At 41.7% G+C, this 144179-nt stretch overlaps 2 protein-coding genes across 18 annotated transcripts; both read right to left on the bottom strand.

The window, feature by feature from the left end:
- Positions 1–31243: 31243 nt before the first annotated feature.
- Positions 31244–44786, bottom strand: LOC309630179 (cilia- and flagella-associated protein 298). The gene is made up of 7 exons (XM_082395105.1): positions 44112–44786; positions 41668–41835; positions 39769–39836; positions 34521–34679; positions 32679–32810; positions 31858–31953; positions 31244–31558 (listed from the first exon to the last, which is right to left on the bottom strand). Exons 1-7 carry the CDS (start codon positions 44248–44250, stop codon positions 31448–31450), a joined length of 873 nt encoding a protein of 290 aa, XP_082251231.1. The 5' UTR covers positions 44251–44786; the 3' UTR covers positions 31244–31447.
- A 4484-nt stretch (positions 44787–49270) lies between these two features.
- Positions 49271–135464, bottom strand: SYNJ1 (synaptojanin 1). Of its 17 annotated transcripts, none has more exons than XM_082395027.1 (33): positions 135153–135292; positions 134069–134214; positions 112296–112382; positions 109780–110047; positions 106511–106736; positions 105665–105748; positions 100804–100865; positions 99230–99326; positions 97911–98080; positions 97057–97138; positions 94496–94648; positions 91728–91893; positions 89426–89449; positions 86751–86942; positions 84729–84813; positions 80441–80581; positions 78751–78943; positions 78342–78500; positions 77309–77465; positions 76577–76694; positions 76262–76477; positions 73305–73383; positions 69741–69903; positions 65945–66154; positions 64457–64600; positions 63866–63904; positions 62088–62135; positions 60766–60804; positions 60564–60634; positions 58641–58749; positions 58160–58377; positions 54733–54756; positions 52182–52269 (listed from the first exon to the last, which is right to left on the bottom strand). In XM_082395027.1, exons 2-32 carry the CDS (start codon positions 134190–134192, stop codon positions 54736–54738), a joined length of 3945 nt encoding a protein of 1314 aa, XP_082251153.1. In that variant the 5' UTR covers positions 134193–134214; positions 135153–135292; the 3' UTR covers positions 52182–52269; positions 54733–54735. The 17 variants fall into 17 exon arrangements, with proteins under 17 accessions (XP_082251161.1, XP_082251160.1, XP_082251151.1 ...); XM_082395029.1 differs by having other exon boundaries at positions 54733–54753; XM_082395035.1 differs by lacking the exon at positions 54733–54756 and having other exon boundaries at positions 49271–52269; positions 91728–91884; positions 135271–135395.
- Between the last annotated feature and the right edge of the window lie 8715 nt (positions 135465–144179).

Below are 144179 nucleotides of genomic sequence, written 5' to 3'. Positions count from 1 at the left end.
GTGCGGCCCAGCCTTTGCGGGCACCAACCCCTGCAGATCCGCACCCGCAGCCGTCGTGTCCACCTTTGCTGCCCCAGCTGCACACAGCTCATGGCGCCCTTTTGCTCTGGCCACCTGTCCTGCCGCAGCTGTTGCCACCAGCACTCCTCTGGGCACCGCTGCTGCTATCAATTCACCTTGTATTATTGCCTCCTGAGAAGAGCGTGCCTTCTGAGAAGAGCCAGCCCCCTTTCCTCCTGGCCCAGCAGGCTAGCGGCCCCCCCAGGAACGGTCCAGAGAAACCTCAGGCCAAGCCCTCTTCACACCAAGGCCCTGTCTCCCCGTTTCCCAGGCAACAGCGGCTAGTCCACCAGGCCCGTACCTCCTGCCCTCCTCTTCCTCTTAACCTTCAGGATCTTCCATCTTTTCGCTAAACCTGTGAGTGGAGTCAGCAGAGGCCCTTTTCTTTACCCTTTGGAGGTTTTAGCTTCACAAGACAGAGTATAAGAATGACATTAGCCCGATTCCCTGGCGGTCCAGTTCACTGCTGAGGCCTGGGTTCAATCCCTGGTCGGGGAACTCAGATCCTGCGAGCCTCAGGGCGGGACCTAAAAGAAAAAAGAAAAAAAGAATGACATTAAATGGTCAAACCAAATGGCCATGGGAGCCCAGAGAGAACGATTCTACCTAATGGGCTGGAGATGCTTAATGGAGACGGTGCTCAACAGGGTCCTCAGGAACGAGCAGAATTTTAAAAGGTGAAGGTGGGGACACCAGAGGGGGAGAGGGGAGCCGCAGCAGGTGGGCCAGGAGGTGGGAACGGGAAGGGGATGTTTGGGAATGGGGAGCAGCCAGGGTGAGGGGCGCCATGGGAAGTCAGGCTGACGGAGTACAGAACACCGCGAGCTGGGTCTGGTCTCCAGGCTGCAGGACTGGCTGTAGGGGTGGCATCACCCACTTTGGGCAGGATCGCTCCGTCTCCAAGAAACAAAAGCCAGTGTTCAGAGCACGTAAGGGACTTGCCTGTTTAGCGCACCCACAGCCAGCAACGGGCTGGGCCTGGCCTCAAACCTGGGCCTCGAACTCTTGGAATAGTAATTGCTCCTGAGTTTAACGTTGCGGATCACTATCTAGTTAGTCTTCTACCTTATAAGTTACCAAATTACAGCTTAATTTTCTGTTGGAGAAATTAAACAACGTTCTTAGAAAGCTGTTCCAGGGACTGACTCGCAAGGGTGCTTGAAGATGCAGCGGGGACTTCCCTGGTGGTCCAGCGACTTCCCTGGCGGTCCAGCGACTTCCCTGGCGGTCCAGCGACTTCCTTGGTGGTCCAGCGGTTGAGACTTTGCCTTCCAGTGCAGGGCGTGTGGGTTTGATCCCTGGTGGAGGAGCTGGGATCCCACATGCCTCGCAGCCAAGAAGCCAAGACATAGACGGAGGCAATATTGTAGCAGATTCATTGAAGACTTTGAGAATGGTTCACATCAAAAAAAAATCTTAAAAAAAAAAAAAAAAGATGCAATGAACTTCTCCAATGGTACAAATATATGTCCAAGACCCGACAGATGATCTGTAGCAGAGCCCTTCTTTGGAATGTTCCCAATCTTTGCTTGAAGATTGCTTACGGCCTAATTGCACTTCTTTCAGATGGGTCCGACAGAAAATCCAATTGGGGATTTATCTTGAGGTGAAAATGCAGCCTTCCTGCTTGTAAGCAAACTGCCCACGATATCATGAGCTCAGACTGCAGGACTCGGTAGAACAAAGACAGGAAAGCTGGTCACTTCCGATCGGGGGTGCATATTAATTCCCCGTACTTTGTTGCAACTCATGACTCCATGGATGGAGTTCTTTCAAGAAAAGAAAAATAGACCTTGTCATTTCCTATTGTTTCAAAGACAAAATCCAGCCTGGGAAAGATTAAGGCAAGAGGAAGGGGACTCGTGTTCAGATGACTAAACAGCAATCTGACCTGGAAAATGCTTGATTAGTTTCCGAGGAAGGGAGGGAGTAGCAATTAGAGGGATGTGTAGAATCATGATATTACCTCCCTCAAGGAGAAAAAGCAAAATGTTCCCAACCCACTAACCATGAACTAGCAAGAGAATGTGTTAGGAATCTACAAAGCATTTGCAAACCCAGTGAGTTGCCTCCCAGCTCTGAGCTCCCGAACTTCCTTCCTTAGAACTTGACCTCTAATTGTAAAGCCTCTGGACCCTGGGAGACCAAGGCATGTGCTGTCAGCAGAGGGGGAAATCACAGGAGCTAGCCAGGCTCGCCTCCTCCGAGGTTTCTGTTAAATCAGACTTGCCTACATCACTCAGCTCAGGCACGTGGAAAACTTCTTTTCTTATGGAAGATGTCTTGGGAAGAATTCCAACTGTTCGGAAAAAATTAGAATAAAGACGTGTTGTACTGTGTTTTTAAATGAGGTAGATCTGTATATACAGACGTGAAAATTTCTTGAAGTCTTATTCAGTGAAAAGGGCAAACTGGAAAATAATGCATAGATTATGATATCATTATGTAAAGGAAAAAGACTCCCACATAAAACTATATTTTTCTGTGTATGCATAGAAATCTATAGGTCTGCCTCTCACATTTGCAGGTCGGAGAGAAGGAACAAGTGTTACATACCAAACAGCCAAGTGTTAAAATGTTATAGACATCAGGCCGAAAATATAAAGTTATATAAAAAAATGTTCTCTTGCCTTCCTTGACGAGTATACCTTTAAAACGACTTTGAAGCCCAGGTTCAAACTTAGAATTCTCAGGCTTTTCAGGGTTTGATGTGGCAACACAGCTGCATGGGGAGGAGGGGGCTGGTCTCAGACTCTGACCCCTGACCCACCTCTCGCGTCCCACCTCCCTTCTGTCCCTCCCTGGGAGGGGCCTCACATACTTAAGTGTGGACGACACGGCTCCTGTGTGCATTCTTTGTTCCACGCATGCTCCCAACAGCCTTAAGTATGTGATCTCCTGCCGGGGGCCCAGCCCTATAGGAAGTCAGGATGGTTGACAAGGCACTGTGGTGAAACAGGGTGGAGAAGGCTGGAAGAGAGTGGAGAGCAGGTGGGTCAGAGCAAAGGGAAGGGATTCTGTACAAGGGCAAACAGAAAGCCCAAATATGGGGGGGACCTGCGCTGCAAGAGATAAGCAGGTAGATGGCAGGGCTCAGGAAGCCCAGGCAGAGGCCAGGCCGGGCCTCTCAGCCGCCTGCCCGTCGGAATCCCGGGGGAGGGAATTCCCTGGCGGTCCAGTGGTTAGGACTCTACGCTTTCACTGCCCGGGCTTGATGCCTGGTCGGGGAACTAAGATCCCACAAGCCGTGCAGCACGGCCAAAAAAAAAAGAAAGAAACACAGGGGAGCTTGTGATAAGAATGAAGATTCCCGGGCCCCGCCCCCTGAGACTCAGTGGCTCTTGGGTGGGGATTTGGAATCTATCCTCTTAGGCAACGTGAAGAGCCCTGGGCGGGGGCTGCAGATGGCCTGGGCTGAGGACCAGGACTGGTCCCCGGGTCAAGAGGTCCTTGACCTGGGAAAGGCAGGGGGCAGGAAGCCAAGCAGGTGAAGACAGGTCAACTTCACACCTCCAGAAATCCCAAACCCTCCTGTAAGCCTGTCTAAAAGCTCCCACTGACCCAGTGGGTATCCTTGGGTGTCTGCCTACAGGGCTGGTGAGAAGCTCAGGTGAGTGGGGTTTTACAAGCACTTCTCATATCTGTAGTAATTTCAGCTAGGGTGACCCACCATCCTGGTTTGCTGGGGACCAAGGGGTCTTCTGCAATGCGGGAGTCTCAGTGCTAAAGCCAGGGTCGTCATCCTGGGCAGTCGTGATGGGTGGACACACACGGGTGGTCACCCTAATTCTCACCTTCCTTCTGACCAGGCAGTGCAAGGATAGAAATCTCACATTGCAACGAACAGCCACTGGGTTCTAAATCTCATTTTCCTTAAATCCATGTCCCAAAGAAATATTATAGCATTTGCTCTTTTTCATTTTATAAGACATGTTGAAAAACTGCCATTCATTTCTAAATCCCTCTTTTCAGTCACTTTTAATATTCTTTTTAAAAGAAAGAAAGAAAGAGAGAAGGCCATTGGGACTAAAACTTCACATACTTGGACTAGACCCAAAGGTGAATATTTATTTCAGCAAAATTTATTCAGGGTCTTGAAAGTCAAGTGTGTGAATATAAAATGCACCTTTTCAGTCTAAAATAATGCCCTTTTCTGCGCTTGGATGCCTGAATCATGAAATGTCAGGTTGACATATTCGGCGATCCCAGGAATGTGACCCTAGAAAACAAGAAAGGAGAATGCGGTGCTTCTAAAGTCGTGGGCTCCTTGGGGCCTGCGAGGCTGCCCAGGCTGGTTGGCGGACTTGGGTTCTGGGAGGGTCTGGTCCAGCGGCCTTGCCCTGGGGCTGCTCCCATCTTACCCCCTTGTGACCCTTCCTGCTCATGGGGTCTGTTCAAACTCCTTTCACACACGAGCGTCATTCGTTTCAGCTTCAGCCCCTCACCCCGATTCCAGCGTGAAAGTGTGTCTGGGTCTCACACAAGGTGCCCTTGTGTGGGCGGGGCCAGGAGGATCCATCAGCACCTTCAAATTCCAGCCCCATCAACCCAGGCACAAAGCACCGCATCCCGCCCGCCCGTCACAAAGGCTCCCCGGCCCCAGAGCTGCAGAAACCAGGCTTTCATCCTCTCAGATCTTCATTTGCTCAGTTGTTCTTTCCATCAGAATCACTAGCTGTTTGAAGGACAAAGAGAACATGGTGCGCGTGCATGGGTGCATCTGTATGCACATGTGTGCACGTGCATGTATGTCTGTAGGTGTGTGCATGTGTGTGTGCATGCATGTGTGTGCATGCATGTGTGTCTTTTCTCCCTCTGCCCTTAAAAGCACGTTGCCAAGTGGCCAGGGCATGAGGTGTCGTTTCCACTTTGCGGGTCTTCATATATAAGTTTGATTAGCGGCCGGCTGGCGTAGAGGTCAGTAGGGTGGGTGCCGGTTTCTGCTGACCTGGGATCAAACCCCATCTCTGCCACTCGGTAGCTGCGTGACCTTGGGTGGCTTGCTTGGCCCCTCTGTGCCTCTGTTTCCTCCTCTGGAAAATAGAGATTACGGTAGTACAACCACAGAGTGCTGTGGCGGGAAGTAAATGAGGTTGGGAGCGCCAACGGCTTGCACAGGGCCCAGATGTCAGAGTGCTCGGGGAACGGTAGCCGGGAGCCCCTGTCCTGAGGATTCTCCAGGTGTTCCCACCCTCACAGGCAACCCTCCAACCTCACTGCTTGTTGAAAAGCCTGGCTTTGGTCAAGAAAGTGGGAAGTTTACTCACACAGAATTCCTAGGAAGTTTGTCTTTAATGAAAAGGAAAACAGAGAGGAGATAAAGGCTGGAAGGAGCCCTGTCCCTGCACAGCTGGCCAGGCCCTGGGCTCAGGGGCCCTCTCGGCCACCTGGGCTGTTTCCCTGGAGAAGGCCCGGCTCATGTCACCTTGTGCCCCAAGAATGATTCCCTTTTGGTCAGCGCTGGAGCCCACCCACCATCCCCAAGACCACAGCCCATCACCCGGCCCCGCCCAGCCCTCCAGAGCCCTTCAGGGAGATCACAGGATGGAGAAAGTCTTTGAAAAATCCTGTGTTCTAAGGCTCATCTAGGAAAACAGTGAAAGTAACACATTAGTGTATAGAAAAAACATCTACTAGAATGTGCTAGGCAGTGTCATTCCTACATATAAAAACATAAACATTGACATAGCAGTGTCATTCACAAGAGCCAAAAGGGGGAAACAACCCAAGTGTCCACTGACAGATGATAAGCAAAATGTGGTCTATCCACACAATGGAATATTATTCAGTCTTAAAAAGGAAGGACATTCTGACACAGGCTACAATGTGTGAACCTTGAGGACATTTTGCTAAGTGACGTAAGCCAGACACAAAAGGACCAACACTGTGTAATTTCACTTATAGGAGTAGTCAAATCCATGGAGACAAAGTAGAATGGTGGTTGCCGGGGGCTGGGGGTGGGAGGAACGAGGGAGTTGTTATTTAATGGGTATAGAGTTTCAGTTTTGCAAGATGAAAGGCGCTCTGGAGATGGGTTTCATAACAATCTGAATGTATTTGACACCACTGAACTGTGCCCTTGGATGTGTTTAAGATGGTAAGTCTTGGGTTATGTGTATCTTACCACAAGTCAAAAAGTATACGTAAACATTGATATTCATACTTAAAAATGAAAAGCTAACATTATGAAACCAAATACTTGTGTGACTCTGCCAGTGGTTGGTTCAGGGCTCCTCAGCCAAGCTCAGCCTGCGTTTCACAGCCGGAGTACATCCTTCTAGAATGAAGGCTGCAGCTCTTTCTACCCTGTGGTGAAGCCATGGTGGGAAAACCCCATATTCGGGCCCACCATGAGAAACAGACAAATGAAAGGAGTCTCAGGGTGTTGGCTGTGCAGGGACACAGGGGAGTGTGGCAGGACAAGCGGGATAGGTAGGAAATTGGAGTCTAAAGGGGCCCAGACAACCTCACCAGACATTCCAGCAACCACGCTTCTCCGTATTTACTCAAAGGAGTTGAAAACTTATCTCCACACAAAAACCCACACACGAATGTTTAGAGCAGCTTTATTCATAATCACCAAAACTTGGAAGCAACCAAGAAGACTTTCAGTAGGTGAATGGATAAACTGTGGTCCATCCAGACAACGGGATATTACTCAGTGCTAAAATGAAATGAGCTTTTCAAGCCATGAAAAGATATGAAGGAAACTTAAATGTGTATTACAAAGTGAAAGAAGCCAATCTCAAAAGGCTGCCTATGCTATCATTCCAACCATATGACATTCTAGAAAAGGCAAGACTACAGAGACAGTGAAAGCATCAGTGGTGGCCAGGGTTAGGCGAGAGGGAGGGATGAATAGATGGCGCTCAAAGGATTTTTAGGGCAGTGAAAATACTCTGTATGATACTGTAATGTAGATACATGTCATACATTTGCCCAGACCCATAGGATGTACAACACAAAGAGTGGACCTTAATGTAAACTATGGACTTCGGGTAATAATAACGTGTCAATGTAGGTTCACTGATTGTGACAAATGTACGCCTCTGGTCTGGGGTCTCAATAATGGGAAAGGCTGTGCATGTGTGGTGGCAGGTAGTTATGGGGCCTCTCTGTACTTTCCATTCAGTTTTGTTGTGAACCAAACACAGTTCAAAAAAATAAAATCTATTTAAAAGGAAAAAAAAAAAATACGGGTAAATAAAGGCTGACTACTTTTTAAAAAAAGGACCCAGACAATTTCCTTGAGAAATTAGAAAATGTCCCAGTTTATTAAATTCCATTCATTTCTTCATTCAATAATTTTTTTTTATTTGCCATCTCTTCTTTGGTGAGGTGTCTGTTCAGATTTCTTGCCTATTTTTAGTTGGCAAAATAAACTTATTTTCTTATTGTTGAGTTTTAAGAGCTCTTTATATATTTCGGATGTTAGATCTTGGTCAGATAAGGACTTTCAAAAAATATGAGGGCTTACTCTGTGCCAAGCACTGTTCTAGGGATTGAACAAAACAGAAAACACCCCACCCGCATGGATCTTATGTTCTAAGTAACACACAGTAGGCCATCTTGTGATAAATGCTATGGGGACAAATAAAACAGAGTAAGGTGGAGGAAGAGACCTTGGGATGCTATTTTACAAGAATGGTCAGGGAAGGTCTCGCTAATAAGGTTGCATTTGAGCACAAACCAGAAGGAAGTGAAGGAACAAGCCACAAAGCAGAGGGAAGAGGGCTCCCGGAAGAGGCAGAGTGAGTGCAAAGGCCCCGAGGAAGAGAACATGCTCAGCCTGTTTGAAGGAGAGCAGGAGGTCAGGGTGGTGGAGTCGGGTTGGGGGAGGGCAGGGGCTGGTCATTTAGGGCCATGTAGGCCCCTGAGAAGGACTTTAGCTTTGGGTTGTGGATCCATTTCCTGCAGCTGCTGTAACAAATACCACAAACTAAGTGGCTTAAAACAACAGAAATTAGTCTCTGACAGTTCTGCACCCTAGAAGCCAGAAATCCAGGGGTCGCAAGGGGTGTGTTCTCTGAAGGCTCTAGGGGAGGATCCTCCCTGGCCTCCTCCAGCCTCTGGTGGCTCCAGGTGGTCTTGGCTTGTGGCTGCATCACTCCAGTCTCTGTCTCCCTCTTCACATGCCCTTCCCTTCTCTCGGTGTCTCCTTCTCTGTGTGTCTCTAAAAGGACACGTCATTGGATTTAGGGCCCTCCTGGATAACCCACGATGATCTTGTCTCGAGGTCCTTAATTTAGATTATATCTGCAAAGACCCTATTTCCAACAGCATGGAGGTCAACGGTGGTGTGACAAGAGCCACTTCCGTGATGCTGTGTGGACTAGAGCCCACTTGGAGTAGGTTCAAGAGAAAATGCGAGGGAACAGCAGGTGTGGACGATGGTTTTAAGGTGCTTCGCTATAAAGGAAAGCAGAGAAAGGAGACAATAGCTAGAGAAGGATGGGAGGTCAAGAGGGGATTTTTTAATATGTTGTTTAAATTTTTTATTTAATTTATTTATTACATAAATGCAGTCACATTTATATGTAATTTCGGTAAGCCACTTTGTGGCAACAATACATTACAACTATCTTCCCATGTTATTTACTGTACTTCTACAACTGACTTTTAAATTTTTTTCTTTATTTTTTATTGTGGTAAAATATATATAACAGGGCTTCCCTGGTGGCACAGTGGTTGAGAATCTGCCTGTTAATGCAGGGGACACGGGTTCGAGCCCTGGTCCGGGAGGATCCCACATGCCGCGGAGTAACTGGGCCTGTGAGCCGCAACTACTGAGCCTGCGCCTCTGGAGCCTGTGCTCCGCAACAAGAGGGGCCGCGATAGTGAAGAGGCCTGCGCACCCCGATGAAGAGTGGCCCCCGCTTGCCGCAACTACAGGAAGCCCTCGCACAGAAACGAAGACCCAACACAGCCATAAAAATAAATAAATAAATAAACCCAAAGTTAAAAAAAAAAAAAAAAAATATATATATATATATATATATATATATATATATATAACACAAAATTTTCCATTTTAACCACTTTCAAGTGTACAGTTCAGGAGTATAAAGTACATTTTTGTGCAATCATCACCACCATCCACCACCAGAACTCTTTTCATCTTGCAAAACTGAAACTCGGTATCCGTTAAAGGCTAACTCTGCATTCCTCCCCTGCCCAGCCCCCTGGCAACCACCACTCTGCTTTCTGCCTCTGACTCTGACTACTTTGGGAAACTCATATAAGTGGAATTATGCAGTATTTGTCCTTTTGTGTCTGAGTCATGTCTCTTGGCAGAATGTCCTCAAGTTTCATCCATGTTGTAGCCTGTGTCAGAGTTTGCTTCCTTTTTAAGGCTGAATAATATTCCATCGTATGGATAGACCACATTTTGTTTATCCATTCATTCCTTGATGGACACTTGGGTTGCCTCTGCCTTTTGGCTGCTGTGAAGGCTGATGCTATGAGCATGGTGTACTACTACAGCTGGCTTTCGTGTTTATTTGGATAGGTGACTTCAACAGGTACAAATGAGCACGTAGCGAAAGCGTGACTCCTCCCATCCCATCCCCCTCCTCGTTACAGTTTTAACCACAAGTGGTCACAGTTACCAGTTTCTTGTGATATTTCCACAAACAGTCTATGAGTATATGAGCATTTATGTATTTATTTTTCTTTTTAAACAAATGGTTGAGTGCATACACATAGTTTTGTATCTTGATTTTTCTATCCCCAGTCAGTACACATATCACGTCCTTGCTCCTAACAATGGCTGCAGGTGTTCCACGATGTGGATGTACAATAATTTATCCATCCATTCCTTTTTGATGGACATTCAAGATGCTTCTAATCTTTTGCTATTACAGTGTTGTTAGGTGTAGTAGACTGAATGGTGGCCACCCAAACATATCAAGTCCTAATTCCTGGAACCTGGGAGTGTTACTTTATGTGGGAAAAATGTGAAGATGTGATTAAAGATGTGATTAAGACTCAAGATGGGGCTTCCCTGGTGGCGCAGTGGTTGAGAGTCTGCCTGCCAATGCAGGGAACACGGGTTCGAGCCCTGGTCTGGGAAGATCCCACATGCTGCGGAGCAACTAGGCCCGTGAGCCACAATTGCTGAGCCTGCGCGTCTGGAGCCTGTGCTCCACAACAAGAGAGGCCGCGACAGTGAGAGGCCTGCGCACCGCGATGAAGAGTGGCCCCCACTCGCCGCAACTAGAGAAAGCCCTCGCACAGAAACGAAGACCCAACACAGCCATAAATAAATAAATAAATAAATAAATAAATAATTAAAAAAAAAAAGACTCAAGATGAAGAGATGATCCTAGATTACATCTATCTCCCACTTTTTGAAAGTTCATTTTAGGCCACTTCGCTTTTACTAAAGACCTACGTTAGTAACTGTTTTTGCTAACCGAAAGAATTTCGAAGAGGATTTTCATATGAAAAAAGGCAAAAATTGAAAAATAGCATTCAGCATTTGTTTTGCAGCGAGCTGTTATAGAGGTAGTCATCCTGAGCAGCTAGAGTGGTACCACCGAGCTCCTTCCCTAGGAACTCCACTCAGCATCTCAGCACCAAGCCGCCAGAGCTTTGAACTGTCTGAGCATCTGTGCTCAATTTACTTTGTGCATTCATTAACAAGATGTGTCCTAAGGTAATTGCTTCTTTACTTTATGCCAGTTCGGCTTACGGAAGATTTCATAGCAATGCTCTACTTTTGGATGATGGGGGGAAACCTGTATCTGAGCGAAATCATATGTGTCCTTAGAGAGGCAGAGGGAGATTTGGTACAGACAGAAGAGAAGAAGGCACACACAGAAAGAAGGTGATGTGAAGACAGAAGAAGAAACTGGGATGCTGGCAGCCATGAGAAACTGGAAGAGGCAAGGAAGGACTTGTCTTCAGAGAGTGTGGACCAGCTGACACCTTGATTTTGGCTCAGTGACACCAGTTTTGGACTTTATCTCCTAAATGTGAGATAATAAATTTCTGTTGTTTAAGCCACCAAGTTTGTGGTAATTTATAGCAGCCACAAGAAACAAATACAATAAATATATCCTCAAAACGTAAATCTACACACATTTGTGACTATATCTGTAGGAAAATTGCTAGAAGTGGAATTACGATTTAAAAGGATAAGTATACTTTAAAATTTGATAGATGTTTACCAAAATGCCCTTCAGCAGGGTGGTCCTAATTTCAGCTCCTGCCAGCTATAAACAAGAATGCCTATCCCCCACTTGGGGCGACTTCCCATCCCCCACCTGGTCTCACGCATGCACATTTCACCAGCAGGTGAAGCCTGTAAATCTAGCTCTGGCTGTCGGAATGTGAACAGAAGTGATGTGTGCATCCAGGGGAAGTGAGAAGAGGGTGTGCATTCTCCACTTTCTCTTTTCCTCTCCACCAGCTAGAAGTCAATTTCAAGGCCCTGGGAAATGGTAGAGCCCACATGGTGGAAGGAATCCATCAATGAGTCACTGAACCACCAAGTGGAAAAATACTGTCCACCAACTAGAAACATCCACACGGGACTATTACAGAAGCAAAAAATGCATTTCTATTGTATTAAGACTCTGAAATGTTGGCTTTTGTCACATTACCCTAATACGCCATGATACTATTTTTTAAATAAAAACACCAGATCCCCTTTTCTGAGGACTCACTTGGGAAGTGTTGGTCACATATGTCAAGGTTAAGAATGACATTAGATGTGAAGCAATTATACTTCAATAAAGATGTTAAAAAAAAAAAAGAATGACATTAGCTGCTGGGACTTCCCTGGTGGCATAGTGGTTAAGAATCCTCCTGCCAATGCAGGGGACACGGGTTCGATCCTTGGTCCAAGAAGATGCCACATGCCGCGGAACAACTAAGCCCGTGTGCCACGACTGCTGAGCCTACACTCTGGAGCCCGCGAGCCACAACTACTGAGCCTGCGTGCCACACTACTGAAGCCTGTGTGCCACAACAAGAGAAGCCACTGCAATGAGAAGCCTGCACACCCCAACAAAGAGTTGCCCCCGCTCGCCTCAACTAGAGAAAGCCCGCGCGCAGCGACGAAGACCCAACACAGCCATAAATAAATAAATAAATGGCATTAGCTGCTCTTTATTCTTTATCATGATGAGAATGTATCCTTCATTTCATGGATTACCAATTGTCTTCCAATTCGGGGGATGCGGTTTCAATCCCTGGTCGGGGAACTAAGATCCCACATGCGGCAGGGCAACTAAGTCCACACGCCACAACTAGAGAGAAGCCCACGCGCCATGACAAAAGACCCTGCGTGCCGCAACTAAGACCCAACGCAGCCAAATAAATAAATATTAAAAAAAAAAAGTAAACAGAAAATGCAAATTAAAACATTTCGGTAGATGAAAATTCTTCCCCTAAAACCAACTACAAAGCACAAGACTCATTCGGACAAATAACAAAAAGAAAACCTAGAATCAGATAGTCAAAAAATAAAAACAGAAATGGAAGGAAAAATTAAAAAAAAAATTTTTTTTTTCAATTGAGGAAGCAAAAAAGAGAAGAGATGCTTCTGACACCAAATTCGTTGTGCGGACAGAGAGGATTTGTTTTAAGATGGGGACCATTACGTAATTATAGATTAATGGGATGGACGATGCTGTAGGGAGTATGGTGATGTGGAGGAGAGAGGGGGGTCGGCCAGAGCTGTGTCCTGGGCGGGGGACAAGGCCCTGGCCTTGGCGGGAGCCCGGACAGTTTGTCCACGGAAATGGGGACAGATGCCAGGTGGAGGTGAAGGGGTGGCAGGAGCGTGTGGACCGTCTCTCTGATAGGGGCTTCTGTCTTCTCTGTGAATTAGGAGGCAAGAGAGGATGGGAGGAGGGCAGAGATCTGGCGAGAGAGGAGACATGACATGGGTGCCTAAGGGGAGAATCTAAGGACCAGGGGTGCCCTCCCTATGACCATGACCGTGGTGTTCTCTCCATCACGCTGTGCTGGAATGTTGTTTTTAACAGCGGTTGGGGTTTTGCCAAACAAAGTTCCCAAGGGAGAGGGCCGAGTGTGGGAGCTGACTGGGCCTGCTGGGGGGGTTTAAAGGCGCCCTGAGGTCTGTGAGGGGGGGTTCAGATGCAGGGGTGGTGAAGGGGCAGCAAGCAGAACTGTACAAAGACCCAGAGGGGTTGAAGAAGTGTCAGAGGCAGGGTTTTGAGGGAGGAGAGAGGATTATGATCTAGAACAGCCAGGAGGACATCGACCCACACCCATCTGGGAATCGGGGGATTGGGGAGAAACTGGTCCCCACTTCACAGGGTGCACAGAGAGCGGTCCTCAGGGGAGAGTCAGGCTTTCGATGCGACAGAGAGAAGGAGACACTGAAGGGGAGGTTGCGCATAGGAGGGATTTTCGTGGATGTACCACAGGCTCTCCAGAGCCAAATGGTAGGGGTCAGGATGAGAGACCCAGGAGTCTTGGGCTTCTTGGGACCATCAAAAATGGGAATAAAGGGCATGATGGGACCAGCCAGAATGGTCCCCAAGCAGATCACAGGGGCCTGGGACCCTCTACATTCTAGTGAAGTTCCTCACTCAACAACTTTCTATTAAAATTTGCCCTCTGGCAGACACCATGAGAGAACCCCAGCTGGACCCAAACCTGACAGACTTCTTTCCTGGGGAGGCTATGTCCGAAGATTGAGACCGTGATATGCTGGGTCCGTCACCTCCCTTGATCCAGGAGAACTCAATTATCACTTGGTTCTGGAGGGTTTGACTGTCCTCAAATCACATCTCCTGAAACTATGAACAGTAACTGAAAATTCTGGGACTCTTTCTCTGTGCCACGTTAAGTGTTTTTACAGGGAGTATTTCATTTAGTCTTCATAACAGCCCTATGAAGTTAGGTGTATTATTATTCCCATTTTACAGGTGAGGACACTGAGGCAGACAAAGGTAAAGTAACTTGTTTAGATTTCAGAGCCAGCAAGAGGTGGTGTCAGGATTTGAACATGAGCCTGTGATCTTCACCCAAGCTGCTCTGCCTGCTACCAGCACAGGCAAGCACCAAAAAAGCCTAAACTGACACATGTCTGCAGAAGAGGGGCGATGCTCAATTGCCCCAACTCTGGAGATGAAAAGATTTTTCTTTCGATTCAGAAGTTACTCCCCATCCTCCCCCCATAGTCACCCACTCAGTGATCAGCTCTCATTGTTTCTACCTCTCTCAGTTAAATGGCCAAATGGTGCTTGCAGTGGTGACTTACCATTTCAAAACTGCCGGCAGAAAATGCTCAGTAGAGGAAAAAGAGAAGTTGCCAGATTAGATGTTGATTCAGGAGCAATGAGCGATTCCCACGTTTGTCTGTCTGACAGTCGAGCGCTGAACCATCTGGCTCGGGTCTTCTTTTGAGTGTGGAACTAGGGAAGACTCTTTGAAGTGTTCCTCTGTTTTCCTCTGGCAGGCATGTGCCCTTCAGTCTTTCAACACTCCAGCACAAAGCATTGGCTCAGTGCATCTCGATTTTCCACAGCCTGAGGCAACTTCATCAATTCTGGCTCTGGTTTCTCTTTTTTTTTTTTTTTAATTTATTTATTTAATTTACATATTATTTTTGGCTGTCTTGGATCTTCGTTGCTGTGCGTGGGCCCTCTCTAGATGCAGCAAGCGGGGCTTCTCTTGTTGCGGAGCACGGGGTCTAGACGCGCAGGCTTCAGCAGTTGTGGCACGCGTGCTCAGTAGTTGTGGCACACAGGCTCAGTTGCTGCGAGGCATGTGGGATCTTCCCGGACCAGGGCTCGAACCCGTGTCCCCTGCATTGGCAGGCGGATTCTTAACCACTGCGCCACCAGGGAAGCCTCTCTGGTTTCTCTTGTTTACATTGTTAAGCACTGCAGGAATGGGGCCACCATGAGGTAAGAGGAAGATGGAGATGGGTTGTGTAGCTATACCAATTAGATTGGGTTCATCTGCAAGTAACCTAATCCTGAAAACAGTGACTTAACCTGTAGAGAAGAACACACATAGACCTTCCTGCGTGGTACGGTGGCCCATGGTGTTACAGATGCAGGCTCCTTCTACCTCGTTGCTCTGCCACACGTGGCTTTCTTTTCCAAGGTCATCTCATAGTCCAGTATGATTGCTGGAGCTCCAGCCATTACCACTGCATTCCAGGTGACAGAAAAGAGAAGAAGAGGAAGAAATCACTTTTAAAGAGATGTTCCACTATTACCTCCACCCTTTCGCTTTAATTTCTCTCTCCAAAGTTTTCTTCTATGGCTACCTCTAGATGTGAAGAATATTGGGGGATGTAGTGTTTTAGCTGGCAGCACCTTGTCCAGCTTTAAAAAAAAAAAGTGTTCTTTTGCTAAGAGAAAAGGAAAGAATTGCAACTGGGAGGCAAATGTCTGGCTTTGTTATAGTTACTCTGCTGTATTATAAGGAAGAAGATCAAGGCCATGGGTTCAGGAAGAACTAGGAGACATACATTTGTCTGGTGCTGGGATCTGTGGACAAGCTATGCTGGGTAAGCATATGCAAGCAAAGTGCCCAGAGGTGGTGGGTCTAAGGGTGATTTCTGCCTCCCCCAGAGCAGCCTGAAGGTGGGAGGCACAGGGAGGTGCTATTTAAACGGTAAAAAGAAGATGTTAAATTTGTCTCCTGGCCAATTCAACAGGGGTCCACTCTAGTTCATCGTGCCAGGGATGGGGGCCCAGCACTATGGGATCCCTGTCTGTCTCTCTTTATTCTGACACCCAGCTAATCACTGCAGGATCCTTGACAATGTCACAGAAAGTCGAGTTCAGGACTCGGCCCATCTCTCATGAGTTCAGACCAGTTATTACAAGTGTCCATGCATAGCCCAGCTTCCCCAGGCTCAGTAAGCCACCCATGTAGGAGGAGTCTCAGCTGGGTCAGGTTCAGGGCCCCTACTGGCCCAGATGTTGCCTCTGTGACAATTAAAAAAAATAAGAAAAAGGTGCTCTCTCTGGGGAGATGCAGCTCCATGCTCAATCTCAGCACCCACACAGCCAGGACCATTTGTGCTGTGTACCACCTGAACAGCTGTGAACGGCAGCCCTGATAAAGAGGATATAAACTAGGGGCTGGCATCACGTTTTCTGGTCACCCAAACAACCATTACTGATTATTTCCCAAGTGTGAGGAGTACCTTGTACTCCTGCCCCATTGATGTGGGCCCTCCCTCCGCCCTGCCAAGCTGGAGAGGATAGAGCAAAGCAGTGAAGAACATAGGTTCAGATTTAGATAAACCTGGGGTCAAATCCTGGCTTCGCACTTATGAGTTGGGCGATCTTGGGCAGCATGACGACCCTCTTGAGACTCAGTTTCCTTGTCTCTAAAGAGAATCATAACACCTATCTCAGGATTCTTATGAAAGTTCAGGGAGAGATAACCTATGCGGTTTAGTTAGAATTAGGCTCAGCTTTGAGAAGCAGAAAAACCCAAGAGAGTAATGGCTTAAAAAAATACCAGTTTCTTTTCTCCCCCTACTCAAGACGGCAGGTACATCCATCTCCAAGATGTGACTCCCTTCTCAAGGTCAGGTTATGGTCCATGGTGTTGGAGTTCCAGGGACAAATAACCTGCACATTCCAGCTCGCTGGAAAGAGAGGGGTGGGCAGGTGAGAAGGTACATGTCTCAGAAGTCACACACAGAGTTTTTGTTTGTAACCCAGAAATCACAAGGTTATGCTTCAGTGGGAAGCTGGGAAATGTAGATTTTATTTGGGAGGGTCCTGCTACCAGCTGAATATTGGGGTTTCAATTATTAAAGAAGTAGAGGAGATAGTGGGGGACCGCTACAGCCTCTGCTGTGATGCGTGAAGCACTTAGCGCAGAATCTCGAACGTTCTTTGGACAGATCTCCATCTCATACCCAGTAATCAGAATAGTGAGGATTTCTTGAGCTCCATCGCGGAAGAGTGAGACTGGCACGACCAGGGCGTCTGCTCTTGTCTCGTCTCATTATACATGAAGGGAGGCTTCATGGAGGAGGGGGTCATTGAGCAGGTCCCTGAAGTACAGGTAGAAGTTGCTCAGGTAGAAGTGTGTCGGGAAGAGGGTCTTCTGGGGGTGAGGGAGCAACAGGAGTTGAGGGGCGGACACCAGAGATGCGAGCCTCTTAGGGGAACGTGTTAGGTCAGGATCCCTAGAAGCAGGACCTGAGATGGGGATTCCTGTTCAAGAGATTCATTAAGGGCGGGCTGTCCGAGGGGAGGGGGAAGGGGAATGGAGCAGAGGAAGAGAGCCCAGCAGGGCTGTGGATGCAGCCTGCCCCACTGGAGCCCTGCAGCGAAGCGCGTTCACAGGAGTGGTCCACAGTCGGTCGTGGGCGTGGGGAACTTGGTGGGGAGAGAGGCCAACTTCCCCATCAAGGTGGCTCCTGATTGGCAGAGAGCAGGTCCCCAGGGAATGGGGTGGTGGTGGGAATTTAGCAGCCAAACTCACAGCAATGGGGGGATGGGCGCATCCACCCAGTTAAGCAAATGGTGGGGGAGGGAGTTGTGCTCAGCGGTGGCCATCACAGGGAAGGATGGGCAGTTCCATTCAGCTGGAATGTGGGGACCCAGAAGGGAATGATGGTGATCCCTGTGTCACCGGGGGCGGGGAAACACGAACGGCCAACTGGGCCCAGATCGTGACGCCAGCCAGTCGCGGGGTGGGTTTTAAGCACCCACAGTGACCCATTCTAGCGTTTTTTCCTGCTTGAATGAGGAGTTTGAACTGAACTGTGAAGTCAAAGGGGAGCCTTAGAGGGGTGACCCCAACGAGTGAGGGGCTTGTGGTGGGATTCAGACAAAATCAGAGCAGAGAGAAATTAGAGGCGGTGGTCCAATGCAGAGACCATAGAACACTATATGCCCCCAGTCACCTTCTTGATCACCCCAAACCAAATCATATTTAGTATAGTTTCCAGTGATTGATGTGCTTTATTTTAATTCTTTAAACATTGGTATTTTAATGACTGTAGATCTATAGTGAGCATAATATTTGATTAAAAAGAGTATCCTGAGACTTCTGCTACTGGCCAAAATGGAGAACAGAGACTAGATTTACCCTCCCACCTGCAACAATCAAACACTTTAAAAAGTATGTGAAACAACGTCTTCAAGACACTGGACATGAGGCAAGGAGGGGCAGTTCTCGCCCCACTCACTGCCGTGGGGGCAGCGTAGGGCGGGGCAGCCCCGGGGGCAGCGGGGTGGGCAGTGGCTGACCTGAGCTGAAGACATGGAGCTGAGCATCCAGGGACACCAAGGTGGCCAGAGTCCCCGGGACAGAGTGTCAGGGAGGAGAGGGGTGCACAGGGAGAGAGAACCCAGGGGTGAGCAGAGGCCCCTCGAGAAGGCGGCTGAGAGCTCATCACATGTGCTTGTGAGGGAACCACTCGAGGCTGGGGTAGGGGGGGTGGGTAAAACAGGCAAGACCTAGCAGAAGCTGCATCCCGAGCCCTCCAAGGAGCAGAGATGCCTGTTCCACCAGCGAGACCGGAAAACCTCGCAATTCTCGGGACAGCTGGCCAGGCACTCAGAGAGTCTCGCTTCAGAGGTGACTTTTGGAGATTCTGCCCCACGTGTGACGTGCCTGTCCCGGTTATCCCCGTGGGCCTGCTTTATGATGACCTCCCCGCACCCAGCCAAGCTCCAGCACTCTGGGAAGCACTTGGTTCCCCAAAGCCGAGGACCTGGGGCCGCTGAGAACCAGCCCATTCCTCTGACTTCACTTGGCCACCACATGTTCCTGTTGGGAGTCTGCTTGGTCTCCAGCTATTGAAACTCTTTCTCACGATGGCAAAATCTTGAGCTCACATGTAACTGGGCTGTGTCTGTATCCAAGGAAGTGCTATATTTCCCACAGCTTTATATAAACTTCCTTTTACTGAAACAGCCCGAACGCATCTGGGTTCACAAGCTGTGAACCTTTCTTTGAGATTCTAAACTTAGCAGCCTTTTTTCCCCCTCTGTTCCCCAAATATGGGTTCAGATAGAGCATACACTCTGGGAATCCAAAGGTCCAGTCGCTGCACCCCACAGCCTCGTGACCAGGGTGGGGTGCGTGGGGACCGGGCAGTGGGGCAGGGGTCAGATAGTGATGTGGGGAAGAACTGCCAAGAAGGGCCACGCCCGGAGGCAGGGGCCGGCGTCCGCGTGCTTCCTGTGCATCCTGTATCGAGGGGAGAAGTGGCGCCTTCAGAGCTGGGCAGAGGCAGGTAGCCCACCTGAGGCCGAGTTGCACACCAGGATCTCAGCCACGCCCCCAGGCATGAGCAGTTCTCTAAACTGCCTGTACTTGCCTATATTTTTGTGTTATCCTCTTCCTGTTAAAACATCGGTTGTATTATTATTTGGGGGTAGTGAAGGCAGCAGATCAGGAGACAACTGCCGCTGAAAAGACAGCTTGTTACTCACAGTTCCTAAGAGGAGGGGGCACACCGCCCCATGCAGGGCCACACGGGGAAGCACGAGGGTCGGTCAGGAGATGGAGGGAGTGCAGGGGAAACGTGAACAGAGCCTTTACTGTGGTTTAACTGGAAGGAATGGGCTAGGCAGGGTAAGCAGGCTTGAGACTGGCTAGTTTGAATAATTCCAGCACGCTCTGGGGGGTAGGGCTGTCTGGTACCTAGCCCTGGGTGATTAGGGCAGGGAGATAAGTGGCCTTGAGTGTGAGCGTCCTGTGAGAGCTCAGTAAAGGAGGTCACTGGGGTGGGCTCTGGATGGATTGGTTTGTACACAAAAGGTGTGCTCCCAGGTGAGCTGTTTGCTGTCTCTAGGAATCAGCTAACCCTGGGAGGGGCAGTCCCTCCAGGGCCAGCAAAGGCCCAAAGTCAAAGCATCAGAAACACATGGAGATGCCAGATCTCAATTTTGACCAGGACAGACTTGGATCAAGTAGTTGGACCCTGAGATGCTCAGCCAGTTGGCTGCCCAGCCTTGTCATTTTCCTTTCCTTGGTCTTGCAGTAATGCAATCCTACATTTTACACATTTGATGCTTTTGGACCTCACATGTTGAATTCATGGCTAAGTTTTATATCATCACCACTATTCATTTGTCTTGCTTCAAACAAATTATCTCAATTAATCCTTCAACAACCCTGAGGTTAGGTACGGCAGATATGAGTAGTTAACTATCTAATATTCACTTTCCCTTTCTTCCTTACTAGCAGAACTCCAATTTCGTTCAAGGTAGCAATGACCCTGGCTAAAACACTGACCACTTCATACTCCTTAATAGCTAACATTGTTGAAACAACCAGTTCTAGCCAATGTGATATAAAGGAAAGAGGCCCTAGGAACCTCTTCAGGAGGGAGCAGACACAAGTGGCATCCACATTGCAGCTTCTTGCCTCTTGCCCCTCCCCTGTCCTCCTGCCTAATATAAAAGTTGGGTGCTTAGAGGCATGAGATCCAGCTTCCAAGCATGAAGAAGAAAGCTTCAAGCCATGGATAATGGAGCAGGAAGCCAGAAGGAGCCTGGGTCTTCAGCTGCCCCAACCCTGAACTGTCTGCCTCTGGATTGGTTGGTTTGTATACAAGAGGTGTGCTCCCAGGTGAGCTGTTTGCTGTCTCTAGGAATCAGCTAACCCTGGAAGGGGCAGTCCCTCCAGGGCCAGAAAAGGCCCAAAGTCAAAGCATCAGAAACACATGGAGATGCCAGATCTCAATTTTCACCAGGACAGATTTGGATCAAGTAGTTGGATCCTGAGAAAAATGTAACCTCTATTTGGTTAATTTACTGTGATTATGTCTCTGGTACACGCAGCCAACTGTAGTCCTAATGGATGAAATAGGCAATGTTATTATTCCCTTTTATAGAGGAGGAGACTGAAGCGTATAATGTTAATAAAATTATCCAAAGCCTGGTGGCTCTGAAATGACAGAGCCTCTATGGACTGAACTGTGTCCTCCCAGAACTCATATGGTGAAGCCCTAACCCTCAGCGTCTTAGAATGTGACTGCATTTGGAGACAAGGTTAAATGAGGTCATTGTTGTGTGCCAGTCTCAGCCTGCTAATAACCAATGTTGTGGCTGGACAAGCCCTTGTGGTTATTATGATTGCAAGACACAATCATAATCTTTTTTTTTTTTTCCCTCCAAACATATTTTCTTTATTTCCTCCAGAGAACAGGCTTCAGTCCTCCGGTCCTTGTAAACATTTAACACAATCGGTGTGAGATCAAACTGCAATAACCATCAGGAAACTCTGAAAAAAAATATGTATTACTTACAGGACCCGGAAATTACATGGCACAACTGGGGTCACACCGCAAGTTTGTGGGTAGAGAGTGCGTGAGCACAGGCCCGGGGTTCTCCTTTTATAGGGGTGAGGGTGGGGGCCTAGGGTTTCATGGGCTCACTACTGCCGAGTTCAAAACATAAGAGCAGGAATTTAAAGGAAGGGAAAAGAAAAAACAAGTGGCCCAAAGTCGTCAGTTATTGAAGTCAATCAAGATCTCTAAAACAAAGGAGCCTTAGTGGGGGAAGGTGGCCTGGCTCTTTAACTAGTCCTGTGGCTGGCAATGTGTTTATTCAATCAAAGCTTAAATCTGGCACTTGCATTACAAAAAAGAGAAAACCTAGTTTTCAGGGCTTACACCACAGTCATAAGGGTGAGGCCCTAATCCAATAGGACTCGTGTCCTTATAGGAAGAGGAAGAGATGTGAGGGATGTGCACACACAGCGGAAAGACCATGAGGACACAGAGAGAAGGTGGCCACGTGCAAGCCCAGCGCAGAGGCCTCGGAAGACACCAAACCTGCCAGCTTGATATTGGACTGTGGGTCTTTGTTTCCTCCTCAACTGCTTGCACATTTGCGGTCAACCCTGCTTCCTTGTCTGACCTGAGCTCCTCCACCTCACCCTCCATACTCAGCCTCCCCAGGGAGAGGGGCCTCCAGAGCACCCTCGTGGAACCTCATCCTTGTCATGTTTCGGAAGAATGTCTAAGAGCATGATGAAGTGTGGCAGGACGCAAATCATCTGTACAGTGTGGTTTGTGGTTTACAGCCAGAGTCAACTGGGAGTTGAATTTTGTCAAATGCCTTGTAGGCATCTATGGACATGATCATATGATTTTTGTCCTCGCTCCGTTAATATGATAGATTTCCTAACATTAAACCATCCTTGCAATTCTGGAATAAATCCCACTGGGTTGTGAAATATCATATTTAATGCATTTTTGGATTCAATTGCCTTATATTTTTATTTTAAAATTTTGTCTTGGGACTTCCCTGGTGGTCCAGTGGTTAAGAATCCGCTTGCAATGCAGGGGACGCCGGTTCAACCCCTGGTTGGGGAACTAAGATCCCACATGCCGTGGGGCAACTAAGCCCGCGTGCCGCAACTACTGAGCCCGCAACCACAACTACAGAGCCCATGCGCTCTGGAGTCCGCACGCCACCACTAGAGAGAAGCCAACACACTGCAACAAAGAGCCCGCACCCCACAACGAAAGATCCCACGTGCCACAACTGAGACCTGATGCAGCCAATAAATAAATAAATAGGGCTTACCTGGTGGCGCAGTGGTTGAGAGTCTGCCTGCCAATGCAGGGGACACGGGTTCAGGCCCTGGTCTGGGAAGATCCCACATGCCGCGGAGCAACTAAGCCTGTGAGCCACAACTACTGAGCCTGCACGTCTGGAGCCTGTGCTCCGCAACAAGAGAGGCCGCGACAGTGAGAGGCCCGCGCACCGCGATGAAGAGTGGTCCCCGCTTGCCGCAACTAGAGAAAGCCCTCGCACAGAAACGAAGACCCAACACAGCCATAAATAAATAAATAAACAAATACTTTTTTAAATAAATAAATAAATAAATAAAATTTGCCTTAATATTTATTATTGATATAGGACTGTCTTTGTCAGTTGTGATAGTAATATTATATTAGCTTCATAAAAGTAACTTAGAAGCTTACATTCTTTTTCTATGCTCTGTAAAGGTTTATGCAAATTTGCAATTAATTGGTCTTTAAAGGTTTCATACCTTGGTGATTCTGTATGTGTGAATTTAGAGTTTTCTGTCTTCTATAGAAGTTGTCTGTGTACATATTCTATCTCTACTTGGGTTGATTTTGGTGCATTTTATTTTCCTAAAAATTTATCCACTTCATCTGTTTTCAAATTTATTTGCCGAAACTAGTACAAAATATTATCTTAATTTAAAAAATTCTTCTGTTCGGTTATTTTTGTCATTTCTTTTTTTCTTTTTTCTTTTGCCGCACCGCACAGTATGCAGGATCCTAGTTCCCGGACGAGGGATCAAACCCGTGCCCACCCCCACCCCTCGCCCACCCCCCTCCCCCTGCAGTGGAAGCAAGGAATCTTAACTGCTGGACTGACAGGGAAGTCCCTCTTGTCATTCTTACATTGTGTATTTGTGGTTTTCCTTTTCTAAATTATGCCAGCTAATGGTGTTCCAATTTTGTTGATTTTTCAAACTACCACTTTTTTGACTTATTAGTTACACTCTTTTACAACTCATTAAATTTCTGGTTTGAACTTCATTAATTCCTTCCTCCTGCTTTCTTTGGTTTACTCTGTTGCTCCTTTACTAGTTCCTTATTTAGATGTGTAATTGATTTATTTTCATTTTTATGGTTTCTGGTATTTAATTCTGTGTATTTTTCTAGATTCTGTTTTAGTAGAATCCCATAAATTCTGTAATGTTCTTCTTTCATTATAATTGCTTTCTACAAATTATGCAACTTTGTTTTGAAAAATCTTCTTTCTCCCAAGAGTAGCTTAATAGTATGCGTTTAATTTACAGGATGAGGGCCTTTTGGTGGTGTTGATGTTAATTTCTAGTTGTTTTTGTTTTTGTTTTTGGCACTGTGATCAGACAATGCTGTTTGTATTTGTATATTTCAGGAAATTTAAAAATTTTCTTTGTGAATCTTCTATGTGCAAATCTGTTAGATGCAGTGAAAGTTACAGATGAAGTGAAATGACGTCTGGAAGTTTCTTTGAAGGACCTGAGTAGGGGGGCATTGGGAGGATGGAGGAAACAAGATTAGCAAAACATTGATCACTTTTGAAGTTGAGTGGTTGTGTACTTGGGGGGTTATCTTAATTTTTATTTTTTGTACTTTCATGATAAATTTCAATTTTCATGATAAAAAAAGTTAACAGCCTCTCCCTGGAGGGTGGTATTATTTTAAATTTCCTTCTTTACTCTTTCCCTCTTTTTCCCCCAAATTTTAAAAACTAAGCACATACTATTTTTAGAGTTAAATATGCATTTTAAAAAGTAAAGAAAACCTGATAATTGGGTGCTGATTGGAAGCCACTTTGGGTTCCCTGGGCCTTGGCTGGTAGGGCTTCCCCTCACCAGGAGCTATGACAGGTAACCGGAAGTGGCCACTTGACCTCAGGGAGGGACAGTGCAGAGATGTGAGGTGGGTGAGATGGGTGATGTGGCCTTAGGAAGACAGGACCAAATTTCAGCCGGAGTGAGGAAAGCTCTAAAGGAACAATTGTCCTGCAGCATATCTGACACTGTTGGGTCAAAGGAGGGTCCAGGCCCCCAAACCGTCTCCGGGGGAAGGGTGCCTCATCCCCCTTTTGGAAGATACATCCCTGGGTTGAGGGTAGGGTGGGTGTCTACACACCTCAGCTCCACATACGCAGCAGGAAGCTTCCCAGAGACATTTCTATCTGAAAATGTTCTACAAATATTCGGTGAATTTTCTATTTGGTAGCAGTTCTACGGCCCTTTGGAGAAACACAGGCCTGGAGGAGGCCTCCAGGAACAAAAAGAACCTGTGTGCCCCATTGCAAGCGGTGCTGGGTGGAACAGATCCATTATAAATGTTTGTCCCTAAAATGTTTTCATTAAAAAAATGTAGATGATCGATTACATACGGTGTGCTCTGTGTGATGACAGAACGTCCCGCGCTCTGCTGAAGACCCCTCTCCTAAAGTGAAAGTCTGATCCTGTCATTGCTTCCCCAGTCACAAAAGCTGTAAGGCTGACCTTCACGGAGGACTTTCCCCAGGCCGAAAATTGGGTGGTGACAGAGGCACACACGGTAGGTTGTAAACCTAGCGCTATCCCCAAACTGCATCCTGTACCAGGAAAGTCCACATCCAGCCACAGCGTGCGGGAGCAGGAGCGTCTTCCAGCCAAAACCAGAGCTCCCGGCGGAGGGCTGTGGAACCTTACCACTGACGCCGAGGCGCAGACTTGCAAAGAATTAACCTCCCCCCTCCCCCGCCTTGCCCGACTCTGGCCCCATCGCCCCTTTCGATAATCCACGAGCAAAAAGGCAAAGCAGCTCTTGAATTAAGATGGGAGTGCTGTCTGTTCACTCCACATCTGCCTCACCTTCTTTAGAAAGGTCGGGGGAAGTGTCAGAATACTTGCTTTTTCGGGGAAAGAGTCAAAATCTAGTAAAACAGCGTCTCTGCCGCCAAGAGCTCACAGTCCGTTCAGGGGACAGACATGCAAATAAAGACTGAGTTACACAGCTTAAATCCATTCTCTAGCAGGTCTGTGTCTTTATTCCCGTCTTACCACTAGGTTCTTCATGACCTTTTTTTTTTTTTTTTCCTTAGATTCCATATATATGTGTTAGCATACTGTATTTGTTTTTCTCTTTCTGACTTACTTGGCATGGACATATATACACTACCAAACGTAAAATAGATAGCTAGTGGGAAGCAACCGCATAGCACAAGGAGATCAGCTCCGTGCTTTGTGACCACCTAGAGGGGTGGGATAGGGAGGGTGGGAGGGAGGGAGATGCAAGAGGGAAGAGATATGGGAACATATGTATATGTATAACTGATTCACTTTGTTATAAAGTAGAAACTAACACACCATTGTAAAGCAATTATACGCCAATAAAGATGTTAAAAAAAAAATACTGAGTTACAAGTCGCTCAGAGGGATAGATTCTAACCATGGTAGTCCGTTCTGAAGCATTATAGGAAACGTATTGCTTTGAGAAAAAGAAAAATGCCCAATTCCTCGGTCTTAATTGTTTCAACAAGCATGGGATGTCCACACACTCCGAAATTCTCTCTCTCTCCCTTTCTTTCTCTGTTTTTAACAAATTGCTATTTTAGGCCAGGTAATGTTTCCTTTTTCCTCCATCTCAGCTCAGGGTGAATTTTCTAATACAGACAGCTTCAGTTGAACTTTATTAGATTAAATTATACTTGCTAACAGTCAATTTGTGACATTTATTTTCTAGACATGTGCACCAATTTTTGACTTCCTTTAGTGTAACGCTACTAAAATCCTATATTCAATAACTTAAATCAGATTTACCTCCCAGGGAAAAATCAACAGCTGTGCCACTGGAAAACTCTCTCCTCAGTTCAATGCTAAGTTACCTCTAGAAATGCCAAGCATTTTCAGACCTGAAAATAGTTGCAAGAAAAGGTGGACACCTGTTCACGTGAGCTGAGCTCCTTTTGTGAAGGTCTAAGAGTTAAACTCAGAGCAGCTCTCAGTTTGGGGGTTCTGATTTGCATATTAATGCCCTTAGTCGTTTTATCTCCATCTCTTTTATTTTACAATAAGTGATTTAGTTACAACACAGGATTCTGATAGCAGGAGCCACTCCCCACCTCCACAAGGCTTGTGGGATCCTAGTTCCCCGACCAGGGGAGTCCTAACCACTGGACCACCAGGGAATTCCCAGTAGGAGCTTTGAGTGCAGCTTGTATTTTGCTTACTTACCACTGAAACATACAGTTGCTCTGAGCCTATGGGACCTGGTCCAGCGCAATGCAAACAGAGACGCAAAATGAGAAATGAGAACGGAAGGATAATGCTGCTATTATACCTGCCTACTTTGTCTGGGGGTGGGGCTGGGGGAGGGGAGAGTAAGCAGGCAGGGAGGAGGGGACAGAGGAGACCCATGGGCATTTATTGCCCTGTAGTCCCGTCACCCACTCGTAGGCGGGGTTTGTCTTGTTTCATAACGATGCGACAGGGACTTCCCTGGCGGCGCAGTGGAGAAGACTCCGTGCTCCCAATGCAGGAGGCCCAGGCTTGATCCCCGGTCAGGGAACTAGATCCCACCCGCATGCCGCAACTAAGAGTTTGCATGACACAACCGAGGAGCCTGAGTGCCACAACTAAGGAGCTGGTGAGCCGCAACTAAGGAGCCCACCTGCTGCAACTAAGACCCGGCACAACCAAATAAATAAATAAATATTAAACAACATCAAAAACAACAACAAAAAATGATGTGACAGGTGAAGGGGCAGAATGAAGGGGCAGGTACCATCCTCACCTTCATTAGTCCTGTGCTGAGGCCACCAGGGCACCTGCAGTGCGATGGCCTCTCTCAACGAGCCGAGGAAAAGCAACAGAACGCATTGGATACCTTGGGCGGATGTACCAAGCGCACTGGGGTGGGGTCAGGGGAACGGCAGGGACACAGCTGTGGTCATGGGGCTGCCGAGCAGGGCTGCCACCCAACACAGACGGTTGTAGGATCAGGGATTTAGGTGACAAAACTGCAAACGGAGTTGCTGGCACTTCCCATTCTGCATTTCATGACGATGCTGGAATCCTGTCCCATGGCTGGAACAGCAAGACAGCTGTGGCTGTCATTTTCTTGGTCTGAATGCAGCGAGTTCAATCTATTCAAAGTAATGATAGCTTGGGACTTAGCCTGTGGGAATCTGTTCAGCCAATAACCTCTGAATCCATGCTAGTGTGGCCCAGAACCCTACGGCAAAGTGTCCTACGACCCGCGTGTGCTGGGCCTGAGAGCAGGTTGGGGTCCCTTCTCTAGCTGGGACACAACCCCAGACTCTTTTCATCGCTCTGGGCAGTGCTTTCAGATCAAGCCAAGTGTCTATTTGCTTAAAGCATCTCATGGGTGGGCTCACACAGCTTTTCCCCTTTTCAGTGGTTGGTGAACCGAAGCCGTCTTAGGACCCGTAATCCCATCACTATCGGCCTCAGACTAAGTAAAATAACCAAAGGCTGCCGTGTGCCCACCCTGGAGAGAACACTCCTGCTTGGGGCCCTTCACAGGGGTGTGTTCCGTGGACGCTCCCTCCCCGATGTTCCCTAGCACGTGGTTTAGCATCTACACGAGGTATACATGGAAACTTACCGTACAGTTCGTGGCAGATTCTGGGGCAAGCAGGTGGGCTTTTAGATGCTTCACCTTGGGCAAAAGAACCTTTCTGGGCTTTGGCTTCCTTATTGGTGAAATGATAACACTAGTTTCTTCCTGATTTGGCTGTCGAGAGGATGTAAATGAGAAAATACACGTAAAGCACTTGGCACGTTGGTAGTTGGGAAACAGCTCCGTACTCTGACATCCAGTATTGAACTTTTCTTGGGAACCAATGACATCTCTCCTGGCACTCTCTCTGGGGCCAGTGGACTTGGAGGAACAGAGTGATGACCCCTGGGATCTTGTGACGAAGGGTGGGCGGTGGAGGTGGTTTCCTGAGGCTTCATGGAGAACTGCTCAAGGCCACCATGCCCTCAGCTTGTGGCGGCTGATTTCAAGCCTGACGGCACAGTCTTCGCAGAGCGGTTGCCAAGGAACAAAGTAATCCTGTGACAGAAATACTGCCCGGGGTTTCGGTTTGCCGGTGGAAAGGGTTTTGGGTGGTGACAAGTTTTATTACGAGCATTCCTGGTCTCCCTGAAACAACCGTGTGAGAAGACAAGTTATGCAGGACAAAACCGCAGACCCAGCCTGGCAACAGACAACATGCACTGCGTTTCCTTGATGTTGATCCACAGATGTATGGGATTAAAAAAAAAAAAGTCACACCAAGCCCAAGCCTGCATACTTAAGCTGATCCATAGCCTGCCATTTGGCAAGATGACTTTTGCTGAAAAGTTGATTTCTCGGGAAGTCCTGGGAGTGGCCCTTGGCTCTACCCTCACTAGCCAGGCGACCACGGATGAGCCAGGCCACCCATCTGAGGTCACCACCACCTTTCTCAGGGGGTGGATGCGAAGTGAATCAACCCACATTAGCACAGAGTCACCCAGGGACTGCCTGCCCCCCTTCCTTATAGACAGACGGCCGTGAAGGGGCAGCTCCCGTACTGCCCTTCTAAGGAGCCGCTATGTCAGAACGGATAGAGCTCAGGGGTTATGAGGATAGGACTGTGCGTTTTACTTGATTATTCAATAAAGGGCTGTAGTGTGATGTTAGTAATGTAGTGATTTCTGTACTCAAAAGCCAGTGGCCCTGGGCTTCCCTGGTGGCGCAGTGGTTGAGAATCTGCCTGCTAATGCAGGGGACACGGGTTCGAGCCCTGGTCTGGGAAGATCCCACATGCCGCGGAGCAACTGGGCCCGTGAGCCACAACTACTGAGCCTGCGCATCTGGAGCCTGTGCTCCGCAACAAGAGAGGCCGCGATAATGAGAGGCCCGCGCACCGCGATGAAGAGTGGCCCCCGCTTGCCGCAACTAGAGAAAGCCCTTGCACAGAAACGAACATAGCAATCAATCAATAAATCTAAAAAAAAAAAAAAAGCCAGTGGCCCTTCGGTTAACAATTTCCGGTGATTATGCGAAGCAACAGAGTAACCGTCATGGCCACAGAAAGCACTGAAATCCCACTGAGTCAAGAAGAATTCCTAATGATATGGAAATAGTGATTCTTAAGCAGATCTACTGCGATCACGCGGCTTACCGTTTTCTGCAAGTCCAGTATGGCCGTCATGCACGCACATAAACTATGCACTGACAAGAGCGGGTGCTCCTCACATAAAATCACAGGGTCTTATTGCAAACTTTGTATCATCCAAGGACAGAAGCTTTCCACAGAGACATTTAAAATTATAACGAAAAAAAATAAAATTACAATGAAAGTTACACCTGAAACTAATATAATAACTCTACTTCGCTAAAAATAAGAATGAAAGTCAAAAAGAAAACAGATGCAAACTTGATTTTACAAAATTTGACAATCAAAAGAGTAAGGCACAATCAAGACGTATAGTCGGTTACAAGCCACTTTAGAAAAATGCTGTTTTGAGGACAGCAGAAATGTTAGTAGGTAGTCAGTGCAGGGGCCCTAAGTAACTTGGAGATTGCGGGGCGATGAGGACAGACTGCAGAAGGTTCTGGGAGAAGAATCTGTGCAGGATGCTCTCCAGGGGGACTAGTTTCTGCCAGGAGCCAAGGCCTCCGCTCGAGGTGAGGGCACTCTGAGGGGGTCTCACTGATGTGTGAAGGGCTGGGGGAGACGTGGACGGTCCTCACCCTCCACAGTGGAATCAGGTCTGGGAACCCAGGGTCCCGGCCCCGCCCCCAGCCCCATCCCTGTGGCTGTGTGAGTACAGGGGGGCTCCAGCACCGTGGTGGGTGAGGAGAAGTGGGCACAGGGGGACCAGGGCAGGGAGCGTCCTTGTCACTTCACTTTTCCTCAGAGTGAGCGTGATGCGTTTCCTCCAACTAGGGGAAGAGTCTTCTACAGACCAAATGTAGCTGGATGAGACGTCTAGGCCACTTCTCGCTGCACAATCTGAGATGTACTTGAGCTGCTGAAACGTCAGCATTTGCAGAGTTGATGAGTTGGAGAATTTAAAATCAAAGACGTCCTAGAAAATCAGTCAGGACGACAGGTGAGCCAGTGTGTCCTGTGGCCAGATGGCCACCGAGCCAACAACGTTTGCATCTGTCAGCCTCGGTACCGACCTCAGCAGGACAAGAGCTGCAGGCTCTTGTGAGCCCACGGGGAGAACCATCGGTTACCAGGATCTGCATTAGTTTTCAGGAAAAGCCCAGAAACTACACAAGACTTTGTCCAGTTTCAAGGTTAGTCTAGTTTGGCCACCCAAGTTCCATCACAGGTGCAGCCTTTACACCTGGAAGACAAGACCAGCCAGGTCTCAGCCAGGGGGTGAACTTCACCTTTGAAGCTGGGAGACACAAGGCTACAGTTCGACCCCCTGTCAGTCTCTGAAACAAGATTGAGAATTGGGCCTCTGACAGTTCCACAGGGAGGGCCCAGGATAAATGCGGGTAAGGAAGTGACGGGCGGCCTCTAGTGGCCACTGACGGCCAACTTGCACAGCAGATCCCTGGGAGAAAAGGTACTTTCAACCTCCTGCAATACAACAGCTGTTATGAGAATATAAAATAAAGCAATCAGGAAGAAAAAAATGTTTGTAACTATATCTTCCGTATTTTGCCAAAGAAAAACCTCAGATTAGTAGATAGTCGTCCTGAAATAAAAATAGTTTAGGCGGATTCTTTTGAGGATGTATTTATTAAGCTCTACAGCCTTGAATAACTTTTATTTTAAAAATTCAAACTGAAAAAACAACTAGGAAAACCAGAAATTTCAACAACTTTCAAAGAGAGCTGTGGGTGTCCTTTTTACTTATTATTATGATTATTTTGCCAAAAGAAAGGTGAGCTAATATTTTAGAAAGCTTCATCAACTGGTGAACTTCATCTTGGTCTCCACTTTATGTCTTTTACTCCATGAAAATGTCTTTTCAAAGCAGTGTTATCTGCCCACGGAGAATTTAAACAGGAATCGTCGTCATTTTCTTCCAATTTCTGGACATAAACGTGTTTTGCTCAGGAAGGCATTTCAGGAAAGCGTTCTGCAGAACCCACGACTGACCTCCTCGCTCCCCACCTCCCCAGAAGCAGGACGCCTCCAGACTCTAAGGCAGGGGGACACTGGGCAGGGCGCCCGCAGCCCTGGCGAGGCTGAAGCTCAGGAGGTGCCCTCACCACATCCTGCAGAACCCACCGCCCCCCGAGCTGCCCCCGTGCCCAGAGTGAGGCATGGGGGTGAGCGGGTGAACGCCCCAGGCGCCAGCTCTGCTGAGAAGCCGTCAGTCACTCGGTACCTTGAGCTCCTCTTGTCTTCTGTGATAATAGAGCATCAGCTGTTTCTGCTCCTCACTGCTAATGATGGGTTCTCGCGCTGGAGCTCCCTGCCCCCTCTGAAAAGACGGGGGGACGGCAAATTGCGGATTAAGGCTTTCTTATAAGGACAACCCGGGAAGTTACAGCTCACGTCTTACAACTGCCTTTGCCGACTGCTAAAGATAAACAGGTCATGCATTCCTGATCATCCACGGCGAATCACGAGGGCAGTCTCGCTCTGGCCCTGGGCCCTCCCAGTGGAGGCTGGGTGGTGCCGTGTTGGTCAACAGCCATTCCCAAGTCAGCCACTGCAGGTCCAGTGAGGGAGGGGTAGGGATAATCGTGGGGGGACCCTGTTGCCCCAAAACTATGGAGAGATGATTTAGGAGAGAGCACAGAACAAAGCAGCCTGCAGGTATACGGCTCCACACGAAGTCCTTACAGGTCTCCAGCCCTCCGCCTCATTCACAGACTATCAGCACTCAGAAAAACTTGAGATCAGTGCTCTGGGCTGTATTTTTCATTTCAAGAAACATTTTTAGTTACTTGTAAGCCCCATTTTTAAAGTTGAAATGAACGCAGCATACTCTCCTTTCCCCCTCAGTTAAAACAAACTCCAGATACTGTCAATCGATCCATATTTCCTTCATGTTTTTGTTGCTCCATAAAGAGGACAGTTTGACTTTAAGCCCGGACCGGCAGGATTAAAGTGTCTGCACAAGAGTTTAAATCTTTCAGCTTTAATGTAAATTTTTATCAGTTTGCAAGTAAGTAAAAAATAGTGACATGTTACAGTACTTACCCGCTGAATCTTGACGATAATTTTGGTTTTTTCATTCTTCCCCACGTAGTCCGAAAGCTTCTTTGTTCGTCTTAGCTCCTTCGCTGCCCACCACAATTGTGCCTCTGATTCTGTGATGACACTGAGTGCTGCCTGGGGTCACGGTAAGAACCAGCTTTAAGGGAGTCAGGACACGGCCAAGGGTGTGGCCCGGCCCTGGGGGCACGGAGGCTGGCCAATGCCCCTCCCAGCATCGGAAGTGGGACAGGCTTCCAGCACCCTGCCCTCCCCTGCCCTCCCCCACGGGCAGCACTAACCCCCCCCTACTCAAAGCCCTCACTCATTTCAGCACCTTCCCTGTTAGTTTCAACTCATGCCCTGACTCAGGTAACTTCTGGGAAGTGGCGGGTATCCTATCTCATTTGCACCCTCATCCATGATATAAGGTCCGTCTTAGATGGATTTTTAGGTTACTGCCAGGGAAGAATACGGGGATCCTGCTGGGTGTTTAAATACAAAAGCCTCTGACTTACGATGGTTCGATTAATGACTTTTTGACTATATGATGGTGTGAAAGTGATACGCATTCAGTAGAAACCACACTTTAAATTTTGAATTTTGATCTCTTCTCGGCCTAGTGATGTAGAGTGTGAGACTTTCTCGTGATGCTGGGCAGCGGCAGTAACTTGTGATCGCCACAGTAATCAACCAATACAACTGTCCGTACCAGACAACGGTTCTGTTTCTCACTTTCAGTACAGTATTCAATAAATCACACTACTATAAAATAGGCTTTGTGTTAGATGATTTTGCCCAACTGTTGGCTAATGTAAGTGTTCTGAGCACGTTTCAGGTGGGCTTGGCTAAGCTATGATATTCGGTAGGTTAAATGTATTAAATGCATTTTCAACTTATAATATTTTCAACTTACGCTGGGTTTGTTGGGACATAACCCCATCATAAATTGAGGAAGAGCTGTATAGGTATAATGGGGCTGTTCGTTTGCTTCTGCATATCCTGCCTATTTAAGATGGCTCAGAGAAAAAGATACTGTCCCATAGGATAAGGAATGAAAAAATGAGAAATGAGAAAATGAGAAAAACAAAGGAAAGTGGAACATAAAGCTAAGAAAATAATAAGGAGCAAGAGGTAAGGCTAGGGACTTACCTGGTGGCGCAGTGGTTAAGAATCTGCCTGCCAATGCAGGGGACATGGGTTCGAGCCCTGGTCCAGGAAGCTCCCACGTGCCATGGAGCAACTAGCCCGTGTGCCACAACTACTAAGCCTGCGCTCTAGAGCCTGCAAGCCACAACTACTGAAGCCCGCGTGCCTAGAGCCTGTGCTCCACAACAAGAGAAGCCACTGCAATGAGAAGCCCGTGCACCGCGACAAAGAGTAGCCCCTGCTCGCCACAACTAGAGAAAGCCCATGCGCAGCAATGAACACCCAACGCAGCCAAGAATGAATGAATAAATAAATAAATAAATAAATGTATTGGGGGGGGGAAGATATAAAGCTAGAACACAAAATTCCATGCAAAGGGACCAATATGTTTGGGTAGAAACAGGCACAAATTAGGGTTTTGGCTTCCCAGTGGTCAAAGAAAATGGGAATGTTTTCAGTGACTCCCTTGTCTCTTGCCACCCCTGTGTGTGTGGGCCAAGCCCTCAACCAGGAGCACGTCCTCGGGGTCCTCCCCTGAATTCACAACTCTGCTCTGAAGCCTAGTCTAGCAAGATGGAAAGCTGTGTATGAAGCAACAAACTACATCAGCAGAGAAAGGTCAAATCTCAGGGGCTTCTGCTGTTTGGGGGCTGGGGGAGGGAATGAACTCACCTGGAAGAAACTCCAAGAGCCACATACCTGACTCCCCGACAGATCTTCTTTATTTTCAAATTCCATCCGGATAGGATCGTATGGCGGCAACCCCATGGGATAAACAATCATCACTGCACCTCGAAGCTGGTCCAAGGCGTCTTTCACCATCTCCATGGTAACACAGACATTGGCTTCCACGTGTTTCTGAAAATGATTACAGGCACTGTTATCTACGATGCGGCTAATCAATTCAACAAATATCAATCAAGTTCTTGTACAAGACCCGTGCCAGATACTGCCAGAGCAACGGAAAGAATCAGATGGTGCTCGCTACCAAAGTGACTACAGTCTATTTCTGGGGCTGAGCCATGGCCACCACGACCTAGGTTATAAAGCAGGATATGAGCGGCACCAAGAGGGGTGAAGTGCAGAGGACACTCTGGGGGGAGGAATCCCAGTCCAGCGGTACAGATGCGAGAAGGCATCAGGAAACAGGGCAGAGGGGACAGCATCTCAGGGAACAGAGTGCTTCAGGACAAGCAGCAGCAAAGAAAAGCAGGTAACAGCTAGCAGCCCACGCAGCTCGGGGAAGGGAAGACACTGCTGGCCGGCCAGGCTGGAGCCTGTTTTGGGATGGCCGTGAACGCCAGGCTGAGGAGTTAGCACTGACAGTGAGGCGATGGGCAGCGAGTGGCTTCTCTGGGAAGAAGCGGTGACGCTGCGAGACTCATCTTGCAGTGGCTGTAGAACGGACCCAGGCGGGGGGAGACTGGTAGCAGGCTCTGAAGAGTGCAGAGAAAGGTGTGACGTAATCAAGAGTGTATCTGGTCTTTGTCCCCTGTTCCTGGGGCAGAGCTTCAAAAACCCTTGGCATTTCCTGAGTGATAGGGTTGTCATTATTCGTAATCAGCACCCTCTGACCAGACCTGGGTTCATGCTGACAAGGTGATCCATGTGAACCCTTGGATAGTTTGGGGAGGGGTGGCCTCCCCAGGAAGCCCAAGCTGGGACTAGCAGGTTGGAGCTTTCAGACGCCCCCCCACCCCACCCCCGCATCCCCACCATCACCACCTCTGGAGAAGGAAGGGGACTGGAGAGGCGCTCAGTCACGTGGCCAATGATTTAACCAATCAGGTCCACACAATGAAACCCTGATAAAAATTCTGGACATTGAAGCTCAGCAGAGCTCCTGGGTGGAGACCACACTGAAGGTGTGTGCCCGGGAAAGTGAGTGCCCGGGGTCCACGGAGGAGGGGAGGCCGCGGAGGTTCTGCACCCCCTGCCCCTGGCCCTAACTTTGCTCTATGGGTCTCTCCCATCCGGCGGTTTCTGAGTTGTATGCTTTATAACAAAACTTTATAACAAAACAGGAAATACAGCACTTGCAGCGTGTTCGGTGCATCATTCAAGCAAATTACTGAACCTGAAGGGGGGTGGTGGGACCCTCCAAATCTGCAGCCAAGTCAGACAGAGTGCAGGTCACCTGGTGCCTGAAGCCGGGCAAGCCTGGCTGGGGACCTCACCCTTTAGCTTGCGGGGTCCGTGCCAGCTCTGGGTAGTTAGGGTCAGAGCTGAGTTGCAGGCCCCCCAGCTGGTGTCTGAACACAAAGGCTATCAGGGGAGCCTTAAATAAAGTGGTGACCATGGAAATGAAGAGAGGGGTTGGATTTAAGATGCATCTTAAATCCATGGGAGTGGACGGTACAGGACCAGACTTAAGGCATACGGGTGACAGAGAGGAAGTGACGAAGGTGACACTGAGCCTGGATAACCGAGACAGCAGTGGCTCTTAGTAAAAATGGAAAAGTCTGCAGGAAGCGCTTCCTCTTGGGTAAAGAACACAGGGCAGAGGAATCAATGAGCTCGGGTCTAGAAAACTTGAGTTTGAAGTGCTGGTTGGACTTTCAGGTAGAACCTTCTAGAAAGCAGCTGGAAACTCAGGTTGCAAGTAAAGGAAGATGCTGGGGTAGAGGACAGAGATTTGAGAGTTATCTGTGGAGAGTGGAATCTGTATTTGGCAGAGAAGATAAAATGCCAAGGAAGAAAGAGCAGAAAGAAAAGAGAAGCGAGTCAGGATAAAGTACTTTGAGAAACACCAAATTTCAGAGGCAAGAGCCAGAGAAAACAGCAGCCAGGAACCGGGAGGGAACCAGGACAGAGGAGGCTCATGGATGTGGTTGAAAGACAGAGAGGGGTCCAGCAGTCCGACAGGAGAAGCCCCTGGATTTGCAGGAGGGGCGTCACTGGGGGCCCTGAGGTGGCCATTTCCGTGGCGGAAGAAAACAGAGGCCAGGTTCTGAGAAACCTGGGAGGGTCTGGCCCGAGGATCTGGGGGCCTCTCCTTCGGGAAAGCTGCTGGGGGTGGGAAGATGGGGGAGGCGAGTGTCGGGGGCGCAGGTGGAAGGTTAAGCTGTAGAGGATTGATTTCAGGCTAAGGAAGGAGGCCCGAGTGTGCTTACAGAGTAGATGCTGCCACGGGACGGGAGAGACTAAAGGCATTATTCCTCCTGGGTCTCTAGAAGGGGAGATGTAGCCAAGCTGGAGTGGGAGAGCCCAGGGGCAAGAGACACTGGTCAGAGTTTCGAGGGAAGAACGAGAGAGATGCAGGAAGAGACAGTTTGCAGGGGGGACAGAAAACCGAGGGCTTGTGCCAGACGGCCTCGACCTCACTGCCAAAGCAGGAGGCAAAGCTGCCCACGGAGACGGTGAGAGGGCAGGAGCCCAAGGAGAGGAAGGGACTGAGACAGGCTGGGGGGAGGGCCAGCGGGCCCGCAGTCCCCACGAGGTCAGAGCTTGCTCAGCACAGGAGGTCAGGCCAGGAGCACAGGCCACGCAGAGACCCAGAGCCGGGAAGAGGCCGCATCGGGCCCCGCTGGGCTGGGCGGCAAGGTAGGGGGGAGGGCTATCGGGAACCCTCGGCATGCTGACGAGGGGCTGGGGGGCAAGGGAGGGGGCAGGGAAGGATGGATGATCCTGCACTAAGAGGGCAACGTGAGGGCCCACATCTGAGACGGAGCCGCTCTGAGTAACTGTGAGTTATAACCTGACCGAGCTGTAGGCAAGTGACACGGAAGGGAGGTGAAAATCCTGGCTTCCGAGGAAATGCAGGCGTCCTGTGACCTGGTACAACACGGACCATCAGCGTGGATGCCCAAGTCCCGGGGGGCCAGGGGGCCAGGCAGCACCCGTGGCCTGAAGCTGATGCACCCCAGGGAGGAAGGCAGACTGCCCTGGAGGCCCAGATTTAAACTCTCTAAACCTACGTTCTCATCTGTAAGATGGAGGTAATATTCCTGCCTTACCTACTCCCAGGGCGGCTTATGAAACTGTTTCCAAGTCATAAATCCCCATAAAATAAATCAGGCCTCCTCAGGAGGGGCACATGCCGTAGAGACGGTGTGAAGATCTACCGGATCCGGGGTCACCGGAGGGAAGCTGTCCCACTCAGAGGGCTCCACCCCCCACTACCAATATATGCAGAAAGGGGGCGCCACGGGGTCATTTTCTACAAAAACTCCACCAATGTCAAGGGCGGGGATTCCCCACCAGATGCCATGGTTGGGTGACAGAGAAATTCACGGTGCGGCCTCACGACGACAGAGATTCCCCGCTGTCCGGGTCTCCCACTCACAGCAGAGGGTGGGTCCCAGGAAAAGGGGTGGCATGGACACCATCGTCCCACCCCAAGGAGCCCCAGTTTCCATATTCCACCGTCTTCCACTCTCCCCCTGAGGAACCTGAGCGATGGAGGCGGAGTCCCAGGCCCAGGGCCAAGGGACTGGTCACAGCGGGGCTGCTGGGACCTGAACCCTTCCTTCCCTGCTTGCCCAGTGGGTTCTGACCCACAGGGCTAAGCGCCCCCCGCAGGGCAGGGTCTAGGGAGGCGAGAGCGACGCCAGCTGCATTTTGGAAGCTGCGTGAAGGGCCCCGGGTGAGAAGTGAGGCCCGGCCACCCAGGAGCTCTGCAACTTTGGGCAAATCGCTGCAGCAAAGCGACTGGAGCCCCTGGGAAACCCCTCTCTCTCAACTACGACATGACTATATAAAAATACACACAGGCAAAGGGAAGAAGCGATACAGATGAATAGGAAGGATATCCACAGAAGCAAGAGCAGGGTCCAGGCCACTGTTCTCCTAACGTGCTCCGAGATGTGCCTGTTTGACTAGACGTTACTAGCTATTATCTATCCTTCTAAAAAAAGGTTCTGCAGTCAAATGCATTTTGCAAACGTTAGATCGAACCGAAGCCTTCCTTGTAGGCTTTCCCAGAGCCTTTCCTATATTAACAGGCAGAAGGGCAGCCTTTCCTGAAGCACTTAAAGGAGTAGTTAAGAGCTTGAAGAATTTGGGAAATGTTGGTTTAGAAATGACAGTTACGCCCAGTGCATTGAGAGGAACGGAAGAAAGAGCAGTTATCAAGTGAGAAGGCCTGCAGTGGCGGGCGAGAGCAACTAGTATCAGCAACGCATAAATAACAGCGACTGAAAAAAACATTCAATTCTTGAAAAATCCTTAAATCATTCTCCTCCAGACTCACAGTATACGCATGTCAATGGTATGTTTCTCCTTCAATGAAATACTTTTTGTGTTAATACTTAAGACAATTACAAAAAGCTAATTCGTAATAAACACATGCTGTGTCAGTCAGGTATCTGTAGATCCAGCGTGTGGTTACAATGTTCGCATCTCCCCATTCCACTTTCATTAGTTCTTAAGGGATACAAACTACAACACATAAAATAGACAAGCAATAAGGATTTACTGTATAGCACAGGAACTTATATTTAATATCTTGTAATAACCTCAAATAGAATATAATCAGAAAAAACCACAACTGAATCACTATGCGGTGCACCTGACACTAACACAATATTGTAAATCAACTATACTTCAACTAAAAAAAAAAAGTTAAGGAAACAAAATCATATATGCATCAATTCATATTTGAACCACATTTACACAAGCCAATAACCATTTCTGTCAGACCTGAAAGAACTGGGAGGATTGAGGACAACTGTCACAATTATGAAAAGGAAAAGCTAGGGCCCACCCCAAACATGCTTGTTTCCCTTGCCTCTGGAAGGCAGAAGGAACGAAGGAGGGAGGGAGGGAGGGAGAGAGAAAGAGAGAGAAAGGAAGAAAAGAAAGAAAGAAAGAAAGAAAGAAAGAAAGAAAGAAAGAAAGAAAGAAAGAAAGAAAGAAAGAGAAAGAAGGAAAGAGAGAAAAGGAAAGAGAGAGAGGGAGAGGGAGGGGGGAAAGGAAAGGAACGAAAGGCTTCATTTAAAAAGCTAACCTTAGATATTATTGCTTTGGCTTCTTCTATAGTCTTCTTTAAAACTTGCTTCATCTTTTCATTTGGAGCTATAAAAATAAAAAAGGGAAGGGGGAGAGAGACAGCCATCTTTAAAACTCTTCTTAAACATCTTAATCCCTTCTGTCTGAGTCAGGGAGGAAGTGAGATGAGAGAAAGTACAAGAATGGAATTCAGCTGAGGGATACAGGAAAGCTGGCTGTAAGAAATTAGGTAGAAATCTTTCAAACTTCATATTCTTAATAAATAACATAGCCATTGAAAATACTAGAAATATAAAACTGTATTAAAATAAAAGTGATTAAGACTATCTTGGTTTAAAGATGAAAAATGAACTGGTAAAAATAAACTGTTAACTGTTCTTACAAGTACCATTATTTTTTTCATTGATGCAATTCCTCCTAAAAAGCAAAAGATCTCTCCAAATTGAGAATGGGTTTAGGTATGAAAAGATGTGGAAGACAACCAACTATTTTCTAGGTTAAAATTCAAAAGAAATAATACTAGGGCTTCCCTGGTGGCGCAGTGGTTGAGAATCCGCCTGCCAATGTAGGGGACACGGGTTCGAGCCCTGGTCTGGGAAGATCCCACATGCCGCGGAGCAACTGGGCCTGTGAGCCACAACTACTGAGCCTGCGCATCTGGAGCCTGTGCTTCGCAACAAGAGAGGCCGCGATAGCGAGAGGCCCACGCAACGCGATGAAGAGTGGCCCACACTTGCCGCAATTAGAGAAAGCCCTCGCACAGAAACGAAGACCCAACACAGCCATAAATAAATAAACAAATAAAATTTTAAAAAAATTTAAAAAAAAAAAAAAAGAAATAATACTAGAAATTCCTATTATCTTCAATGCTAAAAAAAAAATTTCTGAGCATGCAAAAAGGCCTTATAGGGACACTTTATTTCTTTTGCTCCTAATAGTGTTTTAAGGGCATAGTAAATACTTAGGTGTTTGTTAACTGATCAATTATAGTCTTTTATTTTATCTTATTTTTTTTTAAAGAATCCATGATAAACTTTATTTATTTATTTATTTATTTATTTATTTATTTGGCTGCATTGGGTCTTCGTTGCTGCGCGTGGGCTTTCTCTAGTTGCAGCGAGTTCGGTCTTCTCTTCGTTGTGGCTCGCGGGCTCTAGAGCACAGGCTCAGTAGTTGTGGCGCATGGGCTTAGTTGCTCCGTGGCATGTGGGATCTTCCCGGACCAGGATTCGAACTCGTGTCCCCTGCATCGGCAGGCGGACTGGTAACCACTGTGTCACCAGGGAAGTCCCAATTATAGTCTTTTAAATGGAGTTTTTTATGCAGGTTAAAAGGGATAAGAAGCTATCAAAATGGGTTATCATCCCTTTTTCCTTCCAATTCCACACAAACAACCATATACTAAAACAAGAGGAATTTCTTCAGTGTTCTCGCATGTCCTAAGCTGCTTTGTACAAAAGAGAGGCATGTCCTCAATTCGAGTGGAGACTGTTGGGCTGATATTTATTTCCTCCTTCCACACAGAATCTCTAAATAAACCCTGATCTGCAAACTGTAACAAAACACACCCTTCAATACATTATCAATGATTATCCCCTCAAACTATTAGGTCGAACCACATGAAAATGCTGATTTTCAATCACTTGTTGCCTACAAAAATGGTAATTTCTTATGGTTCATCTATCACATTTAAAAGCTAGCTGCAACTTAGAGCAAGAAGACAGATGCCTTCTTTTCCACCTAATTCGTTCTGGATTAGTGTTTTACAAGTAGTTATATGGTGCAGTATTTTATAAGTTTGTATATAAATACTGAGGTCAATTTTTTAACTTAAAGAACTGCTTTCGTACTTATTGCTATACTCAGGCATGCAGAGAGAAGAAAAATGCTGCATTACCTTGTCCATTCCTTCGTCCAATATCATCCTTTTTAAATACTGAACCCGCACTGGGGACACACTTTTCACCCCATTCATCCTTTAATTTCAAATCTTCAATCTGGTCATCAGTCAGTCCTTGCATATTGGGAGGGAGAAATACGCCATGTTCTGCTAATTCTTCCATTTCTTAAAAACAAGAGAAAGTTAGACAATACGTACGGTAGTCATCATCGTAACACCTTACACCTCATTGGAATATGAGCTCCCTAGTGGTCGGGCGTCTTGCCCATTGCCTATTTTATTTAACAAACCCTTTGATGCCACTTGCTATGTGCCCGACCTGTCCTTGACCTCTGACAAATGCTCACCAATCTGTCCTAGGTCAACCGAAGCAGAGAGTCTGGGTGCTTACCCACAGTTCACAGGCTACAGGTTCTGTGCTCTAACCCTCTGTGCTATGTTATACTTCCCGGCACTCAGGAGGCACAAATTCAAATTCATCGACGGTCTGAATACACATCCACATAGGGCGTTATGGTTTTCCAAGCGCGTTCACATAGCTTACCTCATTTAATTTAACCTTGAGAGGTAGGCCAGACCGTTATCAACATCCCCATCTTCCCTAATTTGCAGCTGTACCACCTGAGGCTTGCTCTGGTCACACTTCAACTACTGTATATAAAACTTTATATAAATACTTTATAAAGCATTTATGTACATCTGATCATTGGGGAGGATATAAGGCAGCTCACGCCCTTCCACAGTGGCAGAGACAAGACCTTGATTTTCTAGTATCATGTTCACTATTCAAATGCATGCTTTATATTTTTCCTATTCCATATACATTCATCCCAAAACGAATCCACATTTCAGCCTTGCAAAACTGTCTTTCTTTCTTTCTTCTCTTTCCTTCTCTCTCTCTCTCTCCCTTCTTTCTTTCACATGAAAGAGGTACGTGGAGCTAAGTCTTCCCATAGCACTGTGTGAAGACACCAGGTGGCCTATAATAATACAATACTATGGAACAAATGGTGGAACTTAATGGACTACTTATGGGATACTTATTGTCTCTCTCCCCAGCAGACTGTAAGTATCTGGGGGTCAAGGAGCTGGTCTCATTCATCCCTGTCTTCGGTGGGTATAGCACTGGGGCCTGCCTGAACCACGGCTGATAACAAGGACTGTAGATTAAATGAATGGGTTTTTTTTTTTTTTTTTTTTTTTTGGCCACGCCGCATGGCATGTAGGATCTTAGTTCCCCCACCAGGGATCAAACCCGCACCCCTTGCATTGGAAGCGCAGAATCTTAACCACTGGACCACCATGGAAGTCGCAAATGAATGGGTTTTAAGTTCACTAACATGCCTGAACAATGAGCACCACATTTCAATGGATAATTTCATAGAAAAAGAAGTTGAGGCCCTTTTCTCCCCAAATGCTTTCATTTTAAAATAACACTTAATCGAGCTTGTTTTGGAGTCAGTAAATTTTACTAAGAAACTATACGTATGACCCATAAAGGTAGAAACCATGACCCTTAAGGAGTTCTCCATGGTACAAAAATCACGTGGTATAATTATAGACACAATCACAACCTAGACCACACCTGGAGTAGCATCCTGTCAAGTACTGCGCTGCCTAATGTGGCAGTGACTAGCTGCACGTGGCTACTTGGATTTAAGTTGAAATGAAATAAAAAACGCAGTTTCTTGGTGGTGCTCAACGGCCCCGTGTGCTTAGTGGCTACCTTACTGGACAACACAACCTGGGAACATTTTCCATCGCGGTGGAAAGCTCCCTTGGACGGCACTGCTCCAGAGTGTCGAGAGGACGGTGACCAAAACACTGTAACAAGAGAATCAGGCTTTGCTTCCTGGAGAAGGGACCACCAAGAGAGGCAAGAACACCGAGGCTCTCTCACTGTTTCTCACCTCTGAAGGCCATCCCAAAGGTGGGGGGCCCACCACCGGAAACTGCTCTACCTCCAAAGTCTCAAAATAGGAAATTCACTTTGAAAAAACGGCCCAGTGGTCGTGCGCGTGCCACCTCTCACACTTGTTGAAATCCACTACACCCGCTCTTGGGTCCAAGCTTCCAGCTCCCTTCTGTGCCTCTTGCGTCCTCTGTACAGGGTCTATTTCGGTTTGCTCACAGCGCCCCAATCCCGGCTCCCAGACCCTGGGGTGCGCCCTCCCCGCCGGCTCCGGGAGCCTCTCCTCGCGGTCCGCCAGCTCTTGAAGCATCTCTGGCGAACCCCGCTGTCCCATTTCAAGCCCGGCTGCCGCATATCTTTGCAAATCTTCGCAAACTTGACCCTCGGCCCCGGCCTGCCCGAGAAAGCCTCGTGGGTCCCGCCCAACTTCGTCCCAGATGGCCCGGTTTCTTCTTCCCTTCCGGGGCCCTCGCGGCCCGGGCCCCCACCCCAACCCAGCCGGCAAACTCGCCGCGCCGCCGGGCCGCACCTGAGCAGACGCGCTGCACCTTGAGCCGCGCGTTGTAGACCCGGGCCACCTGCACCGTGAGCTCCTCCAGCTCCGTGCTCCCCGGCGCCTGCAGCAGGAACTGGCTCTCGTCGCCCCGCTTCACGTGCAGCAGAACCATGGTGGCTCTGGAGGTCCCGCCGAGGCGGCGAGAAGCCTCGGGATGAGCGGCGAACAGCGACGACCGACCGACTAACTGCCGCTGGGAGGCGGAAACCCGGGCCTCCGGGGCTCGCGTTGCTGGGGGAACTGCACTCGCTCCCGGAAGTGGCTGTTGCCAGGAGCAACAAAGAAACAGTCTGAGGGCCGCAGCTCAAGGTCAGACCCCGAGGCTGGGGAAGCTGTGGTGCGCGGAGACCCCACCCTCCACTCCCGGGAGCAGGTGCTGCCGAGCAACGATCCACACAGTCCGGGAGGGCCTCCGGGGCCCGCCCGCACCCGCCGAGCCGGATTCGCCGAGCCGTGCTCCCGGAAGTGGCTGTCGTCGGGGCAACCGTCAAACAGACCAGCCGGCGGAGTGGAGCGCTGGCCGCCCAGTCGGCTCGCCTGGGGCCCAAGATTCCACCCAGGGAGATGGGTGGGTGGGAAAGAGGTTGCTAGGTCGGGAATGGGTGGGGTGGTGGGAACCCCCAGGTGCCCAGCCCCGCAGCAGTCCCCCCACCGCAGCTCCGAGCCTCCGTAGCCTTTCCGCCGCCCCCAGTCTCCACTTCCGGAAACTCCTCCCGCTGCTTCGGGTCTGGAGCGCTCAGAAGAGGCTGTCTCGAATCGCTGATCCCCGGTGTCGGCTGCCTCTGCTCCGGTTTTCAGCACTGAGGGGTCAGGGAAAGTGTCCGTCCTCCTTCGTGGGGGCTGATTCGAATTCCCCTCTCTAGAGTGGCTCGAGCGGCTGCTGCCGTAGCGACCCTCCCCAAACTATACAGCAACTCACCGCCCAACAAATTCTTATTAAAGGCAATCGGGTTCGGCGCTTTCTTCCGGGCGCCGGTGACAGGGAGGAAGATTCAGGGTCACTGCTCTCATGGAGCTTATATTCAGTGTAAGTGACAAAGAAAAAACAAAAATAAACGGATAAGGCAAATTCAAATAGATATAAAAACAGAACAGGGTGACTGGCTTTTTAGATTGGATGGTCAAGGAATGCCTTAAGCCTTCAGGCATTCCTTGGGTAACATTTGTACTGAGGCCTTGATAACGAAGCGCTAGCAAAGCAAAAATAGCGCAAGGCCCCTACCCCTGGTTATCTCCTTGGAAGGGCCATTGCCGAACGCAAATTGAATATTACAAGCACCTGCCACTCTGTGTACCTGAAACTTTGCCTCCCTCCACTGAAACCGTATCCTGAAGTTCCGGGGCAGAGTGGAGAAAGTGTGTGACTGTAGGCCTTGGAAATGCCCAAAGCCAATCCAGAGCCTCATGTGAAGACCGTTAGACTGACACTGGATAGAAGCGGATGGCGCCCAGGGAGAGATGTGTTTTCATCTCTAGTACTGTTGCGGCAGGGTTCACCCAAGCCCTGGAACATGCAGTACTGGTCAGATTGGCAAATGTCTCTCTTCCTCAGAGGAAGAAAGTGGCCTACTGTGGTCACTTAGCTCCTGACTGCTGGCTCTAAGATCATCCCCCCGTTTCTCCTGAATCCAACTGCGTATCCATCAAGCCAACTCCTGCTTAAAAACTTGGTTTATAGTATAGCCTTCTAGGTAGAACCATTTATCCACACACTCATGTACTACAGGGTTTCTGGGTATAATTTTTAATAATATAAAATGAATGAAAAGTATAGAAAACCCATGTTTGTACTGGCCACTCAGTTTTGCTTAAATATGTAGTTATTAACTACATATCTGTTGGAAAATCTGCCAGATTGTCACAGATCGAGCCCTTACACCATCTTTAATCTTTGTCACCACTGATATTTGCCTTTGTAGTCCTCTTAACTTTACTCTTTCGTTGCATTCCTTTCAGTGTTCTCTTTAGGTCTTTTTCTTCTCATACAGGCCATGTCTTACAAATTCTGTGTGTAGCTTTTTCTCAGTGTGGTGTTTTTTGTTTTTTTTAAAATAAATTTACTTACTTATTTTTGGCTGCGTTGGGTCTTCGTTGCTGCGCGCAGGTTTTCTCTAGTTGTGGCAAGCGGGGGCTACTCTTCACTGCGGTGCTCGGGCTTCTCATTGCGGTGGCTTCTCTTGCTGTGGAGCACGGGCTCTAGGTGCGTGGGCTTTGGTAGTTGTGACACGCGGGCTCTAGAGCGCAGGCTCAGTAGTCGTGTCGCACGGGCTTTGCTGCTCTGCGGCATGTGGGATCTTCCCGGACCAGGGCTCGAACCCATGTCCCCTGCATTGGCAGGCAGATTCTCAACCACTGCGCCACCAGGGAAGCCCTCTCAGTGTGGTTTAAGTGATCGTAAATCATGCCAAAGCCTGTTGTCTTGTCACCACCCAAGTGGGTTCTGAATTTGAAGACAAAGATGACATCTGGGTGGTCTTGTGTACTTTAGCTTATTGTCTCAATATTTTAGGTACTGTTGCCTTTCTAGGGTAAAGGGCATCTTATGACCATTTGTATCTGCTGAAGCACTGCATTAGTGATGAACACTCTGGTACAGATAACTAATTGGCCATTCATGATGGCTGCTAGATATCAGGCAGCCAGGGAGGAAAAGAGCACATTTTTACTGTATTGAAAAAAAAACATGTTTTGCATGTTTTAAATTTTATGTAACTAATGTCATACTGTATTATTTTGTACCTTGCCTTATGGCTCCATAATGAGATTTACTAATATTTCATTCACTTCACTGCTGTATAGTATTCCACTATGAATATGTCACTCTATTCCCCTCTTGATGGTTAGTTTCTTTCTAGTTTTCACCATTACAAACAATGCACATCCTGTTCCACATGTCCTAGAGTTTCTCTCCAAGTCTAATTGGTTGTGATAGAATATATGAACTTTGCTGGATGTTGCTAAATTGCTCTCTAGAACTGATGTGCCAGTTTGCCCTCTCGCCAACAGTGTATGAGTTCCCATATTTCCACGTGTTCGCTAAATCTTGATGTGGTCAGACTTACTTTTCTAACATTAATAAATTGGCATTTTGATTTATACATGAGTTTGTGAGTTTGGTTTTCCTGAGTCAATCACTCATGCTGTAAATGTGGACCTGCGGGGCTCAGGATCTGGCTATGAATTATGTGGAGAGGCTGAACAGATAAGCTACAGACAGGGAGATATATTTGCAAACCACATATCCAACAGAGGTGGAGTATCTAGCGTACAAAAAGAACCCTCAAAACACGATAGTAAAAAAGCAATCTATTTAGAAAATGCACAAAAGACACAAATAGATATTTCACTAAAGAAGATGTTAGATGGCAAATATCACATGAAAATATGTTCACTACCATTAGCTATTAGGGAAACACAAAGCCACAATGAAATATTTACTACCAAAATGGCTAAAGTAAAAAATAGTAACAACAGCAAATGCAGGCACGGATGTGGAAAAACTGGATCACTCATAAATTGCTGATGGGAATGTTAAATGGTACAGTCATTCTGGAAGACAATCTGGCAGTTTAAAAAAATCCAAGCATGCAACCACCCTACGACCCAGCAATTGCACTCCTGGGCATTTATCCCAGAGAAATGAAAACTTCTGTGCACATAAAAACCTGAGATGAATGTTCATAGCAGCTTCATTTATAATAGCCCCAAACTGGAACAACCCAGATGTCCTTCAGTGGGTGGGGAAATGGTTAACCCAACTGTGGTACATCCATACCATGGAATACTATTGATACACAGCAATAAAAAGGAACAAACTATTGATACATGCAATCCAGATGAATCTCCAGAGAATTATGCTGAGTAAAAAAGTCAATCCCAGGGCTTCCCTGGTGGCGCAGTGGTTGAGAATCTGCCTGCCAATGCAGGGGACACCGGTTCGAGCCCTGGTCTGGGAGGATCCCACATGCCGTGGAGCAACTAAGCCCGTGCACCACAACTACTGAGCCTGCGCGTCTGGAGCCTGTGCTCCGCAACAAGAGAGGCCGCGATAGTGAGAGGCCCGCGCACCGCGATGAAGAATGGCCCTCGCTCGCCGCAACTAGAGGAAGCCCTCGCACAGAAACGAAGACCCAACACAGCCATAAATAAATAAATAAATAAATAGAAATTAAAAAAAAAAAAGAAAGAAACAAAGCAATGAGCAAGCATCCTTGAGTATATGTATTTATTAAAAAAAAAAAAAAGTCAATCCCAAACGGTTCCACATGATTCCATTTCCCTAACACTCTTGAAGTAGCAAAACTGTAGAAATGGAGAATAGGTTAGTGGTTGCCAGAAGCTAAGGACACAGGAGAGGGGCATGGGATGGGAGGGAAGCGGGAAAAGGGCAACATGAAGGATCTTTGTGGTGATGGGAAGGTCTTGTGTCAATGTGAATGTCCTGGTTGTACTATAGTTTTGCAAAATGTTGCCACTGAAGGAAACTGGGTAAAAGGTAGTTTCCCAGTTTTGGGAAACTGGGATCTCTCTGTATTATTTCTTATAACTGCATACAAATTTACCTTAAAATAAAAAGTTTTTACAAAGCCTATTATTCTGTATCTGTAACTTCTTAGTCAGAGGTTAATGAACATAACTGAACTATTTAAGAATCAAGGTTATTGTTTTAAATGGCAATCTGAAAAAAGGCAATACTCACAGGAACTACTGGCCTCGGTCTCTTACTTTGGGTCTTTTAAGGCAGTCTCTTCTTTTGCCTGGCTCCTCGTGCGCCTGTTTCCCTTCTGCGCCTCCCCCTGACCCCCCAGGCTGTTTCTCTCGCTCTGGGTTAGAAAATCATCATTCAGGCTTCACGTGTTATTTTCGAGCCAACAAGATTTTGCATGAGGGCTTCTCTTGCAGAATAAGTGCATGGCTTCTTAATGATGATTAGTAATCTCAGAATAGCATTCTTCTTACTTTTAGCCGAAATATTACATAGAGAAGTGAAATGGATGAAAATAAGATCTTGAATTAAAATACCCAATTATACAACGAGAATTAATCCCCAAATGTCACCAAACCCGTATATATAAAGTTCAAGGAAAATGGCTGAGAAAAATTCCTCCCCTTTGAGCAAAGTAGTCAATATGGTAAAGACAGGTATATTTATTTCATATGAGAGCACATTTCACAGGATATGTACAGAGTGTTTACATACCACTGACTTTAATACTGTACTTCTATAAAGTATATAGTTATAAATACTGTATGCCACATAAGCAATAAAATTCTTACATATAAACAGCAATCTACTATAGAGAACGAAGAATTCACAAAGAGATCCTTAGTGTCTAGTTTCTGCTCTGCTTTTAACAGAACTGGTAAATATTTTAATAATACACAGAATAGTGGCTAGTTATTTGCAGCATACCTTTCACTTTCATAACTTTGTGCACTTTTTCAGCAACTTGCCAAGTAGAATTTCCGGATAAAGGCTGAGCTGCTAGATGATATGTATATTTTAGACAGTAGTTTATATTCAATAGGAAACATTGCTCACAGAACTGCAATCTGCACTAGTGAAGTTCATAATGAATTATTCTGCTAATGGAGAGCAAATATTGAATACTATATATATTAATCACATAGATGTTAAAGCCACAGATTCAACAAGTTAATTCACATTTTGAAGCACACTGCTTATAGTAATACTGCTGTTTAAAATATACTACTGCTGAAATGATTAGAACCCCCCCCAAAAAGCGCAATATAAAACTCACGAGTTATTTCTAACAGCAAATCCTGGCTGTTAGTAGAGACAGGGTTACTTTTATAAACATAGTATTCTGATAACATTTGAGTATTTAGAAAAGTGCTTTTTTCCTAACAGATTTGCTTTATGCGGTTAAGTGCGATGCAGTTTGCTGTGCTTTTACATTTTACGTATTCTTAGCCAGGAACTCTTTTTTTTCTGATATTCCGCTAATGCACATCTTTAAAGGTTAAATGCGGACAACGGAATTTAGGTCGACATATACAACTCTTTGTATAAAAGGAACGTTAATATAATGGGTAAAAGTAATCTTAAACTGACAACAAAACAACTATTGCTCAAGTTTTCTGATTAGGATTACTCAATGGTATCAAAATACTACATTCTGTATACATTCTGTGTACGTCTTCATAAAATTAAAGCAGGATCAGCTGCATATTGGCAGTGCAGGAGACGAAATCCACAGCTAATTTGAGGTGTAGCCTCTACACACGTAAAGCAGCATTACAGATGTGTCGTGTAGCTCGTGAGAGGGAGAGAACACACAAGGAGTAGATCCCAGTTCCCCCCCGGGCGGCGCCTGCGGCCGCTCACCACTTCCAGAGCGGAGGCGGCAAGAGAAGCGCGCGAGGGCCGTGGGCAGCGGACGCCTTCGTGTACGTTGAGCTCTAACGCTTCTCACTGAGCTCGGTGGCACGTGCTTTCCCGACTTTCTGGGCCAGTGTGCTTTTTTGAAAGGGCCGGGGGTGTCTGCCCACGTGACCGACTGTAACCACACACTACGCCGCTTCCGGCTGCAAGAAGCTCCTCCCCCCGGAAAAGCCGGCGTACCTGCTAGAGTGGCAAGTAACAAGGGTGTGCGCGGTGTGCGTGTCAGACGGGGGTGGGTGTGGAACGGTGGTCGATAGTGGTTCCCTAGTGAGATCATTCTAGTTTTAGAAAGAAAAGTAATGAAATGTCCAGATTTCATTTTCAGCCATCCTTTAGATAATGAAATATTGAAAGAAGAACTATGTTCTAATTTTTAGGTAAAAATTTGGTCTGATTTAGAATTTAAATTATGTGTTTTACAAGTATGTAAGTGTATTTATTTGTGTGTGTGTCTATACACATTTTTTTTTTTCTTTAAGCAATGTCTTTCTAAATTCTGTTTCAGTATAAGTTTGACAGATCTTTGGTAAATACTTATAAATACCAATTTTTAACAAGTACAAAAGGGGCTGGCAGTAACGTCAGCTAGAAGTTGTTTGGGCTTTTTGAGATTCTGTAAAGGAGACTGACAAAGAATTTCTGAATAAGGACTATTTTCTAAAGTAGTTTCGAGCACTTTTTATGGCTTCTACTCTCTCGTATTTATCCAAACAGAAACACACCAAAATTCCAGTTAATAATGGGAAAGATTTTTCCTTATTTCCAATATACACATATTCCAACTTTGTACACATTAAATAGTGGTATTTCATGACAACATCAGTGCACTTAACAATTACTTATTGCACATAATGAATAACGAATGCCCAATTCTTTTGGCTCTACCCTGCCAAAATTAAAAAAACGACTGCTTTCTACTGTAGAACATTATCTTTCTGTAAAGTCTAGCGTGGGTGATGCCTTAGAGGCCAAGGCTGTGAAAGGGTCTGCTGGAGGGCTGGTGCCAGGTGGGAGCAGAGGGGCAGGAGGCGGAGGTGGTCTTCTTGCTGGCAACACACAGAAGGAGACACTGGTACCTCTATTCCAGTCATCACTAAAGGTCACCTTGGAGCCAGAAGACGAACTCGGCTGATCACCCAGTAGGTCTGGACAAGTGGACCTTGACTTTCCTGTCACACCAAAGTCCTCTTCTTCCTCGAAGGTTACCCATCCTTTTGGGTTGCTGCTTTTTAATGTAGGTGGGCCCTGCGGATCAAAACTGTCCTCAAAGCCACCCAGTGAAGATGAAGGCTTGCTGCTGTTCTGTCCGGGAGGCTTCGGAGAAGGGAAAGGACTCTGAGCAACGGGCTCTTCTTTGGAGAACCACGAAGTGGCCTCTGATGCTTGAGATTCAGCTCTAAAGGGGTTTCTGGGAGCGGCAGTCCTGTCGGTGAAAGGATTTGTGCTGCTCGAGCTCTCAATGAATGGGTTTGGAGAACATCGCGTGTTTTCCTGGGATTTACTCCGGGCTGGAATTGGAGGCATTGTCGGCATGCAGCTTACAGAACTCAAAGTATTCATGTTACTTGGGGTTGCAGAAGGCAATGAAATCAACCCCTTTGGTTCTGGGGTTTGAACAGATGGCTGAGCCTTTGATACAGCAAGCAGGTTCAATGACAGGTCTTCAAATGGGTCAGTCTTTAATGGCGAGTCCAGACTGATGGCGGAGACTCCGTTTGTTTTTACCTGGAGAAGAGAGAGAGCACTGAATAATCAACCAAAAAGCAACATATTTACTTTGAATACCCCCTATTCTTCCTGTCTCAATTATTCTTCATTTTGGGGGTCAGTGTGGGGAAGTATACAAATTTAGAAAATAAAAAGCAGCTTTGTGTGGCTTGTTACTCTGGTGGTTTAAGTAAGATAACACAGCTAAAATATTATTTTTTAAAAACTCCCTACTAAATAAATAAGTCCTTTTATTAAACAGAGCTTATCTTATCCATGCAAGTATTGATATGGTAAGATGGAGAACTGTACAGAATTAGCAGATGAGTTTTGCTCATGCCCAGTTCTATCAGATGTTCACACAAACTGAAGAAATCCATCTTTAGAACTTATGCGAAATCTCTATAAATAAACTTCCCGCACCCATCTATGATGATGATGTGGTTTCACTGTTCTTTTAAATATATTTTCATTGAGATTTAAATATGGAAATTCAACTTTATGGATGAAAATTAATTTTATTAGTATATTTGTATTCCTCAGCTGAAGACAACACATCTTTTCCTTTTCTACTTGGATAAATAAATTTCCAAGGCATTCTTTGCTTTTTAATGTAAGTTCTCCTTTGCAGGATAAACTCTGTGAATAACGTGACAATATTCCTTAACTGACCTTCCTTCATCTTGTAAAAATGTTCCAAAACAGATACGTTGGTTAACAATCAAATGCAATGATTGTTTAAAACGGGGTGGAGGGGGGAGTCCCATTTTCTATTTGGTATATTAATTCTTAAACAAAAATGAACCTGTGCCCAGGGGGTGCACAGTCCTCTCTACGTGACACAGTTGGCTGTGAACTGTTACTGGCAGGAGGAGGGGTCGGAATTACTTCACAGTCATGAAAAATCTGCCCTGTGTGCCTACTTCACAAAGAAGCCGGCTGGAGCGGAGCACAGCTGTGGGACTGAGCACGGCCAACTTTCCCTACGGGAAACAGAACTGGGGGCCTGGCCTTATGAGAAAGTTGGCTCATCAGGAACTTCATTCTAATAATTTTTAAAAACCTACATAATTATTAAAACTAGGTAGATGGCTTGGATACTTATGCCAAATTAAAGGTAAGAAAACAAACCTTTGGGTTGAAAAGGACAGGGGAGGGAGACTTTTAGCTCAAGACTTGCAATGTAACAAAACAGAGCATGACCCAAAATGAATTTAGATCGTTGTTAAAGCAAGTAACTAAACATTCATGAAATATGTTGAAAAAAAGAGCAGCAGTCCCAATAAAATGTAACTGCATCTTATGAAACAGTAACTTGGTGCTTAAGAATAGGGAAGGCTGTTCATTTGCAAAAGGAAACAGTGTGGATAACTTCATAAATGAATCACTCTCTAGTATCTGTTTTATTCAGCTGATCTAGAACATACTTTATAATTGAGTAAACAAATATGTTTTTCTTTAAACTTAATGTGGCAATAAATTTGTACAAAATTGAAGAGTAAACATGTCACGGATTCTAAACTGTATTCTAAGTGTATTAAAGTACTTGAGAGACAAATTTATCACAGACATCATAAAATTACAATTAGCTCTACATTACCAATAATGTCTGGATTATTTATGGTTCATATAACAAAACAGAAGTACTTGATTGGGCCTGGGCCCCAATTCTCCCATGGTAGATAAAAGAGTCCACGACATAGACATTATAGGTAAGAAGTTTATGCTTTGCACAGCTTAGAATAGCAGGCCCTTGCCCAATAAATGCTATACATTTAAATATCTTTATTTTCATATATTAAAATTTTTTCTTTCAAAATAAGTTAAAGGGTAATTTGATAGGAACAGGATCATTTTGCCCAATCAGACTTGAAATTATAATGAGAGCCACACCATCATTCATTACATTAGAATTAATTTATATATATCTAAGCAGGATTTGTGATGACTTGACATTAATGATGATGGTATTTTTACAGAGAAGGGTGTTGGAAAGGCCCTTAAACAATCCTGCTATGTTAACTTTCATCTTTGTAAATCATCAATTCTTCCTTACGAAAAAGAATCGTGCTACTAAAATTATTTTTTGAAATTTCCCAAAAGAAATCTAAGAAAAAAAATTGAATTTTGTATTTATGTAATTATGCCATTGTTAAAACCAAGAACCAATTTGGTTTTGCCAAATACACTTCTATATACCTAAAGCTTACCTTCTTGAAGTTAAACTTCTTAGTCTTGTTAATTTTTGTAAAAAACAAAGCAAAAAAAATGGGAAAGCATTAGCAAGAACTAAAATGGTTCCTAAAAATTCAAAATACTAAGAAAAAAAGCAGGTTTTATGGTATGATAATAGAATTTATTAATGTGGACAGGTGGTTTTTAAAATGAGTGAAAATTTAGATGTATGAAGCAAAAGATTCATACATCTAATGTGCTAAGACAGATGAAAAGCACATATAAGATTGAGAAATAATCCAATACCTGTTACCCTGATGGTTGCTCCTGCTTTGAGAAAGGGAACACAGACATCAAAGGAAAGAGTTAGGAGGACAATCGGAGACCAACCAACAACCCTAACAATTCAGCCTTCAAAATTCTTTTATTTCTATATTATATACAAAATCCAAGAGCAGTGCTATTTGCAGGTCATAGCATAAGATCAAGAGACAATCCCAATTTCTTCTGTCATTTTGAATGAAAAATGTATTGTTGAATTAGTGTTCAAACTTTAATTTTGTCTGAGGTTGATTACTAACTAGTTCAAAGTGGCTATTCCAAAAATAATATTCCAAATAGGGTTTGGAAGCTCTAAAATATTTTCAGCAGCCTGTTACGGATGAAATGTTTGTGTCACCCCCCCACCCCAAATTCATATGTTGAAAGCCCTAACCCGCAAAGTGATGGTCTTTGGAGATGGGGCCTTTGGGAGGTAACTGGCGTTAGATGAGGTCATGGGAGTGGGGCCCTCACGATGGAATTAGCACCCTTAGGCGGAGACACACCAGAGGGCTTTGTCTTTTTCTCCTCGTGCAAGCACCGAGGAAAGGCCATGTGAGCGCACAGCAAGAAGGCAGCTGTCTGCAAGCTAGGAAAACAGCCCAGAACCCAAACCACGGTGGCATCTTGATCTCGGACTTCCAGCCTCCAGAACTGTGAGAAAACAGATTTCTACTGTCTGAGCCACCCAGTTTATGGTATTTTGTTATGGCAGCCCAAGAAGAGTAGGACACAGCCTTAAGATAGTCTGTGGGTTTATCATCATTAGAGAAAATGTACAAAATGGCATCACTTGGCAAAAAAGTAAAAAATGGTATTTAACAAATGGTCAGGATCCAGGCTTGTTCTATATTACTCAGGTTTTCTGAAGGGTGATACTAGCATTAATTCACTTCATAATTTATGAGCTGGAAGGTACAACAAGGTAAGAAACTGGATCCTCTTTTTGTTGTTTAAAAATGAAATCATAATCTTTTCATAATATAGAAGTACTTTTAAAAATTACAGTATTCTCAAGGAACAGTTTGAGCAAATCTTCCCCAATATTTAAAGCTCACCTTATTTTAAAATACCAAAACTCACTTTGACAATTTAGAGAGACACCATTCTAAAATATATTAAGTATTACTACAGTTTCCTGCCTACGAAACATGAGACTCCTGAATTTAATGCTTTCCTGATGATCTTGATGTATCAGCTTTGGCACAGGATAGGAAATAGGAATGGGTTTATACTAAGATACACAGGGATGGTATTCAATTGATCCAGAATGCTGAGATCTTCTACTTGGTCTCTTCCCTCACTGTCAGCTATCACGTTAATAGTATAGCCATGATGCTATTATTTTACTTCTCACTGGATTCCTGACTTCTGGTTTTTAGCTGATAATCAGATGACTAAGACGTTGGAAGTCAGATAGGTGAGGCATTTTCACATTTTGTAAAGGATATATAACGTGTTGTATAATCATATGAATTAGAAGAATCTTTTCTATATGGAATTATAGAATCAAAGGACACTTAAATAGTAATAAAAAGTAAAGCTGGGTCATGTGTGTTTTTATGTTTTAAATACCTTGTAGATTTTTGGCAGAATTGATAAAGACTTGTAAAAATTACTAAGTGTTCAATTCTAAGACTATTTCATATTATTACCAAAATATCAAATGTCATATTTTACTATCTCATCCTTTTCAACTTATAGCCACTGCAGAAGATTTTAAAAATTTTAAATGTCTATTATTTTTTGAATAGGTATTATTCTTATGGTTCAAAGTTCAAAAGGCACAAAAGGTAAAATACTTCCCTTTCTTTCCGGCCCCTCAGCGTTCTAAGCTCCAAGGAGGAAACTAACCACTTTGTGATCCTTCACAAAGACAGTCTACACATGAACAAGACCCCATTCCCCCAAAAGAAAAGTGTGTCTGTGTATATAATGTGCAGAGGAATTTGGTATCAGTGACTGAGGCAAAAAGAAGGTTTAAAACAAACATCTTTCATAGTTTTGATGAACAGAATGCAAGAGTCAAGAACACAATCTACTGAGCCACACACAAAGCATGGGCTTGCTGTCTGTCACCAAATTACCACACCCATTCCAATGAAAATCAGAAAGCAAAACAAGTTGAAAAATGACCTAAGAAAATGATATATGGCAGTCTTTGGAATATTCATCCTGTAGTATTTCTGTGTCATAAGATGACTTTCTACTGAGAACTGCAATCTTACTTGAAGTGTGTTCTTTCTGAAGTTGTTCAGAGTACCATACCTACTTTCAATACTGAAAACATTTATAGAGTTTTAGGAATCAGGGTTCACTTTTACTATGAAATTCATGATCACTTTCTGTCCTAAAACACTAATACAAAGCTCTAAGATACAGCTACTTTGAAAGTTTCTTGCCCTCCAATTACATTAAAAAAAAAAAAATACAATAGTACACCTCACAAGGAAATGAGAAGAAAAATTCATGATGCACTAAAAGCCGATTGGCAGAGAGAAAATAATGGATATTTATCGTTGGAAGGATTTCTACAATTATTATACATCTTCAGCATCCTCAACAGTGCAATGGCACTGTTTTCTGTGTGACAGTCATGAGATAACATTATTTTGATGGTTTTTACTTTGGTGAATAAGCCTGCTGCTGCACGCCCAAAACTTCTAAACTGATCCAATAGTGTCTGAAACTGTTAAGAGATCCCTGAGGAAGCCCAGTGCCGGCTCCACCACAGAAAAGAGCTAGCTGTGTGGCATCAGGAGGAATAAGAGGATTACGGGAAATTAACTCTACTGCCAATGGTCAGGACTGATCTGACTGCCTCTCTCTCCAGGAAGTAAAAGCCAAAACTAATTTATTAACTGTGAGCAATAAGAAAATAAATTATTATTGTCCATCCTAATTCATTAACTATCCAAAGTAAATTATGCATAAAAAAACCAGAAAGTCACCAACACTTTAAACATTAACAAGATAAAACAGCCTGGGAGCTGCTTGGAATTCCTTAAAGATCCCTAATCTAGGGTCACTCTCTGAGAACCCTTGATCCAGGCCACAGGTTAGACAAACAGACAAAAACCCCAAACCTCAAACAGCCAAACGCCCCAAACCTCAAACAGCCAAACCATGCATCTGTTGTGTGACTGGTTTGAGATATCCAATGACATTCGCCTGTTGAAGTCATATCTGAACATGCGATTACTACCAAAAGACAAACATTTTTTAAAAGTGAATCTCATATTTGTTTATCTCTTAAGCTAATAATTAAAATAAGTATGTTCAAAGACTATACCAAAGGCATCAAATATACCTCAGTAAAAAAAGAAAAACAGAAAAACAAAACAAAACAGAAAATAAGCCAAAACCCTCACAGAAGCGTCCAGATGATCTTCCGCCGGCTGGCAGGACTTACCTGCGGCTGCACTGAAGGTTCAGAAGGCAAGCTGTGGGACGACCTGCTCCGAGGGGGCGGCTGCGGGGCGGCTTCGAGGCTGGGCTTCGGGGCAGACTGAGGCGTAGGTGTGGCCACCGGGACACGAGGCTCCCGCATCTGCTGAACCGGCGGGGCCACAGAAGGCTGCACAGGAGGGGCGGCCTGAGGCTTCAGTGGTTCAGGAAGAAGAGCTGGCCCTAAAAAAGTCACTTCCAGATGTCAGGTGTTTTCTAGAAAACCACTTTTTATCCTTCCTTTAGTGAAGTGAACGAGATTCCAGTCCCTGTCCCGCCCAGCCCTGGCCCCAAGCAGCCTCATTTCTTGTGGCATGAGGAAAGACAGGAGGCTATCCCAATGTGAGTAAGCTGTAAAAAGCGAGACGCTGCAGAAAGGAAAAAAAAAGAAAAGGAAAAAGGGAAAGAATACAGAACGGCACTGCTGTTTCTAATACAGGGCCTACCTTTCAGTACTTCTGACGGTTTGCTTTGGCTTTCAGGAGTCAGTCTCCCAGCAGACACCCGAGCATGGCTCTGGGGGGCGCTGATCACTCCGGCACGGGGTGGAATAATCTAAAAATGGGAAACGTAACCGTTGAGATATTTACTTATTTTCAACAGATAAGGTTTGGTGAAAATATTTGCTTTTGCATCTCATCTCATTTCCTCAGCCTCTTGTCATTTTAATGGCTCTCTATTTATAGCCACATCGTCATAAGTTTTAAAGATCTTCCTTTTTATTTTCCACTATTTACTATGTGCCAGGCGCTGTGTTAATTAAGCACTGCGTAGGCATTTCCATTTCGTTGTCCACATGGCCCTCAGAGGTAGGTATTCTTTTATCATCTCTATTATAAATGAAGATGAAGAAATGTACACAACTTTCCCAAAGCCACAGAGCTAGAAAGTAGAGCCAGGAGCCAGACTCAGGTCTGACCGGCTGCAGGGCCGTGTTCTTCATCCCGTGCAATGCTGCCTTCATGGGCGACGGGGATGGTCTTACAGGTCATGAGGACGTGGAGAGGGACATACACTGTGTAACTAAGCGGCTTATGAAAAACCATGCCGAGGTCTTTTTTTTTAAACACAGATGTAAAACCTCTTGAGTGGCTTACTCGATATGCTAAAATAAATACACTGGAAGACACACTGGTGAAAAATGTCTTTTCTATTTTCACACGTTTGCTGAAGACTTTAAGCCCCCAATACTCCTTATTTTAAGCAAAAGTTATGAATGTTATCGCACAAAATTCTGACTTTCCTTCCCTATTCTTACAGTATTAAATAAAGAAAGTACTTTGTGGGAAGTGGTAGAATCGATGGATAGCAATTTCCCCTTCTTTGGAAAAAAGGAGAGTGGGTAATGGCTATCTTTAGGTATATTCCACAGACATTTTACTTTGGAGTGTGATATTATATATAGAAAAAGGCCTTTAGGTTGGATGTTAAATAGAAAGCTACAAGAGAAAGAACGAAGTATTTCTATCTTATAAATCTTCTGAGGATTTCTTAGAAATTACAAGTAGTTTCATTAGCGGAAGTGTCTCAATTTCCAGTTACAGTAACAGTTCCCACTTCTTACTCTTCAGCTGGAGGCCTCGCAACAGCCTCCACTAGACTGATCCTGGTTTCTGTTTTCTTTCTTTTCTTTCTTTCTTTCTTTCTTTCTTTCTTTCTTTCTTTCTTTCTTTCTTTCTTCCTTCCTTCCTTCCTTCCTTCCTTTCTTTCTCTCTCTCTCTCTTTCTTTTCTTCCTTCCTTCCTTCCTTCCTTCCTTCCTTCCTTCCTTCCTTTCTTTCTTTCTTTCTTTCTTTCTTTCTTTTTTTCCTTTAAGTTACCTGTTCTATTCCAGAGAAAATTTTCACTTGGGTGAATAAGAGGATAATTCTGTGTATAAGAGAACACTGATAAACACGCAGAAAACCACAGATTCACAACACAGGGAAAGGCACTGCAATGCCATCTGCTCTCCTGCCTTTAACACCTTTAGAACCAGTTTTAGTTGACCGACTCTCATAAATGGGTTTTCTGAAATCTAGTTTTAAAATCCTTCTGATTGAAGAATTACTCAGATAATATAAAAAGTTGTCCCCAAACATCACTTCCTCATATACAGATTCTAAGATATTTATGTAGCGACCGTAATTACTTAATTGTATCACTTTTATTCAAATAAGGAAGTATGTTTAGTTACTTTTGAAGAGGATGTTAAAATACTCTTAGTGTTGAAAGGTACCTTGGAGAGCGTCAAGTGCAATTCCCCATTTTAGAGTTGAGGAAACTGGGGCCTTAACGGGCCCCATGATTTCTTCAAGATAACACATTTCATTAGCAGCAAATTGGGACCTAGAACCTAGACCTCCTGGCTCCCAGGCGAGGTGCTGCGTACCGGTCTGGCTGTACCGTATCCAGCAGGTCCTGGGCCTGTGAGTCCTGTTTGAGGTGAAGGCTGGCTGCGTCCTGGAACAAAGACATCGCACCATGTATTTCAGTTTTTTTAAAAAAGAAAGAAACAAGAAACCATGTACTTATACCCCAAGTGTCTATGCACGGTCCAGTTTTAAGGTTAAGCTGAATTCAAGTGTTTTTACCTATATTATCTTTCCGTGTTGTTCCAGGGCTTTTGGGTGCTTTGAAGCAGGAAGGAAAAAAAAATTAGTCATGAGTAAACAATCAAGCCATATTGCATAACACTGGCTGGCTGTTCTGTTTCATTACCAGCAGAAATGGGGGCATGAGATGGAAACAAAAGTACTTTGCTTTAGATAATGATGAAGGGTATTATCAGCTCTGAAGGAAATATCCCCAAAAAGAGAAAAATTAGGATACTGAGAGTGACATTCATGGGAGCCAGCTTAGCACTTGGTCTGATACCTCATTCAAAAGGTCACTTTTAAGGTGACTTTCCCAACAGAGCTCTCTCCTGTGAACCTTGAAAACACATGGTCAGCTTAGGGGGATGGTCACAAGATGCAGCCCCACTGTTTCCCAGAGCTTGGTGGACAGACAGCTCCGGAGCAAACAGACAGCACTACATTTTCCGAGTCACGCAAGAGGCGCCTAATGGCACTGTTTCAGGGCTTCATGCTGTAGATGTCATTATGGATAAAGGAATCCCACGATGGGATCTTTGGGATTTCTATAGCAAAATCCTATGATGAAGGTAGAAGACCGGCACATCTTATTACCAAATATCTGCCTCATGCAAGACAATATTAAACCACGGCTCAAACTCATTAGAAAGGTAGCAGAAGGATGAAATGAAATAAACTACTTTTGGGGCCAAAAGGAGTAGGGGACACTATTGAGGCCTGCATCTCATATTTATTCTTTTTGAAAGGAAATTCAAGCGTGATTGTTGTATGTAATCCATCAGCTTTTTAAGAACTATAATCTTAATGAATGGCTTCTAGTTTTTATAGCCTTTTAAGCAAATTTAGTTCAGCATCATTATACATTAAAACATTTCTGTTATCTGAAATCATCCAAAAAATACTATATTCTTGGACCTGAATTAATAAGGTTTAATTACAATTATTAATTTTTAAAACTCCAGAGTTAGTATAGTACATTTCTAAACATTTGACTTATTCTGAAGAGAATTTTGAAGGCATTCTTCTTAAAATAACGTTGTACAATAATTTCACATCCAAAGGATATACGAAATATATACAAAACATAGTTCAAAACAACATGAGAATTGTGGGGAAATTAAATGGACATCCATTAGAAACTATACACAACACAGAATGGAAAGAGAAAAAAAATACAAAATTACAAGGTATACATAAGGATGGGAGGGGGAGTTTACAGTTGGACCAAGAAAAGATTTGGTATGCCTTTAAACACTGGAGGGGCTGACATTTAGAAATAAGACGAGAGATCCATTTCTGTGATGCAAAAGTCTTGTTACCTTCCATCTCTCGCCTAGCTACCCCAGGACTGGGAGGGGCTCCAGTACCTTTTTAGAGAAAGAACAGAAGCTGTATATTGTTCAGGGCCCGTAGCACAGAATGAAAGGCAGGCAAACAAAACAATTTCTGAGCTAAGCTTACTTTTGCAAAAAAGTTCTTTCACTGTTTTAAATTTCTTCAAAGATATCAATACAAACCAAAGTGACTTTAGATGCCTGGCCCAAACCTGAGTCTGGCCCTTTCCACAGTTAGAATGAAAGAGAAGGACAGTTTGCTTTTTATATCTGACATTACTAGCAGTAGGGAATTGAAAAATACGTGTAATGAAAGCCTTTGCTTTATGATCATCTCATTCTTTATATTCAGTGTTAAATCACTAATAAAAGCTCCAATATTTGCCAGTCAAAAAGGAAAAAAAATCTTAAGGTTCCAATTTCATATGAAATCTCTGTGAGACTATATTAGTCTCTGAGAAGTTAGTTTTCGATAAATTATTTTAAAAAAAAAACCTAAAAGTACTGTAATTACTTTCTCTCAGCTTATTGCCTTCAAGCAGTTATTGGTTTATAGGGTTAAAAAAAATACACTGCAAACATTGTCTACAAAAGAATTGTGAAGAGAAGCGATTTTTAAAAATTAAATCAGATTTCTAAGCCACTGAGTTGCTAACATGTATAACTTTTCACAAATTTATTTAACTTATTTTCTACAGATTGTTTTCCTAATTAAAGGAGAAAATAAATAAAAGTCTATTATGAAACTATAAATAAAAGCACAAGTTTGAAACCGGAAAAATTAATGTTTTCTGTAAGTCAATGGAAAAGTTATACTCCAGCAGTATCTTGCAGAAGCCGCAGTGCTGAAATAACTTTGCTACCCTTATTATACAAAGTCATTAAAATCTACACACAGCAAAGTCAATCTGTAACAACACACGAGTCGGTCCGCAATGTCCTTAGGCAGCTAGAGTAGAAAGAGACCAACTGCATGTGTATAGTGAGCCTTAATGATATTAAAACTGGATTTGTAAAAGCTCTTCTGTGGGACTGAAGTATCTTGCCTCAGCCTTTCCTGAGAATTAGATTAAATAAGCTTGTCAAATGTATACCTCCAACTACGCTCTGTGAGTTTTCATGTAAACCAAGTAAACTACACTTTTAACAAAAAGTGACCCATGTGTTAGTAAGAATTTCTTTATTGAAATATATAAAAGAAAATTGTTCTTACATTTTAAAAATGAGGCATGAATGTTATGACAAGTTATGATAAAGCCATGCAAAATGAAAGCTATATTTCAGATAATTATTTTAACTTTAAATTGCATTTCTAGGACACTTTGCTAATCCACAGGCTACTGGCAAGGGAATGTACTAGAGCTCTAATACAATCTAATATAATCAAATACTTGGGAAACATTCTATATTCATTGTGCCTGAATCACTCTTGAAAGTAGTATGATTTGGGGGAATTAAATCTTTGTAACCAAATTGACTGTATTTATTAAGAAAAAGTATATCAGGCCTTGATGAGTAATTCACCTCTGACTATCTGGAAAATGGAAGCTCTTGTTAATTCTATTCACTAATAAAACCAAGCTCTAATCTTTTACTTAACAGGAATATAATGGAAGTTTGGAGCTATTTTTAACTTGGCATATAAATGTCATTCATTTTGACTTTTATCAAACAAACCTAAAATGTCTTTCAGTTATAGGAATCAAACTCCAAAAAAATTAATGAACCAAGATCCATACATTACAACAAATATAAATGGTTACCTCCAAATTCTTTTCTAGCAGGTGCAGGACTCCTAGCCCCTTATGGTTCATAAGAGAATGTGCAGCAGAAAGGAAACGACATTAAATAAAGAATTGAAATGTCAAAGATTTACTGTAGTATTCCTGATGTCAAATATCATGTAGAAACCACATATTCATGTCTTGGTGCTATAAAAAAGCTATTATGTAATGCAAATGCTTCTAAATAGAAACATTATACTTATTTTAAAAGAACATTTAAACAAATATGTAAAACTTTATAGTAAATAAGTATATGTATGTTCTTCAGTTCTAATCATGCATTTTATAGAAATCAGTACAACCCCATTAGCAAAAACAAAACAAACCCTTCTTTCACACTTGTAAAAGGTCAACTCTGAAAACATGTTACAGGAATCTAGTTGAGAAACAATAATTTTCCCTGTTCTGTCACACCCACCACGTTTTTTAGAGAAAAACTGAGGAAATAGCACCAGTGATAGAAAAACAGTAAAATCTAGAAGTTAGAAGTTCGAAACATGCAAAACATTTTTAAATAGAGTGGAGGGAGATTTTAAATCGAGCAAAAATGGAAATAAAATGGTTTGTTACCTGCAGGTGGAGGCGGTCTTTGTGGGGGGGCTGGACGCGCAGGAGGAGCAACCGGGCGGGGAGGGGGAGGCCGCTTGGGTTCCAGGGGCTGGGAAGAATCTTTCTGCTGCAGTTGTGTTGCTAGCAGAGCGTCAACAGGAGAACCTACTGAAAAAGTACCTGAGGTAAGAGGATCACGTTCCAAGTGGATGTGAGCACAAAGGTACTTTCTATATGCGTATGATAAATTATTTTGCTAATTTTCTAAATTTGTACTACAGTGTAATGACACACATTTCTGGTATCAATAACATAAGCAGTTCTGCTACTACATTACCCTCTGGTACCATGAGAGCAATCAGGCTAGCTCTCTGTGGACTTCTTACCCAGGCCCCAGGTGCTGAAGGAGATTTATCGAGCGGCCCTATTAAGACAGCACAAAGGGGGCTTCCCTGGTGGCGCAGTGGTTAAGAATCCGCCTGCCAATGCAGGGGACACGGGTTCGAGCCCTGGTCCAGGAAGATCCCATGTGCTGCAGAGAAACTAAGCCCGTGTGCCACAACTACTGAGCCTGTGCTCTAGGGCCCATGAGCCACAACTACCGAGCCCACGAGCCGCAACTACCGAGCCCACATACCACAAATACCGAAGCCCGCGTGTCTAGAGCCTGTGCTCCACAACAAAAGAAGCCACCGCAATGAGAAGGCCGCGCACCACCAAGAAGAATAGCCCCTGCTCGCTGCAACTAGAGAAAGCCCGTGTGCAACAACGAAGACCCAATGCAGCCGAAAAAAAATAAAAAAGAGAGACAGTGGTTATATTATTTAAAAAAATAGATGGCATGAAGTACTGTGTGAGTTAAGTCATTTGCAGTCTGCTGGCCAATAGAGAGAAGAAAAAGAAAAGCGTGTCTCTTCTCTCTATACCCTGGCTTATCTTGAATTTATTGAATGAAGCCAGTCCTCTAAGAGTAGCATGGGCGAGCTAGAGAAGTTTATGAAATGGAAGGTATTTTCTGAAGACATTGGTTAGCATGGAACAGTGACTAAACCATGTAACGTAACAACCTCCAGAGACAAATCTTCCAACTTTGGAGGAGTCATGACTATTAAGTTGAATTCAAAAAACCTGTCTTGTCTCTTTCTGCTTCATATTATAATTTAGGTAATGTACAGGTAGATAGTTAAGCCTGAATAGTTATGGGCTTTGACTATAACGATAAAAAACCATCAATGATAAGACATGGACAAGCCTGGCCACAAAGAAAAAGAACTAAGAAAAATTCTCGTCTAGTGCCAGTGATGAGTACCCTTTCCATCTAGGGCTTACCATCTGCGAAGTCTCCTCTTTTGCATGCACAGAAAACATGCTACACTTTAGCCTATGGATATGAAAGTTAAAACAAAAATGGGTCTCCAAAGGAGAGGCAAAGGCATCAGAGGTTTAAGCATCTAAAATCAAATGCATCAGCCAGGGAAAGTCATACAAAACTTTAGGTAAGATACACACTTTGTGAAGCTGGGTGCCCAGGTGTTCTTGATGGAGCTCGACTTGGTCTCACGGGAAGGGAAGGCACAGGCCCCTCTGACATGGTGGGTGACTGGCAGGGACTGGTCCGGGGTGAGGAACTTGGGGAAGCGCCAAGGCCAGAACTGGAAGATGGCTGGAGATGCTGAGGAAGGATTTCCTCTACCTCAGCACTGTAGTCATCAACATCACCTGAGAAAGTGCAAGGTCAGCCAAGTTACCACCATGTTACCTTTCTCAGAGATTTTTTTTTTCACCAATCTAGGCTTTAAGGGGTTATATACATAAAATAAACACGTTTAACATTATGACACTGCAAACATATATAGGTTAAGCATGTGGGCATATATAAAAATTTTATACGTATAAAGGCAGAATTAGCGCAAACGCTCTTATAGGAAATGTAATTGAAGACAGTCTTCTGTTTCAGAGCAACAGGAGGCCAGTGGTGACTTCACACCGGGGGCTGGGTTGACGCCATAGCTTTCAATATTCCGCTGAGCAGCTGTCTCAGTGCTGGCTGACTTGGAAGCTTAATGCTCTCCCTCCAAACCTTCCTTCTCACCAATGGAACTGCCCGCTCCCCAGTGCCCTCAACTCAGGTCCTGCCCTTGCAGTAGACAGGCTCTCACGCAGTCACACACCTTCCCCAGAAGTCTCCTCGCTACTCTGTCCCCTGTACTCCCCCAACCTGGCATACACACAACAGGGGGAAGTTGGTTCTCCCCTGAGGTCTCCTCACCTCCTCCTTCCTTAGGGTTGGAAAGTGGGGTCAGGGTGCCCCTTGCAACCCAATTCCAATTGCAGAACTTCAGTCTTCCAACCCTGAACAAAAAGGCCTATTTCTTTGAGGCTGTGCTCTCAGGAATTTATGTAGCACCCTCAAGCCCCGCTTGCTGCCATAATCTCCAACCTCCATCCTTCTGGTCTCTTGAGCCCATTCATCGAGGACTAAGGAGAGAGCAAGCTGGTAAGTTGGGTCCTACCATCCTTCCGGGCGACATCGAAGTCCGTGTGGTCAGCCCATCAACAACCTGATGTCTTGTCCCTGCTGACGCTCTCCTCCACTCCTGACGCATACGCCCCTTGGAACTGCAGTACCTCTGCAACAGGGAACTCAGAACACTGCACTCTGACCACCACTCCCCAGACTTTCACCCTCGCCCTCAGTTACTCTTTCCTCTTTTGACTTCACCAGGATCCAGGCCTTTGATTTTGCGTCTCTGCAACCGTCTTCACATCCTCCGGTTCCTCACCTCGGCCGTTCCCCTCCTGCACTACTCGTCCATCGCGCCTGCGTCAATTCCACCGTCTAACCTCTCCACAACTGCGCACCTGGGCTGCTGCGTGCTGCAGCCAGAGACAACCACGTGGCCCCGATGACTGAAGCCATGTTAACTCTGTGGTTTTCAGCCTCAGCTGGGCTCCCAGGGCTGCCTGGTAATTCCACAATTTCCTGGCTGGCTCTCTCTCTGACCCCTTCTCAGGAGCTTTATCTTGAACCTTCTCGAGTCTCCTGAAACCATGAGTTGCCCCACTGCTTAAACTTCACAGAGAAAAGGGAAGTCTTATGATGGGACCCCGTCTCTTCAACAACCTGGCCCCCAACTGGAGCCTAACCCCGTGGTTGGCACTCAGGTATCTGTGGATGGAGACAGTGGGGTTCTGCCCACCCCCCGTCTTCCCAGGGACCGTGCTCTGCCGCTCATTCTGCCCTGCCCCTCCCCAGTGGCGTCAGCCCTTTCCATCAGCACTAAGTGTTCCCAAGCGTCCCCATTTCAAAATAACACTCCCTGGAGCAGCTGCCTTCCCCTCTCTTTCCCCCGCCTTAGCCAAACTTCTGTAAAGAGTTGCCTACAGACACTCTCTGCACGTCTTCGCCTTGCATCCACACCCCGATTTACCACCATCTGGCTTCTTCACTCCACTGAAATCACTCTCCTGAATGTCACCGACAGCTTCCTCCCCTGGGACTAAACCCAAAGGGCAGGCTGCGGTGCTCACTTCTCCTTCTTGCCACAGACCACTCTCCCTTGTTATCTTTTCCTTCCTTGATTTTTAAGCTGCTATAGTCTCCTGGCTCTCTGACATTTCTGGTTCTTTCTTCTCATTTTCCTTTTATGGGCAGCCTTCTTCTGCCTGTCCTTGAAGTCTGCATTTCTTTTTGATCCCAGGACCAGTCCTCTCCCGTCTCTATCTCATCCTCCTGGCCAAGCTAATAAAAACGCATGGCCTTAAACTGTCATCAGAGCTGCCTGGTGGGCCCAGAGCTCTCTGCTGAGCGCCAGGCCCACACACCCACAGCCTACATCTGGGCCTGATGGACCCTACAGACGCCTCAGACTCAACATATTCAAAACCAAATCCACCTCCCATCCCCACCCACTCCTCCTGCACAAGCATACTTGCATCGTCTACTTAGATCCTTTTTGTCCCCTGAGGTCTCTGCACATTCCTTCTTCCTGGTTCACGCCTTTCTATCCTCTTTAATCTATAGACTCTCAATTTCAGTTTCTCTGGGAGAACTCTCCCGACTTCCCAACTCTAGGTCAGGCAGCTGCCCCATGAACTACTGCAGCATCGTTCACTAGTGCATTGATGTCACGTGATTACAATTGCCTGCTTACTTGTTTGTAACACCAACTGAGCTGTGAGTATGGGGAGACCAAGGATGACATCTGTTGAATTTCCAACACCTAGCATGTACCTGGCACATGAAAGGCACTACATAAACGTGTGGACCAAGTAAACAAATGAACAGTGAAATGTGAAAATGAGATGATCTTCTGAGGTGTTCAACTCTTAAATGCATTATCTAGACATACAGGGTATCGCAATATGATGCACTGTCATTTTATAAGCTAAGGTATGCATTTTAATGGAAAATATGCTAAAATAATATAGCAGATATATAGCATGAAAAAGCAAATGCATTTCTTAATCACATTTAAGGAAATTACTATATCGAGATAATCTGTCCCGAACTCCAAACTTGAAATGATTACATTTATATGGCTGGGTTCAGTTACAAATGCACGTGTTCCTAGCCACTTTGAGAATCTTTTAAAATTACTTTGAAATATATCCTCTTTTGAACAGACTTGTGGTTGCCAAGGGGGAGGGGGGTGGAGGAGGGATGGATTGGGAGTTTGGGATTAGCAGATGCAAACTATTATATGTCGAATGGATAAACAACAAGGTCCTACTGTAAAGCACAGGGAACTATATTCAATATCGTGATAAACCATAATGGAAAAGAATATGAAAAAGAATGTATGTATGTATATATGTGTGTGTGTGTGTGTGTGTGTGTGTGTGTGTGTGTGTGTGTGTGTATAACTGAATCATTGCTGTACAGTAGAAATTAATACAACACTGTAAGTCAACTATACTTCAATAAATTTTAAAAAAAGAAAGCAATATATCTTCTTTTGTAGTAATTATTTTGAACTCATTTCGGCACATTGAGCTTCTACTCTTCTACCTTAACTACAATTAGTGGGACCAAACCACACACCAAAAATACCACTTTGTGCTCTTACGACACAAGGACATAAACTAACATTTGTAAAGGTCTTGACCTTTGCATGGCAGAATGGCAAATACATTTAAGTCTGGGTACAAGCAAAAGACACACAATACGATGCAAAACAAAATCTCATTAATATTGCTCTCAGTGTTACAAGAAGGAAGAGAAGGATAAACTTGGAGACTGAGACTTTACTGATGGGAAGGAAACATCTTGAAGGACAGCAGTAAATGTGTTCAACAAGCAGACCTTCCATATCGAAGTCGGCCGCGACCTCCGCGTCTTCACCCAGCAGGGTGGAGCTTGTTGAGGACGGCAAGGGGACGCTGATTTTCTCTAAACTCATTTCTTCTTCCAAAGTTTTGATCCAGTCTGGACTCTTTAAAGTAATAGTTATAGTCCGACCCAATAACTAGTTGAGTAAAAGAGATATAAAATAAAAATTCATTGCATGAAAATTCACTATCTCGGAATAAAGTGCCTGCCTCAGTCATACTACAACAACAGTATAGGCTTAATTCAGCTAGACTCAATTCAACATAATCATTTCACATAGACTGTATTTTTAACTGATTTTTTGTTTTGTTTTGTTTTGGTTTGGGTTTTGGTTTGGTTTGGGTTTTGGTTTTGAGTTTTGGGGGTTTTTTTTTGGCCGCTCCACACGGCTGGCGGGATCTTAGTTCCCCGACCAGGGATGGAACCCGGACCCCCTGCAGTGGAAGCGCGGAGTCCTAACCTGGGAATTCCCTTAACTAGTTTCAAATGTCCCCAATCCTCCCTTTAAAAGCCTGTGTTGCTAAATCTCAGGTCTTCTTTCTTAGGATGCACACAGATTTAAGTTTCCTTTGCTGCAGTAAGTATCTTTCCCTGGCCAGATATAAATTCACTGACAACTCTACTACATAATTTTATACTTCCTATGATTTTGATTCACAGATTAAATAATTGTTCCTACATGAGACAACTAAAGAAAGGACAGTAGAAAATCCTTAAAATACTTTCCCTGTTCATTTGGACCTTCCTAACTTGGTATAATGGTCTTGAAAGGTGCTATATTGTCAAAGTAGTTTCAGCATTTCAAATGTCAGAAGAATATTGAGAGAATTTAAGACCATTTTAAATCTTCAACAAAAGTTAATCATTCTGAAAACACAAAGACTGGTATCTGTGAAACTGGCACCCTGCCTTTCCTATAAATCTGAGAAGCTTTTAGACAAAAGTGTAATCTAAAACAACCAACATATTATAATCAAGTTCCACTGTCCTGTGGATGTATTAAAAAAAATACTTTCCTTACGTGCTATTGACATTAGAGTTCTTTGAAGGCATAGGCTGGAGAGGTTGAAAGCTGCTGGCCTCAACAGCACAGCCGTGTTTAATAGGAATTTAGTGTCCACCCTGAGCTTTGAAGTCAGAGTCCTAAGAATTAATAATTCGTTACCCACTTATTAGACCAAATCAATTAAATTTCAGAACTTGGCAACAGGCTTCATATGCCATTTGTTACTTTTTAAAGTCAACAGCATTCTTTATATATTCACCAAAGAATACCAACAAGTATTCTTAAGCCTCAGTCACTATAATGGCCATTTAAGAGGCACTTCATCAAGAATATCCACTTGGCAGAGATCAGAGCCAAATGAAAAGAAAGAAATTTAGACGACAGAAAAGAAAACGCTCAAGAAGGTCATCCTTTAGGTTTGCCCTGCTTACGCTGTGTACTTTCTCCAGATTCTCCTCTGGATCGGAAGTGTTCCTATTGACCTACTTGCGTCTAGAAGATTTCGGGCTGAAACAGTGGTACTAACAAAGATAGGCTAGAGGTTTGGAAATGTCTAACTTTCAAAAGGATAAATCAAACATTATTATGCACTTTCCAAAAACATTATTTTTTCAGAATTTTGAAAATCTTTTAAGGGAGCTACGGGTGGGTCCTTTCTAAGAGAGCGTAACATACATGACTAGACTTGAGGGTGAGGAACAGAGCTGAAAAGAAGGGAGGAAAACACCAAACAAGGCGAATTATCAGGGGAAAGACAAAAGAAATATTCAGAAAGGGAATAAGAGCTGACAAAGAATGCCAAATTGAGAGCCGCTCTTAAATATTTACAGCACCATGGGAGAAGGAAGGACTTTTTAAGATATCAAAGGTAGAACTAAATTTAAAGATCAGTAATTTCCATATGGTGAAGACACAACAAAGTCATAAGGCAAACTGGGAAGAATATCTGCAGCATATTATGAAAAGGGATTAACATCAAGGGAGCTTCAAAAGATGAATGAATACACCAGGGGAAAAATGAGCTAAGGTCACAGACAGCTCGCCAGAGAAGTACAAAATGACCAATAAATGAAAAGAGCTAGCAATCAAAATCTTAACACAGAAGTGACATACTACTTCTAGTTTTTCAGACTGTCAAAGTTAAAAAACATCCAACACTGATTAGAATGTTGGATATTAGGTAATCGGAGGCGTAATACAACTAGATACATTCCTTCTGAAGAGCAGTTAGCCAACCAGTATCAACATTTAATATGTTAGTATCTTTGTCGTAGCAAATTTACATTTAAGAATTTATCCTAAGGAATAATAGGATAAGCATGCAAAGTTAGAGTGTACACAGGGGTTCCCTGGAATGTTGGTTTTAGTAATTAAAAGTTGGAAACAACCTAGATGTCTATTAATAGGAGTTTGGTTAAATAAATTTATATATTTAGCCACATAATAAAATTAATGCAGTCATTAAAAATGACATATTCATTCATATAGAAAGATGTCCATGATATGTATATCTCATTTTTGTTAATATATATGTACATGTATATGTAATCCCATTTGTTTTAATATATATATATGCGTATGTGAAGGTTAAGAAAAATTATTTTATAATGGTAGGACCACAAGTGGTCTTTATTATTTCTTCATACTTTTCTGTGTTTCTTAATTTACTTTTGCATGAGTGTATTACTAATGCATTTGGGAAAAACAAGCAAAACCTTACAAAATCTATTTCAAAAGCAATATACACATGGAAATCTTTTTCTCCAAGGAAGTGGAAGTTATGTAACAGAAGAGGAAGCTCAGGTAAATCTTTACCGCATTGCCTGCTGTTGGAGAAATTAGGCCTGGATTTTAGTCCATCCTATCAAGTGACCATATACTTAGATATATAGGATTTGTCTAAAAGCATTCAGAAAAAACTAATAGACAGAGCACTTTACAGGAGTAAAACTATTCCAGGACATTGATGTAAGTTTCCCCCAATCAATGACATTTCAAATTGCAGGTTAGGAATATCTCCACTAATTACAAATTTCTAAAATGCCTCAATGGGATGGATTTGTTATCTATGGGAATTATTTTACCTACGCTTGAAAAAGGGACCTGGGTACCACACTCCAAGCCAATAAAACAAGTTCCTTGGAATAATGAGCACATTCCTCCTTTGTTTTCTTGTAAATAAAGCATTTCCTTCCATTTGTTAGAAATCTGTTCTACTATATAGATGAGCCAGAATATCTATTCCAATTAAAAATTTGAAAGTTTTATATAAGAAAATATAGTAAAATAAAATTTGGTAGTAAACACGTTTTCTTCTTAGTCTATATCAATGATTAACATCTCTAGGGAGGGACCAAAATTATCCTAAATTAGTCTGAAATCTAGTCTAAATAAAATATTAAAGCACAACACTAGGTCTTTTATCCTCCTGAACTGGAAATCCATTTAGATAATTTGCTGCATGTCTCTAAAAATACAATCTTCAGACACTTAATTACAGAATGGTTTAGACTCAACAAACGCTACCTTACCTCTTTACCATTCAGGCTCAGAACACTCAAGGCAGAGCTTCCCTCCAAAAATGTAACCCACATTTTATCTTCTACAAATCTTTAAGGAAGGGAAAAACAAACAATAAAAAAAAACATAATTAATACCTAGGGTATAACTAGCCCAATGACTAGTCCAATGATTATTGATTAACAAGGGCTTATAGAGGCCAGGAAGTAAAAATGTAAGAGGGAGAGCAGCAGGGCCAGCGGTGACCTGGAGAGGGCACTCTTTCCCTAAAAGCATTCAAATTCAAATTTCTTTCAAATACTCTTTTAATAAAACAGCCTGCCAGAAGAAATGGACCGTTGGACCTCAAATTGTGACCCCTGATAATCCAACCCTTCATCTCATGGACAAGGAGAAAAAGGGCCAGAGGTGAAGTGGCTTGTTCAAAGTGACCCTACGAGAATAAAATACAGGGCTAGGACCCAAGTCTCCTGACCCTGTAGTCCAGTATTATGTATTTTCACTGTCTCAGTGACCTTCCTGAAGCAAATTCCCTTTGACCAAGAAAGAAGACAGGGAGTTGTCACAAAAAAAAAAAAAAAAAAAAAAAAATTGATATCAGTCAATCAATCAGACTGGCCCCAAGGAGCCTTAGATTATGGTCCTTGTTTTTATTCAATGACAGCCATTTAACTCTCTTGAGACTTCAAAGGCCTGTGCTATAATTCTAAGTTTATAGTTTTGAAATAAGAAACCCCCAAAAGGAAAAATAAAAAGGACACTGGAACAAGCTCTGAAGGAGATGGTCACTGATACGTAATAATGTTATCATGAAAAAAAAAAAACCAAATTATAACATTATCAGTCTTATTTACAGAAACAATTTTACCAGTTGAACTACTCCCAACTGTATAAATCAAGTTCAGAAATCCTTGCAGATTTTTCAGATGAGAGACAGTAAAACATGTACATGCGTACATACCCACATACACACAAAACATAGGTAAGAGACTCAATTTCTTTGGCATAAAGTTACTAAATTGCAGGATGCTGTCATTTGAAAGACACAGGGACATCATTCCTACCTAAAGACTATGAAGGGGATCTTTTTCAAATCGTTGGCAATGGACCAGATCCGTCCTCCAAAGGTTTTAATCACTATCAAAAGGCTGCATTTACGCTGCACCACTCTCCCCCACGCCAAACCCTATTTGTTCTCTGACAGTGGTACCAAAGTGTTTGTGGCCATGTGGCAGGGCTAATTTCTTGGTCCTATCCTTACCTGGCAATGTGCCCCCTATACATTTTGAACTTTAACAAGAGATTCTGGTTCTGATATCCATGGATTTATGTAGGACCTTTTAGAAGCTATATTTTCTTCCTTTTTTTCACTCACGAGGATAAAAGCTTCTAGACTTTTCCCCCAATTGATATAAGTATCTAAATTTGCCCCATCTACATTTCCAGGGGCTCTCGTACTTACATATAAAGACTTCACTCATTCCCTAATGGTTGCCTCATTCCAGAGCAAAAGGTGATGATCCGTTTAGCCTACCAGTGACAGTGGTCCCGTCCTTGTTTACTTTCATCGTCTGCTTTTTCTACTCTAACTTGGTTGTCTAAGGTGTAACAACCAGAATATTCCAGGTGAGGAGGCACGGCACGGGTTTATAATGCTAGGATAATGCCTTGTTTTGTTACCGATGCTTTTTCCAATGATAAGAAGCATTTTGGGGAAAGTTTTCAGCTCTAATTTAACACCAAGTTCTTTAGAGACTAGGATAAAGGCAGACAGGTCCTTTTCCTGCATCAGTCTTTCGTCCCTTATGCACACTCTGGGTTCTGTCCAGCCCAGTGCAGTATTTTAACTTGCTCAAGAGGACACTTATCTGCCACTGTGCTGCCCACTCACGCAGTCCGTGTGATGCTCCCGGTGGTTTGGCATTTCTGCGCTTGGCAAAGCTTCCTGTCATCTGGAGATTTCACCATGTACTTGCTAGAGTCTTAAGGTCTCTAGACATTTTTTGTTTCATTTTAAACCTTTGGGGTAGATCTTTGTCAAACGATTTCAGGTTAAGTCTAAATACAATTTCCTCTTATTTGCCCGTTTACTCTCAGAAAGGGGAGTAAGGTTTCCGAGGCATGCTTCTCACTCCAGAAGAAACTATCCCATCTTCATTCTGTGGAGTATTCTGTTTAGCATCTAAGAAAGCCATTACACACATGCTGATCTTGACTAGATTCCAAACAGGAATTGGGTCTTCCATTTGTCCTCTGCTCTGCCACAGCACCTAATATAGAGATTTGCCCACTAAATAGCTATAAAACATCCCTAAATGAACAGATGAACACCACAGAAAGGAATTTGATAGTACCTCTTCCCTATGGAATTCAATACATGTTATTCAGTCTCTCAAGATTGCTGGGCATTTGGAATAGACCGTTTTTTTAAACCACACAAGAGGCATCTGGTTCTGCAAAAGGCAGATGGTTAAGTCAGTGATGGAAACCAAGACGGGAAAGAACGACTCCTGACTATTCACCTGGCAGGGCTGCTCCTCCACCAGATGGAAATTAAACGACTTAAAATTACAGAAAACATCAAATTTCTTAAACCGAGGGCAGAAAAGTCACTCCGCTTTACTCCTATCACTCCTTAAAAAAATGAAATAGCAATCACATGTTCATTCTTCCATAGGGCTTACATGTTATAGCGTATAGGAATCTTGAGAGAACACATCTAAACGTGTACCTGTTCTTGTCAATTGTTCATATAAATTTTTACTACTCAACTTTAAACTTTCTAAGTAGCAAGTCCAGTTTCAAAACCTATGAGCTCTTTGAATAATATTTCTATAGTATGATTCGCCTTTAGTTCGGAAATACAAATACTCATATGCTATTCAAATACTAAATAAAGTGATTTCTAACACAGAAAATATTATTTACAAATCATGAGCTGCTTTTGGACAATAAATATTTTACTTACCTTATGAGTATAACTTCACCAAAATTTGTAAACTGTTGCAGAAGTTCATCAATCAAAGCATCATCGAAAAAATTATTTTCTGGTAGAGAACTTTTGATTGAGACCAACACCGTACCATCTGGTGGACCCTGAACGGCAATTACTTCTTTATAAATGCTTTGCCTCTCTTCAGCTTCCACTTCAAATATATCGATATCAATCAGGGCAACGACAGGCCTTAGGCATAAAGGAAGGAAGATGTGTTAGGAACGTTTAAGGAAGGATGCATTTCAAATAAATTTCAAGCACGATTAGGAATACAGAGACTGTTTAAACCTATGGTCAGAAGTCTTCAGCTCGGCCCTTCCGTAGTGCAGCAAAGTGCCAGGAGTCCACGTGTAGAGGATTTTGCTTCCATCTTGAAAACTAGCATTTAGGAGATCTAAATCTTCAGCTGCAGTCAGAATAAAACAAAACATAAGAGAAGCCACCTGAGCACGACCGATCATGTGGCGCTCCTTCATTTCACTGGCTTCAGTTGTCTGAGGCTGCGAAGCCAGACACACTTGCTAACAGGCAGGAAGCCTAGACACCGTTAAGTTAAAAAGGTTTCTTGGTGAGGTTATCATGTTATGCTTTACTTAGTTAAAATTAAGATGAGCCTTTACTCTGAGGCTACTTAAAGGCCTGTGACCAGATAGTGTTTCAAAAATAATCGAACAGACAAGTAGCAGTTCAAAATATCTGCAAACCACTTGAGTTATTCAAATTAGAAATCTTAATTAGCATTCAGTTGACAATTCCGTAAAAATGTTTCCCTGCTTCTCTTTGTATGACACTACATCACTGAAAGAAAATAGACTGAAAAATTAAAGTATTACAAGCAGGTCTGAGAATTTTTTTTAAGTTTTATATTTAAATTGAATTTATTTTATTCTAGATAACCTGTGTTGAAAAAAAAAAAGTAGTCCTCCTCGCCTTATTTGATATTTATATCATCCCCTTCTTCCTTGTAAAATTTGCACTAGCTCATTTAAATGAAGAAGTCCATTTCCCAACTTTCCCAACCTGATCTATCAAAAGGCCATTTCCTTCTTCTCCAGAGGACACGGTCTGTCCATGCAGGGGTGCGGCACTTTTCACTGGTGTCGTAGTCATCAGAAAACAAATCATATTTATATGTTGGAGCAAAGGTCACTTTTCCTTCTAAAAATCCTCTAAAAATCTAAAATAAACATACATAAAGTTAAGTTATTCGAAAAGGCAAAAACGTTCTGTTTTCATTCAGGCAGCCATGCATTAAATGTCTATTATGCGCTGGAGACTCATGAAATCTATGTGCCTCTGATGAACACTTCTAACTGAATGGAACAGAGCTTAAGAAAAAATAACCCAAGACGTGGGCTTTATCATGCCACTTGTTTGACATTTGATTAAGCCAAGTACAAAAACGTGAACAATGGAATTCCACCAGACTTTTGAGCTACATGACACATTTAGAACTGTATGGGATTTTGGAAATCAAATAGTTTGATGTCTTATTCTCAAATGAGGAATTGGGGCCTAAGAAGGTTACATGGTATCCATCAGAATTTAAGTCTGATGACCAGAAAGATACCATATCAAGTGCCTTCAATCACCTCTTCTTAAAAAAATTTTTTCTAAATAAATTCTTCCAACTTTTGTGGTCACAAGTTTTTAGAACTAAGTCTCAAAAAGGCAGATGATATGAGAAACAACAACATCAAAATAAAGCAAATTACCATAGGATCTTAAAGCCAAAAAGCTCTAGCCCTGACAAGTAAGATTCTAAATTCGGTATTACTGAAAGAAAAAATGCATATTCTTCTACTTGAACGTGAATCTTATGGAGACACAATGTATTTTTCCTCCTGTAAATTATTATGAGTTTTCATTTCCTTTTCTTTTTTTAAAAGAGAAGGCAATTTTCTATCTGTTAAACTACAGATATATATTTACTAAGTATAAAGAGACTCCAAGAGGTTAAAAAAAAAAAAAAAAGTAACACTTTAAGGAAAGTATGTTTTCATAATCAAAGGTCCCCTTCTTCCCAATGCAAGTATTTTAAGTATGTATCTACCTGTCCAGCATTTTTCTGGTTGATAAGCTGATCTCCTGCTATAAGAGAATCCCAATTTTGCTGTCTTATGAGCTCTTTCACTTCTTCATTAGGAAGATCGATTCGGTAGTTGAAATCACCACACCAAAATACGTAGTCATGGGAGAACAGCATCCTTCCCTGGAAGCAAAGAGAGAGAATTTTAAACAATCAATTAAAAAAATGTTTTACAACTTTTTCTTTGCCTCACCCCTGCCATGCCCGATTTATTTAACCCCACAGTAATTACACATGAAGTATCTAATATTTAGGTGAACACTGCTGACATTTCTAGGAACTATCTTAAATTTTCAAAAACTGATACAGAATTTGGGGTAAACTGAAACACATTTCAAAGCTTCCTCTTCAAAAACAAGCAGCAAGAATTTACCATTGGAAAACTCAACTTCCGTGCTATTTCCACAAAATCTTCATTTCGTTCTTTCACTTGCGATTGTCCTGCAGCAAAGTGGCTGCAGACGAAGCAGAGGCTTGTGGTGTGGAACAGCATTCGTATTGCGACCGCTCCCTTATTTCCAGTTGCACCTCCCATTCCAGTCTTCACAGTATCAACTGCAACATCCCTTTAAAAGGAAGAATTCTAAATCAAAGATCAGAAATTCCAAAAGTTCCATGTGCATAAGAAAATAGGAATGCCTGTTACATAATTATAACATTACACATTGTGGGGCACTTAGAGGGCAAGCCTGTGAAAGAGTACAGTGAAACTATTAGTGATTCTTTACTCAAGAACACATTTAAATAGAGTTACCATATGATCCAGGGATCCCACTCCTGGGCATATATTGGGAGAAAACTATAGTTCTAAAAGACACATGCACCCCAATGTTCATTGCAGCACTATTTACAATAGCCAAGATATGGAAGCAACCTAAATGTCCATCCACAGATGAATGGATAAAGAAGATGTGGTACAGGGACTTCCCTGGTGGCGCAGGGGTTAAGAATCCGCCTGCCAATGCAGGGGACACGGGTTCGAGACCTGGTCCGGGAAGATCTCACATGCCGCAGAGCAACTAAGCTTGTATGCCACAACTACTGAGCCTGCGTGCCACAACTACTGAAGCCCATGCGCCTGTGCTCCGCAACAAGAGAAGCCACCACAATGAGAAGCCCGTGCACCTCAACAAAGACCCAACGCAGCCATAAATAAATAAATAAATAAATAAATAAATAAATAAATAAATTTTAAATAAATAAATTTAAATCTTCAGAAAAGTTAAAAAAAAAAGAGTAAGTACTACTTTATAAATAAAAAAAAAAAAAGAAAAGAAGATGTGGTATATATGTATACAATGGAATACTACTCAGCCACAAAAAAGAATGAAATAATGCCATTTGTGGCAACATGAATAGACCTAGAGATTGTCATACTAAGTGAAAGAAGTCAGAGAAAGACAAATACCATATCACTTATAAGCAAATGAACTTATTTACAAAACAGAAATAGACCCACAGACACAGAACACAAATTTATGGTCACCAAAGGAGAAGGGGGGTAGTGGGAGGGATAAATTAAGAGTCTGGGATTAACATATACACACTACTATATATAAAATAGATAACTAATAAGGGCCTAGTGTATAGCACAGGGAGCTCTACTCAATACTCTGTAATGGCCTATATGGGAAAAGAAGCTAAAAAAGAGTGGATATATGTATATATGTATAACTGATTCACTTTTCTGTACACCTGAAACTAACACAACATTGCAAATTATACCCCAATAAAAATTTTTTTTAATAATAAAATAAAATAAAACATAACCAACAAGGACCTACTGTATAGTTCAGGAGACTATACTCAATATTTTGTAACAACCTATTAGGGAAAAGAATCTGTAAAAGAATAGATATATATACAAATGTATAACTGAATCACTTTGCTGTACACCTGAAACTAACACAACATTGTAAATCAACTATATTTCAATTAAAAAAAAAAAGCACATTTAAAAACAAGAACCATGAACAAGTGTTTCTCTGAAGCCACAAACACGCCAGGCCTTTTTATTATCTGATGTTAGGAAGTAGCCTTAGGAGAGAGATCTGTTTACTGACCTGATGAACGGAGCATGCTGTGGTCTGATAAAAACAAATAGACAGACGCCCACCAACTGCTCGGAGGCTAGCAGCACATACTTGTTGTCTCTGGAGATGGTCTTCTGAAGTTCCACGGCCCAGAGCTTCTGATTTGTTGTGCTACCAGAAAATATTAAAAAGGGAATCTTCAAAAAGATGGTGACAGTAATATAGCCTGTTTTATAAGACAGTTGTCAATTATACCTTTATATGCCCACATTTAATAAAACTATGACATCACGAAATCCACACCAACAGTGAAGTCTTTATGCAGGCTGGGCTTTTTTGTTTGTTTCCTTTAAAAAGGAAAACCCAAAATTTAGCCAAAAGAACACCCACACTTCAAAGTCTATCCTATTACTCCCTTACAAAGAAAATATGAGCTTACTGATTAAATGAGTGCTCACCATGTGAGTAATCTCAAGCTTGCACACTTTATTTTTTCCTTAGTATTCACTGGGATAACAGAGAAGAACATGCTTCCAGATACATTCCCCGCCACCTTTTCTTATTTTTATGGGTTATAATATCTTTAAAAAAACTTATTATGGAAAATTTTAAACATCCACAAAAAAGAGATAATCATAAAATAAACCACCATATACCCATTATCCAGCTTCAACAATTATCAACATTTTGCCAATCATTCTTCTTCCATACCCTCTCCCCTTTTTTTAAACCTGGAATATTTTAACCCAAATCTGAGACATAGGCCATTTCACCCAGAAACACTTTGGTATGCACCTCTAATGCAACAGGACATTTTCATTTTTGCGTAGTCACAATGTTGTTATCACACTCAAATATTAACGATTCCTTAATATCATCTAATACTCAGTTCATATTTAAATTTCCCTGATTATCTAAAAAAAAACTCTTCTTACAGTTGGTTTCTTTAAAACAGGGTCCAAATAAGGTCCACACATTGCATTTGCTTGTCTCTTAATCTCTATTAATCTTTAGCAGTCTCTCAGCTCACTCGACCCTCTTTTTAACGCTATTGATTTTTTAAGAAGCTGGGCTATTTGTCTGTAAAATGTTTAACAGTCTGGATTTGTCTGATGTGTCTTCATGGTACCTTGTCCCTCTGTCAGGTTTGTTTTAAACTGGTTACTCTAGAAGCTTGATTGAGAAACATTCAATTTTATTGATTTGTTTTGGCAAAAATAACCTCACAGGTGGTATAGTCACCCTTGCATCATAGCAGGAACTAATCTCTGTGATATTACACCTGATAGGCTGTTAGGACCGTGACAATTGACTCGTTGTAATAAAAAGTTCCTCCACTGATCCTTCTTCTAAGGTTTTAACATCGACTGATGATCATTGCCTAGATCCATTATTTCATTAGGGGTTACAACACGTTGGCTTCATAATTTCAGCATTGCATGGGCATTTGTAATAAGTTGGAATTCTTCTATAAACAACTTCTCTCTTATCAACTATTCAGTTACTCTGAAACACAGTTTGTATAAAGAAGGTAGCAAAAATGCTGGAGTCTTTCTCTTTATACATTTTCAGAGTATTGAGTTTGTGCCCAAGAACCTCCAATGGCGAGCAAAAACAGTCTTCTCGTAGTTCCAGGTCATACAAACGATAAACGGTAAGCCAGAATACGACCTCACATCCACACATCTAATCTATCTAACACTATGCCATACTGCCTCCAAAATACAAATTCAGAGCACGGATTCCCTACTAACCCCACCACTAAGACCTGGATTCTGAAAACAGAACGACAGCTTTCATCCCTTTCTTCAGCTCTCTCAATGAACCCTGATCACTCCATTCCAAACCACACACACCTCCCCACCTCCACATGCCTGATCCCCTGACCTCTATCTATCTACTTTCGGTTGCACTTACCGTCTTCTAACATGCTATATAACTTACTTATTCGAGTTGTTTATTGTCTGTCTCCTCCACTAGAAAAGAAGGTCCACACAGGTAGGGATATTTGTCTGTTTTATTCATTGATGTATCTTTAGCACTTAGGGTAGGTGCTCTGTAGATACTGGTTAAATATATGAATGAATAATCACCATTTTCATTAAAGAATAATTTGATTAATCTCTACTTAGACCAACAACTGAACAATGTGTTTGGTACTGGGAGCCCTAAGAATATGTTCTAAGACCTGAATCTGTATTTTCAGGGAAGAGTCAAACAGCAAAATGAATGAAGTCGGAATTCTTCTCTACTTCCCTGTATAAACTGTTATTCACTTCAGCTAAGAAGAAAGTTGTCATTTTCAAGACTGATGACTATACCATACTATTTCAGCCCATAATTTTATTCTGAAAATCTTTTTTAAAAAGTCACAAAAGAGGACTTTCCTGGTGGCACAGTGGGTTAAGAATCCGCCTGCCAATGCAGGGGACACGGGTTCGAGCCCTGGTCTGGGAAGATCCCACATGCCGTGGAGCAACTAGGCCCGTGCACCGCAACTACTGAGACTGCGCTCTATAGCCCGCGAGCCACAACTACTGAAGCCTGCACGCCTAGAGCCCGTGCTCCGCAACAAGAGAAGCCACCGTGATGAGAAGCCCACGCACCGCAACGAAGAGTAGCCCCCGCTCGCCGCAACTAGAGGAAAGCCCGTGCTCAGCAACAAAGACCCAACGCAGCCAAAAATAAAATAAATAAATAAATAAAGTTAAAAAAAGAAAAAGATTCTTTAAAAAAAAAAAAAAAGTCACAAAAGATGGGCAACTACTCAACTTTTAAAGCAAGCATCATTTCTTAAAATACAACACTTAAGCTTTCAATTTCACTAAAATAATCTGTATTTGTAATAACACTTCAGAACATCAGTTCTCTGCTTGGTCAGGGAACATCCCTGGGGATCCCTAAAACCCATGAGGTCGAAACTGTCTCCCTACTATCGCTAAGAGATTGTCTTTTTCACTGCATTGACATTTGCATGATGGTGCAAAAACAATAAGTAGAAGTGCTGATGTCTTAGCAGGAATCCAGGCACCAAACTGTACTAGTATTCCTTATAATCTTTACCCCCATGAGCTCACAGTTTAAAAAAATGCCATTTCACCTAAGAATATCCTGATGAAGCAGTAAACATTATTAATTCTGTCAAAGCTCAATCCTTGAGTCCCATCTTTATAGTATTCTGTGTGATGAATGGGCAATACACATCAAGCACTTCTGCTGCATACTGAATGCATACACCATGGTTGTTTCAGAGAAAAGCACCTGATAGTTTCAGTTCAGAGTTGAAATGCCCCTTTTTTCATAGAATATAAGAAAGAACGAGTGACAGACTATGGTTATTCAGATTTAGATTATTTGGCAAACAGTTTTTCAGCCAAGTCTGTGTTTTCAAGGGAAAAAAAACGAGCATCTCTTTCCAATGATAAAATTTATGTTTTCAAGCAAAAATGAGAATCTTGATAAACCTGTATCTGCTACTCTGATCTTGACAGCTTCCACATACTTGAAGAATTTGCTGATGAGTGATGAAATTAACCAATATAATGTTTAATATTGTATAATGAAATGTGTCAAAATTTGGAAGATCTACATAACTCAGTGAACTAATATGTTCCAAATGACCAACACATGATGTTTCAAAATCATGCAAGGGTAAAAGATAGACCAATGTTTTAATATAATTGAGCACAAAAAGGTCATCGCTATGGTTTCAGATTCCACACTGCAACTAACCTTTGGGAAACTATTTGTTAAGTGGTATCAGAGAAGAAATGATCTGAAAAGGCTATTAAGATATTTCGGTTTCCAGCTATATATTTATGTGATGTTCTTCATATAATTCAACCAAAACAACATATTGCAACAGACTAATGCAGAAGTAGATGTGAGAATACAGCCGTCTTAAGCCAGATTCTAAAGACATTTGCAAAACTATCAACGCCATCCTTCTCAGTAAATTTTTGTTTTGGAAAATAGCTACTTTTCAGGAAGAAAATGTGTTATTTATGTTAACACATAATGAGTTTATTATCATTCTTATTTTAAAATGAATTAAATGTTTTAAATTTTTCATTTTTAATTTCTAATGTGATACATATCAAGAGATAAAACTCACATAAATAAAAGTTCTTTAAGATTTTCAATATATTTAAGAGTGTAGAAAGACCTGAAACCAAAAAGTTTGAGAACTGCTATTTTATAGTTTAAAAAGCATCTTCACATATATTCTCTCAATCTATCCTTGTAACAAGTACTTAGTTATCTGCTCCCCATGTCCGTCAACTAGAAAGTTTCCCTGTGTGTTACCTGGCTGGCTTACCTTGCATTCACAATGTTTCCAGCATTCAACTCTACCATTTCCTCAAAACCAATGGCAAATATATCAGTTGGTTTACTTCTTTTATCTACAATGAAGCATCCAGGAGAGACTTTTATGAGATGGCCTTAGTTAGATGGCAACTCCCCTTACCCCCTCAACACAAATAAGATCAACGTCAGACCTCATAAAAGTCCATTTTTGTGTTTCAAGTTTAACCAAATTCAAATTAAAGGCAAAACCCCCTGAGGGGGACAAAATTACATTCCATTTAGTTTCTATTTAGGTGATCTAAGTTTGCCTATCTAAGACTGTTATTTTTGAAGATCCTTAAGTCCTTTCAGAAATCATTTTGAAAGAATTCTTGCTAAAGTTTGTACCATGGAGAGCAGAGAAACAAGCCGCTTCTCAAAGGCTAAAGTGACTCAAAATGGAGAGGGAAAGAAATTTTTCAGAAAGGGTACAAATAATAAAGTGGTTGAGTAACAGTCTCAAATTAGAGGAAACAGCTGAGAGGGATTTTTTGCACTTAAATTTGAAGATTCCTAAGTGGAAGCAGTCTAGGAAAATGAGAAGAGTCAGGGGCTCAGACTAACCCCTCTGTTCTAGCCATTAGCTCTCTCATAGCTGACAAGACCAAAAAAAGAGAACAGAGCTGCTTTAGATAAGCAACCCCAGGGTACTCTGGGTGTCCCAAGCATTCAGAAATGAGGATAAATAGCTAGAGAAAGAACTTATAAATACTATGAACAAATACTGAGAAAAAAAAAATTTATTGACTGCTATTATGTGCAAGCCTTATAGACAAATCTTCTCATTAACTACACAAACACCTTATGAGACAGATTATATTTGCCTTTTATTTAAAGACAGGAAACTGAAGCTTTGGAGAACCTAAGCAACTTGCCCAAGTTCACAAATAAAATGCAGTGGCCCAACTGTGGAACCAAACTGCCTGAGTTCAAATCCTGGCTGTGTCACTACTAGCTGAATGACCTTGGGCAGGTCACTTCTCTTACTGTGTCTCAGTTTCTCATCTGTGAAATTGGAATAATAATAGTGACGGTGTATTAGGTCTGTTATAAGGATTAAATGAATAGATGTAAAGTAGTTAGAATTGTAGTATTAGCTGTTATTTTATTATTATTATTATTATTACTACTACAACAACAGTTTCAAGTTAGGTTCAATGTAAATGAAAAGGGGCATTTTAATAAAAGTTTAGGAAAAAAAAAAAAAGTTTAGGGAAATTCCCAGGGTTTAAGGTGTGACTGATTAAAGACAACTAAAAAAGGAAAATCTGCATCTCACAGTATTTCCTATGTACATCACCTTCATAAATAACACTTGGTAAACGTGTACCATTTGAAAAAGGAATTAAAGTTGACTTGAACAAAGAAGGCCTCAAATCCATGATTCTAGTTAAAATCTTAATACAAGCATCCTCAGCTTAATGTTTGGTTCTGGCTATTAAGAGCTTGGTGGCAGAGTACCCAACTGGATGACAAGTCTTTACAAGGATGAATCAGTGCTGGTTAGTATAAAGGGCCAACGAATGTCAAAACAAGTCTTGTAAAACTGCTCATGATCCACCCTATTTCTTATCTTGGCAAATAAAGGACTGTATTTGAAAAATAGAACATATTAAATTTGAAAAATTATCAATCATAAAATAAGCTTGCTTTGTATCAGTCTAAAGAATAAAAACAGAACTAGTTTTTCTTATACGTGTAGTTACCTTAAAGATATCAATTTATGTATGGATCCAATTTCCTGAGACTCAAATAACAAAGAAAAGGATTTTTTATTTTACCATGTTTTCTTATGAAGTAGTAGATAAAGGTCTAGGAATACAAAAGACCTAAGATTTGAACAGATTTGATCTATAAGAATGTTGGTCTTCAAATGTATAAATCCCAGTTTCTTTTAAAAGGTAACACATACTGTGAAGTGCCACATTTGTTTTCTGGATTAATAAATCACAGTCAGGGTTAATTAATTAAATCTGTATTATAAAAAGCCAACCTTGAAACTCCTGGATGCCAGCTAACTTGGGTGCATCGAGAAGCCAGTCAGTGAGGGTCTGATTCTTAAAAGCTATGCTGCGAAACTGCTTCCCTCCATTCACATTCCAGGTGCCCACACATACTCGAATTTTCTTGGGCTTTGAATACTTGTAGAAATTCTCACACATGCTCTTTAGAACTTTAGAAGATGCTAATCGAGAACAAAACACAACAGAATTTTGGCTGCATTTAACCATTTACAAAAAAAAAAAATTGATTTTCATGACTGAGAAATGATGGCTGGAAAGTACAATTACCATCGTCAGCACAAAGAAGCATCAGATACATGCATAAGCACAAAAAAGACAGCCTTGAACACAGAGCCCAGCACAATACAATTAAACAACACAACTTTTAAAAAATCATACATTAAGTACAATAGCCCAAGTAAAAAAACTATTACAAAATTAATGCAGCAACAAAAAACATGCAGAACAAACAGTTCTGTTTCACTGAAATGGTACACTATTTTATGAAATACAAAAGCAGAGACTGCACATTTTTAGGAATATAGCAACTGACTTTCATACAGCTTTCATTCGGAGGCTAGTAAAAATATGTTATTTCTCCCCAAACAAAAACATTCAAGAACCATTACATTTAGGATTCTAGATACTGACAGGTGGTTTGATGAATAATGGCTCCCTGACAAAAACACAAATTATGGACAATAATGAGAGGACGGAGATGAAGCCATGACTAAACGCCCCCCAGCTCAGAGGAGACACCAAGTCCTTACAAACATTCTGCAAGGCCCCAAACAACCTGCCCCGCCTTTCTGCCCTCACCTGCCACCCCATCCCTGTTCTCTCACTGCTCAGCCACTGGACCCTCGCAAGAACGGAAGCTCCACGAGGGCAGAAATGTTGGTCTAATATCCCTAGTGACTAGAAGAGCGCCTGGCACATAGTAAGTGCTCAGTAAGTAATGGTTAAATGAATAAATGTTCAATATATTTTGAATCCTCAATCCTTTCCCCGCCTATTTTTTTGACTTCCACCTATCCTTCTTCCTCCTAAACCATGCTTCATTTAGGTTAAGTCAAATCCTTGGCACTTAAATTAATAGAGCCTTAACAGGACTTCAGTCTAAAGACAGAGAATATGCCCTTAACGGGCGGTTAACTGGCAAGAGGAAAGGGAAATCACAATGGTGCTCACCTTTCACCACAGGATCTTATTTTATTATGATATTAATTATTATTGTTGTATTCCAAGGTACATACAGCAAGCAGTCTTGTGAGAGAACAAGTGAAAGAGGCAAATAACTTTTTCAGATTAGAGTGAAAATAGTTTGACCTGTGAATCCCATGAAAGGACTGCTGATTTAGATGACAAGCATGTCCCCACTGTTCCCAGGGGCAGACGTGCACATTGCTAGCCCTCTTGCTATTTGATTTGATTACTCATATAGAGGTGTCCGGTGATAATGAAAGCAGATTGTTTTTTCTGGCCTGTTGGTATGGTTAACTGAAAGCCTGCTGAACCTGGATAAAGATTCTCTATTACTACAGATTATCACTGGTCCTTCTAATTGAAGTCATTGCCATTGTTACTGCTATGAAAACAGCTTCTACAATCCTTTCTACATCAAAACCCAAGTTCTATAATGATTTAACAGCTTAAAATATCCAGCAAGACAAATAATGAATTGTGTGAACAAAAACATGTTGCCACGTTGGGTGAGCTACTAAAGTCTGTTTACAAATGGAATAAAAAGTTTACAAAAAATTCCTAGTTTATTCTTAACTGGTTGGCACCTTAATGTGCAGAAAGAAATGAGTCTATGTTCAAACAGATGTCCATCCCTAAATACCATACCATTTCAGAAAATGGATATCATGACATAACTCAAAAATATATCCAAGTGCTCTCTTCCTCCATCCTTCTCAAAAAAATTGCCAATAGTTTCTCAAAACACTCAGAACAATAACTAAGTGAAACAAATCTTAAGGGATATCAAATCTTAAGTGAAAGTCTTTTTCAGCTAAATTTCTGGCAAGAGTTTAGCTTTTGCTCATTTCGCCACAGATTCAAGTTTAAAGACAAGATCATAAACCTTGTCCACAGAATGAAGGCGTGAGATTCCTGATAGGAAAGGCAAGAAAAATAATGACCTTTAGGTCTCACACACTTAACTCTTCTAAGTTTGTTAGCAATCTTAATGCTTTTTAAAAGATTTCAGATCATATTTTAGTACACTAAATGCCTTTTAAAATATTATGTGTGAGAAGCACCGTTGAGTAGTCATAAATATCACAGTACTCGGGCATTAATCCAAAAGAGTCACACCTGGGTTTTGTCCAGTAGCCTATAAAGAGTAAGATATAATACTAATAATGTTTGTTCAATGAAATATAAAAGTAAAATTAAAACTAGATGACCTCTATTTAATTGGAATTAAGCATTTGCTACAGGAATACAAAGAGCAGTGCATATTTCCTTCTAAATGAAATACTTAGTTTTCTCAAACTTAAAATTTTTTTCTCAGATTAAAACAAGGTATCAATTTATCATGTTAGATTCAGAGGGCAAAATAAAGTTTCCATTTATTTGCGGCTTTATTTATATACATCAACTTTTTAAAAAAATAGAGAAGTTGCTTTTATTTACAGATTGATTTTCTATACTGTACCTGACTGTAATGTCTGTTCAGAAACTATGGATGCATCAAGAAGAAAACAAAGAATCATTAGTAAAACAGCAAGTTACAGCTGAAGTCTAGAATGTTATGACAAAACATTCTCTGACGGCCTCATTTCTTTCTTTTGATTTAGTCTGATGAGTCAATGATGGCTGTAGGACACCAAAGATAAAAATAAATGACAATGACTGATGCAAACCTTCTGCATCTAAGAAAAATCCTATGGGGACTCAGTGATGTCCAGAGTTTCACAATCAGAAGGTTGTAGGCCTGCTTTCCAGGCTACTCCCATATGTAAGTCTATGTGTGTCCACGTGCATATGCTTGTGAGGGAGAATATGAACCTGAAAACCTAAGAGGCTGGAGGACTTTGAAATACTGAAGATACTGCCCTAACATACACCTTGTAGTATTCCTTCTGGGACTCACCAGTTGATAAGTACAATCAGTTCAGTTATAACAAAACATGTACATTCCAGCAAAATCACCATGCGAGGCAAAATGGTGCAAATTCCCACAGGCACAGGGCTTATGGCAAAAATGGGGTTCGGGCACAACATTCAAACACTTCGTCAATGACGTGCCAAGAAAGATAGGAACCTAATATAAAAACGGTAGCAGAACTTTACGCATGTTAAATGGTTAAGGAATGTACGAATACGTCTAAAATATGGCACTTCATTTTGACAAAGACCTGAGGTTTGCTCATAGAAATGCGCAGCAGGAGGCCTGTGCTTGTGAGTAATTGTGAATCCTGGGAGGAGGGGTCTCTGCAATTGGACGGTAAGTTGTAACACCAGATATGGATGGATCTGGCTCATCATACGTCTGGTGAACGGAGGGAGAGAGATGTCTCAGGTGTACGCACATGTGTATGTGTGTTGTGTATATTTCTACCCAACTCAGTTCTGCTGGGTGCAGCTTTCTGCATTTCCCTAGCATTATTACCAGTGAAATCATGCATAAACTACTGCAGAATTGGCATTATACTCAAAATGTCCCCTGATATAGCATCCATGTTGGAACAAAATTCCCATTCTCAGAATAAGCATTAGAGCAGAACTGACTGTACTTTTTTTAAGGGTATATTTTTCATATAGTAAAATGTGCAGGAAACCAAAAAAACTGATGACCAAGTCGGAATTACTCAGGTCCCTCACTTCTCTTTCCTTCAATGGCTTACTTTCAGTTGTTGCTGATAAATGCCTCCGTATCAAAGTAGGCACAGGTGGAAAGAGGTGATAAGACGCAAATCAGTCAGCGCCTACTGCTGGAAGCCAGGAAGAAAGCCTGACGTTAAAAGCAGTAGCTAAGATCAGATTCTGGTTTTCAGAGCTTTAGTAGACTTCAGTCCCCAGCCTACTCACAGATCCCTGAGGAGCTGACTGTAATTAACTACCTTCAGCACCATGCAGAATTCTGAAAGAATCCATGATAACGTACTTGACCAAGTAATGATCCAAGAGTACATTATTTGATGAAGAACAATTTCTCCTACTTGAACAGGGAAAATTGAAAGGTTTGGTTTGGGGGGGGTGGGTAACAGCAGAAATAAAAATGTTCAGAGTGCTACAGTGTTAAAATAGAAAAAAAATATGAAATTAAGGAAGTCTATTAAGTTCTACAATGTATATTGAGTTTTCCCACGATACTGCTTAATATACGCTCACTGATATGAGCTCAAATTCTTTTGATTTTAATGAAAGACACAGTGAAAGATAAACAGCCATTCTGAAAGCCATATATTTATGTCAAATATTAAAATTGGGAATGATAGTGTCCAATAATAAGCAACGTTTTAAAATTATTAATATGATTTAATGCTCATTCAAACAATAGCATTTCAAAGGTAGGACCAAGTTATAGAAACTTTTGGGGTGGTGATTAGCAAAATAACTAACAAAGGTATTGTTTTTTTCAATAAAGCAATGTTTTCTACTTAACTATTGAATACTCTACTGAAAGTACTAGCTGAATATTTTATGAATTCCTGCCTTATATAAAGTTAGCAATACTTAAACCATTTCCCTCCTCAATCATAATCTATAAAAGAAAACATGCATGGGCCTCGGTTTTAGCTTAATAATTCCACTAATGATATAGACATTTTAGGAGAGATAAACTTCCTTTGGAGAATGCAATTTTAGAAAATTACATGGATAGAAATTCCTTCCAAAACTATTTTAATCAACTCAATCTAAAAAGTATTTATGTAAATAAGTTTACATTCACCTCTTGGACTTTTAGAAGGAATATAAACAATATAAGTAAAATATAAAGTAAGTACGCATACCACGCAAACTTCCAGTAGTTAAAAGGGCTCGAGCTTTGTCAGCTAAATCACTATTTAAAGTATTTCCCAGTAGCAAAACATCAATGGCCTCTTGCTTGGAGCTGTCAAAGAAGTTATTCTGAATTGTTCTACTAACAGAACGAGCACCATCTTTTAACTTTCCAGCCTGTTGGGGAAAAAAGCATGGACTTTTCATTCTAAATTGTTTTTATTCAATAGGTATTCTTAAACTTTAAATAAGTTTTATATGACTTTACTGTAATAAAGAGGACCTAATTATTCTATTTGAATATCAAACCATCACGTTAAAATGCCTCAAGATGTCACTGTTTCTTTTCCTCTTTTGGATAACAGCTCTGCACAAAGAGACAGAAGAAGCTCTGTGCCACAACTGCATCCACTAATGATATCTAGAGCCTTAAAAGTTTAAAATTGTTTACTATAAAGGAAATAAACTGAAATGTACTTATTCAAGACAAGGAAATTACTTCTTACATAGTAACTTTTAGACTTGGGGATGGATGGGATAGGTGGGGAGAAGCAGGGGAGATAAAGGAGGATACACTGCACTTGCATGTTCTCAGAAAAACTTCAAAGTACTCTAATAGTAGAAAAATAAAATTGAAATTGCTCCCAATAACTTATATTAGTTAAAACTAAAATTGAATATGAGAATGAAGGTCTAGTCTGTAACATGTAAACTACAGTTTGTATATTTTAGGTCACTTTGCCTATGTAAATATAAGTAATAAAAATAAATATATGCCAATTCCTACAGTGAGAGAGCCGATTATAACTTCTAATGAACATATATCTTACTTAGGTGTGTTAGCTACCATAAAGATATTTTAATCTTACAGATTTTGATGATTGTTTAAAAAAAAAAACAAACTCTTGCCTTTTAGAAAAAGAACTTTAGTTTGCAATATGTAATTTTTATTCCTTAAATAACAGGAATTTGAGGCTTAAAATGTTATTTCCTTCCATAAAACATATGCAAATGACATTATTTGAAAAGAGACTCACCATTCACATTATCAGGCAATTAATCAAAAGGAACCCAGAGAAAGGAAAAGAAAGAGCAGTTCAGATGTTAGATTTCAGTTAAATTTAGACTAGAATATTTAATACATAAAATTTCATATCTATTTTGTTAGAGATAAAAGACCATTGAAAATATATGTAACCTCTGTACATAGATAGTCAACTACAGAAACAATAAGGCAGAACATAAAAGAATATTTTAAGCAATAGTTGTAGAGAATCAGGTTTAAAAGCAAGAATTATGTTCTTTATTCAAAAGGAATACATGAAAGTTTAACAGTCTCAGGTTTTCAAAAACAGGGACCATTTAAGAAGTAAATATTTGTAAATGTCAATACAAATTACTTCTGTGAGTTGAACAAAAGGAACTTTTGCAAGTAAGGCCAATACCTCTGAACAGAGGCATGACACTTTATGAGACACAGAAAAGGAGGAAGATTTGGAAATTAAAAGACTTTGTGATGATGAACTTCAGCTGCTATATTGAAGCGGCTAAATAAGAAACTATAAAAGTGGTTAATGTCCCTGTTTCTATTTCTGGGATAATTTGAGAAATTGTAGGGATTTAGAATATTAATAAATTCAATGGAGGCCAGGAGCCATAAAAGGTCAATATTTAAGTATATAAAATAATGAAAAATGTCTCAAGTATGCACCCAAAGTCCCTCACTAAGGCCCAAACACTAAAGGAGAAAGTAGTCTGTAGATAAAAGTAATGATGAGGCACAGACTTATAATTACGTCCATATTTCACACTTCCTTTGCACATTTTGATAGCCTCCTTTTCAAGGTAAGAAAAGAAAAAGAATAAAAACTTAAGCCCTAATAGCATTCGGTTCACAGTGGGTGTGGCATAAATTGCCCATTGATTTATTGGTCCATCCAGCATTTATCACACATCTATCCAACAGAATGCACTGTGTCAAGTGCTGGGGAAACAAAGTCAAATGAGACAAGACTCTTTATTGGGAAGACTGTGATTTGGGGGGGGGGGGAGGGGAGCTTTTGTTTTGTTGTTTTACTTTTTTAAATTTAAAAAAAAAATTTTTTGGCCGCGCCACACAGCAAGCATGTGGGATCTTAGTTCCCCAACCAGGGATCAAACCCATGCCCCCGGCACTGGAAGTGTGGAATCTTAACCACTGGACCGCCAGGGAAGTCTCTGATTTTTTTTTTAAAAGAAAAACATATTTGGGGGAATTCCCTAGCGGTCCAGTGGTTAGGACTCCGTGCTCCCACTGCAGGGGCCTGGGTTCAGTCCCTAGACCAGGAAACCAAGATCCTGCATGCCGTGCTGCGCGGCCACACACACACACACACACACACACACACACACACACACACACACACACACACAAAACCAAAGGTTTAAAAAAAACATATTTTTAATCAAAATAATATGAAAAGTAAAACAGATATTATGCAGGCGAAAAATCATTTAAAAAAAGGTGAGGAACACATATCTAAGCCTAGTGGCTTATCACTAAACAACTGAGTATGTCATATATACATGTCCCTCAAACCTAGGGGAATAACTATCCGTTCAGTCATTAGTATCCACTATAGAAGGAAGTGTTAAAGAGGCCATAAAAGCATGACAAAGCAGAATTCTAAAACAGATATCTTATAAAAACCAAACTATTAATTTAAAAAAGAGTCCATTTAAAGCTTTACTAAAGAAGGAAAAAGGATCTTTTATAATGTTACGATAGATCTAGATCTACCTTAGCCTTTCCTTCAAGAGCTCCAGTTCCTGCATAAATCTTACTGATTGAATCACCATTCACAGACCACATTGATCGAAAAACTTCTTGAAAGCGAGTCACCAGCTGAGGCTTTTCAGCTAAGCCGAGAGCTTCCAATTGTTTAGTTAGCATCTAAAATAGCAAAAGAGAAACTTTTATAAGTATATTAATACATTCATTATGATGTGACTTTTTAAGAACTACCAGAATCAAACCAAAAATTTACGGTTACAGGACTTTGTGGGTCTGGATTCTGAAAACACAGGTTTACTATTTCCCATCATGTCAATTTCTAAAGTAAATATCACGTCAATGAAACCTACAAGTAACTCAGTATTCCCTTGCAGTAATAAGAACTTCTTTCTGGTTAAATGATATTAAGCTTATCAAAATGTCCCTATGGGGAATTCCCTGGCGGTCCAGTGATTAGGACTCCCCGCTTTCACTGCCAAGGGCCCAGGTTCAATCCCTGGTTGGGGAACTAAGTTCCCACAAGCCACGCAGCCAAAAAAAAGGAAAAAAATGTCCCTATAAATCAGACTAGTTTATCTTGTTCACCTAAAAGAACAATACACAACAGCACGCATTGGAGCAGAGAAATATATCAATATTTACCTAGTTTATTTAAATATATGTAGAAATGACTAAGTTTCTTTAAATTTTGGATTTGGTTCTACACATTTGGGTAATTAAGGTCAGGAGATTGTGAGAAAAGTAGAGCTGCTCTTGAATTGTTATCAAAATTTTAAAAGTAAGTCATATCTCTGAATAAAGTCACGACAGTTTCTAATGTATAAAATTCGTATCAGTAAAGCATATAAGGGAGAACTAGGGGGAACACAGCATGCAAGGAATGCAAGGATCTTTGGGCTCCCACGGTTTCTTCATCACAGTGGAAGTGTTTAGAGAAGTTATTGGTCTTTACTATGAATGACTCTTAGCCTTGAAGTCTGGCAAAGGCAAAGCAACGTATAATCCTTATCCAGTCTCTTTCTCTTATTTGGAATCTAGTCGATGCCTTGCATTTTCACTTAACTCCTTCCCATTTGTGTTTTCTTTTACCTTGTCTATAAGTGGACATTATCCATAACTATAGAGGGATCAAACATTAAAATAATATACAAAACCCTATACTGGGTTTATCTGATTGCCTAGAGACCTACACCAGGGCTATTCTTTGTTGGCATGGAGTATTAACAAAATCAGCCTCCAGCATCTCCTTTATCATTTATACCTCCTTCTTCAAGGAACTGGGCAAAAGTGGTCTTCACTACAAGTAGTTTGGTTTTGCCTACATTAGCAGTATATTTTGTAACCAGTCAACCAACTGCTATACTAGGGAGTATTCTCACACCTAACAACAAACGGTGGGTAGTCAGCTAAGTCAGATTCTAACACTTGTTCTACTTTTAATGAAGATGTTCAAGTATTTCACTAAGCTTACTCTCAGAATCTAACTAAATGTTTTTAGCCACTTCAGAACAGAACTCAAAACAAACCTGAGTCGTGTGATAAACTCCATCCCTATGACCAAATGCCTGCTTTTACTTATTTCTGTTGTATTTTCTAAGTAAACCTCAAGGACAGATTTCAAAAAAGGCAAAGCAGTAAAATTTATTTAGTTACATGAAAAATACATTTTTGTAGTAGACAATTCTATACATTGTACTTTCATTTCGAGATAGAAAGACCCTCAGTTGCACAGTAACTAATTAACCAATATTCTGGCCAAATTTAAGATCATTTGTTAGAGGAAATAAGAACCTGTTACTTCCTATTCCTGTTTTTCATAGTATTTGAGAACTATGCTAAGTTCCTATGGAACTAAATGAAGACCCACAATAGCCATATGAACCTAAGTGCTGCATAATAGGCAAGACTTAGAAATCTCAGCATTGCTACACAGTTTGTCAAATAGTTGAGATTATGCCTAAATTAGACTGAATTTGATAGATAAATAGTAAAGGGAAAAACTTTTAAACAGAGACTTTGTTACAGAAGTTGGCTCTCATTCACTTTCCTTCTAACAATGACATTTTCATCTGATCCTGTTTTTTGTAACTACTGATTTGAAAATGCCATGTAAATGGCACTGGATCAGACTCTGTCAAAAATATAATCCTATAGGGTTGTACATGTGAAAACAGATCCTCCCCCATTCCAAAAAGACTTTTAAAAGACAACACAGAGAATAAAGGCCAAATATATACATGTATCTCTTTTCTTTATCCAAAAGACAGGCAGAAGAGGCAATTACTGGAATAGTATAAATAGCAGGGTTTTTTTTTTAAGGGAAAGTTAAGGAACAATAGAGGGAAACAGATGCTATCTAAAGAAAGTATTTAGAACAGATAAAGGAAACATTTAAATGAAAAGGGATGTTGCCCCCTCCCCCAAAGAAAAAGACTAGAAGACAAGTAAAGAATGCCTTTAGCATAACTTCATTTTGTGAGAAGTAATTAATGAGAAACATAAATATTACAAAAGCACTGGAAAAGGCATTTGATACAAGTTGCATAGACGTATTTTAGTCTTTTTACCTCTAAGCCAAGGAATGCCTGCACACTATTTGTTCTATCAAGACAATCCAAGCAGTTTGTTCGAACTGTACCACTCTGGCATCTGTAACAAATTCAGTGAAATTAAACAGATAGTTTAAAACAAAAATAACAAACCTAAAACAAACTGAGAAAAATTAAGCTGATTAAAGTGTAGCATCTACTTTCTCCCCCCAACTTTCTAGTGTAACAGTTCTCAAACATACAAAAAAGATGAAAGAATTTTACAGTGAACATCCATATACCCACCATCCAGATTCTACAACTGTTAACATTCTGCCATACATTCTTTTTTTTTTAGATTTGCACGATAGATTTTATTATCTCCATTCAATTTGTTGAAAATGCAAAAGACTTTAGAAAGTCACAAGGAATTACATTGAATTGTTTTCTTGTCACCTGACTTTTGGGAACATAGAGAAAGGGAAAAGTTGAGTACTCTATTCAGATGCCCCTGAGGCCAAGAAATATTAAGACATTAATTTTAAGAGAGAAATGGAATAGCCTCAGAGATAGCAGCATGAGATCTGGAGCCAGATAAATCAAGCTCTACCATTTCCTAGTTATGTGACCTGGGGCAGATGATAGCTTTATGCCTCCACTTCCTCAAATGTGAATGGAGATAATAATAGAACTGATCTCTACGATCGTTATTATACTTGTAAAAACTAAGTGTACTGCTTGACCCATGGTATGTGCCCAGTAATGTAAGCTATTACTAGAAAGAAAGCAAAACAAGCTTAAAATCAAGTATAATAAAGGAAGGTATTTTATTTAATTAAATAAAATTATAGCAAAGTCCCAATTTAAAGAAAAGAGAAACAGAGCAGTCAAACCTTTGAACTTCACTTCCATTGAAATAAAAAAATCCATAATCCAGAAACTTCTGGACTTGAGGTTTAAGAACACTATGTAATTTTTCTGCCTTTCCTCCTTTAACCATTTGATGATAGTCAAAATTCACCATCTGGATATCAGTTGCATGTTCAGAAGCTTTCAAATGACTCTGAAAATAAAAGGCAAATATTCAATTAAATGTTAACTAAATATGATCTTATCAATATACTGTTATAAATGGAACTTTACATTTTAAATGAAAATCTCAGCAGGTCCTTGAAATCTTACTAATCTCACAAAGCTTTCATTGCCACTGGCAGTAAAATGGAAAATTACTTGCTAATATCTTATGGCATCTTTTTCCTAAAACCTCATATACTATCCCAGAGAGATTGGGTATGACATGATTAATATCAGGGAACTTAAATAACATTCCCATCTGGTTTAGAAAATGAAAAATGATTTCCAACCACCAGCGTTTCATTTTTTACCATAAAAATATAGTGACTGTTTATATCTATTACAGAATCTCAAAATAAAACAGCTTATTTTTTAAGACAAAGCCCATCAAAAACTGAAAAATTCATTTTTTTATACCTTCATTCAATATATACAAACGTTTCAAAAGTTTACCATAAAAAGTCATTCTCTAAAGTATAAGTTGTTTATTAACAATATTAAAACAAAATAGCCAAATAATTAATTTTGGACTTCATTAGCTTAAACTTTAGAAAATGTTTTCTAACCATTTTGTTTAAGTTTATAATCTTATGTAACACTATAATTTATATCAATTCAAACTCAATAAACATTTATGAAAAATATTTTTCCTTAGAAGTCAGACATTTCTTTAGGTTCTTATTTAATGAAAATTCTCAAATTTTCTCTCATCAGTACAAGAAGTCTTTTGTGTACACAAATGCATTATTCAACATTTCATAGGTTTAAAACAGTGACTATGGTTTCTAGGAAATAGGCAAGATGATGTACAGATGAAGGAAGAAACTGCCTGTTATCTTTATGCCAGTGACAGACGAGCATCTTTTAGGGGGAGGGTATCCTTCTGCTTCTCTACAACATAAATAAGCAGATTAGAAAACAGGGTCAATTGCCTTGAAAGCTTTCCATAATCCCAATTTCAGCAAGGTTACCCTAAACTGTTGCCTAATTTCCCCAAAGAATGAATGGTTCCAACAAGTACCCAATCTTTTTCTAGGAAGTAATTTACTTCCTGGAAGAATTTGATTATTATATTATTTAAAAATACCATTCTAGGTGTCCATGGGCCAGAACAGAAGAAAAACATGATCGTACTTACCTGGAAAGCCTTACTTAGCATATGTTCCCCTTCCTTAGATCCAAGCAAATTTACTATTATTTGTTTACCATATAAATTCTTAAGTGTTCTAAAATGCCTATTAAAGAAAGAAAGGAAATAAACATATGCCAAATGACAAGCCAAAAACTTTTTTCAATCAACAGGAACCCATTATTAAACAGGACCCACACGGCAGTATTTTATTCTTTTTTTTTTTTTTTTGTCTGTGCCTTGAGGCATGTGGGATCTTAGTTCCCCCACCAGGGATCGAATCCAAGCCCCCTGCAGTGGAAGCGCAGAGTCTTAACCACTGGACCACCAGGGAAGCCCCTAAACTCACAGAATTGGCAAAACCGGATACAAATCCATTCCACATGGTCTCAAGACTCTGAATTTATAAAAACTCAGTTAATGCAATTTCCTCTCTGACTTAAGCTCCCACCTATGCTAGAGCTGTTGGAATCATCCAGATCCCTCTCCACCCTGAGGCTGAAGCTAGACAGGCATGGAAAACACGAGCCACCCAGCTTGGCTGGGAAGGCAGCAAGGGCAGAAGGCGTAGGGCTGCACCTCACACATGAGGACATCACACGCTCCGTGAGTATTCAGAGAGACCTCTTTAATAGCTCTAGCCTTAAGAAAAAGAGATCCCAAATATAAGCCTTTATTTGCTCCAGCTTCTAACCATTCCAGAAGCTAGAGAGCAATGCTGTCCAAAGGAAATGTAATATGAGCCACAGATAGAACTTAAAATTTTCTAGAAGGCATATTAAAAAAGTAAAACTCAAAAGAGGAAATTAATTTACATACATTTTATTTAACCCAGTACAGCTAAAATATCATTTCTACATGTAATTGATATATAAAACAAATATCAATAAAGTATTTTGCATTTTTTTTGCACTAAGTCTCAAATCCAGTATATATTATATACCTACAGCACATCTCAATCTGGACTAGTCAATTTCAAACGCTCAAGAGTTACATGTGGCTAGTAGCTACCGTACTGGACAGCGCACTGGTAAGAGGTAGTTTTAAGGCCCAGACAACAAGACCCACACACCTAGTGCTGTCACCCCTAGAATTCATAACAGTAAGTCTCACTGTTCTCCAGTTAAATTAGGAGTCAAGAAGAAATTTTCCTTAGAGCCAAAAAAGCTGAAATGAATCAGTAAATACAATTACAACTAGTCTCACTGCTTAGCAATATCAAAACCTACAGCACTGGGGCTTCCCTGGTGGTGCAGTAGTTGAGAATCTGCCTGCCAATGCAGGGGACACGGGTTCGAGCCCTGGTCTGGGAAGATCCCACATGCCACGGAGCAACTGGGCCCGTGAGCCACAATTACTGAGCCTGCGCGTCTGGAGCCTGTGCTCCGCAACAAGAGAGGCCGCGATGGTGAGAGGCCCGCGCACCGCAATGAAGAGTGGTCCCCACTTGCCGCAACTAGAGAAAGCCCTCGCACAGAAACGAAGACTCAACACAGTCATAAATAAATAAATAAAGGAACGTGAATTTCTTAAAAAAAAAAAAAAAAAAACCTACAGCACTATGTAAAAATAATCAGTCTTACCTGTCAAAAGCAGGTGCATTGGCTTCAAACCCCCTTGACATACGAACACGATGAGATCCCACCTAAGATAAGAAAAATATGTTTAATCATACCAAAAGCCAACATGTAGACAAAAGAAATATTGTTTACAGTATGTAACAATGCATTTGCTAAACACCCAGTAGTGAGGTGAGTGATTGCCATTCATGATATTCTTTAAAAAACAAGTTCTAGGAGGTTCTCATCCCTTTTATTTTTTAAAACACAACCTCACAAAAAAAGAACTAGAAGTTAGACCACTATGAAACACTTGTAAACTAACAAGAATTTTTATTTATGTAAGATATTTTTAAGAGTGCTTTCACATACATAACCTTGTTTTAAGCTCAAACTACGTGCCTTTATATGTCAACCGATATTGCCATTTGGGCAATAAAAAACCAAATACAGCCAAGTGAATAAACTTGTCCTCTCAGGGCAACAGCATTCATTTCAAAAAATATTCGCGTGACAATTCAGGCCTCCTTACCAAAATTCCTACTCTTCCGGGCTGCCGACAAGTGCAATGTCTACATATTCTTTTCTTCTCTGTTATGCTGAATACTCTATTCACTCCTCCCTCACCCAAAGATCCTACAAATTAAAAATATTGTTCCTGGAAAAACAGACTTTCCAAGTCAATCTCTCAGGCACACAACTATAGTAACAGCACATTCTGCAGAATCAGAAAATCTGGGTTAAGAGAATTAAACAAGATGGAAAATAACTACCGATTGTGTTTTGTTACAGTTTTTCTTTTCTCCTATAGGAAAGCGACAGAGAGATGAGGCAGAACTGAGAAAGGTATAACAGATGCCAAGAAGATATACAGCAGTGAGACCAGATTCTTTCCCTGAATTTCACTTTTAAACATTTCCCTGAGACTTTGGGATCAAAGTTCCCCAGAATTCGTTCTTGCTAATCTGTGAACAAAGCGACTTTAAAGGCGGCATGGGAGAAGGGCTGCCAAATCAGTCATGCAGCTGGACAAATAAAACTAGAAAATAAGCACTAATATGCCCATCCAAGTTCAAAACTGAATTAACAGTATTATCATTCACTCAGCATTACCCCTCCTGATCTGATGAGACAACTGAATGACTGTCCTGAGAAATCAGTGGATTCTCTCTTTAGTGCTTTTTATTCTTAGTAAGAAATTGATTAGCCAAATGTCACATCTATATTCCATTTCATTTTCTAGTGCTTAATAGACTGTATAAAATCTTAAATTTTGAAAGATGTGTGCTCCAGGGCTTTAAGCATTTTAGGCGGCAGAAAACTTTCTCTTTGGAGTCCTCTCAGGTAATTGCCTATAACTCTATAAAAGTTCAAGACTTGGCATTTTGTTTATTCATTAACATTTATCTTGCACAGTACTCTCAACTGTTAAGAAGGTGTAAAAAATACAAGTTTTCTCATGTTTTTTAGGTAACGGCTGTCGTTGTTCCCTGCTGTCTGCTCCCCAACACATATACACAATTAGCTACACATCATAACACAGCAATCTGTTGGTTAGACTAGACTAGGTTTTATTACTCAATGTTAAAAAAAATTCTATAATAAAAAAGTTATGTCAATGGTGATAAAAGTTTTAAGGCTTTAAATAACCATAAATTTACCCAATTAAAAAAAAAAGTTACATCAAAGATATTTTTAGAAAACCATTTCATTGGGCGGTATGGAACATCATCTTCTGACAATAGTATTGCTTTGTGTTCACATACTTCTGAAACTTCAATTCAACCAAAAATTCAATGTGCCACACCACACCAGGCATAGATCTCATGATGCTGACCATCTTTTAAGACTAATATAGGCTATAATATAATGTAATGATATAGTATCAGAGGAACACTACAAATTATAAATGCTAAATACCTTCAAAAAAAAGGAAATCATAAGTGAAATGAGTGAGTTGCCGGCACTTGAAATATCACTCTCACCTGAGCAGCACCTTATGACAACTCTTATGATGCCTCAAACTAATTGATACTGATATTTATCTTTTCCATAAAAGGCGTCTCCCCAGATTGCAAGCTCTCTCTGAAGCATCACTACAGTCTTTGAATTTCTCATAGGATACAAGACTATATACACCTAATGCGTACAGAATAATACACGTTTAGAAGAACTCAAGGATTTCATGAAGAGATCAGTGTGGAGTGGTGACTGGAATCCATTCCATGAGATCTGAGTCGGCTACTGAAGGACAACAAACCTTCGTTTGGGGAGCAGAGGATTCTTGCTGGAAGTAGCCAGGCATGAAGCCGGATAAGCTGAGGAAGCCAGAACGTGAAGAAACGGGTGCCTAGATCTGATGAGTGTAGTAGATCAAAAGTGGTACGAATGGCCAGAAAGCTGGGAGGAGACCAGTTAGAAAACTGTGAGAATCTTCCGGGCCAGAAGGAATTATGAAGACCTTAACTGAGATGACAGGAGTGGGAATGAAAAGAAAGAGAAAGTCCCAAGACCTAGGAGAAAGCTGGGGCTGAGCGTCACAGGGCTGCCTTGCTGGCTCAGGACTGGCCGCTGGAGCATGCAGGGCTGGATACGCCACAAGGGCAGCACGAAAGGATACAGTACAACACAAGTTCTCTAATTTGAGTGGTTAAACTAACCACTCAAATTAAAAGGCAGATTCCTGGCCCCATTCCAAAAGATTCTATTTTTGAATCTTTTCAAAAAGATTCAAGTTGATTCAAGTTGAATCTTTCAAAAAGATTCAAGTGAAGTTGAGGCCATGAATCTGCATTTTAAAATCACTTCCAAAGATTCCTTTAAAATATTTTAAGAACCTGAGAGGAATTATTCATGGAGGAAAAGAGGTAGAACAAGGGACAACGGCCTGAGGATTCTCTGTCCGTGACTTGTGAAGTGCGACATCTCACTAGGCAACACTAACTTCAAGGATCCCCAAAAATAAATCCCAGTCCCGAGAACACACAGGACACCTAACGACCATTTACCGCCACCCTAAGTCAAAAGTCCTTATTTGTCTTCTATGAGAACATGAACTTGGGGTCTTGATATTTTTATTTTTTTAAATCAATATCTATTATTTTCATTCCTCTATTACCTACTCTTTTAGAATGGTGGGGAAATGATAAAAGATACTCATGAAACGAATCCATCCCTGTTCAAAGAAAGGCTGGCTTTAAAAACTACTAAGCTAAATAACTGGGAACTACTGACCCAATCCTCAACCCAACCTGAGACAACAGGCCAGCTCAGTGACGATTTGGCAGAATTGCTGGACTGCCTTGATGTCTCAAAAATTACTCTCTCTATCAAGAAAGGCACGATTTAAAAATCTGTAGTTTTCAGCCCATAATCAAATGACATTATCCAGCCAGACTACCTGTGTGGACAGGCCACAGAACACAGAAGGAAGTCGGAAGGAAGTCCCACCCAAGGAGGATCCCTCAGTGTAACTACTCAGGATCCAACCTTACTGAATAACCAAACACTGTAATTCTGAACTTCTTAATAACACAGAAAGCAGTAAAACAGAGGGCCTATAAATAGGCTATTACAATCTCTTATACTAGCCTGTCTCTAAAGCAAAAGCATTTACCTTGCATCAAAGCAAGGTTTTAGAAATTTCTTAAAGCAAATATTCCAAACACCCTTCTCTGGTCACAAAAAGTTAGGAGAAGTGGGGTAGGGTTGGTATTCTTTCCCAAGAGAGACTTGGGGAACAATGTATCTATTTAAGTTACGCCTATATGCCAAAGATAAAACCCACATGAGTTAAACTGGTCTTAACGAGAACTCAGGAATTTTAGCAAAGCAGTACAAGTATTAATCCTTGTTAATTCTTAGCCTGTCTTGAATAAACTGCCTTATTGAAAAGGTTCAAGTGGTCTGCAATTTTTCTCCACAATAACCATCCTAGAATGTAAGAGAGATCCAACTGTGAACTAAATGGAGGCAAGATTTTTTTTTTCTGTCCGTTTTCTCAATACTGTAGACTGAGGCACAAAATTTACTACACATTATATACCAGAAGCCTAAAATGAATATAATTTAACACTTTAAGAACTAAACATGTTTGAATAAAAATAAAATGCAAAATCACAGTACTATGGGCAATCCAGTATTATGATCTTAGGTGAAAAAAAATCTTACATTTTAAAGGTTAGACATTTAATCAGCAAAGGAAAGTTTAGGAAAAAATGATCAGAAAGCAAAACAGAGAACATATTCAAGATGACAAGTCACTACAAATTACAAAGTAAAATTTCAGTAGCAGATATATTCTTATTAACAACAATAGCTAACCCTTACCTAGTGCTGATGGTGTGTGTCAGTTACTATTCTAAGCACTTTTCATTTCATCCTCATAAGAACCCTAAGACCTAAGAAGTAGGAACTACTAATATTAGTCCCAGGTTACAGATAAGAAACCTGAGACACAAAGGGGTTAAATCACTTGCCCAAGATCACGAAACTAGTAGTGGTGAGTAAAGGTTCAAACTGAGAAGTCTGGTTTCAGAAGCTTTGTTTTAACTACTACATTTTTCTACCTACAGAGACTAAATTGTTATACGCTAAGATACTGAGATAGTAAGCACAGAAACACTTTGAAAATCAATGTGCCATGAAAACATCAAAATTTTAATATTAAATATGGGAGCTGAATTTCTATGGATATTTAAAAGAACATTAAAGGAAAAAATAACTAGAACAATTCCAGGACCTCTATACTTGGATCCTCATTTATGAATCTAGCTAATATTATTAGACTGAGTAATAGAACTATCCAATGAACTGATAAACTATCCTGAAACTTTAGAAAATATGGAAAGTTCTCAAGAGAAAAAAAAACTGTCAAAACACATACCTGCAACCCTGGTTGCTCCCAGAACAATGGGACAGACCCCCGGATTTGTATGAAGGAAGAAACACAGTCATCTAAGTACACAACCTACAGAGAAAAATAATGGGTAAAATATTTCCACAGACGAAGTTGTTACCTCTACATCAAAAGACAAATTTACTAACTTCTAGTGCACGCTAGTTATATCTTATGACCAATCTCTCATATACAAATGATCCTAACAAAATATCCAAAATAGGCCACTAAATAAGTTGGATTCTTTTTTCAACTAGTGATAGTTCTTCTATATACATTAACCAAGAAAATAGTGACTATAGAAGCATAAGAATTACAACTTTTAAAAAGGAATTCCTTTTGAATTTCAATATTTTATACATATACCTTCAGAGTTCATTTTTTTTCTTTAGCTTTTTCTATTTTTCAAAAACTAATTTGAAGATCTGAAATGGACTGGGGGCATGGCCTGAATTTACAATTACATAGTTTCATAGTCAAAAATATTATAACTTTTCATTTTAATGGTACTATATACTTAGCTTTAAGAGTTGGGTTTGACTTAATTTCATCAAAACACACTTTTCTTAAGTTGTCTAGCTCTATAATTGAGGATTTTAAATTCAATACTAAAATGTATGACACTGGCAATGCAAAAAGTTGTTACTTACTTGAAGAGCCATGGCTAAGTAAGTTTGTTTTGTGGAATCCTTTCTTAAGGCTAATAAGTAGCCAAGAACAACCATAAAATGACATTACAGTGTCGAAATGAGTTCTGAATCAATAAAAATCTGTTATTCTATTATTCTCTGTGCCCCTCCCCTAATACATGAATTAAGCAATATAAACATATACCTGTTCTGTTTCTACAAAATTGGCGACGTGGCCGTCATCATTTGTTCCCCTTACGTTGAACCTGGTCCCAGCTCGTTCACAGCTTAGCCTGGAAACGAGGCAAGCCTTTGCCTGTTTATGAGCAGCATAAATTGTTCTGACTTCTACTCCCCCACACATGAGGCGTAATAACCAGTCATCGCAATTCACACCATAGTGCTTGAGATGCAAGTGCAGAGACTGATTCCTAACAAAAAAAGAAGTAACTGCATTAGCGTAATGAGCACTGGACAACACACAGCGTACGTTTCAAAATGGTGCTCCTGAAACGTGCACATTAAAAAGCACCAAAAATAAATCAATTCATTTACATTCACTATGCCAGGGACTGGAAGATAGGGCTGTAAAATGAGATCCTTGGACATGTGATCTATGGTCCATAGAAAAGAAGCATACATTCTATGATTTTAGAATCTGGGCCCCATTTCTGTTATGCCTTTATTCATAATGTATTTATCACTTGTTCCAAAAAAGGGTTTCATACACATATCCCCACCCTACTTTAGAAGGCTCTACTTAAGGCTTGACTTTTATAAGGCTCCATTTTAATTAAGTTTAAATAGCCAGATGGGCTAGTGGTTACCGTATTAACGCATGTCTAGAGTTTTCCACTGCTCCAAATACTTTTACATTCTAGATAATGGATGGGGCCTGGTTGCCAAACTTTTTTGGGGCAAAGAGTTTTGTTCAAACGAACACGCAGAAGGCTGGTGACTAGGAAACAGAAAAGCAGAGTTGCTACGGCTAAAGCAGGGATGAGGGGCTGGGGTCCTGCCACGCCGGCCATCTTCTCATCCTGCTGACCGCCTCAGGGGCTCCGTCCGAACCTTATTCCTCCAAAAGCAAACATGTGAAGCTCCTCACCAACCTACCACCAAAGCAAATATACTGTTGTGCAGAAAAACTTTCTATCTGGTACTTTCAGATAAAAAGGTGCCTTAAAAAAGTGAAGTTTCTAGAATACTGAAGCTTGGTTCTCTGAGTTTTAAAACTACCAATTTAAGCGGAAATCTTTAAGTGCTTTGCACTATCTTGTTGTCTTAAGAGGTAGAAAAACAATGTCACAGCATTCTCTTGATGCCTTAGGGCCATTAATACCAAGAATACACAGCAACGCGGCTGGAGCAGTTGTCCCCAACACCCTCCTCCTCAGGCGACAGCTGTAGGAGAGAGAAAACAGGTGGTGGCCCCATGCAGTCCTGGAAAACCAGCTACAACCCCAGCCCTTCTCATCCACTCAGGAAAGCATACTGGAACGGCGATGAGTAGTAGGATTACTCCTGCGATAACATTTAATCCGATGACCGTCATTAATTTCAAAATAGGACTTAAGCTTCCACGCTTTACTATTATCTACACTGACCTGAGGCAAAGCTCAAACTGTGGCCCAGTCTGTCCAGACACCACAGCTGAGGCCCCTGTCCTAGCAGAGGTCCCCCATTTAGAGAGAAGCGGGATCCATACATTTGCTCAGGTAGAGTTTCTCCCTCTGCTGTCAGTTTTCATTTTTCTTTGCAGTCAATGCCTTGCTGTTATGATTCTGTTTAAATTTACACCTGACTCTCGACTGGCAGCAGCCTCAAATCTCCAATGGAGTAAAGCTACCTGGGTTTTTGTGATAGGAAGTTGCTACTCTCTGGCTACAAAACTTACTTGGCTGTATCCTGGAAAATACTCCTACTGTTAAGCTGCAAGGGTATGCACAATGAGTTCTAAGAGCTTTCGTTTTTCTATGCAAAGTGAAGCTCCAGAATCCAATCCTTAGCAAAACTGTAGAAACTGTAAAATGAGCAAAACTCACCTTTGGCATTTCAGCCTGTCTCCTGCTGGATAAACCCTTCAATCTGTTATCTAAATTTGCCCCACCTCTAGCCATAATTGAATGAAAAGGTACATGAATTATTCCCACTGATTAAACTTAGTGATGTTCTGGACTGCTGACCATTTCGCCAATGCATCTGCAGCTGCCTGGACTTCTAATTAGGGCAGGAAAACTTTTCTCTCTCAATCAAAGAAACTTTGGGTAAAAATGAGCAGGGGGGAAAACAGTAAGGATAGCTGCCCTAAATCCAGCTGCAACACCGTTACCTTTTGCAGAATCTTCAATGTGTCTTCCGTCAGAAAAGTGTAGGGCTGACACAAGCAGACAGGACTCCGTCCACTCATCTGTCCCACGGCCCTCCCCACTGCACCCCACCCCCATCGGCTCCTCCTCCGCTAGGCTCCAAGTCTCTGACTACAGTGCTCCAAAGCCCTTTTTCACTCTGCCCTCTCTGTTCCCCCATGCCACTCCTCTGGGCCAAGACACTTCCATGTGAGCTACAAGGTGACCAAGCTATTGCTCTGAAGTTAGCTTCCTGTCCTAACGTTGTTGACTTTAAGCCCTCTGACACCCAGGGCCTTCTCCAGGACCATAAAGGCAGATAGTGAAAGTGGGAGGGAAAGCATACAGGAGGAAACACCTTGAATCTGAACTACTGAGGGAGACCGAGAGCAGAGAGTCCCGGACTTTGGCCTTATAACATAAGTAAACAAATGAAATAAAATTTGTCCGTTGTGTTAAGGAAAAAAGTCAACATCGATGCTGACTGTGGACAAGAGAACAGCTATACTAGAAATCTGGTCTGCTCCAATAAAGCGATACTAATTACCGTCATGTGGGCCCTGCCCCCATTAGTGCTTACTTACAATACAGCGCACTTATGCATAATCGTGAAATATGGCACAGTTACATACTTTATTATGATAAGTTTTATTAAGTCTTATTTTATTACAGTGCTAAACTTTATCCCAGAGTACTACTTCCTCGTAGTCGGTTGCTCTTGAATCAAGATCATCTACTTACAACCTTAAAATTAAAAATAATAAGGGAAGGTGGGCTTAGAAAGGCAATGCTGCCAGAGACAAGACCTCGAAACTAAGAACAGTGGACGTGAGTAACACAATTGTATGACAATTAATTCGTTCCTAATTTTAAAATAAGTATTTAAAATATATGTCTGAAATGGAAGGTCAGTCTAGATCAGGGAGAGTAAATGGGTTTCACATCACATGACGACTTTAAAAAAATGACAGCGGATGCCTGCTATGCTCTGCTGAGGATCCTGCAGCGGGGAAGAGTGGGGTGCTCAATGGGCAATGCCCACTGCTGCTATCTCTGGAAATAACTGCTCAACCTTCTATGTTGCACAGCACGTGATTACAAAGGGAAAAATGTAATATGAACTCACCAGAAAAATCTGTTATCGGTTGTATGTTCTTGCATGCTACGATGGGCATTAAGACTCAGATCCAAACTGACTCCAGATGCGGACCATGCAAAATAGAAATTTCCTGAATTCAACACTTTTCGCACTTCTGAAACGCGATCCTCCTCTGAAGAATCGATTCGTAGTGATATAAATTCAGTGGAAGTAACTCGGAAAACTTCAGATTCTTGAATTTTTCCAACAGACATGCATCCAGTGACGAGGACCAGATAATGTAACATAATATCACCTGCAAAAACCAAAGACTTTAATTGGATGAAAAGTCCCAATGTTTTTCAAGCTATTCAAAGTTTCTTCTGCCTTCCTTCTCGTGTCTCCATGTTTGAAAATCTCTGGCCTTGTGGTTATTTTAAGTTTATCATAGACATGTTTAAGTTCACAACTAGATTTTGGCAAAAGTTAGGGGAAAAAATCCTTGTTTAAATACATTCAGTATAATGAAGCATTTAAACATTAACAGGATAATCTCACATTTATGAAACTGTTCCTCTACTTAATTGAAGGGTATGCAAGATTTATCAAATTTAAAAAAATATATGCGTTATCTTCCCTACCTTTCCTTTAAGATTGTTAGGAAGTTCAGACAAGACAATGAATGTGAGAGTTCTGTGTGAATAGTAAGGCTGAAAAAATGGCACATAACTGTGAGCTGCTGCTGCTGCTATGTGGAAAAAGTCCTTGGAAACAATTTATAAAGCAATTTGGCTTATAAGAAACTCATAGGGATTTTTTCATCTAGTTTTGACAAAAATTCTGCGCAATGGGTATGAAGGTGGAATTCAGCAGTGGTGTACTTTGTTTTTTTTTTTTGTTTTAATTCATTAATTAATCTTATTTTTGGCTGCATTGGGTCTTCGTTGCTGCACGCGGGCTTTCTCTAGTTGCGGTGAGTGGGGGCTGCTCTTGGTTGCGGTGCACGGGCTTCTCATTGCGGTGGCTTCTCGTGTTGCGGAGCAAGGGCTCCAGGCACACGGGCTTCAGTAGTTGTGGCTTGCAGGCTCCAGAGCACAGGCTCAGTAGTTGTGGCGCACAGGCTTAGCTGCTCCTCGGCATGTGGGATCTTCCCGGACCAGGGATCGAACCCGTGTCCCCTGCGTTGGCAGGTGGATTCTTAACCACCAGCAGTGGTGTACTTTGAACGTGGGCTTTAATGTAGGCAGAAGCACCCTGCGCCTTGGCTCCTCCACTACTTATTATCCAGACCAACTTCACTGTGTTAACATAACCAACCTGAGATATCCACCCTTAGAAAATAAGATTAAAACAAATCTCACTGGACTGCGAGGATGACCCAAGACAGTATCAGTTAAGCGCCAGGCACAGTACTTTACATGTGATAGATTCATAACATACGGCAAGTCTCCATTTGATAGACCAGAGCTCCTCAAAGTATGCCCCATGAACCAGTTCACAGTTACCAGTTCATGGTGAGAAAAGGTGCTTCTTCCAGAACAGAAAACGACATCACTAAGTTCACCATTTGGTTTCGCTGACTTCTTTTTTTCTCCATAGTAAGACTTTATCAATGAAGGAAGCCATGTGTTGATTTGCACGATGGTGCTGGCTTCTTATCTCATCCAGACCAATAACAAAACAGTTTATGGAACGTAAACTCACCCAGTTTATGGAACGTGGCCCAGTCCTTGGGCCACGCTCCGAGTCACACCGTTATAGAATCATAAAGGTTACTTTGCAGCCCATGGTGACACTAAGTAGCAGACACAGGCTCAACTGAGACCTTTTAAATACAAAGCAGATGCCTTTCCCACTATAACCCAGGGAAATCAGTGTGTGGGTCCCACTAAGACATCTTTTCCTAAAGGCACTGAAACAATGAAAAAGGGCAATGCCCTGATTTTCTCTTTTGACAACTGATACCAGTCTCTTAAAGTGTTCAAATAGGACGCTGTCTCTGGAACTTAAAATCACAAGAGGGGCTTCCCTGGTGGCACAGTGGTTGAGAATCTGCCTGCCAATGCAGGGGACACGGGTTCGAGCCCTGGTCTGGGAAGATCCCACATGCCGCGGAGCGACTAAGCCCGTGAGCCACAACTACTGAGCCTGCGTGTCTGGAGCCTGTGCTCTGCAACAAGAGAGGCCGCGATAGTGAGAGGCCCACGCACCGCGATGAAGAGTGGCCCCCGCCTGCCGCAACTAGAGAAAGCCCTCGCACAGAAATGAAGACCCAACACAACCAAAAATAAAAATAAATAAATAAAAACATTAAAAAAAAAAAAAAGGATTATACTAGCCTCATAAAATGAGCTGGCAAAAAAAAAAAAAATCACAAGAGCATGAGCGTGTAGCATGCCTTTTTGGGCAACAAGCATTATCTCAAGATTAGCTTAATTAAGGTTTAAAAGCTGTTACCACACTTATAGCTCAGATATAGAGTCTGAAATAGATAGTCTCTCTCAAATCTTTAGAATGACAAAAACAGAAATGAAAAAAATAGATCAATTATATTGACTACTTACCAAGATTTAATCGTAAAACACCTAAAAGTCCATAAGCATCTAGAACTTTGGAGTATGTACTCTTGATTGCTTCTTTTTCTGCTGATGCTATAAAAATAAATAAATAAATATAGTTTTAGGGTGAGAAAAAGGACCTGAAACATCAGATTCTATTTAGCTATAAAGCCAGAGTTTCAAGCAAAAATGTCCAAATCTAAATCTGATATTCTTAACATAAATGCATCGCATAAAATATTTTTTCAAACCAGTAACTTAACAGTTTTTCCCAAAGAATTAACAAGTTACTCCAGGCCCATCTATTCACTAATCCATCCTCTCCTAAAGATCTGAAGTACTACCTTTAACAATATTCATATGTTTTTGAGGTTGCTTTTGAATTTTCTTCTGTGTCCCACTGATCTGTTCACCTACTCTAATACCAGGAACACTCTCTGTTATGGTATCCCCTATAGGACAACACCCAACTCCTTAACAAAGAATCTTCCAGAATCTGGCCTCAACATACCCTTTCTGCTTCATTTTTCATAACTCTCCTCTCCTTCCCACCCCCTGCATCTTAGGCTCCAATCAGATTAAACTCTCACTATGGCCCAAGCATGGTCTTTTACATTTCTGTACCTTTGCACAGCGATCTGGCTTTCTGCCTGAAAGACTCTACCCAACCTTTGCCTCTTGGCAAAATTCTATTCACCCTATAAAAACACAGGCACAAAGTCACTTTCTGGAAACCTTTCTTTACTCCTCCAGGCACAGGCCTTTCACAGAGCTCCCTCTTGACATTGCCCAAACATTTAAAATATACTCAACACTTGTCCTTCTCATTAGCCAGCCTGCTCCTTGAAGGCAGGAATTCTGTCCTATTCATCCTTTCATCCCTGACACTTAGTGCTTGACGCACAGAAGGCTACTAACATTTAAATAATGAAAGCTAATGGCAATACTTGACCACAGAGTCTAGCAGAGGGGAAATTGTCAGTCTGGTCTTTGTCTGGATTGATTTCTTCTGCTATGAAGTTAATGTTATCTGCCAACGAATATAACCCACAGAATAATTTCCCTAGGACAGGCTATTGTGGTTATTCTATTCAGGAAAAACAAAACAAAACAAAACAAAAAAACAAATCCTGAAGCTTTAAAGGAAAATGCCTAGTTCTTAGCAAATACACTTATTAAAAATTGAACACAGAACCAAAGAAACATAAACCACAGCTAGTAACTCAATGGACGAGTACAAATACTACATTCTAAGGTCTACAAATCTGGAAAGGTATGAGCCTCTTTCTCATTCTATCCTTTCCCTTCCAGTTCTTTTCTTCTTTACTGCCTTCCCTTATCCACTCCCTACCCATACCCCACCAACTCACCTCTTAGCTGACTGGTTCACTCCTTATTTACCTCTTATCTCTTGCACTTACCCCTTTCCCCTTTCCTCATTCCTCTATGATCTGTACATGAATGACAGTATGTTATAAATTCTAATAAACTACATTCTGATACAGAATTATAGTACATTAAAAAAATTTATTTATTTATTTATTTATGGCCGCGCTGGGTCTTCATTGCTGTGCACGGGCTTTCCTCTAGTTGAAGCAAGCGGGGTCTACTCTTCATTGCGGTGCGTGGGCTTCTCATTGCGGTGGCTTCTCTTGTTGCGAAGCACAGGCTCTAGGCACACGGGCTTCAGTAGCTGTGGTCTGCAGGCTCAGCAGTTGTGGCTCGCGGGCTCTAGAGCGCAGGCTCAGTCGTTGTGGCGCACGGGCTTAGTTGCTCTGTGGCATGTGGGATCTTCCCGGACCAGGGCTCGAACCCGTGTGCCCTGCATTGGCAGGAGGATTCTTAACCACTGCGCCACCAGGGAAGTCCCTCTCTGTCAATCTTTATTGCCAACAAAATGGCTATCTTCTCAGTCTACTGCTTTCCTAATATCCCATAGTACCCTGCATTAGAGCCCTTTTCCTTTGTTTTGAAGCTCTTCTCCAGGGTTCTACAGACCAGCTCACTTTCCCCGCTTGTCTCACCTCTTTTCAGACCATCTACTCTTATACTTCTTCCTAGTTATCCCACTTCTGCCTTCGAATGAGCTGTGCTCTGCTAGCTGGCAGCACAGGCTAAGACTGAAGGACTCAGTCACTCAATTAGCTGGTACTGTCACAATTTTCTAGTATGTTCATTATTAGGGGTAGGTCTTTATCTTTATCAAACCACCCAGTATGAAGTGAGGGAGTGAGGAAGATTTCACCAAGCCACTAAAGTTATGGGGATTTGAATTTCATTCTGCATTCCTAGAGTTCCTATTATTATTACTGTACTATATATTTAGAGAACAGTTACTCCTAACACTCAGTGACAAGGAACACAGCTAGAAAACATCACAACATAAATTTTAATATTTTATAAAGTAAAATAGGAACTCCTTCCCCTAAATACTGCCTTGTTAAGAGTACCACATGTACAAAAGCAAACCTTAGAGAGGCTTGCTATATCTCTGATGATAGAAGGCATGGCTTCCAGGGCAAATACTATTCCAGAGTTTTACAGGTTACATGCTATATGCATTTCAAATACTATCACTAGTAGAGTAATACAGACGTTACTAGACGTATCTATCAGTTTTAGCAGCAGCCAATTGGGGTCCAATACCAGCAGCTAGTAAGGGTTAAAAAGAAAATATATTTTTAATATTAAGTCATCGCCTTCCCTTAGAAAAGAGAAAGTCATTTTATAACAAATTACCCTGCAACAAAATGTTCTCTCTCTAATAATGCATAATAATTACCTTTTCATTAACTGTGCTCCAGACATATGAATCTACCACGTCTTTCAGGCCCAAAGAAGACCCATCTATTAGACTGTCACCTGATTCAAACATGCAAACAAATGTCATGCTGCTTAGTTATTTGTGCTTTTGTATTATATTCTGAGACTCAAGAAACAGGACACACACACACACAATTTAAACTAAAGTGCATATTCTTAGATAAAAGTATGCTAAAAGAAAAAAAAAATGATTCAAAGAATAGATGAGATTTCGTTTTCCCTGCCAGGAATTGTTTTGGTTTCCCCTCAAAATATTAAATGAAAATTTTAAATGATTTTTTAGAGTGATGAATATTGTTTTAGCTGAGGTACTTGTATGTTGTTTCTGTGATGATTAAGACAGTAGCTAACTAGTTACTGGGCTAGGTATTTTTCACGTGTTATTTAATTTTCACAAGCACGCCATGAGCAGAATTGCGACTATTTCCACTTGACATGAGGAAACAGGCTTAGAGAGATTACCAATTTGCTACTAACCTGTTTAAGCTTAAACAGAGTCAGAGAATGCAGCTTCATGAGGGAAGGGGCTTTGTCTAGCTCACCGTCCTATCCCCGGTGACCTAGCTCAGTGCCTGGCACCCAGGAGGGGTTCAGTAATTTATGTTCAATGAACTAGTGAATGCAATTTCAGAGCCATACAAACATTTAACTCTAGACACTTCCAATTTCATAAAAGAAAACCACGTGTTTTCTTCTTAAATATTTTTAATCTAAAGGACGGCAGATGATTACCTATTTTTCCATTTATGCTTCAAAGGTTTGGGGTGAAGGGAAGGAGGTTCTTTGCAGGCTGTGAGAGTCTAGGTAGAGTAAGAAGGGTGGCCCTGTTCATGGAGTTGAAGTCAGAGGTGGGGAAAGAAAGCATCCACTTGGCGGGAGGAGCAGCCGGGAGGAGATGCTGAAGTCTGAGTGAGGAGGGTGGTGTCCATCCAGAGACAGTAGGAGTGGCCTGGCACGGGATGCTGGAGCTTGAGAGGGGTGGAGAAGGCAGGGTGCAGTGGAGGGAGCCCCAGGCAGGGTGCTGGAGCCCCACTGGGGTGAAGAAGGCAGCCACGCAGTGAAGGAGGCTGCAGGGGCAACAGGAGAGTGGTTATGCACAGGGGAATGATCAAAGACCACAGGAGTAGGCTTCTCACTGTCAGAGAAGGGAATTGCAAACATGGAAAGAGAGAAAACTAGAAAGGACACTGCAGCGATGATCAGAATTGGAGTTACCAGTATGAACTCACGGTTTTCTAGAGAGACAGACTGACAGAGATACAAATGGGTGGGTATAACTATGTATGCATATACATATACATTTGTATGTTCTCCTTAGCTCTAGCCATTGACAGGACCATGACCAGCAATACCCCAATAACAAACAGCACACCTAGCACCCAGATTTTGCCTTCTAATACCATTCTCCACTAAAAGGAACTAGGACTCCTTGGAGAAACAGCAAATTCCAGGGGAAGGGCAGGGACAAGATGAGCCTATACCATGTTTTTGCACCAGAAAGTAAGGGAGTGTTCAAAGAATGATGGTGGCATGTTACAAAAATGCGGAAGCTGGCTTAAAGGGGCTTCTTCTACTGGTGAAATCTGGGACAATTTGAGCATCAAAATAAATTATAAGAGTAACAGATTACAACCCACTAAATAAACCCATAAACTGAAAGTTTGAAGAGCAATGGGACCATACATAGTCTCAAAGTACCTCACCTCCAAACACTTATTAATTATGAAGGAAAAAAGAGCCAGCCAGAGACACCTGGCAGACACCACCTTAACCCAAGTAATCCAAGTGAACACCAACAGTAATGGGACAAGTCAAGATTGTGTCAACTGACAGGATACAATGAAAAGAACACAGCAGCACTTCTGTAATATTCCTGCCAAGATAACCTCAATCTGAGCATGAGGAACCATCAGACAAACCCAGAGTGAGGGACATTCTATAAAACAACTGGCCTTCATCTTCAAAAGTTTTATGGTCATAAACGTCAAAGAATGAGAAACTTTTCCGCATTTAAGGAGACTAAAGAGACATGATAACTAAATAAAATGTACAAAATTCAACTGGATCTTTTTTGCTACGAAAGGCATTGTTGGGACAACTGATGAACTTAAATGGAGTCTGAGGATTAGACAGCAGTAAGGTACCAATGTTAATTTTTTGATGGTTATATTGTAGTTATGTAGGTGAATACCTTTCTAGGAAATATGTAATAAAGTATTTGGGGGTGACAGGGTACCTTGTTGGCAACTTAGTAGTCTTAAATAGTTCAGAAAAAAAAAAGTTCTTTTATACTGAACTTCAACTTTTCCATATATTTGAAATTTAAAAGTTTCAAAAAAATTTCTTAATGTAGCCAGCAAAAATAACTTTCAAAATACACGTGCATATTCCTAAGTTATGAAGCTTTTTTCTCTAAATGGCATGAAGATAAACTCTTATAATACCATTTTATTCCTTCCCCATATATATTTTTTTAAATTGGGGGAAAGAGATTCCCTTCTTTTATGAAACTCCATGAAATACAGAGAAATATATGATTAGGAGGGATCTAATTAAATTATTGTCCCACTTCTCTGGTAATTTAATTCTAGAAAATAATTTGAGATTCCTCCACTACAAAGAGATTACTTAAAATAAGAAAGCCATGGGACTTCCCTGGTGGCACAGTGGTTAAGAATCCACCTGCCAATGCAGGGACACAGGTTCGAGCCCTGGTCTGGGAAGATCCCACATGCCGTGGAGCAACTAAGCCCGTGCGCCACAACGACTGAGCCTGCGCTCTAGAGCCCGCAAGCCACAACTACTGAGCCCGCGAGCCACAACTACTGAAGCCCACGCGCCTAGAGCCTGTGCTCCACAACAAAGACAAGCCACCGCAATGAGAAGCCTGTGCACCACAATGAAGAGTAGCCCCCGCTCGCCGCAACTAGAGAAAGTCCGCGCGCAGCAACAAAGACCCAACGCAGCCAAAAATAAATTAATTTAAAAAAAGAAAGAAAGCCATAACACTTTAAAATAATGTGTATAACCTTTAGATAAAACACAGCATTTGTAACGACTTTACTCAATCCATCCCCATCTTTCTTTTTCCCTTAATACTCTCCCCTTGCATCCCAGGCTTTAGCCAAAATGAGTAACTTGTTCCCCTCCTACAGGCTCCATGTTCTTTCCCCTCCCTCCCCTCTCTTTTGTTGTTCACCACGTTCTCTCCATCCCGAATACTTGTTAGCCATCTTTGTGTTTCCAAATATTACCCACCTTTCAATACCTAACAAAAAATGCTGCTTTCTTCCTGAAGTTTCCTCTGATTACTCTGGCTGGAAGGAAATCTCTTTCTTCTCTTTACTTTATACCACAGACACTTGTCTACTAGTAGCAATAGAAACTAAGTCTTATTTCTTTATATCTCAACACGATGCCCACCTAACACAGAGACTCTAAACACTGCAGCTATTGATTAAGTATTCATCTAATAGACAAAAATAAATTGAGAGGTTTTGGCACAAAAGGGAATGTTTTGTAAGTTTTAAAATAATACATAAGGGGAATTCCCTGGCAATCCAGTGGTTAGGGCTCTGCGCTTTCACTGCAGGGGGCCTGGGTTCAATCCCTGGTCCAGGAACTAAGATCCTACAAGCCGCACAGCACAGTCAAAAATAGTAATAATAATAATTTTTTTTTAAATAAAAAAATTTAAAATTTTTTTTTAAAAACTTAAAAATAAATAAATAAAATAATACACAAAAAGATAAACATTTTACCTTACCACTGATAGCATTTGAATGCCTTCATTATTGAAGTTTAACAGCTCCTCATAGTGATGTCTGGAAATTTTCAAATGTGACGTCTGTGGTGGGGTGTGAAGGTGAGGATGGGAAAATGGGCACTGTTAAATGACTGTTAACCAGGGTGTAAGCTGTGGAGTGTATAAAATGGCAGGGGGTGCAGAGAGCTCAGAGGAAACAATGAGCAGAAATGAAAGTTCAGGAAACATGGTGATACGGAAGTTCAGGCTACTCACTCTCCTGTTAGTGCTGTCTTTCAAGATTATCTACTGCGCTTTCCATGAGGGCAACAGCCTGCTTTTTGAAAGAGAAGTGGTTTGTTTTTCCTCCTTTTCATGTTGTTATTAAACAAACGAAACGCTAGGAAAAACAAACCTTTCTTTTTACAAGTGACTGATTTCTAACCACGGGTAGGTAGGAATAGCCAAGAAGCCCATTGTTTTAGGAGTCATTCTGAGCCGATCAAGATCTTGAGCAGTTCAGCTTAGGTAAGGAGGGCCACATGTCTTCAGCTCATTTGTTAAGCCCGGAAGGTAAGACAGAGCCTGGCTTCTGAAGTTACTGCTATGACACCTCAGGCATCAACAGTAACTAACCCCCTCCTTATTTTCCTTATTTTAACTGGAAAAACTTTTCTTCTCATGTCACATTCAACACTATATCTTTCATTCATCCTTTAAATCTTAGTCATCAATCTAGTGCAAATGTGCATTTCCTGAGAACACAGAGCTATCTTAAGCGTAAATTTATAATTATAGCTCTATTTTTAAACATATCCTCACGTCATTAGAACTGATCATCTGAAGCCCCTCTGAATCTACTCCTAGTGAATATATGAATATGAATCAGGTCATAGAAAAGAATTTAAAGCAAAATAAAATATGTGCCATAAACATTTATTCTCATAAAAATATTTATGGATGAAATTAAATGATGTCCACTGTTTACTTCAAAATAAACAGTGGTGGTGGAGGGGGGGAGATAGCAGATAAGGGATATAGATAAACACAAGCATCTGTGATTGGACTTCCCTGGTGGCACAGTGGTTAAGAATCTGCCTGCCAATGCAGGGGACACGGGTTCGAGCCCTGGTCCGGGAAGATCCCACATGCCGAGGAGCAACTAAGCCCGTGTGCTACAACTACTGAGCCTGCGCTCTAGAGCCTGCGAGCCACAACTACTGAGCCCGCACACCACAACTACTGAAGCCCGCGCACGTAGAGCCCGTGCTCTTCAGCAAGAGAAGCCACCGCAATGAGAAGCCTGCGCACCGCAACCAAGGGTAGCCCCTGTTCACCGCAACTAGAGAAAGCCTGCGCGCAGCAACAAAGACTCAACACAGCCATAAATAAATAAATAAATAAATAAATTTTTAAAAGTGTCTGTGATAATCGCTGAGGTTGGCTGGCAGATACATGGGAATCAACGACACTATCCTCTCTTATTTGATGTATGTTTGATACTTCCCCAGATAAAATTTATTCTGACAACATTCTTTGGTATCCTGGATAAACTGAGAGAGGAGAGAAGACAAGATAACCTGGCCAGTCAGTGGGAGAGGACAGGCTGCTCGGATTCTAAGTGATCCGAGAGGTATTTTCCTCCAAGTAGGCAAAAGTTCAATGGGCACTAGGACTTTTATAAACTTGAAAGGGAGCAATAAGTTCTACAGCCTTGAGAATGGCCCCATGGCCTGCTCTTCCCAAGGCTATCATATATTCATCAAATAATAGATATATAACAAATCGGGAAAGAAGCAGACTCGGCAATTATAGAATGGAGAGCCCAAGAAGGGTAAATATTGCTAATACTCTGTCACAAATGTTTTCCTTACATTCATCCGAAATAAATTAGCTTTCATATTCTCCTCTGTCAAACTTGTAGCTGGAAAATCATAAGCTTACCTTTACCTGTCATCACAGAAGGAGTTAAGAAGTCTTTAAAACTACGTAAAGCCACGAGCTAGTGATATCCCACAACTTAATACAGATAACTTATTCATTATTTTAGCTCTGTGCCTGTTTCAGAGTTTTTTAACTGAACAAATTCATGACTGAAGGCAGGCCTAATCTACGTCTCCTATTTAAACTACAGGAAAGTAATGAAAATAGAAGCTATAGAGATTATCTATTTATAGACTACAGAAAACACTCAGAGTATAAATATATCAATTGTTCTCTTTCAAAATTTAACATACCTATTGTTCTCTATCACATTACTCAACACCTTTTTTTGCTGGATTGGCTTATTTTATAGCACTCTGTCATATGACATAGCTGGCATTACTCAGCATTTTTGGTGTTACACCCGCCCTTCTCAAATGAGAAGTTAAGGCAACTAAGATAAGAAACAAAAGATCAGGCTACAGAAATTCAGATGAAAACATAATCATATGCCTATTTCTTGATTTTCATGAGTTGTGACTCTAAAATACAGGCTTATTAAACATAGGATAATTGCAACACGATGGTCACGCCTGCCTTGCTAACTCTACCATCTGAATGGAAAGAAATAAAATTAACTTATTATCTAAGACATTCAGATAAATAAAAAGTCATTTCTTTAAAAACTTAAATGGTATTTTGAGGATTAAATTTAAATGTAGATTTCTCTAACTTCTGATGAATTAATATTTCAAACTAAATAATTACGCTACCCACTGAAGGTCCTGCCATCCAAGGTCAGCATTCTGCTGTGGCTCAAACCTTCCAGGTGGGAACAGACTGTCTTTCCTTAGCTGATGATACAGAAGACCAAGCTGAAGAAAGCCAGTAAGAATATGAAAACAGGATTACAAATTAGCACGACCTTCCTAGAAACACAATTTGCCTGTGGTTCCATGCACCGCAGTTTGTGGCCGGCTTATTTGCATGCAGGTACAACTCTGGTGTAGAAGCAGAGATCCTCTAGTCAGAGGATCCTTGAGATCGTGCAGTCCAAGCTACTCATTTTCAGAAGAAAAAGACTAGAGGTTAGGTGATTCGTCCAAGATCATATAACCAGCTGGTGGTAAAGACTCTTTCCATTTCATTACACATAAAGAGAAAATTATTTTAAAGGAAAAAGGTTTTCTTTGTGTTAGTAAATAACTAAAATTCCAGCTGAAACATACTCAGCTAACCAAATTAGTGTTCTATTTAAACTGCACATCCCAATCTTGGCAACATTTCAAAATAAAAATAACCTTTCACCCATTTGTGCAACAAGTATTTACTGAATGCCTACCATATACCAGGATCCTGGCAAAGTTCTAGGAATTAAAAAAGTCAGTGCCCCAATACCTTCCACTGGGAAGACAGGCATTATAAAATCATACACCTGCAAAATTATAAATTATACTAAGTAGAGTGATGGAGTTCCAACAGACTGCAACAGGAGGACCTAATCTCAAATTGTTTGTGGGGGAAGGCATTGGTTAGAATAGGCGGCCTGCCTGCAGAAGTGACCTTTAAGTTGAAACCTGAAAAATAAACAGGAAGTTAGCCAAATTAAGAGTGCAGGTAAAAGTGTTCCAGACAACATCCACATACCCTACGACCAGAAATTCCATTCCTAAGAAAATATCCAACAGAAATATGTATGTATGTGCACCAAAAAACATGTAAAAGGATATTCATACTAGTGTCATTTATAATAGGAAAAATTGGAAATAAAGCAAATGTCAACAGAATAGTGGAATATTCATACAATGGAATACTACATAGCAATGAAAATGAATAAACTACTGCTATATGCTACAACATGCATGATCTCCCATATTTAACACTGAATGAAAGAATCTGGGCACAACAGAATACATACTGAATGATTCCATTTATGTTAAGTTGAAAACCAGATGAAACTAACCTATGAGGTAAGAAGTCAGGACAGTGATTATCTTTGCAGATCATGATGGAGATAATAATTGGAAAGGAACATGACAGAATCTTCTGGAGAGCCAGCAATAACGTTCTGTTCTCGACCTGGTAGTGGTAACATGAATATGTTCACTCTGTAATAAGCCATCAAGTCGAACATTTATCATTTATGTACTTTTCCACGTGTGCGAACAAGTTTATCTTTAAAAATAAAATCCTGAGCAGAAGGAACAGCTTTTGTGAAGACCCTGAGACCAGAAAGAAGTTGATACATTCAGAACTTAAAAAAAAAAGGGCCAATGTGGCTGGAACACAGAAACCAACAGACAGTACAGTGTAAGACTGAAGAGGGAGACAGACTCGATTTTATTGCAGGTCATTTTAAAGAGTTTGGATTTTAAGTTCAGTGACCAACCACTGAAGGGTATTAAGCAGGGGAATAATAAAATCTAAACTGTGTATTTAAGAACACTGGAGAGTGGGTAGGGGGAGTGGAAGCAGGGAGACCATTTAAGGAGGCTATTATAAAGGTCCATGAAAGAGACTGCAGTGGCTTGAGTGGTGCAGAACCAGCTGAAACGGTGAACTGCGTGGATTCTCAATGAAATTAGGAGGTTGAGTTGACGGTACGTGGTAATGGAGTGAATGTGTGAAATGAGAGAGAAGGAGGTGTAGAGGGTGATTCTTAAGTTCTGGTTTAAGCAGCTAGGTGGATAGAGAGCAGTCCCCTGAGATAAGGAAGACTGAAGGAGAGCAGATTTGAAGGAATGCAGTGGTCAAGGTGACCATCGACCCAGTACCTGTGCCCACCCTCCCTTACTATGTAGCCATGGTACAGGTGGGGTTTTATGGGAACTCAAACAATCACAGAAATTTCTACCTTCTTTTGCCAATCATCTGCCCAACCCAAGTAGCACCTGATATCCCTGTAGCCACAGTAGTTGGTTCAGGAATGGACACAAAACTCAAACAAGGGGGAGTGCATTTTCATTTTGTAGGTTCTAACCCATTTTCTCAGTTTGAAAAAAATTGGATCTCAACTGTGCCATCCAAAATAAAAAATTATTCTACCCCGCTCTGCATCAGTCCCACACAGCTTTGCAACATCTACAAATCTGATAACAACCTTTCTACCCCATTCTCCAAGAAAATAATCAAATTGTGAAACAAGATAGGCCAAAGTCATATCCCCAGCGTTGACCAAGACAGACCACTAACGAGCACTAATGTACAACCAGTTAGGAATTTACTTAATAATAAGATTCAGGACTTCCCTGATGGCCCAGTGGTTAAGACTCCACGCCCCCAATGCAGGGATCCTGGGTTCAATCCCTGATCAGGGAACTAGATCCCACATGCATGCCGCAACTGAAAGATCCGCGTGCTGCAACGAAGAGCCCGTGTGCCGCCAACTAAGACCCGGCACAGCCAAATACATAAATAAATGAATAAAATATATATTTTTTAATTTAAAAAATAAAATAAATAATAAGATTCATCCTGCCTATACTTTGAACATGGTCCACAGGATATTAAAAGGCTGTTTATCTACCTTTCAGTAAGGTATTCAACGGCTAGTGAACAAAATGAAACATAACCCATAATAAATATTTATTGCAAAGACCTAGTTTATATAAGCAAACACACTTTATAAAGTTATGTAAGAAGACTATAATAAAAGGGAAGAAGAGAGAATTTTTTTTTTTTTTTTTTTTTTTTATAAATTTATTTATTTTATTTATATATTTTTGGCCGTATTGGGTCTCCGTTGCTGCGCGCGGGCTTTTTCTAGTTGTGGCGAGAGGGGGCTACTCTTCGTTGCGGTGCACGGGCTTCTCATTGCAGTGGCTTCTCTCGTTGTGGAGCACGGGCTCTAGGCACACGAGCTTCAGTAGTTGTGGCACACGGGCTCAGTAGTTGTGGCTCGTGGGCTCTAGAGCGCAGTCTCAGGAGTTGTGGCGCACGGGCTTAGTTGCTCCGCGGCATGTGGGATCTCCCCGGACCAGGGCTTGAACCCGTGTCCCCTGCATTGGCAGGCGGATTCTTAACCACTGCGCCACCAGGGAAGCCCAAGAAGAGAGAATTTTAATAACATTCAGTATGTTTTAGCCAATAATTTAATAAGTATTTTGTTTTTTATTTTTTCTTTTAACTGACTAAGTTATCTTAAAATCATCCAGGAGTGTAAAGAGTACATAAATTCTTCCAGCCTGAACTGAGGGAGTAATTAAATAGGTGTCCAGTTGACCACTAAGAGTTAATGCACCTCTCCAAATGCCAAATGTACTCACAGTAATTTGATTAGTTCATTAGCTATGAAATGCACTCCAATGTGAATGCATTGCTCATATTGTGTAACATTACAGAGGAATAACAATGGCTTTCACTTGCAAAATCTATTTTAGTGGAAAAAGATAAAACACAAATTCTTATTAACAACCATTTAAAAACTCAAGCAAATTTAAACTGTCACCAGTAAAAACATGATATGCAATTTTTAAAGATATACCTCCTTTTGGCACTCTGCTTACAAGACTAACCCCAATTGCACTAATCCATTCCACTCTTTCTGCCTCTTTCAAGCTTAGAGTTAAAACATAACTAAGTAACAAAATGTAACGATTCAGACTTCACAACCTCAAAATTTCTGAATGTATTGGCACTAGATGCAAAGAAAAGCAATACTATTTAAATTGCTACTCATATAATTGGCTCATTTTTTTAATCATCTGAACATCTAAAAGTCTTTACATCATCTTTGTTTGTGACTGGGTACAGAATTCTAGGTGGACAGTTTCAGGGTGGTTGTTGTTTTTTCCATTTCAGTACATTAAAGATCTAGCTCTTTCTCATCTGGCTTGGACTGTTTCTGAAGTCTATCATGATTTGTATCTTCCTTCTTCTACATTTATATCTTTTTTTTTTTCTTTCCTGGGCTGTTTTTAGGATTTTTCTCTACGTCACCGGTTTTAAGCAATTTGATCACATATTTGGGTGTAGTTCTTTCTCTTCATGGTTCTTCTGCTTGGGGTTCATTTAGCTTCTTGGATCCGTGAATTTATAGTCTTCATCAATTTTGGAAACTTGTCAGCCATTATTTCTTCAAATATTTTCCTGCTCCACCCCCTTCCTTCTAGGATTCCAACTGCACATACATATGGGGCCACTTGAAGTTGTCCCACAGCCCTCTGATGCTCTGTTTATCTATTTTAGTCTGCTTTTCTGTGCTTCATTTTGGGTTGTTTCTATTATTTTGTCTTCAAATTCGCCACTCATTTATCCTGCAGAGTCTAATCTATTAATCCCCATCAGTGTATTTTTTTTCATTTCAGACATTGTTTTTTTCAATTCTGGAAGTGTGATTTGGGCCTTTACATTTTTCATGTCTCTCCTTAACATGTTCATTCTTTCCTGTGTTCCTGAACATATGGACTATATTTATAATAGCTATTTTAATGTTCTTATTAATTTAAGCATCTGTTTCTACAGATTGACTTTTCTCCTCATTACAGGGTATATTTTCCTGCTTCTTTTCATGCATGGTAATTTTTAATTGAATGCCAGACATTGTGAAATTGACAGGGTTGAATGCTGGATATATGTATATATATTTTGTATTCCTATGAACATTCCTATAATCTTTATTCTGGGATACAATTGAGTTATTTGGAAATTATTTGGAAACAGTTTGACCCCTTTGGGTCTTGCTTTGAAGCTCTGTCAGGCAGGACCAGAGCAGCATGTGGTCTAGAGCTACTTGGCTCCACTACTGAAGTAATACACCCTTCTCTGAGTGTTCAACCCAATCCCCCGAGTATTACCAGTTTTCTCTATTCTGGCTGTTTGGAGCATGAACTACGCCCAGCCCTGAGCTCCAGGAATTTTTCTGCCTGCTCCTCTTTGGTGGTTCTTTCCTGCCTTGATAGCTTCCTCATACACTGGCACCAATCAGAAGTCAGCTGATGTCTCAAGTGGAATCCACTACAATCTCAAGAGCTCTGTGCAGTTATACCTTTTCTGGTACTTAGTCCTGAGAATTCTAGATGCTCGCGTTTCGCCGAAGTTCCTACTCTATCTCCTCAACGCAGGGAGACTGCCAGGCTTTGTCTGGGTTCATCCTGCTGCGGCTGTAGCCTGGAAGGTCTCAAGGCAGCGATCGCAAGGCTCCCCTCATTTGTTTCCCTTCTCTTAGGGATCAGTGTCTTGTGCTGCCTATTGTTCAAGGGCTGAAAATTGTTTCACATTTTTTTGTTCGTTTTTGTTGTTGTTGTTATTTAAGGTGGAAGGGCAAATACAGATCCTGTTACACCATCATGCTCAGAAGCAAGTATCCTGTTACATTCCTGGCCTAGTTATATTTTAAGGACATTTTAGAACATCTGAGAGACCTGAAATCATATAATAAGAAGTCACATAACAAGGCTTTACTGTTCAGTGAGAGAGAAATTTTTTGCCTTCACCTTTTACTTCCTCATAGCACACTTAAGTGGTAAAGAAAAGAAGGCACTTAGGAACTACTACTGGCCCTATGTTAGCAGGCTAATCCTGCTGCCCAGGATAGAGGAGTAAGGTTGATTTTTTTTTTTAAGTGTTGATATTAAGTTGCTATTTATTTTCTTTTCTATTAAATACGAACATTCCAAAAACTGTTTACAAAAAGAAAATGAATTTTTGCAACCCTAACATGAAGTGGTATATAACCAGTCTAAATTTCATTTTTCTGCACAGAAATAGTCAACTATAAAAAAGGAACTTCTTTCCTCAACTTGAAATTTTTTCTTAAAAAGAGATAAGATACTGCAACTCACCTAAAGGGCAATCGTGCTGACTAGCAGCATTTGGCAATTAAAAAAACAAACAAAAAACTATGCACACTGCTTGTCATCGCCACCTACTACACTCCTCATCCAAAATTCTAAAACCTGACATTGAACTTGGCCCGGCAAAGTTAAAACATAAAGTTTCTAATTACCTAATGCTAAATCAAACCATGTTTCCCTCTTAGATATTAACCGTTTGTAGGTAAAAACACAGCAAGTTTAACACTTCCCTCATTAGAAAATGCTTACCATTTCACTCAACTTTAAAGTCTACTGGCATTCCTTTCTTTTTGCTCTTCATTTCTCAACCCCACCCAATAATAACCACCACCCTAACAAAAGCATAAATAATAATTACAGCGAAAAAGCAAATGGTAAGACTATGTCATTGGAGAAGTTATTTAATCTCTCCAAGCCTCAGTTTCCACATCTGCGAAATGCGGATAAAAGTACAACCCACAGAATTAAATGAAATAAAGCATGTCTAATGCCAGTCTAAACTGTATGCTGAGATGCTCTGGGACACTTCAGCAAACTCTCAGGAGAGACGAGGGATATTTTAAATGGAAAGAAACACGGAGATATTCAACACATGCTGGACACTGCCCAAACTATTAGCCTGGGGTAGCTCAGAGTTTTAACATTTGATTGCAGTACATTCCTTTATGACATCAGACATCAGATCTTAGTGAAACTGGGTTTTCAGTGGTTGCTGCGATTAAAAAAAAAACAAAAAAACAAGTACTGCTCCAAAATCAACGTGGAACAGGCAATGAGGGCGGTGCTTTTCAATCTGGTGCCAAGGTCTGAAAAGCTGTTCAGTGCTCAACAGGCATTGCCATACCGTAAGTAAAGAACTGTGGCTATTTATGAAGGAAATAAATTATTTTCAATTTCTTTGCAATATTTTTTCCAAACAGCTACTAAAGGCTGTTAGGACATAAATATTTATTGTTTGAAAAAAAAAAAAATTTATTGTTTGGACCTAACTATTTAATGAACAGAACGGTGGCTTAGGGGTGCTGTTAAAAACTTAATGAGACCCCAAGGATGCCATGAAACGAGAAAGCTTAGGCCCCTCTGGCTTAATGCTGTGACTAGCAGAGTAATTTCCAGTAAATGGCAAGTATGACTCCTTTACCGTGTGCAGTTTCAAAGAAAAGGCAAGACACTTCACATTCTGTGACAAAGAGCTCCAGAATATTATCCCTCAGTTTTACAGCTCAGGTTTCCATGACAAAAGAAAACAAATAAGGTAGACAAAAGACACTTAGACGGACAACGTGGGGTAAAACCAGGTCCAGAGTTAAAGCCTGAAGATAATCTTACCACTAGACAGATAAAATCAATTAATCCTTCCTACCATACCAGCATGTGACACCCAAAAGAACAAAAGCTCTCATTTTAAGAGTTAGGAATTTACATCAACACCTTACATCCTCGTCTTTTAAACAGGTGATCCATAACTTCACAATATTTAATTCACACACTAGCGTAACTCTATGCAACTTCTGAAGACAGGTTAAGGGGTACAAGAAACTGTTTAGAGCAAGTAAGTCATTTGGTCCAATATTATCTTAATGTAATGGTTATTTGCTCCCTCCCTTTTATGTGACGACATACTATGACATACAACACATGCACAATCATTCACTCATGAACAAATGAGTAAGACGCCACTCAGACTAACATTTGTATACCCAGAGGGTCAACCAAGCACACACAACTAGTAAGGCTATGAGACAGCTGTGCAGCATAAATGGTCAACACTGCTGATCCTAAAAGTGAGCACCATATATACATTTGAATATAAAAAACCATTGAAAACCAAACACATATGGGTTAGTTAAACGGTGCCATTCCAAGGTTATGCATAATCACAGGAAAAAGTATTTACATTACTTGGAAAACAGCTGCAACAAAGAGTTTACTGCCAATGCCCTTTATAAACTTCTCTCCTACGTTTAATACAGATGTCACGCTCACTGTCTATGTGAATCATCCTCCATTTCCGACGTGCTGACCTTCTCTTTACTCCATCTTCTATTTAGGATACAATTATAAAGCAAATTATTTACCTTTACTAAAGCATGAGATGGGTTGTAAAAAAATGAGATAGCCTGTGAATTTAAAGCATGTATCTGTCTGACTGGCTACTTGTCCGTCCCTTGTGATGGTCTTTTCATGTGTCTAACTGTAAAAAAGTGGTGGAAAACTGAACTCAACACAAAACTGATAGATGTCTTCCTTTATCTCTTAAAAAATTAGTTTCCAAGAAGGGTGTAGTGTTCCAACTTGCTGACCATCACACTTGTGCTTATGCTGGTTCAGACGCAGTATACCGGCCACAGACGGTCCACTTGCTACACTGAGTCACTGCTCCACAGACATCAAATTTTTGGTTCAACTGAACATTTTTCTGGACTAGTAGTTTTCAAAAATGAGTAACATTAAAAATGGGCATGTGACTAAAAAACATATTAACTATTATCTAAGAACGCTTCAGAAGGTTTTTTTAATTTTTATTTTATTATTATTTTTTTATTTATTATTATTAAATAATAAATATTTTTATTTTATTTTTATTTATTTTTATTTATTATTTTATTTTTATTATTTTATTATTACTTTATTATTATTATTTTATTATTATTTTTTTTTCATTTTTGGCCGTGCCTCGAGGCATGTGGGATCTTAGTTCCCCAACCAGGGATCAAACCCGTGCCCCATGCAGTGGAAGCGTGGAGTCTTAACAACTGGACCACCAGGGAAGTCCAAAGGTTTTTTTAAATAAATAAATGCAATGAAAGAAATCGATAAAATTATTTTCCATCTAAAGAAAAGTAATTTTAAAACAAATTGTTAACAGTACTTATGGTAGTTATGAAGAACATTCATCACACACATTTTAATTGGCATTTCAGAAAAACCTTAATGATGTGGTTAATAGTTATTTCCAAGAGAATTTTTCAGTAACAAATCCAAACAATGTGTAACGTATGTGTTTCATATCAGCAGTTTGGTCAAACAGCAATTCTTTAAAAGATAGAAAATAAATTTTATATGAAAAGGTACCACACTTTCAAACACAGAATACTGCACTACAAACACAGAATACTATAATCTACATTAGGTTAGTCTTCCCCCCATGCCACTTATTTAATAATCATTTATTCTGCAATATGAGTAAGACACTGAACTAAGCACGAGGGATACAAAGATTACTGAGACCTGGGCCTTTTCCTCAAGGAGTGAAGCGTCCAGACGCAGAACCCTGAACACAGTCCCACGTCCTGTGAAAAGCACTAGACCAAAAGTGCTGTGGGAACATCAGCGCTTGGTTCAGGCTGAGCGTTTCAAGGAAACTCATTACGGACCTCACAGTAGGCAGTAACAGCGCTGAAATTCTGGAAACATGGTTATTTTGGATAGCGTCTGTGAGCCTAAAAAGTTATGCCATAATCGATCACAGAAAGGCCTATACAAACCATGCTCAGAAATGGTCATCCCAATCTAATGATATCAGAGTCTCTGGGGGGCTGGAGCCCAGGCATCAGTATTTGTAAAAACCTTCCCAGGTAATTATAATGTGCACACCGGGCTGAAAATCACTGATTCATCGATTGATTAAGTCATAGCATCATGACTGATTGAACATCTTTACCAACATTAAGACAGAATTCTAAGGCTTGATTGATTAGTGGATACTTGGGCCCTAAGAGGATCCATGAGCTGAGTTTATTTTCACTTGCACCCTATTTTTTAATATGTGCTAATAATAGGAAAAATGACATTTCATATTGGTTATCTCATGGCACTTCTGGCCTAAGCCAAGAAAATTAAGTGATTGTCAATCCTTAACGATATGTATTGCCTAAGATGTCTAATTGTTTAAACTTTAAACCCGGGCAACTGAAGCCTGTAGAAGTCACAAACTTTGGGTACATGAAACTGAGTCCTGCTAGGGTCACTCTCACCATGTACGTTCAAGAAAAACACCTGCATACAAGCATGTAGAGAACAACAAAAGCAGCATATAAAAAGCATTCATCTTGTGATACAGACTAAGTTCCACAAAATGAAGGGAAGGAAGAGACAAGAGTGAGCTGGAGGGGCAGATTCTCATGAAGGAAGAAGACTCAAACTGGAACTGACAGGCTTCGACTGGAAAGGCAGAAAAGAGCATTCTAGCAGTCTTGGAGGAAGAGGGACTGCAAGATGACGGTTGGAAAAAGCACGCTACTTTGGGAGAGCACTGAGGAAACACCAGTCTCCCTTAAAGGAGATCAACACTGAACCAACAGGGTGGCACCAAATGATGGCAGGCCTTGATTGACAGGCTGAGGAGTCTGAACTTAATCTTATTGAAAAATAGGGTTACATTTGGGTTTAATATCAAAAATGATTTTAGGAGATTCTTCTGGTAGATTAATATGCAAGATGCATTGAAATTCAAAGGGCTGAGATTGGTGAAGATAAACAGAACACCACAGTATTTTCCAAGCACAGCTCCCTGAATACAACAGGCACTGAAAAAATGTGAAGGTTTTAAAAATGAACATTCTACAGCACAATACACATCTTGGTATCATTGACCTGAATGTCAAATTAATTTTACAAGTCAAATGATTTATAAAAAGGTCTGTTAGCTCTTAAATATTAATATTTTAAATATTAAAGTTTACAGTAGAAAAGCTACTGACATAGAAAAGCTAATTAGTAGAAAAGCTAATGACATACCCAAAAGATTATATATCCATTTATGCTAGCTTTACGGAGAGAGGCAACATTCACAGTTTTATTCTCCTGAAAAGAATTACTTATATAGTCTAAATCTAATGAAAATAAAAAGAGTTAATAGTTAAGACAATGTTTTTAAGATTCTTTTTCTTAAAATGAATGTTAATGCCAAAATGGATGGTTTGGGGAGTTTTTTTGTTTTGTTTTGTTTTTTTAAACCATTATTTGGCATAAAAGAGAGGACTGCTGGAGGTTTGGAAGTAGGATTATCCTTAGGCTTCCTGACCTTGGAGTAAAGTACAGCAATAACCCTAATAACTCTAGGTAATACATACTTTGTAGCTGAAAATTTGACTTCCCATTATTACCAGTAATCACAATTAGAGAAACATTTAGAATTTAGACAAATTATGAGATCACTAAAAAACACAAGCAGTTGAAAAGGGTTTCACATGCTAAAACAAACCTTTTTCCCCACAGATAGTTTTATCTGGATAGAATTCATCAGTATAAGAATAATATTTGTAGTATGAAGAAACATGCTTTGCAAAATTAATATTGTAGCAAGTGATATTTTAGTTGATTTAAGCATAAATAACAATGTATCAGTAAATGAATTAAGTCTGACTGAATATAACCCATATTACTAACACTTGTTTCTTAGAACACATATAGCCTCTTCCTGTTCACTCAAACCATGTTACCATATGTACCAAAAAATACATATTTCTTATACATTGTTCTCTGCTTAAGACTTTTCATTATGTCACTATCCTTTTCCCCAGTCAGGATAAAATTTTGCTATTTCAGAGTATTAAGATCAATCAGGTTTAACTGATATTAATATTCTGTATGTTAGTATTCTGTATGCAGAGATTAGGGTCTTCTGCCCTTCACTACTGAATATGGAGAAAGTTTAACAGTTTAAAGTATTTAGGGGATTACAGTTGTAAGTATGCCTTTCAAATGGTATTTTTAATTTTAAAAAATATGACCAATAACTAAACTGATCCTACATAGCAAAAGCATAATATAGAACAAGTCGTTACCACTAGAGAGCCTCTGACAACACAGTCACATTTGAAATAATCCCAAATTGAGGTTACCAGACAAACTCTTATATTACCAAGTGTAATATTCAAATTAATCTTTTTAGTTTTAATCTTATCCATCTGCCCACAAAATCACCCAAGCCTTACTAATCTACTATTTTTCTTGTACTGCAGTAGTCCTTTTCTTTAAAATAAACTATCAGAGTAGTTTCTTAAACAATATGAAATCAATCACCTACCTTACATGAAATTTTGAAGGTTGTTTACAATCCTCTTAATGAAAATGTAAGCGCCTCACCATAAAATCCTCCAACAATATTAAATAAATACTCTTATAGTCCATTACTACAACTGACCTATAAGAAATGCTGTTCATTACAGCAAAAATGTCAAGCAAGCCATTTTACAGGTTTATGTGATATGCTATACATTGCAACCGTTAATTTTTTGGAAAGAAAGATTTACTTTGAGAAGCAGCAGAAGAACCCAAGAAAGCAAAAATCTGTACCAAAACCTGCATCTTCCCCACCCCCAACAAAAACCTGCAGTGGGGGGAAGAAAAGAAAATAAAAGTTTGAAAGAAAATAAGGTCTGATTAAAAGGAAATAAAAGCATATCAGAGTCTTCTTTAAAAAATGGTTGCATCTGAATTATTTCAAGCAAAACAGACCCTGATCAGCTGGGATGTGAGAGATGACTTACAGAGCACAGCTACAGCCCCAGACTCGAACATGAGACATTCTTCCTTATGCCTAGTTTCCACTATGAGGCTGAAAGGTGGAGGATCCAATTTGTGATAGATCCGAAATCCTTTGCTGAACGCCATTCTCCTTTCTTCCGAGGCAGCCCTGTGAAAACCAAGCAAAGCAAAGCAAATGAAGCTAATGTTTCCTTCTGCAGCAAGGACTGCAAGGCATCCAGAAGTCCCTCCCTGCCAGCTTTTGATGGGGGGTGGGGTGGTAAAAAAAAAAAGGGGGGGGGGGAATTGGGGAGAGAATGGTTGATACCAAAAGATAAGTCGTCACTTAATTTTACCGAAAAGCAAGAGGAAAAGCTACCAAATTCTCACAGCAAGGCAAGACAGGGTTTTAGCACTCCAAGTCCATGAACGGTTTGGTGAAGATGAGTTTCCCCTTTACTTAATGTTTACCAAAAGGAAACATTTTGAGCGTATTTCGCTCGGAGTTGTTTATCAGCTTCCTGCTTCAGAATTTGTCAACTACGTTGAAAGGGAAACGATTCGAAAACTTCAAGCCGATCCTCTACGGGGCAAGAAGAGGTAGGTGCGAAGGAAGGTTAACAAGGCTGATTCAAAGCGCCTTAGGGGGCGAGAGAAGGGAAAGGATTATCCGACACAACGGGCTCTCCCGGGGGCGGCGGTGAAGGGCAAGAGCAGCGGTACAGGTTACCGCCGCCTCCAGCCCAGCGCCAGGGCACCGCCGGCTGAGGGGTCCGCAGGCAGCACCCCGTGGATATGAATGGCCACCCGGGAAGAGTCACGAGTCGGGACACGGACCGGACCGAGGCTCCTCGGGGGTTCCCGGCAGTCAACCTCCGGGAAAGCGGCTCCTTCCCAGGGGGACAGAAGCGCGGAGCAGCCCGATCCCTCCATTATACACCAGAAGAGATGACCAGGCGCCCAAACCGACTCGGTGCCTTTCCCGCGGGCAGTCTGACAGCCGCTGTCACCTCTGCCCCCCGCCCGACGCGGCGCCCCGCACAACCGGTGGTCTCCCAACCACCCCGCCTGCCCTCCCGTACCTGGCTGCCCGCGGTCGCCACTCACCGCTCCCGCCCAGGCTGCGGAGGTGGAGACTGCTTCAGGAAGCGCCGGCCCGCGCGCCCCGCAGCCGGTGCGTCTGGCCGCTGCCGCTCCCCGCCCCCCCACCAGCCGGCAGGCTCACCTCTTCCTCCGGCTCCTCCTCCTCCTTCTTCCGCAGCCGCCGCCGCCGCCACAGCCGCCCGAAGCGTCACTTCCGCTCCAGCAGGCCCATCTCTTCCGCATGGCGCCGCGGCCGGGGGCGGAAGGCCCGCCCCTCGCGGGGAAGGGCGGGGCGTCGGGGGAGGTCCCGCCCCCTCTGGGCTTCCCTGCTGGCCAGGTAGCCGTGAGCTGCCCGCCGCCTCCACGCGCAGTGACCTTCTCCTCGGGCGGCGTGTTCCCCAAGCTGCAGCTGCAGGTCCCACCGCTGAGGATGCCGGGAGAGGGAGGTTGCGGCCTCCCCGGCCCCCTCGCGTGGGCTTTTCAGAGCTTACCAACCACGGGGAGGGACTCAGGGGAAAAGCTTTGGGGGCTGGGTATTGATAGGTGCCCAAGAAGGGTGTCAGGACCACCCCCTGCCTCCCCCACCGGCCTGACTGGCTGGGGGGAGGCTTCGGGACAGTCAGCACGCTGGGCAACAGGGCAGCGCCTGAAGAGCTGTCCATGGTGTCTCACCGCGAACAGCGCCGAGTTCTTATTCTGAGCGTCTGGGTAGGTAGCAGGAAGGAAAACTCATGTCTGCTTTGGAACAACTCTGTTTGCTGCCTTTTCTTCTGGTGTGCTCTGGAGCTCTCAGGAGCACTATTAAAAAAGAGTGCTCGTAAAATGTATATCTCAGAAATAACTAAATTTCCTTGTCAATTGCATTGTTAGGCACTTTCATCAAATCTTTAACCGTGGTCATTTTTAAGTCTTTTGTCATTTACAGACAGTTCTGGGTGTACTCTGATGCTTTTGCAAATATGTTCCTATAAAAGGGTTTCATCTTCAAGGAATTCATGGAAAAGACTCTGACAAGTACAGGTTTCTGGTAACTGACTGTACTGCTGAACTGAATGAATAAGCATTTTCAGAACTCTAATGGAAAACTGATGAATTCATAAAAGTTTTAACAAAAGATCAAGATGAAAAAAAATTAATTAATTACGTGGGACTGCGTGAACTGATGAGGATGATTATAATTCTTGTGACTTTCTGTTGGAATAAAAAAATAAAAATCCCACAAGGACTCAGAGGCAGAAAATATACAAATCAATTTTCACTGCAAAGTAAAGGAGCTGTTACAGTGGGGGATTACTGGACTGAATGTCAATATTATGACATAGTATGAGTGTGTTTCGTGTTTGGTAATTGCAATCATTGTTGCTTTTGTTGTGGTCATCCATTTACAATGCTTGGTGTCAGTTTATTTATCTCTTGTAAAAATAAAATACAGTGTGTGTGTGTGAAAAAAAAAAAAAAGAGAGAGAGTGCTCAGCTGTACGTACAGTGGAGTGGAAAGTCCCAAGTCAGGATCTCCAGACTCCAACACGGCTGTACTGAGGCCGAGGCAGCTATGGTCGGCACTGAATGGCGAGTAGCTCCTGCCAACTGTGTTATCTCATAACTAAAGACATCTTATCCTTTCATCCTATCCTCATTTTTCAACAAATCATGCTTCCTGGTTAACATCAGTGTGTCCCACGGACTTCTCATTCCGTTTCCACTTAATAGGCCTAAATGTGGGAATGAAGTCAAAACCCAGAGAGTCAAAAGGAATTGAAAACCTGAAGAACTCAGCACCCCGGGAAACTGTTTCCTCTTGCCTTTGCTCTTTCTTTGCCTCTTCCCCTTCTTGCTTTTATTAACAGCAAAAGCAGAATTTAAATTTAGCATATTGCACAAGATCATTTCCCCCTCCAGGCCCTGTCATGTGGCTTGATTTAACATTTCTTCATCCATTTTAGAGAAGCTGGACCCACCCTGGTTTCAGGATACTAAAGTAGCTATAGTTCATTAGAAAAGGAACCACTTCTTTTATAGAAGGAGATATGCAGAAACACAGGTTTAGTTCTGAGAACTAGAGGGGATTTCTCTCATTTAATATGTACTATCTCCTTAGAAAAACTGTTTTGCTCTTGATAGTGGTTACTAACAGCAGCCTCAGAATTAAGCTCATTAAGATACTCTACTGGTCCATGCTTGCTTCCCCCCGCCCCCTCCAGAAGAACCCATTTCAATTGGAGGTTGCACTGGACAGAGAAAAATGAAATGGGAGTGGGTGAGAATGGATTTTTTCTTATTTGCCTTTTCAGGTATAATACTTGTATAGCCCCGAAGGAATACCAGACAGATATGCACCAGAAAAACACATGTAAGGTTATGGCTCCAGAAGATGTGTTGATGTTATTGAGTATGTTGCTCGGAAGTTGCTTTTTATGACAACTGAGACACAGAAAAGTTAACTTGTTAAAAATTACTCAGTTTGAAGTGAAGTTGGGACCACAAACCAAACTTGCCCACAGCAAAACTTCCAGTGCAACTCTGTCTGCGTGCGGCTGCTCTAGGAACCTCTCCTTTCTCAGAGTGGGAAATATCGGTGCTAGGCCCTTTTAGAAGTAGATGTTCTGCCTATTCCTGGTTTCTTTGGATTTTGAACTAAGGAAATTTAGGTCAACATTTCTTGGTTCTTGGTCTGAATTGCTGCTTTTCTTCAAGTTAAACTGGACTCTTATTAGTAGAGCTGTCAGTAGAAGACCACAGCTTTACCAAACCCTTTCTTTTCTTTTTTGGTAATGGTTGGATTTTATTTTATTTTTTTTTATACAGCAGTTTCTTATTAGTTATCTATTTTATACATATTAGTGTATATGTATCAATCCCAATCTCCCAATTCATACCACCACCATCACCCACCCCCGCTTTCACCCCTTGGTGTCCATACGTTTGTTCTCTACATCTGTGTCTCTATTTCTGCCTTGCAGACCGGTTCATCTGTACCATTTTTCTAGATTATACATATATGCGTTAATATACGATATTTGTTTTTCTCTTTCTGACTTACTCCACTCTGTATGACAGTCTCTAGGTCCATCCACGTTTCTGCAAATGACCCAATTTCATTCCTTTTTATGGCTGAGTAATATTCCATTGTATATATGTACATCTTCTTTATCCATTCATCTGTCGATGGACACTTAGGCTGCTTCCATGACCTGGCTATTGTAAATAGTGCTGCAATGAACATTGGGGTGCATGTGTCTTTTTGAATTATGGTTTTCTCTGGCCAAACCCTTTCAAAATAGATCACTGTAGTCATGAAATAAGCACATGCTCAGGGTTTAAAAACATAAGGGCCATTTTATTAGTGACTTTTAAAAACTTTATTTCTTCTTTTTCTTGTCTCTCTTTCTTATTTATACTTCTTTATTATAGCACTTGAAAATAGCTGGACAAATTGTCACCAAATTTGAAGAGTGTCCTTGGGGTTGGCTGACTTAAAATACAAGTTAGGTGGTATACACAAACTTCTTCGTGAGGTCCTAAGGGCCTACAGAGATGGGCTGACACCATCTTGAACCTTGAAAATGAGCAGTGAGGCCTGTGGTAGGATGAAAAATACCACCTCCAAAAGATATCCACATCCTAATCCCTAGAACATGTGAATATTAATTTAAGGGAAAACAAGTCTGTAGATACGATTGAGTTAAGAATTTTGAAATTATTTTGGATTATCTGGGTAGGCCCTAAATGCAATCACAAATGTACTTATAAGGAGACAGCAGAGGGAGATTACACACACACACACACAGAGGCAGTGTGAAGACAGAGGTAGAGACTGCAACAACGTGGCCACTAGCCAAGTGATGTCAGCAGCTACCAAAAGCTGGAAGAGGGCAGGAAGGATTCTTCCCTAGAGCCTTAGAAGGGAGCATAGCTCTGCCAATACCTTCATTTCGAACCTCTGGACCCCAGAAGTGTGAGGATATGAATTTCTGCTGTTTTCAACTACCCAGTTTGTGGTCATTTGTTACAGCATCCATAGACAATCAGTAAAACAGCCCATAGGTGTTTCAGATAACAGCTCCAATTGCTTCGATGAATTGAAGGCAAACATCATGATTTTTAGGGACTTCCCTGGCGGTCCAGTGGTTAAGACTCTGTGCTTCCACCGCACGGGGCACGGGTTTGATCACTGGTGGGGGAACTAAGAACCCGCATGCTCCAAAAAAGACAAACAAAAACATGATTTTTAAATGTTGGGTTTTGACCAAATTATTTCTCCTACGGACAATTCCCTGTATCAGGTTGAAACATGTATTTGCCGTTTCTTTAGGTCAAAAACACTTATGTACCCGGTAAATGATGGGATTTATTAATTTAGAAATGAATATCCCAATGACAAAAAATATACCATATGTTACAAGGCTATGAATTTTGACAGATTCACCATGTAAATTAGTAATAGGGCCTACTTTTCCTGGATTTCCTTATCAAAAATACTAGAAAGCATTTGGCAAATTTGGGGAATGTTTACAGCCTGATTCAGTTATCTTTAATAGCTTTTTTTCAGGTTACACAGACTAGAGCTAACCTTCATATCGGGATCGGCAGAGATCTATTATACAGGCAGGGATGACTCCTTGTTGGAGAGAAAATGGTGGTCTTGAGAGGCAACACAACAGTAGGTTACAAATAGCGTTAGCTGTTTGCTTTGAATAAGTTCATAGTAAAGGACAAGATTTTAAACTGGAAAAATAGAAATTTTGTCAGTCAAAAATATAGTAAGTTTGAGAGCAGAATCATTGTGAGAATAAAACAAAAACTTCAAAGAGTGAAAAATTGCTCACACATACCAGAGTTAAGAAAATTGCAACTGGAGCAAACAAGGAACTTGTATGTGACAAAAATAGTTTTCATTTGGAAAAAGAAACCAAGTCAAGAGAGCTAAGATGGTTTGTTTTAATGACACACAAGGATTCTTGTGGAAATCAAAGGACCAGAGCCATAACAGGGCTTGGCCTTCCTGAGATCAGGGCTGTAGGATGTTCACTCTTCAACATGGCTATTAGTCCTTAAGCAGCAGGCACCTCTGGAATTTCAACATCTAAAGGTACGTGTAAAAGGTAAGCTTTCATGGTCAAAGTGCTTTTGTAAAGTAGCTTAAAATGGTTTCTACAGGATTTGTCAAACTTTTTATCATTTACCATGTATTTTGAATTATCAAGCATGGGGTATAAGGTACATTTTCCTAAAGATCTTTCTTTTTAAAACTTATTTTATTGAAGTATAGTTGATTTACAATGTTGTGTTAATTTCTGCTGTACAGCAAAGTGATTCAGTTATACACATATATGCATTCTTTTTCATATTTTTTCCATTATGGTTTATCACAGGATATTGGGTATTGTTCCCTGTGCTGCATAGTAGGACCTTGTTGTTTATCCACTCCATATAAATAATGGTTTACATCTGCTAAACCCTAACTTCCAATCCACTCCATCCCCCCGAACTTGGCAACTACAAGTCTATGTTCTCCATGTCTGTGAGCCTATTTCTGTTTCATAGATATGTTCATTTGTGTTGTATTTTAGATTCCACATATGTGATGTCATATGGTATTTGTCTTTCTCTTTCTGACTTACTTCACTGCTATGAACATTGGGGTGCATGCATCTTTTTCAATTATAGTTTTGTCCAGCTATATGCCCAGGAGTGGGATTGCTGGATCACATGGCAACTCTATTTTTAGTTTTTTGAGGAACCTCCATACTGTTTTCCATAATGGCTGCACCAATTTACATTCCCACCAACAGTGTAGATGGGTTCCCTTCCCTCTACACTTTCTCCAGCACTTGTTATGTGTCGATTTTTTTTAATGATGGCCATTCTGACCAGTTTGAGGTAGTACCTCATTGTAGTTTTGATTTGCATTTCTCTAATAATTAGCGATGTTAAGCATCTATTCATGTGCCCGTTGGCCATTTGTATGTCTTCTTTGGAGAAATGTCAATTTAGGCCTTCTGCCCATTTTTCAATTGGGTTGTTATTTTTGTTAAGTTGTATGAGCTGTTTATATATTTTGGAAATTAAGCCCTTGTCAGTCGCATCATTTGCAAATATTTTCTCCCAGTTCGTAGGTTGTCTTTTCATTTTATGGTTTCCTTTGCTGTACAAAAACTTGTAAGTTTGATTAGGTTTCATTTGTTTATTTTTGCTTTTATTTCTATTGCCTTGGGAGATTAACCTAAGAAAACATTGGTATGATTTATGTCAGAGAATGTTTTGTCTACGTTCTCTGTTAGGAGTTTGATGGTGTCATGTCTTATATCTAAGTCTCATTTTCCTAAAGATCTTTTAAAGTAAGAGCCCGTGAACTGGTGGACCACAGTATACATTCTGAGAAACCCTGTGCTAGGCATTCTCATTGTACAGGATGATTCTAACCTCTGAGCCTCTGCTAGAGTTAGCACTGACAGGGCTGGGAGGAAGCCAGTACAAATTACCGGGGCCCGGAGGTCCAGAAGCAGACCATGGGCCAGTCAACACTGCCTATCAATACCAATTCCATATAACAATTTTTAGCCTGTCCGCCTTTGCTGGGCAATCTGTAGTCTCTCAGCAGCTGTGAACCTAACACCCATAGATAGTTTAATTGTTCTCATTTTCATTTACTTGACACCACAGACCAAAGTGTTCTTTGCCATAATCAGGGAATGGCAACACTCCCTTTACTATATGGATATTACAATGTTAGAAATTAGAAGAGTTATTGTAACCGTAAAGAACCACTACAATGTAGCAACTGACGTTTTCATATTGTATTTTGCAGCTCTAAAACGTCTGACCATTTTTAGGAGGATTTCATGATTTCAAGGGAAATTAGCATTTAAAGCAGAATTAGGCATTCGTCCACACTCATTGAACTATACATGTTTACAGAGGGTAAACTTTACAGTTTATAACTCATACCTCAATAAACCTGTCTTTAAAACAATTAGGGAACTCTACATTTTAGTACATTCTCATGAGGAAGGTACTTGCTTGAAGACTTGGGAGATTCTTGGCCAGTTCTGGGTGATGAGGTTATCACTGCAGACAACCATGGTTCACATGAAATGAAGCCCTCTGGGAGATGATGTGAAACCTAACTGTTTTCCTATGAGATTAGGAAGCTGGTGTGGTAGACGTGAAATCGTGCCTTAGATTTTCTACGAGAATCTGGTTGTACAGGCCATGCTCCCCAAGAACTGCTCTCCACCAATTACTGAGCATGATGGAATACAAAGGCAGGCCAGCTCCTGGAGACATGAAACTCCTCAGAATCGTAACTTTGTATTGAGGACTCTGTCAGCCTTGCTGAAACTTTCTTAGAACTGCACTGATGTCTGACACCTTCTTTAATTCCTTCCCTGCCTCACCACCTCTCAGCACTAAGGCTCTCCCAGCCTCCTCCCACTCCCTCTTGGCCCCTCATTGTCATTCCCTGCCCCAAATCTCTTGTATCAATATATGTAATGCCATCTCAGAGACTGCTCCCCAGACGACCGGAACTAACGCACTGGGGGATTTATTGTTCCCCCTCCTTACTTTGGCTGAGGGTTGCTCCCAGGGACATTAGGCAGTGGACACTCCAGCCTGTAGCACAGGCCAAGAGAAAGCCCTCGGGCAGAGCTGCAGGTCTATGCAGGACACCATGGCATCAGTAAGGATATGGGCCACCATCCTCACCTGGTAGAACAGCAGTTAACAGTTCCTTATGCCTATGGTTTATGTTGTCTCAATAAAATAACTTTCCTTTTCAAAAACCTTCCTCATCTATTTTGGAAGACTGCGCCAAAAGAAAAAACTGCAAAGACAAAACCTCAGCTTTATTAAAATGTCACCCTCTGAATTTCTCTTTTGACAATTTCCTTCCTAAGAAAGAACGTCCTTTAGCTATTTCAGGAATAAAAAACTTCGGGTTGTGAAACGAAAACCACTTGTTTTATGTACAGTTCTATGCTAAATTCACCTGACATCAAGGTCCTAGTGTGGTGTTCAAACTCATTCCTGAAAGTAAAACAGCCTGATGGATTTCACATGATGAAAAATCTGAGTTTACTTCAAGAGTCCTTAAAAGCAGATACAGGAAAAGTAATCGGTTCAATGCGTTTGGAAACACAAATTTAAGGCACAAATGATGTGCACGTCATATATATATGCGAGTTTATATGTTTTAGTCCATTTAAGTTGAGAATAAGTGTTCTATTTTAATTCTATTTAGTAGGCCACTGAGTTGTAACAAAAAATTCATCCAGAATGAATCTGTAGGGATAAGCAATGATCCTACAATAAAGATAAAATTGACAGAGCAATTAGAGTGCATGACACTGTTCTAAATATTATTTGACTTGACCAAGGGTACACATGCTAATAGTCTCACTATATTAGTCATTTGAAATGCTCCAACTAAAATTAGTCGCCAGCCAAATACAACAAAGGTTCTATTTAAAAATTAATTTAATGCTTGGCTAAAGCTTAATTACATATATAATTATCAAACAATAGTCCTTAATTTCCAAAAAGTTCCTCTTTTGAAAATCACAGAATCAGAAAGCATAAACTTTAAAACAAGTTCTCTGAATATTTACAACATGGTATAAACATTACAGAAGACCATGGATATTAAACTGCTTGGGTGTAGCTAATCAGCAAGGCGTGTTCTTTATTGCATATCATAACTCACATATGTGAGATTTAAAATATAATGCTAGATTACTAAAATTCAAATGCATGTATTTTTTTAAGCTGGTCAGGGAGTAAAATCATGAATGAGACAGGACAGTCAGCCCCAAACCATGCATTAGGTTGTGGGTCTATTATTTCCAAAAATGAAACTTCTACGTTCTTTTCAAAAACCTACGTTGCATATATTTATTTAGAGCTCACATTAAACGTACAGTTGACTGTAATGCTAATTCAAGGAAGAAAAGTTCACCATTCACCAATGACTAAGTCCACACTCAACTCTCAATTTTAAGGCAGCACAGCTACAGTGATAGCAACTGCTAACCAAAAGGTGACGAATACTTA

Source organism: Balaenoptera borealis (genome assembly GCF_965194805.1).
Source record: "Balaenoptera borealis genome assembly, chromosome: 5".
Taxonomy (NCBI): domain Eukaryota; kingdom Metazoa; phylum Chordata; class Mammalia; order Artiodactyla; family Balaenopteridae; genus Balaenoptera; species Balaenoptera borealis.
The sequence above is the reverse complement of the archived record's forward strand: the minus strand, read 5'-3'. Positions and strand labels throughout refer to the sequence as shown.

What these genes read in the sequence shown, in the direction of transcription:
- LOC309630179 (XM_082395105.1), bottom strand. Translation starts at nt 44,250, where the DNA reads ATGGTTCTGCTGCACGTGAAGCGGGGCGACGAGAGCCAGTTCCTGCTG. An exon ending in GGTGCAGCGCGTCTGCTCAG is followed by an intron (nt 41,836 to 44,111) that starts GTGCGGCCCGGC and finishes CTTGTTTTTAAG; the next exon opens with AAATGGAAGAATTAGCAGAA. An exon ending in GAAGACAAGAGGAGCTCAAG is followed by an intron (nt 31,559 to 31,857) that starts GTACCGAGTGAC and finishes GTTTATGTCCAG; the next exon opens with AAATTGGAAGAAAATGACGA.
- SYNJ1 (XM_082395034.1), bottom strand. Translation starts at nt 135,371, where the DNA reads ATGCGGAAGAGATGGGCCTGCTGGAGCGGAAGTGACGCTTCGGGCGGC. An exon ending in TGTTTTACGATTAAATCTTG is followed by an intron (nt 110,048 to 112,295) that starts GTAAGTAGTCAA and finishes TGGTTTTTGCAG; the next exon opens with GTGATATTATGTTACATTAT. An exon ending in TGGCATCCAGGAGTTTCAAG is followed by an intron (nt 84,814 to 86,750) that starts GTTGGCTTTTTA and finishes GCTTCATTGTAG; the next exon opens with ATAAAAGAAGTAAACCAACT.